General features: G+C 39.8%; 1 protein-coding gene and 1 long non-coding RNA gene across 4 annotated transcripts; both read left to right on the top strand.

Annotated features, from left to right (window-relative positions):
* Nucleotides 1-53186: 53186 nt before the first annotated feature.
* On the top strand, nucleotides 53187-134429 carry DAG1 (dystroglycan 1). 3 transcript variants are annotated; one of them, XM_014054146.2, is made up of 3 exons: nucleotides 53187-53324; nucleotides 95526-95921; nucleotides 129481-134429. In XM_014054146.2, the coding sequence occupies exons 2-3, from the start codon at nucleotides 95643-95645 to the stop codon at nucleotides 131860-131862; spliced, it is 2661 nt and encodes an 886-aa protein (XP_013909621.2). In that variant the 5' UTR covers nucleotides 53187-53324; nucleotides 95526-95642; the 3' UTR covers nucleotides 131863-134429. The 3 variants fall into 3 exon arrangements, with proteins under 3 accessions (XP_013909621.2, XP_013909620.2, XP_013909622.2); XM_014054145.2 differs by lacking the exon at nucleotides 53187-53324 and adding an exon at nucleotides 53356-53474; XM_014054147.2 differs by lacking the exon at nucleotides 53187-53324 and adding an exon at nucleotides 53650-53819.
* LOC148048022 (uncharacterized) lies at nucleotides 74335-77676 on the top strand. The gene is made up of 2 exons (XR_015695924.1): nucleotides 74335-74625; nucleotides 74802-77676. It is a non-coding gene; the product is annotated as an uncharacterized LOC148048022 (long non-coding RNA).
* Nucleotides 134430-144179: the final 9750 nt, after the last annotated feature.

Raw genomic sequence — 144179 nt, 5'->3', positions numbered from 1 at the left:
CAAGACAAGGACATTTTGGATAGTTTCTGTTTCTTTAGAAAACATTGCTTCTTTGTCTAAAAAACGGAGATGAACACTGTCCCCTAGAGTCAGACTGCACTGAACAGGGGAAACTTTTACCTTTAATGTTACTTAAAAGTTTATCACTCATAATGTTCCTCAAGTTTTGATGCGTAAAAATATCTGTGTTTCAGTCAGCACTTGATGGCCATTTAATGATGGCAACAATATAGAATTATCTGTAAATCATTGTGCACTGATGCAGAATCATAAGTAGGAAGAAACATAATTTACTTTAAAATGTGGTCAATTTCTACTGTGTCGACTTCAGGCATTGCAAATTTGTGGATATACTTTCTTTAGCTATGCTATAGTTGGAATTTTCCTGTGCAATCAATCATAATTTTCTTCAAATTCTGATTCCACAGATCTTGTGATTTATTAGTGAAAACATTAATATAAGGATAATCTCACCTCTACAAATAAGAAAGTTCAAGAAGCATTTCATTAAAAAGATTAAGGCAAAACATAAAGCAAAGTTAAAATGCCACAGTCCTCTATTGTAGAATTCAATGTTGAGCATATTAAAAAGCAATAACACGGTGTGATTTGTCACAACCATCAAGTTTCTTCAAGAATTTGTGCTTCCAATTCTTTTTGCAGTTCAGTGAAATGTGAATACATAGAAGGGGACATATAGTTGCTGGAAAAAAAATGTAAAGATACTTGCAACAACAGATGCCAACAATTATCAAGTTCAACTCATGGTTCTAGCAATGAATATAGACAGATGGCTGTACTTTTACAAGCTCTGCCTGTGCACCATGTAGTGTTCTGATCATGATGTGAGTATCTTTGTGCTACAGTATTCAGGCTTCTATACTATGTATTTTCAGATAGTACCTATTCATCCATGTGGTTAGGAAACAAGTTAAATCTTATAATATAAGGGGTATTAGCAGTGGTGGGTTTCAAAAATTTTTTGAACCTACTCTGTGGGTGTGGCCTCCTTTGTGGGAGTGGCTTCCCGGCCATGTAACCAAGTGGGAGAGGCTTGCCGGCCATGTTTTCTCTCTCTCTGTGTCTCTCTCTGTCTCTCTCTCTTTCCTTTCTTTTGTCTCTCTCTCTCTCTCTCCCTTTTTCCTTTTTTTTCTTTCATCTCTCTCACTTTTTCTTTCTTCCTTTCTTTCTCTCTCTCTCTCTCTCTCTCTGTGAGTGTGTATGTGAGTGTGTGTGTGTGTGTGAGTGGTGGGTTTCAAATTTTTGGAACCTCTTCTGTAGGTGTGGCCTGCTTTCCGGGTCCACTGGTGGAACCTCTTCTAACCGGTTCGGTAGATTTGACGAACCGGTTCTACCAAATAGGTGCGAACTGGTAGGAACCCACCTCTTGGTATTAGGTAAGATATCTTATGATAACTACCGTGTTTTCCCGAAAACAAGACAGGGTTTTATTTTCTTTTGACCCCCGAAATAAGCACTTGGCCTTATTTTGGGGGAGGTCTTATTATTTTTGAGGCACAGGAGGTGGCAAGCATGGTTACCTCTTAGCTGCTGTTGTGTTCCAATATTTTTGGGGAGGGCCTATTTTCAGGGGAGGGCTTATTTTAGCGTATGCACTCAAAAGCCCGATTGGGCTTATTATCTGAGGAGGTCTTATTTTCGGGGAAACAGGGTATATATGGTAGATTTATCAGGTGAAGGCTTTTAAATTTAAACATCATGGACTTCAGCAATATTGAACGCTTCAGCTAGATAACCATGTATGAAATATGGCATGAGCAAATGATAATCTGGACTAGGGAGAGTTATTGTAAGTCGGAGATGACCAAGCTAAGCACTGAGGGGGTCAAACGCATCATCAGTTTCAAGTCCCTTCAAGCCCACAAGAAATCTAACCAGCCCGCCTTGAATTCCATTGACACTTATCTACTGCCAATTTGTTTTGACCCTTAGTCGTTCAGATTCTTGTAGACATCTTAAACCTGCAATAAATTTGGTATTCATTTCAACTGCCTACACTCCGGATTTTCCATGCTTGGTATATATTTAATTAATTAAACTAATTTATATAGCCACCTGTCTACCAAAATAAAATCATAATAAATTAAAACACCTGTTTAAAAGAATAAACTGCACCAAGACCCCAATAAAACCTATATCTGTCCACCAGCCATTCTGTCAACATCTTGGGGAAAAAGCCAAGTCCCCACCTCCTTCCTGAAGGCCAACAGGAGCTGTTTAGTATCTCTGGTGAGCAAGGCTGTTCTGTAAGGCAGGCTCCAACACAGAGAAAAGGCACATTTCAGAGGCCCAGCAGGAGACACAGCTTGATCTAGGCCGATGCAGAGTAAGTCAATGCAGGGTATATGACAACCTGAATAACACATGTAGGGCATATACAAAAAGTGACCCAAATAGAAATGGGGTTTCTGAGCTACAATGTCTTATCCAAGTCATGTTGGGAACTGACTGAAAGTGTACCCTATGGAGACACCACTGTGAATCTGGAAAGAACATGCGCTGAGAACATTGAGTCCTGGAACAAGGCAAACAGATGAAATGCAAACTTCAGCCTCTTACAATAAATAAAATTGAAGTGAAGTGAGGACAGAAGAAAGCTGTGCATTTTAATTATTACCAGAACTGAGGTGGATATTTATATTACATGTGTTACTCGATCCACAGGACAACACAATTTGTGGGATCATATCATGTTTAGGTTAGATATCCTAACTTGTATAGAATACTGTTGGTACTCTTAGAATAACACCGCACTCGTGTTATACTCACAACATGTCAAAATTGACAATGAATGCAAGGAATACTGCACATAAGTATGGTGACCTAGTGTATCTTACAAAAAATGTTATATGAAAACCTCGACTGAGCCATGATTAGCACTGGGCCCATCTGCTGACAACCATGGCATATGGAAGACTGTGACTTGAAAGTTAAGAGATGTAATTTGTAAAAAGCACAAATTAAGAAACAAGGAGAACAAAAAAAAATAGATATTTTTATGCATCTGTGAAACTTCAGAGAAATGGGAAGGGCTTGATAAATTTAAATTAAGGTCTGATTTTGTGCAGGGGAATTGATGAATACATGCTGGAAAGTGAAGGTATGTTTAATTGTGAACGAAGGGGAAAACACTGGCGGATTAAGGCTCACTGGTGCTCTAAGCACTGACAAATCTTGGTGCCCCCTCTCCATTGTACATATTGTACAAATATTCATTGGGGTTTTTTTTTTTCTTTCTCAACTTTGTGGTGCCCTCTTGGGCCTGGTGCCCTAAGCGCATGCTTAGTCTGCTTAATGGTTAATACACCACTGGGAAAACAGATATATCAGAAAGGAACCGGTGTCACATAGGATGCATATGAAGATTGGGATTCATAGGTTGATTGTAGCTACACTATATTGCCAAAAGTATTCGCTTACCTGCCTTTACTCACATATGAACTTACTGTAAGTGACATCCCATTCCTAATCCATAGGGTTCAATATGATGTTTGTCCACCCTTTGCAGCTATAACAGCTTCAACTCTTCTGGGAAGGCTGTCCACAAGGTTTAGGAGTGTGTTTATGGGAATTTTTGACCATTCTTCCAGAAGCGCATTTGTGAGGTCATACACTGATGTTGGATGAGTTTACATGGCCTACCACTTCGTGGCTGAGTTGCTATCGTTCCGAAACACTCCCACGTTCTTATAATACAGCTGAAAGTTGACTGTGGAATATTTAGGAGCGAGGAAATGTCACGACTGGATTTGTTGCACAGTGGCATCCTATCACAGTTCCACGCTGGAGTTCACTGAGCTCCTGAGAGCGACCCATACTTTCACAAATGTTTGTAAAAAGTGTGCATGCCTAGGCACTTGATTTTATACACCTGTGGCCATGGAAGTGATTGGAACATCTGATTCTGATTATTTGGATGGGTGAGTGAATACTTTTGGCAATATACTGTATGTTTATACTGCAATGAATGAAGATAATGAAAAAAGTAGGAAGGATTTTGGGGAAGAACTAATTCTGAGTGAATGTGATTCAAATAAAAATATTTTGTTTGGTGACATGAACAGAGGGAAGGAAGCAAGAAGTAATTGCACAAAAAGTGATTGGGCCTTTTGGAGTCAAGAGAATGATTGCAAATTTGTTTAGCAAAAGTACATTGTTTGTTTCCAAGATGTGATTTAAGCATTTGCAGCTCTGTTCCTTCATACAGATGGCAAAGAATGAATATAAATCTAAAAATTTGTTTGATGCCATTACTTAAAAATGGATATGGTAAAATGGAAAGAAGTGAAAATAAGCAGAAGGGAAGTGGAATGATTGTAAGAACAGAAAATGTATCTTATGGAAATAAAAAATTGCTCTGAAACTGAATGAGGACTACGCAAAGGGCTTCCAATGGAATGAATGGAATTAAAAATAAAAGTGATGAAATGATTTGTGATGAAAGTGAAGCAAGGAAATGCTGAAAGGAGCATTTTAAAGAGTTGCATGGGATTGACAGTGATAGGCTATCAGCCCCATGAGTATAGAATTTAAATGAATGCTATCAACATGATGTCAAAGAAAAATGATGAAAGTCATAAATATCCTAAGAACGTTGAAAAATGATCGAATGGAAGTGTAGACTGTGTAACTGGACAAATGTTAATACAGAGATATGGTTTTCTTTAGTGGCTCTGTAATTTATTTATCAAGCTTCACATTCTTCAAAGGGAAAGATAAACACATTAGCAAAAATGAATGCAAAACATATGGGTGGATTAGTTTATTTAGCTTGCCTGGGAAAGTTTTCTGATTAGAAGGATACAAGAGCGGACAATGATAACATTTGGTAAATGCAGATAGAATTGAGAAATACAGATTTAAGTGAGAAGTATATGCTGGGGTGAAAAAGGGGAAAGGTGAAATTATTCCCCTTCAGACTGAAAGCTTGGGCTTTTCAGAAAAATAAGAAGCAATTCCAGGTGAAAGGAATGCCTGTTTATATAGACACGGGAAAATGTCTAATTAGCATTGACTAAGGTTGTGTTTTATTTTCTGGGCTTGCTTAGACTTTTTATTGTTTCTGAAGTTTATCCTATCTATGCAAGCCAGTGGTGGGTTTCAAAAATAGTTCGAACCTACTCTGTGGGTGTGGCCTCCTTTGTGGGAGTGGCTTGCACCCATGTGACCGGATGGGAGTGGCTTGCTGCCCATGTGACTGGATATGAAGATGCCGACGACACTTGTCAGAACCACCTTAAATTACCTCACACACAGCACTGGCATCCATAAGAATATGATGTAAACTTGTTTTTTAAAAGGCATTGCGTTAAAACAACTTCAACACACGCAATATTCTAATTGCACCACAAACACAGTAGTCATCCTTACCTTTCACAGAGGCACTGAGTTTTATAAATATGAGCATGATAGTGTAGAATAATCATATCCAAGGACCAGTGGTGGGTTTCAAAAAAAATGTGGAACCTCTTCTGTAGGTGTGGCCTGCTTTCCGGGTCCACTGGTGGAACCTCTTCTAACTGGTTCGGTAGATTTGATGAACCGGTTCTACCAAATAGGTGTGAACTGGTAGGAACTCACCTCTGATGCAAGCTCAATTACTGTAGGCCTGATGCCTTTTGAGATCTGGTAAAAACAACAATGCATTATATTGTGTCCTATGCCTTAGCTACGAATATAACTTTCTCCCTTGTACCTTTTAATGGGAGAATCCTTTAAGCTGCTGCTGATCCTTTCACCCACCACTGGTTGTTTTTACATGTGGCTACGTGAAGTTAAACATAATTTTTTACATTTTCTTCATTTTTCATTCTCAGCCTAATTGATTTTCAACCATGCCCTCCGCAAAGGGAAGTAGTTGGTACAAAGATCAAAAATAGATCTATAGGATTTATTTTATTTTTATGATTTCTCCCTTATCTTTAGCATAGATGCAGTGAGGGTCCTATCTGTCTCACATGCTGGGGTTTGGAGGTAAGTACCAGGAAAGAACATCTTAGTAGGACATCAGCAATAGCAGCAGGAACTACATACAACACAACTACACCTTGGCAAGATGTGGGCCAGGGTATTTCAATCAAGAGTACTTATGGGAAGTTTCAGACCTCCAATTTTACTTCCTATAAACCAAGCCTTGTTGGTATAAAAATTATTACATGTTAGTTGGTTTAGAGAAAGTGTATGACAAAATTAAAAGACTTGTACTAAAAATGTTGTGCAAACAATTGAAGGTTGATTGCTGAATATGATGGAGTAAAGCATAAATGAGAACAAACAGAATACTTAGCAAATGATTCAGTTCTGAGTAAATTGTATGGTAAGGATTAATGGTATACTTTTATATTTGGTTATTTAATGTATTTATGAATAAATGAATAAGGAATGCATGTGGTGATGCTAATTGACATTGGACTGGGACATAAATGTACATGTATTTTTGTACTTGATGCTATATTGTTGACTAAGAACCTAATGCTTTGCAGTGGGTGTTAAGTTACAGTGCAACAAGGAACTTGGATCTGAAAATTAATGTATCAAAAACCAAGATAGTTCCATTTGTTGGGAGAAATGAAATTAATGATTGCATGTAATATATAAATAGCAAAGCACTAGAGCAGAGAGATGAATATGTCTACTTTAGTATAATGTTTATGAAAAAAATTGAGAAATGCACATATAAATCTTAGTTGTACAAATGAGGCCTGTTATAAGAAATTAATATTTGTTGAACCAAGCTAACACGGCTGCATGTAAGAATAGGCTCCTGCTCATTTTGTTACATGAAAATAAAATTTGTGTATGTCAAGGAAAACATGAGTAAGATGAATGCTGTATGAGAGAGTTACATAAGAAATGCATATGACAAAACAAAAATAGATTGGGTCAAGAATGGACAAGTACTGAATTAAAATGGATTAAATATAATTGTGTCTGCCAGAAGAAAGGAATATGTTAATGTGGTTTGATCACATAGAGAGAATTTATGACTTTTATATTATTAATATAATATAATAATTATATTATTATAATTATATACTGCAAATATATTAATAGCACATATATTATAGATGAAGGTGGGTCATCTGATTGAGCTGAGACCCTGAAAGAGGAGTTTAAAGGGGAAAAAACACAGTGCATGAGGCAGTGTGCAGATGCAATAGAAGCAATTATGGTTTGCAAGATAAAAAGAAAGAAACAGTGTTAGAATGAACCAAGTGTTTGTATGAATTTGTTTTAACTGTGTTTCCTAACTCAACAATTTTTCTGGTTATTATTTAGTATTCCTTTTCTATATTTAAAGGGATTGTGGTTGTGTGTGTTGTATGTACCTTGATGTTCTCTTTAAATCTAGAATTCTTGATTTTAAGATTAGTGTGTTTGGGCTTTCTGTTTGTGACTGTTACCCCAAGTCTCTTTAACTAGAGCAATGGATTTCTTCTAGTTCTAAGAAGGTTACTCCAGTAGCTTCCAGCTTCCAGTGAAGCATGACGGTTAATCTCAGCTTAGGCACAGCAGTAAATCTTGCCTCTGCAAATACTTTCCCCTTTATTCAGGAATTGACTTACTGTGAGAATAACTTTGTGGATGTGCAGGAAGAGAAGCCAATGATCAGACGGGAGAAATCAGACCAAAGCAGAAGTGGAAAGGATTTCAGACTTGATCTTTCCTAGTTACCTTGAAGAAGAAAAAAAAAGGAAAGGAGGGAAGGGAGGCACATTCAGAGTTGCAAAATTTCGCTATTGTAACCCTATAATAAAAAATAGTGTTAGTATTAATTACTTTGGTGTTCCAGCTGCTCTACCTCAAAGGGCTGAGGCTACTTGACACAGACTTACAGCCACAACACAATGATATTAGTTTAGTTACTGCAGTTAAGAATGGAACATAAACACCCAGAAGATCTGCCTATTGCAATGCATAGGATTTAAAGCCTGTATGTCTTCATTCCAATGCTTACATTTATCCTATCTTCCCAAGGATATTATATATTTGATCATTCCCCTGCTAGCTTTGAGAGAAGTATCTGATCTAGGCTGACACTAATTAATTTACTTTGTGCACATTTCTTTTTGGTATTGTCCTACACTCCCCTTCCTTTTTTGATTGTAAGCCGCCCTGAGTCCCCTCAGGGAAAAGGGCGGCCTATAAATAAATAAATCTACAATCTACAATCGACACAGCAGTTCTTCCTAGCCTGGGGATCATTAGTTTGTGCCTTTTCATGTTCACTCCTTCCACCACTTTCTTGGCTTTCAACAGCTGTTTCAAAAAAGAAGGTTTTCAGGAATGTTATCTATTTCACACAATGGAACACCTAGAGCAGGGGTTGGCAACCTTAAACACTCAAAGAACCACAAAGGTCCTAATCAGAAGCCCCCCATTCAATTCTGGAACTGACTGGAAGTCTGGTTCTCCCACCATAGAGTCTTCTCCTAGCGCGGTCTCATTTTTCCTCTGCTGACTGGAAGTCCGGTTCCCCCATCATAAAGTCTCCTCCTAGCGTGGTGTCCTTTTTCCTCTACCTATCCTAACCAAAAGCCTTATCAATTGTGGAACTGACCAGCAACAGGGAGCCACAGCAGAGGAATGAAAGAGCCACATGAAGCTCCAGAGCCGCGGGTTGCCAAGCCCTGAACTAGAAGGACAGGTCCCAAAAACAAACAAACTTATACATATGTATGTCTGGTTCCAAAGTGGGGGACATTCGGAGATAAACAGACCTTGGCCAAAACAAGACGAGCTCTCCTTGAACCAAATGCAAGGAGACAATTAGCTTTCAGAATAGAAAGGCCACAAGTATAGAACAATGGGATTGAAAAACATCTGCTTCTGGATAATTAATCTTTGTAGGTGGCCAAAGAAGGATGAGCGGAATATTCCATAGAAATTAATTTAAAAACTTTTATAAAGCCAAATAGTCAAGGCCATTCCCACACTATTATCTTAAAGTGCCAACAGCTGCTTATTGTTTTGGTCAAACAATATTGCCTTTCTAAATTAGGATTGTCCAATTACCAGTTGCATTCTAGATCCATAGTGGCTAACCACCAATTTGTATCATTCTCATTGCTGATATATATTGCATACTGGTTGTTAGGAATATAATCTAACCCAGTGTTTTTCAACCTTTTTTGTGCAAATGCACACTTTTTTCATGAAAAAAATCATGAGGCACAGCACCATTAGAAAATGTTAAAAAAATTTAACTCTGTGCCTATATTGACTATATATAACTTTCGGGACACAGAGATGTTCCGAGGCAAAAACACCCGGCGGGTGTTTTTCCCACGGCACACCTTACACTATGTCACGGCACACTAGTGTGCCGTGGCACAGTGGTTGAAAAACACTGATCTAACCGTTGGGTTGGCAATATATAAATCATGTAACAATGTTGTATCTGTTTCTTTCAACATACTGTAAAATGTGATTGGTTGCTGTTTTTCCTCAATCAGCCATAAGAGGGAGCCAGAATGACTGTTAGCTCTCTCTCTGTTCGTTAGATGCTGGGCTGATCTGAGTGCCGTGAGCTATTGTAAGTTTTGCAACTGTTAGCAAACTTTGTGTACCGACCTGATTATATGATACTAGATTATGTTATTTGGATTATCCCTTAACTGAAAGACATTGATGACTGACTGAATTATCCGTGTATGATTTGGACTGTTTGATGGACTCTGATACCTCTATTTCCACGAAAATAAAAGCCTATTTAAACTGCAGTGTCTCTGTATGCTGGTTTGTGTGTTCTCCAACACAACTCTAACAACGCTTCGCTGAACGCACTTGCTCTCCCAATGGGGAACATACTTAACACTGGTTATGGGCGCTGCACGCTTCCGCTGTATATTGATGGAACCTAAAGTGTTATTACAGCACTGCCCCATTTTATTAGCATGACCTCTTGGTAGACAAAATACTCCTGCTCCAAAAAATCAGAATGCAAATTCAAGGGACAAGGAAGACTTTGTGCCATTTTGTACTTGCACTCACCTGCCTTTGACCCATCTCCCCTTTAAAAATGTCAGAGCAGACATTTTTATCCTACCCACCATCCCAAGTTTTGTTCTGATGGGGGAATCTGCTGTGTAAATGGGCTTTTCTGTGATTGGCAGAAAACAGGTAAACATACTTAGTGCTGATAAGCTTTACTGTCCTTCTACAACAAGGAGTGGTGTTGTCCTTACAGATTTCATGTAGATAGTTTCAGGGCATTGATTGGTAGGTTCACTTGCTTCCTTGCCCACAAATTAAGCAGCACCTACCAAGAGGAGCAGAGACACACCAGTCACTCTCCAAAACATGTATTAGAATGGATTACAGGATTCTATAACCTATCCGTGTTTGCAGGTTCCCCTCATATGCTTCACTGACTGGCCAGCTGCGCTTCACAAAAGGACTGTAGGATTATGGATCCCCTGGAAGACTGATAATTCTGTGGCTGAAAATAGTCTAAATTCCCAGCTGACAGGTCTACTCTGGTTGCAGGTTGTCCAATCTTTCTTGCAGCCCAAGCTGAAATGGTCAGCAAGAGGTAGGATCTGTTATTAGTTAATCAACCACCTCCATTGTGCTGATCCTCCACTGGGGCCCCAAGCCAACTGCCACAGCCACATCTTTAGGCCCTTACAAAAAAATAGAGGGTTGCGGGGAGGGTGTCAAGCCTTGATTTATGTCAAAAAAAACAGAAAACATCATTTTAACAGGAAAAAGAATTATATACCATAAAAATAAAATCAGATTGGTTCTGCAGTGGGCTGAGGATGAGATGTCCTAACGCCACATTCCTTAAAAGTGTTCAGTGTCTTCATGCCATGGTTAGAGGAAGGTGCCACCAAGCCCCTTATTACACCCTCAACATATGGGAAAAGCTGGAAGAAGGAGGCGCAAATGTTGCGATGTCACAATGTGCGGTCTCGACACTCCGAGACCGCCGTTGATACTTTTGCCGCTGGATGATCCATTGCGACCTAAACCGTCCCGTAGAGACGGTGATCAGGAAGCCGAATTCTTAGATTGTTTTAGATTTTAATTAAATGTTTATTCGTTAAAAATAATTAACTATAATAACAATAATGAAATGATAATGGACACAGCTTAATGATATATACATGTACTGGCAAACTAGTAAAAGAAATTTGGATTTAAATTACAAATTGCGATCTGGGAAAAAGATCTATAAATTTTATTAACAAATTTTTATTTAGATCTTGTCGTAAAGGCGTAATGTTTTTTTCCCCTGGATCTGACAAGAGGAGATGGGATATAAATAGTAAACAATTTTTAGCCAATTATAATAACAGCAAGGAAATGTAAATGGATATTGTTTAATAATATATACATGCTCTGGTATTGGCAAAAGCAACTTGGATACAAATCCTAAACAGCGAGTTTGGGGGGGGGGAAGGGGGGAAAAGGTTTAAAAACTTTATTAATTGTCTTTTACCTAGAAGATGTCATGAAGGTGTAATGTTATTGGAGGATTTTTTGAAATAGCTAATGAATGCCTTTATGTGGTTGTGTCTTTAAGTATGAATGATTTGAGGTAAAAGCACGTTCAAATAATTGTAGTCAAATGAGAATTGTGGTACATTGATAGTAAGATATACAAAGATTTTTTATTTAAAGTGTATAATCTAATATGAACTATAAGTAATGACTGTGGAAGAAATGCACAAAAGTTATCTGTAACCAATCGACATGCTTTCTACAAGATGTAATGAAGGATGATTCTTTTTTTGTGTTTTTCAATTAAAATTTAAAAAAACTTTTCAAAAAAACATATGGGAAAAACTCTCTAGATGGGAAACAATCTTGACAGCATAAGAAGAAGCAGGAAAATTTGCTTTGTTGTGGAACATATGATAGCAACATGTGACAATTGAAATTCTGGGCTCCCAATTAGGTAAGCTGGCATCAAGTGATCAAGTGGGATAGTTGGATTTGTCAGCAACTTCTAGCATCCACTGAAGCTGCAAAAGAAGAAGTGCCAAATGAATCATGGCACAAATTATATTTAAAAAACGGGGAGAAATGAAGGTTTTTGTGCTAATGTTTGAAACTTCCGTATAGGGGCAAGTGATTTTGGAAGAAACAAATGATGGCAATATAAAAAGTCTTTTCTGACTTACAGTTTATTGAATATTTCTAAAATCAATGAAAGGGTGAAGTACTCCAAAGCATGGTGAAAACATTGTTGGGATAGTCATATTTTTTTCTGCCAGCATTGCATCATATTAATATTATTCTTGGACCCCAGAGCTGCAGAGTATATACTGGGGAACCTAACAAGATAATTTGTTTTTTTTTAAATCTTTGTAAGCTGTCCAGAATCACCAAGAGTGAGTTGGGCAGCCATATAATTTTAAAAAAAATGCAAAAGAGGGTGCAGAAATTATCAACCATTTAGTTTTGCTTTGTTGTTATTGTTGTTGTTTTAATACGGGTTAGATCCTTCAAAAGTTCAAATGGGAAATCCCATATAGAGGGTTGTGAAGAAGGCTAAGACCTGTGGGACTTCCAGATTCAGACAGACAGGCAGGTACTAGCCAATCAACCAGACATTGTGGTAGGAGACAAAGACCAGAAGACAGCAATGATGATAGATGCAGCAGTGCCAAGGGACAGCAACCTCAGGAAGAAGGAGTATGAGAAGCTGGAGAAGTCCCAGGTCCTGAAGGACGAACTGGGGAAGATGTCGAAAGTAAAGGCCAAAGTGGTCTCAGTACTGACAGGAGCACATGTGGTTATGACCCCTAAGCTTGGGAGAGAGACTCCAGAAGATCCCAGGAACAATCTAAGATCTCTCTCTCTGTCCAGAACTGTGCAATGCTGGGAACAGCTAAGATACTGTGCAGAGCCCCCAAATTCCCATGCCTCTGGTAGAGAATCTGAGATTGCTTTGATGTTGCTCTTATGCAATAGAGTCATCAGGGAGACAGTTGAATTTCAAAGAGAAATGCTAGTAATTGTACTCTCCATCATATACATTCTGATTATATGAAGGACATATTTCTGGATATAATTAACGGTGCTACAGAAGAAGTGATAGGGCTGCCAACATGTAATAACAGCAAGTAAAGTCACATTCAAATTAATCTCATGTCCTGGTGACTTACATGGACACATCCATGTAGTTTTATTGGCATGATAGGGTTTCCCACTGGCATCTCCTCAGATTAAAAAACAAAACAAAACTTTCCAGTCTGGCCCATAGGTTTTGAGATTCCAGATAGTCTCCCCATTTTAGATCAGTCAAAACTAAGTCATGGCACCCAGCTGATAAACAACTCCATGGTGCATAAATGTTTCCTAAGAATCCACTATTTAAATAATGGTTCTTGTATGGCTTGTAGAGTGAGCTGCTGTTACTTGTCCCAGTTTTGGCAAATGCAAGTAGAAAAATAGGAACCACCTTTGGTGGGAAGGTAACAGCATTCCATGTGCCTTCAGCGTTTAGTCATGCCAGCTACATGACCACGGAGATGTCTTTGGACAGTGCTGGCTCTTCGGCTTTGAAACGGAGATGAGCACCGCCCTCTAGACTCGAGTCGGGAACGACTAGCACATATGTGCAAGGGAAACCTTTACCTTTGCCTTACAGAGTTGTTTAAAAGATAATCACATCTCTTTAAATCAGTATGACAAGGCAAATGCAAATTTGTAGACTATGTTAGAATGATACAGAATTTAGCAAACAGTTGCATAACTGGCAGACAGTTGTATATCTCTATATAAAAGTTTGTATTTTGCAACAGTAAATAAACTTGGAGGAGCCATTTTTGCTAATGTTTCTTATGGGTGCATTTTGATATTTTGTTGTTTGCAGTGCCCTCTTATGGATTTAATTGAAATAGCTGCATTGGAAAAAAATAAAGATCTTGTGGGAGATAAAGGACTCTTGTGGATAAAACTTTACACACACAGCCTGCTTACTGCAATGTGAAGGCGGGCCCTATCCTTACAAGGAAGACTCCATCTCATAGGTTGCACATGGCCGAGGCAGGCTGCAGCTGGTCCATGGTGTTCCAGCATGAAAGTAAAGGTAGTCCTCATCTTACGACCACAACTGAGACCAAAATTTATGTTGCGAAGCAAGTTAGTTGTTAAGTGAGTTTCGCCCCAATCCGTGATCTTTCTTGCCACCGTTGTTAAGTGAGTCATTGCATTTGGTAAGCTAATAATGATTCACGGTTGTTAAGTGAATCTGACTTCCCCGTTGATTTTGCTTGCCAGAAGGTTGCAAAAGGGAATCACATGACCCCGGGACACTGCAACCGTCATAAGTATGAGCCAGTTGCCAAGCATCAGAAATGTGATCATGTGACCAAGGGGATGCTGTGATGGTCATAAGCGTGAAAAACGGTTATAAGTCACTTTTTTCAGTACCATTTTAACTTTGAATGGTCACTGTAAGTCAAAGAATACCTATAGTGTTTTCCGTGAGGAAATAAAAGAGGCCTCTATGCAAGACAGTCCTTTAGTGGATGGTGGAGGAGGAGGAGCAAGCTTCACAGGCTGTGGTTGTCCTGGGAGCTTGCTGAGAGACTGCCCCACTGGGCTCAGGGCCAGTTTGGCTGTGCAGGAACCCTGCCTCCCCAGCCATATCTTTTTCTTTTTAAACAGGCTGTTTAAAAAGAGCCATGATGGCAAACAGGTGGCATGTGGAGACATATTTGGTGGCCAGCTGTCAGCGCTGGCATGCATGCGCGCTGGGCAGCATGCATGGATGGGGGGGTTCGCGCATGCATGCATAGATGGGTGGGGAGATTGAATGGGCACACATGTGTGTGTGCAATTTTGGCACGCTGTAAGAAAAAGGTTCTCCATCATTGATCCAGAAAGTGCCAGGTCCCAGAGCTGGCTGCTTTACCCCTGGTTTCATGCACATTGTTGAAACTGGAATTGGAAGGCTGGGCTGGGAATTCCCTTCAGAGGGGCCCCTGTTTCTTAGGAAGCTGGGCCCCTCGGCTCCTCTCCACCCAGTGTTCTTTTCAAAGGTTCAGCCCAGTGGTAGGATTCATTTTTTTTTACTACCGGTTCTGTGGGCGTGGCTTGGTGGGCGTGGCATGGAAAGGATACTGTGAAAACTCCATTCCCTCCCCACTCCAGGGGAAGGTTACTGCAAAATCCCCATTTCTTCCCAATTATCTGGGACTCGGGAGGCGGAGAATAGATGAGGCTGGGGCCAGTCAGAGGTGGTATTTACCGGTTCTCCAAACTACTCAAAATGTCCACTACTGGTTCTCCAGAACTGGTCAGAACCTGATGAATACCACCTCTGGTTCAGCCCATTACCAAATGTAATCTGGGACAGATAAGGATTTAATATATATTTATTATTTATTTATTTTATTTATTAGACACATTTATATGCCGCCCAATTCCGAAGGACTCCGGGTGGCTTACAAAAATAAAGAGAAAAAACACATAACGAAGCACATAACAAAAGAAACAGTTTAAAAACAGCAACACCTCATACATTCATTCTAATCGGGGCTGGACCTCAACAGTGAGGTCAACAGCCCCAGGCCTGCCAGAACAGCCAAGTTTTTACAGCTTTCCTGAAGGCCATGAGAAGGCCATGAGAGATATAGCCAAATTTCCCCCCTCTCTTCCACCTGTTTTGATGACCGTAGGTGTATGTATGTTGTGTTTTAATATGTAGGATTTCCTCCAGCTTTTCAACAATCCGTATCCAGCAGCTCCATCCCGGTGACACAAATCCAGAGTTTGACAAAGTCGAAAATGACAAAAGCTGGAGCTGGAAGCTGTAGATTACTCCAGATCTTTGCTGTACATACACATTTACCCATCACACATTTCATCTTGGGGTTAAGCTATGTTATGTAGGAAAGGAATAACAAATGCTCAAAAAAAAATGAAAGACTTGAGAAAAATACAAGGAAACATTCCTAGCATCACTCCTTCCCCTGCCTTCCTGCCCTTGCAGACCAACCCTGCTCTCATCACATCTGTGGAGTACTCCGTACAGTGCCATACGAGCAGCCCTTGACTTGCAACCATTTGTTTAGTGACCATTGGAAGTTATAACAGCACTGGAAAAAGAGACTTTACTCGCACTTAGAATTGTTGTAGCATCCCCATGGTCATGTGACCAGAATTTGGGCACTTGGCAACATATATTTATGATGGATGCAGCATCCTGGGGTCATGTGATCACCATTAGGAACCTTCCCAGTGTCTCCTCATTTGCATTGTAATCACAAATCAGAAGCTCTGTGGAATGAGTCCTGGAGAGGTTATATGTGATAGAATAGAATAGAATAGAATAGAATAGAATAGAATAGAATAGATTAGAATAGAATAGAACAGAACAGAACAGAACAGAACAGAATAGAACAGAATAGAACAGAATAGAACAGAATAGAACAGAATGCCAAGTGTAAATAGATACACAAGGAATTTGTCTTTGGTGCATATGCTTGCGGTGTACATAAAGAAAAATAAAATACATTCATAAAGAATCATAAGGTAAAGAATCATAAGGTACAACACTTAGTAATAGTTATAGGTTACCAATAAGCATTTAAATCATACTAGGAACAAATAAAACAATATAAATTGTAAAGATACATGCTTTTTGTATGTTTGTCTTGGATGTATGGAATGGAAACTATTCAGATAACTAAAATTGCCATCTAAAATTATAACTGTTAAGGTTAACAGTATAAAATAAAATTGCCCATTGATTTATTCTGGGGAAAAAAAATCAAATCAAATCTTAGCAACCTTCCCAGCCAGCTTCCAAGAAGGGAAGTCAACGAAGAAGAGAAATTGGAATCAGATTCACTTATCAACTGCATGCTTTGCTTAACAGCTACAATGATTTACTTAACAATTGTGCCCCCCACCCCAAAAAAGGTTGTAAAATATATTGTGATTAATTTAACTGCCTGGCTTAGCAATAGAGATTCTGGTCCCAATTGTAGTCATAGGTCAAGGAGGTACCTGTACTTCAGGGGTGGGTTCCTGCAGGCACTACTGCCGGTTCGCTCATGTGTGTGCTGGGTGCACATGCGCAGTGCAATTAAAATTGTTCTGCGCATGCGCAGAAGCAAAAAACAAAATGGTGGTGCCTATGGTACCGCCCGGAAAACTGGTTTGGGAACGTGGCAGGCCTGGGTTGCCGTGGCACGACAAAACCGCGCTCGACTAAAGCGCGCCCGATTAAACCGCGCCGCTGACGTCATCAACAGGGTGACAACAGCAAGCGCGGAGAAAGAAGGGCGCTTTAAATAGCGCTTTGAAAGCAAGCCGATTCAAGTTAAGGTAAGGGTTAGGTTTAGGGTTAGGTTTAGGGTTAGGTTAAGGGTTAGGGTTAGGGTTAGGGTTAGGTTTAGGGTTAGGTTTAGGGTTAGGTTTAGGGTTAGGTTAAGGGTTAGGGTTAGGTTTAGGGTTAGGTTTCGGGTTAGGGTTAGGGTTAGGGTTAGGGTTAGGTTTAGGGGGGTTAGGCTTAGGTTTAGGGGTTAATTTTAGGTTTAGCGTTTACAGCGTGCTTCTGTCTCCGCGCTGTTGTCGTCCTGTGATGACATCAACTACGTGGTTTCATCGAGCGCGCTTTAGTCGAACGCGGTTTTGTGGTGGAACCCTGGGTTGCTGCCGGTTCCAGCAACCCAGGCCACCAAAGCACTACCACTTCAGCCAAACCATCTCAACCGGTAGGAACCCACCACTGCTGTACTCCATTAATGTCATCTACACTTGCACCTTCATTCTTTTTCAATATTTTTATTGCCCATATGAATTTCTGTTCATATTTTCCCTCTTAGAAACTAAAATTTATGGCATACTGTCATTTGCACTGTTTGATACAATGGAGTTTTTCTTAATTTTAATTGTTTCATTTTTTTCTGCAGTATATTGATTTTTTTCAAGGTCTGTTTTTTTGACACTACCAGATATTTGTATGTGCAAATTCAGGCCCAAAAGCCAGTTTGGTTTAGTGATTAAAGGAATTTAAGTTAGAAACGGGAGGTGGGGGGGACGACGACTGTGAGTTCTAGTCACACATTAAATACTAAGTCAGCTTGGTGGCACTATCTGAGCCATAGGAGGAAGACAATGGCAAACCACTTCCAAATATCTTGCTAATAAAATTGCATGAACTTATCCAGTCACCCTGAGTAAAGATTGATTTGAAAGCACCTCCCACACACACAAAAAAAGGGGGGGAAAGAACCAGATACTTCCAATCCCTAGTGCCAGCTTGTAAGAACTGAACTGAGCTTGTAAGAACTGAAAGAAGCAGTTACTATTATTCCTGGCAAAACTGTGTTTTTGGGGTCACAAAGGCTTAGAAGCAACTGAACAATCCAAGGGGAAAAATACATCCACCCAAAGAACTTCGCTTGCAGGTTGTCCTCGACGTACAATCACAATGTAGTACCAGAATTTCCATTGCTAAGCAAGGTGGTTGTTAAGTGAGTCACCCCCAATTTTACGACCTATTTTCCTATTGTCGTTAAGTCAATCACTGCAATTGTTAAGTGAATCATGCTGTTATTAAGCGGATCCGGATTCCCACATTGACTTTACTTGTCAGAAGATGGCTGGGAAGTCTTAAATGGCAACTCCAGAACCCCAAGGCCATCATAAATGTAACCCTCATAAAAACATGCTGAATGCCAAGCGCCTGAATTTTGAGTGTGGGGATGCTGTGACAGTTTTAAGTGTGAGGACTGGTTGTCAATTTTTTCTGTGCTGTTGTTGCTTTGATTGTCCCTTAATTGAATGGTTGTAAATCAAGGACTTACCTGTATGCTATTGGTCCTAATATCCCTATATCATCAATGTATAGGAAGCTGTTCTGTTATGAATCAACTCATGAGTTCCTCAAACCCAGTCTTCCAGGGATGGGATGCTGGGGGTTCGCAGGGGTTCGGGAGAACCTCTAGCTAAGATTCGGTGCAATTTGGAGAACCCCTAAATCCCACCCATGGCTGGCCCTGCCCACCCTCCCCTCCCCTCCCAAGAGTCCCCATGCAGCCTGTTTTGGATGCAGGTAAGTGCAGGGCCAGTGCGGAGGCTCGGTGAGGGCAAAAAATGGGTCTACTGGAAGTTTGGGAAGTTCAGGAAGGCCTCTGGAACCTAGGGAGGTCATTTTCGCCCTCCCGGAGGCTCAAAAAAAAGCCTCTGGAGCCCGGGGAGGGCAAAAATGCCCCCACCACCACTTGGGTACAGGAGGCTAAGTAGGTCACGCCCACCATAGCCATGCCCACCCAGCAACCAGGCAGAGAACCACTTGCTAACATTTTTGAAGCCCACCCCTGAGTCTTACCCATTCTAAATGTTCCAGGCCTTAAAACTGAGTTATTTCCCAGATCTTTAAATTAAGATAATTATCTGAGGTCTTTGGCATTGAATAGCAAAAGGGTACACAGTGTTTGCCTTGAGTGTAATCTTTTACATATAGGGCTTGGCATTGAGGTGGTGGCATCTCTTCTTCTTTAAGGGTTTCCTTTAAGCAAAATATGTGCATTAAGCATAATGGAAGTTGGGCACGCACATTTCAATACTTACTTCTTTTTTCCACAACTGCAGTGGAAAATTTTGCCACTTTGAAAAAATTGGCTATTCGGGTGGTGTGATTTCCCCCCCTTCCCACAGCTTGGCCTTGTGGGAGATAAAGATATTGTCCTGCCTCCAGAGATGCAGGACGATTCAGCTGTATTGAAAGGGAGCTAACTTCTTCATCCAATTATCTAGAGGCCAACTCCAAGTTTGCAGTGGAAAATATTCAAGTGGAAATATTCAAATAAAAGAAGAGCTGCCTGTCAAGGACACTTAAATGTGGATGCGGTCTGTGAACCGGAGGCTGGTCTCAAGGGCGCTTTCTGGCTTCATAATCCTGTAATTGCCTTTTGCCTCAGTTATCCACAGACCTCCTCTTGGCTGCCCTTTTCTATTCGTTTCTAGTACATCCCAAGTGTTACAACATCTAGAACAGTGATGGTGAATCTTTTCAGCACAGAATGTCAAAAAGGGAGTGGGGAGGGGGCACCAAGTGCCAAAAGGGGAGCACTTTGTGTGCATGGACTCGTCTGGGCCACGATCAGGAAGAGGAGTTGCCTAGGGGGCATCCGTGCACTGGAAAATGTGCTTCCAGTTTCCAGCATGCATGCGCATGCGCCAATCAGCTGGCCAGCGTGCACGCTCATGCTGGAAAACAGAAGACTAGCAATTCCAGTTTCCAGCACTGCCTCATGCACAAAGGCCAGTTGATTGTAATGTGCTCATACATGCCAGAGACCCAGAAGAGGAACGGGCGATGCCGCATGTGCCAGGTGACATAGCTCCGTATGCCACTTCGGGCACACGTTCCATAGGTTCACCCGCACAGATCTAGAATAACACCTTCCCCAACACTGTCTGAGCAGTTTTCAGTTAAATGTAGCTTAATATGCTATTTTATTTAGATGTAGTTGCTTTGTTTTGCTTATACCTTGTCACTTTTTATCTTTTGTGCCTTCTCTTGTCCCTGAGATCATAGATTGTTTTACCACTTAATCTTGCAAGCTATTTTAGTTTTCTTTCTTTAATGATAGTTTAAAATGCTAAAGATATGAATAGAAGAAACTGTTCATTGGCTACAATGCCTAAATCTGGGTTTATGTCATGTGTTAAATAACAAGAATGTTGCTCACATGATAATTTCATAGGAATATCTTGATAGAGGCAGTGGGTCCATCTGCAATATCCTTGGCTCTAGAAATCTAACTAGGAAGCAATAATATTGCACAATAAGATTTATGCATTACCCCAGATGACCACAGGATGTCACAAAGCACCAACTTAGAATTCCTGTTTGCTCAGGGGTCAAATCAATGTTTCTGAATAGGAAAATACTGCATTTATACAGTATTTTTAAACTTCAAATTTCCCCCTTCATATTTCAAACAAATGTAGTTTTTATTGCAACTGAATCTATTTAACTAGCAAAACTCCCTCTATTTTTTTCTCTCTCTCTCCCTCCCTCCCTCCACCCCTCTCCAAGTTATTTATGAAATGCCATCACTTTTGTTTAAAAATGCATTTTAATCCCCTCCTTTTCTCTCCTGGCAAATCCCTTTCTAGGGCTTGGGATATTTTATTAAGCCAAAGATCATCACCTTCGTAAGAAATTAATGTAGGTTTGTAAAGGTGTATTTCCAGATGAGTCCCCTTCGGGGAAAAGGGCGGCATATAAGTGCAATAAATTCAAAATTCAATTCAATTCAGATACCGCCTTCCTTCAGATTTTAACTGTGGCTACTGAACTTTCAATCTGCCACAAAAGTCTAAAGGGTCCTTTCAATGACTGAAACATAGGAAAATCAGATATCGTATCATATCATATCATATCATATCATCAATCCTTCTCTTTCGTTTTTTTTTTCAACTAGTAAAACGTGACAGGATGGAGATAAGAAAATAGGCTAGCAATGGCTGATTAGAAAAGTGGCTTTGATAGAGACTTCAGGTGGGGCTTCAGCCCAGTATGCAGCCACTGTGAGAAAACACCCTGATAAGGATATTTAGGAAAGGGATACAGTGTTTTTTCCCCCCTTTCAATTGATGAAAGAAATGTCCTTTCGGCTCCAAGTGGGGAAAAAGACACTGGAGACATGGAGGCTGCTTGGAAAGATGGTTTATTGGTGGACAGGGCCACATGGCTTGAGCCCTGAACAGGAAAGGTGATCACATGCTTCAATGTTGGTGGAGATGAAGAGAAGGGCTGAGGGAGGGGCTTGCTAGGCTTTTTATAACCTGTTCAGTCCCACCTCTCTGTTTCCTGTTCCTGTGTAAGAAATGTATTCTGATTGGTTGTCAGACTCCCATGGGTCCATACAGGGGCAACTCTCTAGGCTGTGTTTTGAATCCAGGTTTGGTTGAGTTCTCAGATGCCATGTGGTGAGTTGGGGCTAATATTATCATGCTTTAATCCCATCCCCCCTGGAACTGAAGTGGAGAAGCCTTTATTATGTAAAGTGGACCAGCTTGGCCTTCTTAATGGCCCATTGACAAAGTGGGGATGGGCAGGAAGCTACAGGCAGCTATTCTGTCTTTTAAAACATATTTCTTTCTTTTCACATCCAGAGAAATATTCTGCCTTTTCAATATTTCCTAGGATATTTCATTTTTCTGGGAGAGGGCTGGGTGATAACTTCCTACACAATCATGTTCAATTCTTGGAAACCACCTGCAAGGTTTTTCAGAGGAACGTTATGGCTGGTTCGGAGAATTTCCAAATCCTGCCCCTGGCTTGTCCCGCCACATCCCTCCCACCCCACCTGCCCCTCCCAGGAGTCTCTACGCAGCCCGTTTTGGATGTGAGGTTAGTGTAGGGCCCGTGCGAAGGCTCGGGGAGGGCGGGGAAGCAGGCCTCCTGGAAGTTCCAGAAGGCCGGAAACAGCTTCTGGAGCCCTGGGGAGGCAGTTTCCGCCCTCCCAGAGGCTTGAGGAAAGCCTCCGGAGCCTGGGGAAGGTATAAATGTCCCCCTGCTATGGTCTAGGAGGCCAACTAGGCCACACTCACCATGGCCAAGCCCACCCAGTAATCGGGCAGAGAACCCGTTGCTGAAATTGTTGAAGCCCACCCCGGACTAGAGCTCATAGTCTCCCAGTTTCTAGCCTGGTGCCTTAACCATTACGCCAAATTGACTGTGGCAGTATTATTAAAATACTAATAAAGTCACCCTCCTTGGAATCGGATGTCAGTAAATAATATTGCATGAAAAGGTACAAACAAAGGAATGGAAAACAACAGCTCCTTTGGAGCAGACCTCACAGAATTCAGATTTTGGGATTAACTGTGGTGGTGGGGTGGCTCATATGGAGGCATACAGAATTATGAATGGTGGGGGGGGAGGGCTGTGGTGTGGCTGAAATGTTTCCTGACTCTGCATCAAGTGGCCTGGTGAAAGATTCAGATCCGTTTTAAAGTAATACTGTATGTCTCGAATGGAATGGGACAAAATTAGAGCCCTATTCTTGAGTCCAGACTATGTGGGAGGTTCATTGGCTTGAACGCTTTTCCAAAGTGTCAACAGCAGTGGTGGGATTCATTTTTTTTTACTACTGGTTCTATGGGTGTGGCTTGGTGGGCATGGCAGGGGAAGGATACTATAAAATCCCCATCCCCTCCACACTCCAGGGGAAGGTTACTTCAAAATCCCCATTTGCTCCCGATCAGCTGGGACTTGGGAGGCAGAGAAAAGACGGGGGCAGGACCAGTCAGAGCTGGTATTTACCTGTTCTCTGAACTACTCAAAATTTCCACTACCGGTTCTCCAGAACTGCTCAGAACCTGTTGAATAACACCTCTGGTCAATAGATAGAAAAAGGGGAAAAAAAGAGGTAAGTGGCTGTGAACCATGATGGCTCTATAACATTTTCAGAAGCAAAGTTTCTGGGATGCAACATCAGGAACATGCTGCTCTTGCTTTCCTGCCTTGCATGCAGGTTGGCCAAAATGATAAACAGAAAGTTGCCCTGCTAAGCCTCTTGGCAGGCCCAGGGAGGCATCCCTATATTATGGCCCAATTTGGTTGCACTTTGGAAGATGCGACTTTGCTAGGCTGGATGGGGGGGACGCGTTGTCCGTGGTAAGTTCTGTTTCGAAGGACCCAGCCCTTGCAGTGGAGGAGAGCTGCCAACATAATGCAGATTTAACCCAACTCTTCACTCTTCTCTCCTATAGCTGCTCGGTGTTTTGCAATAAAATAACAGTCAGGCATCTACGCCATGACCTGGGACAAGCAAGGCCAGTCTTAGGAGGGCAGAAGGAAAAATTAGGGTTGCCAGACAACGTTGGCCATGTGGTAAATAATTTTTGTTTGATGACCTGATTGATAATTAGCAACAAAATAGACTTATGAACTGTGGCATTTTGGATAGCAAACTTTTCTACACTATACCCCAAATCTATTTTTAGTATTTGTACTGAACAATAAGGATAGAACAGTACTATACTGTTCTGTCCTTACAGACTGGGTGGCTTTTTGCAAGGGCACAAACCATACCACTATTTTTTTTCTCCACATAAAGACAGAGAAAAAATATACTTTTGCACTAAACATATTTGTGCTTTTTTGCCATTAGGGGAAACTACTCTACTTACTCTGCCTCTTGCTCTGAGTTGAAGAACAGTTTACGGTATATTTGCATGACACAAGCAACTACAAGCCTAGCAGCCATTTTTGCACAATGTGTAAAACCTGCTTAATTTTAATATCTCTCTCTCTCTCTCTCTCTCTCTCTCTCTCTCTCTCTCTCTCTCTCTCTCTCTTTCTCTCTTTCTCTCTTTCTCTCTCTCTTTCCCTCCCTCCCTCCCTCCCTCCATGCATGACAGAAAGGGAGGGAGGAAGAGAAAGAGAGACATGTAAAGCCAGACCATTTGCTTTCTTGCTTTATAGTGTGGTGTATTGCGAATACTCAAAAAATGGGTTAAACTCAATAACCAGGTTATGCAAATGAAGTCTATAAATAAACTTGAAGAGGAAGTTACTTCTGTGTTTTAAAAAAATTTTTTTTAGGAAGACTGATGGGAAAGCTGTGTTTGGATTTAAAATCTGCAAGGGGTATTTTGTTGTATTGCAAGAATAGTCCGTTTTGTATTAAGTTTTATGAACTGTCTTATTTCATAAAACTAATTCTATTACCAATAATTCCTAAAAGCCAAGGACAAGATTATTGAAAGGGAAGGACAAAATTATGTGGAACATTACTTATATGCAGTGACTTTTCTTCAAAAGCCTTTGTATATCACAAAAAAGAGAGTGAGAAAAAAATAGAAATCACAAAAAAATGACAATAATGAGGAGGGGGCTGTATTATTTGTCAGTGTTGATGATGCACAGGCATTGTCCAATATATACTTAAGACACCCCTGCACGTTCTGTCTTGACAAAATCTTTAATAATGTAGCAATAAAAACATTTGAGAAGAATCACAATTTTCCAAATGGAAAAAAAGCTTCTTAGGAATTTCACTTAAAAACAACAACTGCTTTTTAGGACACTGTAGCCCAGAATGGCCTTAATGTGATGGAGAAAATAGAGGTTGACCCGAGAGAAGTAGAGCAGAGAGTATTAAAACTTCCCTTTTATAACCTCCTTTAGCAAGATTCCTAACCCTGCCCTCAATTTCATTTTGTTTAGGAGAGAGAGAGAGAGAGGCAGCCTTGTGAAATCCTGTCTTGGTCATAGTTCCATCATGAGCAGGTGAGATAAGGAGATAAACCCATGGCTGGAGCCAATACTGACCTTATCTCTCTTCTGCCTGAGGATATAGGTGGTGGGGAAGAGTCTTGTCGGTATCATTCTGAAGGGTTCCACCACAAAACCGCGTTCGACTAAAGGGCGCTCAACGAAACCGCGTAGCTGACGTCATCACAGCGCGACAACAGCGCGGAGAAAAAAGCACGCTGTAAACGCTAAACCTAAAATTAACCCCTAAACCTAAAATTAACCCCTAAACCTAAAATTAACCCCTAAACCTAAACCTAACCCCCCTAAACCTAATCCTAAACCTAACCCTAAACCTAACCCTTAACCTAACCCTAAACTTATCCTAACCCTTAACCTAACCCTAAACCTAACCCTAACCCTTAACCTAACCCTAAACCTAACCCTAACCCTTAACCTAACCCTAAACCTAACCCTAACCCTTAACCTAACCCTAAACCTAACCCTAAACCTAACCCTAAACCTAACCCTTACCTTAACTTGAATCGGCTTGCTTTCAAAGCGCTATTTAAAGCGCCCTTCTTTCTCCGCGCTCGCTGTTGTCGCCCTGTTGATGACGTCAGCGACGCGGTTTAATCGGGCGCGCTTTAGTCGAGCGCGGTTTTGTTGTGCCATGATTCTGAAGCACAGATACTGTCTTGTACCCACAAGTTCATGTTGTTAAATGTGTAAACAAGCACATGTTTTCATGGAGAGAGACATTTTAGGTATACAACATACTCAATGTAACATAAACCTTTTACTGTGAAGAGGAACATTTGTAAGTAGCAACTGTGAAGCCTATATCTCTGTATTGAATGAACCCTGGCTACTTCCCAAAAAAGCAAGAGACCATTTAGCAAAACTTTTAGAGGAGAGATAGACATTGTATCTGGGGAAAGTAATGGATGGGATGAAGGCCAACAAGTTAAAGCTCTCTCTTGATCAATTGGGAGGATAAATGCAGGACATTCATCCGCTCAAAGTAGCTGATGTTCATCCTGCTCTAAATGGGACTATAAGGGCTGGGAAAAAACACACCCTCCGGTAGTCTTCATCTGTCTTCCAGTCTGGTTCTCTGCTTGAACCTGTTCCTGAATTTGTAATAAGAGCCTCCTTTGCGAGCAGTTCAGATGAATTGCCAATAAGCATGGTCTAGCCACAAATAGATGGCCAATATCTGACAGAACCACCTTTGCAAATAGGGGAGACTGTGTGTTTCAGGTGTCCACACATTTTCCTGACTGAGTCGGGGAAAACATTGGGCAGGTGAACCTGCTCAATCCAGTGGGACACCCAAAAACTTGGGCTTTCTTCTTCAGCTTGTATGAACCACTGCTGTTCATGCAGAAAAAGGCAGGAAGCTTAGGCTCCCATTGACACAGCTGGCTCCTTGCTTCATCCTGTATAGAGAAATGTAGGGTATTAGGGATGAGTCTTTAATGGAGGGGCAGAGACTTGTCCACCCAATCCTCTTAAGTTCTACCTGTCTGGATCATCCAACTTGCCCAAACAGGGAGGGGATGGATCCGGTGTCTAGACTAGACATGATTATCTCCCCTGCTCTAAAAGAAATGCAAGTGTGTTTCCTCTCATGTCTAGCTAATTTCCAGATTGGTGGTGGATTTAAGTATTAACTGAAATTGTCTTTTTTTCTTTTATTGCAGACCTCCCTGCTAGTTTCTGTTGATGTTTTTAATAGCTTATTTAATAATGAAAGCTGACAGTACATCGGTTTTCAAATCTGCTCTCTCTCTCTCTCTCTCTCTTTCTTTCTTTCTCTCTCACATACACGCACATCTTTTTAGCCGAGCCGTGTGCATCTGTATTATAGAACAAAAGCTATGTCTTCATGTTCCATTAAAGTACACTTGAGACCAATGGACTGGAAATTTGAAGCTGAATCTGGAGCCTGGAAGTCTGCAAAACATAATACAGATTTTCAAATGTATATAAACAGATATGACATTTACTTGAATGCACGGCTTGTGAACATTTTATACATTTAACTTTTGTTGTGTGAGACCCAGCATTAAAATGTGCTGTCCTCACAAACTCAGATGGAAAAAAAAAGGGATGGGCTTTGATTTGGTTGGTTTACAGTAGTTGATGAAAAAGAAATTATTTTGCTCTTACCTGTGGTGCCACATGTCGAAAAAAATGTATTTAGAAAGAAAGACATCCCCATGTCCCCTTCTGAGCAGGTCTTATTTACCATGTAGTACAAGATCTCGGTTAGGTCTAAAGAAGCAGGGTTGAAACTTTAGAATATAACTCAACCCTCTAGCCTAATAATGACCACATCTATTGATAAGCATCTGATTTCTCAGCAAGAATTTTGGGCTCATTACATGACTCAGCCTTCCATCCTTCCCAGGTGGGTAAAATGAGGACCCAGATTGTTGGAAGCCATATGCTGACTCTGTAAACCACTTAGAGAGAGATGTAAAAGTACTGTGAAGCAGTATATAAGTCTAATTGCTATTGCTATTTCATAATCCAAATTTAGAAAGAGAAAAGTGTGTGTGTGTGTGTGTGTTTGTGAATTGTATGTATCCAACTCAGATCTGAATTCCTAAATATGCTCACAGAACATATCTTCCATGTTCTTATGGTTTTCTCTCTCCCTTCTTCAACCTATTGGATCTAATACAGGTAGTCCTCGACTTACAACAATTCATTTAGTGACTGTTCAAAGTTACAATAGCACTGAAAAAAGGAACTTATGACCATTTTTCACACTTGCAACCATAGCAGCATCCCCTTGGTCGCCTGATCAAACTTCAGGCTCTTGGGAACTGACTCACATTTAAATAAGTTGCAGTGCCCAAAGTCATGTGATCACTTTTTGTGACCTGACGAGCAAAGTCAATGAAGAAGCCAGATTCACTTAACAACCGTGTTAATAACTTAACAACTGCAGTGAGCAACTGTGGCAAGGAAGATCATAAAATGGGGCAAAACTTGCTTAACAACTGTCTCACTTAGCAACATAAATTTTGGGCTCCATTGTCATTGTAAGTTGAGAACTATCCGTAGCAGCTTTCTCTGCACAATGTTGACCAGGAAAATTTCACAGGAGAACCATGTCAACATGCTGCTGTGCTATTTGCATCATCCCCATCTGGCAGCTGTAATTAAATTGTAAACAAAGCAATGTTCTTATCACATATCTCCCACTTCCCGAATAAGGTAAGTCTCAGCCTCACAATCATCTTTTGATGTGCATTAAGTGGCGATTGTGATTTAGCAAGGCTCACAGCTTGAGCTAGTTTAAATATCATATGTTGCTGAAAGATGAAATCAAAGATACATTACTTCAAATTTGGCCTTGCTTCAGTTCTTAAGCATTAGTCATTGACTGAAGTGGGCGGCCATAGAAATTGAACAAATAAATTGTAAAATAAAACATAAAAGAATAAACAAATTCGCTCTCTCATGAATTAAGGTTTATTTCTCCAATTTAAGAGCTAGTAACTCAGAAGAACGGTCTCTTCCTCACCCTGATGAGAAGCCCATCATGTCTTCTGACCAGAATCATTGTGTCTGATTGTGACGTGGGTGATGATGGGGTGAAGCCTTCTCTTCTTTTCTCCACCCAGTCCATTGGTCTCTCCCCTTTTGTTTCTCTCTGAAGAAATGATGACAAATGGGAGAGAAGCTTGTCAGTTCGATCCTCAGTGAAACTTCCCTGTGAGTCTGTGGATGCTTCAGGAATGGCCTTCTTCATTTGTGGAACACTATGGGATGATCAGAGGTCACCTCCCATTTATGTTATTTACATATTCATTTTTTCCTAAATACAAAAACCCACTTTCTTTGATATTACTAAGAGCCATCAATTGATATTTCCCAACGGTGGAGATCAGGGTAAAGGAAATTGAAAAGCCCAGAGGTTCACAGTCAAGGATAAGAGGAAGGAAATGATTGAATCATTTCATGCCATACCTATTCATAGTGAGCAAAATGATGTTTCATGCAGGAGGAAATTAAAGTAAAATATGAAAGGCAGGCACCCCCAACTCTCACGAGGGCAGTGCTACTGAAAAGTATAGAAATTAGAGGACTAAAATGCTCAGCATGCCGAACAAAGTGTTTGGTGAGAACAGTACAAAAAACAAGAGTAAAGTCATTATTTTACTGGAATTCCAGGCATTTAAAACTTGGGCGCCTGGAAACAGATAGGGGGGGACTGTTTATGCTACTTTCCAAAGCATTGCCTGGTCCTAATATGAATAATATGCAAACGTGTTCTATCTGGCATTTAGGTCCTTGGGCTTAGGAAGGGAAAATGGACTTCATTCAACATTTGTTTCCATGAAATGGATGTGGGGGGAAAGGACAGCTATGCACCTCAGGTTTAATGTTGATTCTGCGCAGCATGGAAAGGCAGATGCTTAGGCCAGAGAAAAGGTGCTGTAAAACGTGACTCAGTTGTAATGGTTCCTGGGTGGAATGATACATTCCTGCATTGCTCAGGTTAAAAGGCGCAACTATTTGGCCTGGAAGCAAGACTGAGCTGCAGGGCAGGTGAGAGGAGATCGGCTGGCCATTAGATCTCAGCAGGTCTGGGCAAGGTTGGAGAATGTAGTTGCTTATCTTCCCTCACCCATAAACATTCCTGCTGAGCCATTCATCTGTTCCTTAGATAAAGTCATGCCATTTGAATTCCACCTGGAATGGACAGGAATAACAAACTCAGGTGCCTTGCAGGGACTATCAAGAAACAGGGACAAAACTCAGCTGAAGCCATTCTTAAAATCAACAGCATGACTGATGAAGAACATGCATGATGATCCTTACGCTCAGCATCCAAAGAGGTGGCTGGGCTGTAAATGCCACATAGGCGTTGTTGTGTTAAGTTAAGGTCAAAATGTGTGGCTAGTCTGTGCTCTCTTGCCTTGCCCCCTTGCCACTGCAGGTGATCAGACAGGAATTTCTACCAGGATGGTGGGTCATAATACTTTCTTTTCTTTCTCTTCCCTTTGGTTGCAGTGGGTGAATAACTATTAGAACAAACAAGGACTCTGTTAAACAATGAGCCACCGAAGAAAATAACCAGAAGGGGGAAATAATCACAACAAAAAGGCATGCTTTGTTATGGTTAGTCACTTAGACTTGCTGACTGTTCATGTCCTGTTGGAGGTTTTTTTTTTTGCCAGAACTGTATGCCAGTAATTGCTTCTTTTTAAACTGATGCTTGCATCATCGGTGATATATTGATCATCTTCTCGTCTGTCAATCTTTTTATTTTGCCTTTGAGTTTTCCAAGCATCAGGGCCTCCTCCAAAGACTGGCTTTCATATTATGTGCACAAAATATTTAGCTTCACTGTTACTGCTGCCAGAGTGAACCCTCTGGTTTTTTTTTCTTTCTTAATCTAGCTTTGAATGATTTGTTCCTGTTGTGGTCTAAGGGTTTCTCAACAATTTCCTGCAGCACCTCAGTTCAAAGGCATCTCTTACCCTATGTTCTGCAGAGTTTCCACAAAAGGAAACACATTTACACTTTGCGAAGTGCTATATCTGTGGCTTCTGAATAGATCACAGTGGAGAATCATGATGTAAAGGGACATAGAGGTATCATCAAACAAAGGACAAATGTGCAAAGTCAAAAGGAATAAAATCCTCCCAGATGCTACTAAATTATTGGCTCATTCCATGTAACCTAGTGATAAGCACAACAATGAATGCAGGACTACTTTTTCAGATTTTTGGGGGTTGTTTTTTTTACTGCATTACAATTTGACAATTGTGTGACTGTCATTTATAGGTATATTATTAGCTTGCATTCTTCTATTCGGTTATATTTCTTGGCTGGATTTAGAGAAGACTTCTTCCCAGCAGCAAAATCTGCTTCAGCCCCAGTTACTAATGTCTGGTTTGCTTGGATTTATTATTTTTTTGTGCTTGAGGGACAAAATATGAGAGGAGCAGGGAGAAATAAATAAAAAATTATGTACAGTACATTGAATAAATCACATCCCTCTCCTTGTTCTGATACACTGACAGATATGTTTGTTATCCATGTTGTCTCTACCATGGAATTTAGCTTGTTCAGGAATGAAGCAAAGAGCAAATTATAACTTTTTTATCTTGTTCTGAGAAGACCAAACCAAACTCATGGAGCTACCATCTCTTATGGATTTGTTAGTTACAGTTGTTCTCGGAATGATCTGAGCAGTAATAGATGGGCAACACATTGCCTATTTGCTTTTAAGCCAAAATTCAGAATGATTTTAATGTTGTGCATTGCACAACACATTCAGCTATGTGTTTCACGTAGTATGAATGCATAGTGTCCATTTTTACCACCACCATACAGAGATCTTTAACAGATGTTTTAGACGTACTGTGTCATGTAGAGCCCAAATTGCTATTGACCTTGGATGCCAGTTACGGACATTAAGCCAGATGTCCTGCTGAAAAAAATCACTCTAGGTGTATATCTACTGTAGTTTTAAATGATCCTGTCATCTATAGTGTGGTCATTTCAGAGTCATACAATAGTCTTGCTGAAAACCGAGGTGGAAAGAGCTTGTTTCTTGGAGTTTCGTAACAGACTATGGTCTGTGAACAAAGCCACTGGTATTTTGAACTGTCCTTTTCTTCCAAATGGTCACACATCATTCCTATTTCAATGATCATAGATATTGACTTTTTTTGACCAAATAATTCAATTTAGCCATCTCAGCAAGTTCCATCATCTTCTTCAACCATTCCTCCATTGTGGGTAGTCCCAATTTTTTATCTGTGCTTACAATTATCTTGCTGCAATTATCATGTAGAAAAATAAGATTGCATGACTCCCCCGCTTCCCAAGGTTTGTCCCTCTATCCCAACAGAAAAATCTCGGTCCTTAATCTTTGATGCAAATGCATGTATGCATTTGAAGCCAACATTTTCTTGCTTTCTTTACATATCCACCAAACATGATAAAATGTCTCTTTTTGTTGTTCACATCTCCAGCATATCACTTCTATTTTCAGTACCATATATTAGAAGATTCTCTGTTCTACATTATTGTGGAGTCCCTCAACTATTTTAAAGGAAAAAACAGATAAAGCTATGTGCCATGCTCGCATCAATGACAACTTAATCCATCACCTCCAGATTATGTCTCAAAGGGGTTTCATAATTGTGATAAGAAAGAAGCAGGAACATTTTAAAAAGATAATTCAGGTATTTTATGTTCAGTCAGCATCAAATAAACTGTGGACCAAATGCTTTAATCAGTAATGAATACAGCAGATATCAGACTCTTCTCAGCATTTTAAACAAAGAAGCTATTGCTAACATCTCACAAATCCCAACAGTTCTGAAAATATAGACCTCGGTGATTGTGTACCTGCAGTGTGAAACAGACTGGAGTTTATTGGTGGAAATGGTTTCATATAGATGCTAAATAGGTTCAAAAACACATTCCATCACTTAGTTGCCCCAGAGCAGCTTTACAAATTTCAGTACCATCCTCTGGAAGCCACCAATCATGTAGTTGCAAAATCTACTATAATGGATAATGCTCTCGGCTCTACTTTAGACAGTTGATCAAGTATTGAAAACAGGGGAGGGCTATGAGAAATACAATGAGTTGTACTCTCCCATCTTTCTCATAACAGAATCCCACAAGATTGTCAGCTCAGTTTCATGCATTTGTCAACTAGTTTGTAAAAAGACTTAACTGGAACTGGTGATAAAGTGAGTGAAGCTTCTCCATTTCTCACCTGACTTGAAGATTTCACCAAAAATAATGTTTGGCGTATGTTTGTGAACAGATTATATGGGACCTCCCATGCCTACCCTTTGCATTTCTTCTTACCCCAGTCTGGATGATGATGATATGGAAAGAAATTATGGGGGACAATTTCCTTCCCAAAATGGATGGTCTATGTCCCAGAGGAGAACAGAAGTTCTCTGATCTCACTCATATAAAGAATTTTTGCTGGTAGAACTTCTTACAGGCCTCTGACTGATGACTTTGAAACCTCCTGCCAATCACAGAAGATGGTCCTGGTCTTAGATGGACAGATGGGCCAAAATGCAATATGGCTTCATATGTTCATAAGCAGCTATCTATAGCTTAAGATATGAGAAGCTTATGGTCACCAAGAGAAGGAGAGAGAACACAAATTAACAGGCACTCATAACGGAATGAGATATGACTCTGTTTTTTCATCCCTTCAAGCTTGCCTTGTCACACATTTCTCTACTAAAGGAAGGGCTACCTAGCAGATCTTATAACAAGTTGAGCAAAAATTGCATGGTAAATTTTTATACCTTCAATCTCCACCAGATCCTTGAAACTCATTCTGTAAATATGCATCTGTTGCAAAAACAGAGGCCAAGCAGTGGGTTTCACCTCGATGACCGGATACAGCAGGTATTTGGTTTGAAACACTGTTTGAATCATTAGGCTCTTGAGTGTCACACAATTGTTTCATTACTAAAGTTTTTATTAACCTTCAGTCCTTTTTTTGTAAGGCAGGATGTGGGTGGGTAGCGAGCCAGGCCCGGAGATGTCATTAATGACTCAGAACAATGACCTACTGAGTATAAACTGGTTGGGCCAGTCCGTGGCAGAGCTTGTGCAGGAGAGTTCAAAGACCCAATTACATGCTAAAAGGAAATGCAGCCTAGCTACAAAACTGCAGCTCAATGCCTTCCAGCAATAACAACGACTTTTGAAACACAAGGTAGTTTTAACTCTTGGATTCCCCAGACTTCAGCCTCCTTAATCAGGGGTTTAGGGAGAAAGATCTTGCTTTCAAATGGACAAATTCTCCACATTCTGAAATGACAATGGCCCTTCTTGAATGTTGAGAAATACCACTCTTGGGAGGCCTTAGGGAGCAGACATCATGCAGTCATACCGAAATGGCAATACTTGTAGAGACAGGGAGAAAAATTAAGCAACACACATCCTGGATTTCAGAAACATAATAACATTGGAAAGGACCTTTGAAGTCTTTTAGCCCAAATCCCTGCACTGGCAGAAGACCCTATACCATTTCAGATAAATGGTTGTCCAATTTCTTCTTTAAAACCTCCAGCGATGGAGCACCCACAAGGTCTGCAGGCAAGTTGTTTCACTGATTACTTGTTTTAACTGTTAGGAAATTTCTCCTTAGTTCCAGGTTGCTTCTCTCCTTGATTTGTTTCCATCCATTGCTTCTTGTCTGCCTTCAGGTGCTTTGGGGAACAAATTGAGCTCTCTTCTTTGTGCTGTAGCCACTTACATATTGGAACCGCACTCAGCTCTGTCTGTCCAGGGGATCCTGAGACATCGAGAAGTGTAACATACTACCTGGGCATATGTAAAGTGCAAACCCTTGAAGCAAATAGGGATCCCAAGGGATCTCTGATAAAACAGGGGATCTCTGATAAAACCAGATTAAGCAATTGTTTAATAGTCTGGACTATCTACTGAGTCTAAACTTACTTTGAATATATGCAAAAAAAGCTGTTGCTAATGAACTATATGTAGAATAGAACCAAACTACTGAACTATATGTAGAATAGAATCAAACAGAACAGAACTGAACTGGACTGAATTGAATTGAATTCTTTATTGGCCAAGTGTGATTGGACAAAGAGGAATTTGTCTTTGGTGCATATGCTCTCGGTGTACATAAAAAGACAAGATACATTCATCAAGAATCATAAGGTACAACACTTAATGGTAGTCATAGGGTACAAATAAGCAATCAGGAAACAATATGCAGCAGTAGGACTTTCCTTAAATATACAGCTGGAACATTTAACAACCTTGCAGTGAGATGCAAAAACAATGCTGGTCTTAAAAAACTGGTCCAGCATATCCAAATTCTTTTCTCTGCCCTCAGTCTTGACCTCCAGCTTTTGCAAGCTAGTTTAAACGCACACATACCCACCAACACCTGACTCTTCCAACAGTTTCCATCCTCCACTCTCCACCTGTCAGGCACTTCACATCTGCCAATCATCCGACCTAATTTATTTTTCCATGCATTCCTCTCTTTCTTCTGCCTCTTAAAAAGTTAAATGCAGTGGAGTGCCACAAACTATGACTAAAGACTGCAACCTACTGATAACAGCCTTCTGCCCAAAGGGATATAGGGAAACACTGGAAATATCCAAGCCTGAAATGGGTAGCTTTACGGTGTTTAGCCACTGAAAACTATATTTCTCTAGCTCTTGAGTTCTATTCTGTCAGTATATTTAAATTCCCCCTTAGGTTGATGGGATGGACAAGGGACAAAAGGCAAAAACTCTCTTGCCTGTATCTCTCTATAGTGAGGATTTATGGAAACGTTTAGATTTTAAGTCTTGCAACTGTTACAGACACAGTAATTACATAGGTTTTCTTAACTGTTGTTAAGCAAAATATTCTTTTAAAGTATATTCTATTGATTGAGATGAAGACACTGCTGCTCTGTTCCCACAGCTATGTCTTATTAGATGAATAAAGGCCTGAGGCACATTATTTCCTTAATATTGCATGCCAGCGATGGGATTCAATTGTTTTTTACTACTGGTTTTGTTGGTGTGGCTTGGTGGACATGGCTTAGTGGATGTGGCAGGGGAAGGATACTGTAAAATCTCCATTCCCTTCCCACTCCAGGGGAAGATTACTGCAAAATCCCCATTTCCTCCCGATCAGCTGGGACTCGGGAGACAGAGAATAGATAGGGGCAGGGCCGGTCAGAGGTGGTATTTACTGGTTCTCCAAACTACTCAAAATTTCTGCTACTGGTTCTCTAGAACTGGTCAGAACCTGCTGAATATCACCTCTGTCACATGCCCATAGTTGTAATTTGTAAATATCAATTCCTTAATTACAGGTGCACAGATTAAAACCCAACCCCTTTAAGTGGATGTACAACATTAGGTACCTGTAAAGCAGGCCTGTTAAACTGGTGGCCCCTGGGCTGGATGCGTTATGTGCAGGCCACGCCCATCTTGGCTCCGCAAAGGAAAAAAGTCATGATACATGATGATACATCATGTGATGCGATCGAATTTGACACCCGTGCTGTGAAGTGTTACCTGTGCGGTAACTTATCAGCTCTTATGGATGCTCGCAATTACATTAATGTTTTTCCCTCAGTCAAGTTTAAAGATTTCTTTTAAAATACTGTAGTTCCAAATAACTGAGATACTATATTCTTCCTTAGACCCAAAGGAGAAATAATTTTGTTTTACGGCACATATTTCTCTTTTGATTTTTAAAGATTCTAAATTGCAACTGCTACAATGATGTAATAAAAGTAGGAAACAACAGATACCAGCATCCGATATATTAGTATATTTCATTTCATGAGAACTCCTTGACAATTGAAATGTCTATTTTATCCTTAGGCACCTGTGTGTAGGGAGAGGGAGAGTAAACAAAATCAAGATGGCACCATGAAGTTGAAGCCTTGCACGTTTTTTATTACATTGCATATGCAATCTAGGTAAAAATGGCCAGGCTTCTCATGACCACACCCTCTATCTTGATCAAAGAATATAAACTGGCAACAAACCCCACTCCTTAATAGCACTGATGATATTACTTAATTTGCATAATGAAAAGTCACAAGAAAGCACCAAAGAGCCCTCATTTCAACCCTGAGCTACAAATATTCTCCTTTATTGGTGCTATCTTGATTCTTTTTAATCCCTTCACCCCGATATCTGCCCCAATATCCATTAAATTAAACGGTATATGCAAATGAGGTAATTGTTTTTGATGCAATCATCTGTGCTCTTTTTCCCCCCCTCTGTGTTTTGAGTTCCCCGTAAGCTTTGATGAAACTGCAGGTGCTGTACTTTAGATGTGCTTCTGAGGCTCACCAGCAAATCCAACCCTTAGAGTCAGCATGTATCCCATATCAAAATTGCTCACACAAACACGGCAGCGAGTTCTACTGCATTCTCTTCAACACACACCAGACAAAGTCACCTAGGCTTCTGGCAAGATTCATCGTGCACACATTGGTACCAATGACTTGCTGGCAAAAAGAGATAGGGCCAGTTCAACAATTTGCATCATAATTAGTCTGCCAAGGTCTCCTGAAAAAAAAACTCTGATCCATTATATTCATTTAAAACTACATTTAACAAATCAAGAGTCCTATGGCTACAGCAAAAGAAAGTTGATGAGGGCAGCAGCAGGTTTTGTTCAGCAGCAAGTACTCGGTAGCCAGCTTAGCATTGTTTTCATGTAGGAAAGCATCTCCTCTCTGTCTGATAGCAGTTTGACACATCTGCCAATGTGCGCTAAGGCCACCTAATTATGTATCAATGAAATTATATGTTTACTTTTCACTAGCTTGTCACTGCCAGCTCTCAATTATTGTACAGTCACAGTCTTTCCTGCACTACTATGAGGCTGTGCTTAGAACGGAAGCCTGTTGAATCTGTCACATGCAGTCATTAGCCTCTGATCTCTGTGTGTAGATGGAAAACTTTCGCTTCAATCCTTGCTCAATCATAGAATCAAAGAGTATCACTCTCACAGCCACTTATTTATAGTATTAGGACAGTGATGCCCAACCTTTTTGTCATTGCATGCCAAAAGCATGTGCGTGCACCCATAATGCAATAGCACATGACCACCTTGTGTGCCACACCCCCGCACATGACCACCCATGCACCCTACACCCACGCATGTGTGCATGACCTCCCTGCGCTCCCCCTGCCCCCCACATAAGTATGTGGACCCCCTACCTGTACCTTCCTGTGCATGCGCATGTGACCCCCGTGCATGCATGTGTGACCCCCCCCACTCCCTCCGCATGCACACGTTCTCCCGCATGTGTCCTGCCCATCCGTGCATGTGCGACAAAGACCTGAACACTAGCTGGATTATTGGATGCATGTGCGCATGTGCACTGGAGCTGAGTTGGGGCAACGGCTTTCATGCCCGCAGAGAGGGCTCTGTGTGCCACCTGTGGCACGTGTGCCATAGGTTCGCCATCACAGTATTAGGACATGCCATGGAAGGTTCTCATATAAATTAGAAGAGATAAATTAGAGGGATAATACATGTGGATTCCCAGAAAGATCATTATATGAACATTAGTGGCACACGTGCACAGATGGGCAGGACACATGCAGGAGAACGTGTGCATGCGGGGGTGGGGGTGGTCACACATGCATGCACGGGGGTCATGTGCGCATGCACAGGAAGGTACAGGTAGGGGGTCCACATACTTATGTGGGGGGCGGGGGAGCGCAGGGAGGTCATGCACACATGCGTGGGTGTAGGGTGCATGGACAGTCATGTGCAGGGGTGTGGCACACAAGGTGGTCACGTGCCACAGGTGGCACATAGAGCCCTCTCTGCAGGCATGAAAGCTGTTGCCCCAACTCAGCTCCAGCGCACATGCGCACACGCATCCTATCATCTGGCATTGAGAAGACTCAGTTTCTAGTCCGCCTTCAGCCTTACTTTAGAATCTCATGGCATAATTTGGGGCCAATCACTGCCTCTCAGTCCAACCTACCTAGCACGATTTTTGCTACGAGGAAAAATAGGAGGAGGAAGCACTACTTTCAATAGGAGTTTCAATAGGAGAGCCCATATGGCCTAGTGGCAAAGGCTCCAGGCTAGGAAGGAAGAAACCATGACCTCTATTCCTGCCTCAGTCATTGGGCCAGTCACTCTCTCTCAGCCCAACCCACATCATAGGGGTGATGTTGTGGGGGAAATAGGAGGAAAATGGGATGGAAGGTGTTCATCACCTTGAGTTATTTATCTAAATAACAAATGTGGGATGTAAATAAATAATTTTTTTAAAAAATATCACATCAAAAAAGCATAGAATGGGGAAAAAGTAAGGAAATTTCAGCCCAGTGCTCTCAAACTGGATCACCCTGTATCTAGAGAGCATTGGATGGAAAGCTTATAGTTGCCCAATAAAGCTTTCCTTCCTTGTATCTGCTATTATACCCAAATTAGAAACAGAAACAAATAACGCCTTCTAATTTTGTTAGTATGGATGTCATTGGGAAAATAATCAAATTTATATCTATGTAGACATTATTGAAACATAAAGCTATCATGACCCTCACTGTAACATTCCAAAAAAGATAAGATAAATAATTTAAGTGAAGATCTGCGGCCAAAATGGGATCTCTGCTGATTTTTTTCATTTGGAGTTGAGGAAGAGCTTGTTCCATCCTATTGATATTTGTGGATGTGTTTGAATCCACGTATCTCAGTGATTGGGCTTAACAACTGTTCAAAATTATGTAACTGAACTCTACTGAGGTATGTTATGCCTCAAACTGAACTGTAGCTTGTCTGTTCGCACTGAGGGCTAAGAGAAATGTAACTCTCTTTACAGCAAGAGAAGCTACCTCTTGATCTGCCACTGAGTTATCATGGCGGGACAAGTGTTGCTTCTTTTCCACATTCTTGGAGAGAAGTGACTGAGGAAAGTCAGCCTATCGATGCCCCTTTGGTCTCTCATCACAGTAAGGCCTGCGATGTCTTGTCCTTTCAAGGCCTACACTGCTCCAACAGAGTTGCGATTTGTAAAGTGACCATTGATTGGTCAAGAAAGAACGGAGAGGTACACCTGATGAGCGTCAGTCTTGGTAACTGAAAATTCAGAAACTCTGTCTTCTCTCTATCTAAACTGCACGTTTTACCTAGACAGGATTATGGGGCCTGTCAGGTGAGGGAGAGACAATAATAAAGGCAGGAAATGTGCAAGCAGATGCAGATGCATGTACAGACAAACACAAACACAAACACACAAACACACAAACACACAAACACACACACACACACAGAGAGAGAGAGAGAATGATAATTTCCATCATTTGGTGCTGATATAGTCCGATAGTTTTGGAAGGGCCCTAGGAAAAGCAGGAGAGGGGGGGATCTTGAATGGCAAAATATATTCAGCTTTCAGCTTTCATTATTCTTCAACATAGGGCCCCAAATCTTGATTTTCCTATATCAAGTGTCAACTTTCTTATAACTGGGAGAAAGAGGGGTTGAAAAATAAAAAGCACCATCAATCAACTTTTTTTAAAGAAAAATAATTCTATTTCATGGATGACCTAAATAATTATGTGTGCATTTGCCCAGAGTACTGTATTACCACTATGCAAATGAAATTCAGTGAAGTCAAATTTTATGTAATTTTTCTTCTAAGTATCAGATTTGAAAAGAAATATTTGAAATTGGTTGAATGCCTGGCAATCCTGAAACATTAAGGATGCCCCTCTCAGTTTCTCTTGCTCGGGGCTAAGAAATATTGATGAACTACCATTCCCAATGTCCCCCAGAAGTGTTTGTGCTGAGTGAATATGCTGGAGATGTAGTCTAGCAACAGTTAGGGGCCTTAAGCCATGCAGCTGTACCCAAGCTGTTGTTTATTTGTAACTAATAAAAAAAATGTTGATTGATGGTGCTTTTTATTTTTCAACCCCTCTTTCTCCCAGTTATAAGAAAGTTGACACTTGATATAGGAAAATCAAGATTTTGGGCCCTATGTTGAAGAATAATGAAAGCTGAAAGCTGAATATGTTTTGCCATTCAAGATCCCACCTCTCCTGCTTTTCCTAGGGCCCTTCCAAAACTATTGGACTATATCAGCACCAAATGTTGGATATTATCATTCAACATTTATGGACAGCATCAGGTTGAGAAATGCTAAACCAGGAGTCCCTGACAGAAATCTAGAGACCTCCCAATAAATAGTCAAGCATGTCTGGCTTCCCTCACTTTTCAAATAGTTGAATTCTGCTCTCCAAAAAGGGAGGCCTTCATAGATTGATTAAAACCAGAACCAAATATTTCCTGCTAGCACCACTAATCTGGACAAGAATTAGGCTCAAGAAACCAGGCCTACAGGCTATTGCCTAGAGCAGGGGTGTCAAACTCGATTTAATTGAGGGCCGCCTCAAAGTTGTGTTTGACCTCGAGGGTGGGCAGGCAGGATGTGTGTGGCCAGTTCGATATCGCTCATGTGATGGCGGCTTGAGAGTTCTGCCAATGAAAACAGGCTCCCGAGCGCCATTTCCAGCTGCGACGGCTCCTACAATCCTCCGCCAGTGAAAACGGAGCTCAGGAGCACTCTGTTTTATCTGGCAGAGGCACTGTTACTGTTTCCAGATCGGCCCCGTGGGCCAGATCTAAGCACACGCCCGGGCCGTATCCGGGCCGCGGGCCTTGAGTTTGACACCCCTGGCCTAGAACATCTCTCTTTAAAGAGACTTTACAATCACCACTCCTCTATGACTCAGGGCAAAAAAAGACCCCAGGACCTCTCTTTGCAAAGGGCAGCTGCAGAGGACAGGGCACATTTGGAGCAAAGCACCCCCATTGGCACCTTTCCTACCCACAGTGCCCACCCCTCTTTTGCTCTCCTGCCACTGCTGGCAGCCCTGCACATTGCTGTGCCTGGGTTTGGCACGTCTCACACACAGTGAAAGAGAGCTGTAAGATGAGCTCAGTCCAATTCCAGAGATTGGGAGTTTGGTGCCACTGAGTCAGAGGAGAGGCGTGCGGGGAGCTGGGTGGAAGGGAGAGAGAGGCTAAAAATATCACAGAAGAGCAACACACAAGGAGATCTGCTGGGTGGAAAACACAGCCAGGCAAGGGCAGGTAAAGACACCCAGAAGGGACTTCGCTTCTCTCTCTGTTTAATTCCTGCTAAATATCCAACCAGACATAAACCCCGATTTGCTGGGACTACCATTCCTGAGGGCCAGGATGCCCAGTAGCAACAAGCTACGAATTTAGACTAGGTTTTCTACTAGGCAGAAATCCTATCATTCAGTACACATATCAGGAAACACACTGATGTGCCTATTAATCCTCAGTTATTTCTAACTATTACTGCTCAAACCACACAACCTCGCACTTGCTATTAAGGCATTTGTTACAGCATTCTGTTTCACAACACCCGAACAATGAAATCTTGTTTTTAAACAAAGCCTGTATCTAGGAGTTTTGTAGCAGAAGGGAAACTGGGAGGTGGGATAGGGGAGTAACTGTACTCATGACCGCAGACGGAGGAATGATGATGATCCAGCATTAGAGACAGCTAAACTTGTTCCTGGAGATTAGAACCCAGACTGATCACTCAGTAGAGCAAAGTTCAGTTGGAGAAGTTAGGAGATTCTTTACTTGAAGTAGGATAAGTCAGTCGTAGGTGCAGAAATCCCAGGAATACAACCTTTCCCTCTACACAATGCCTCCTCCTCCTCCTATGCTTCTGAGCACTTGATCTGGAGACTTCTTCAAAGCACCGTAGCTCTCCCTTGCTCTTTTCTTGCTCTCTCTCAATGGCTCATTTTGTCTTGGACACTTAAATCTGATTGTCTTCAGCTCCCACTCAGGAAGACCACACAGGGAACGATTCCTGCATCTTTTGGTAACGGGACAGAAGAGCTACACCTGCTGACTTCTGCACAACTGTTAAAACTCCAGGAACTTTTGCCCTTAGCCATCTCTTCTCTCCTCCTATTATCTGATGCACCAGCCACCTGTCCCACAGCTGCACACCAGCCCAAACTTAGGATTCTACTTCTACCCCAAAGCTGGTAATGCAGAAGAAATCAATGTTACCTTTGCTCCTGGGGCTTGACAGAAGTTTATTGATAACTTTTTCCCCACTCTCTGGGAAGGTTGTGTTTGCTCAGCTGCTGGCAGAGGAAAAGATTGTTTTTGTGGAGAAAGAATGTAGCAGTGTGGGAACAGGTGGCGGAGAGATACAGGGGTGTGTGTGTGTGTGTTTGTGTGTTTGTGAGCACTGCAGGTCAGGAGGAGTTCTCTTCAAACCAGCAAGAGAAATTGCCTGCTCCTTTCCAGAATGACAGGAGCAATTCAAATATCCGGTAGAAAGTGTGTCTCCCATTATTACTGTATTTCCTGCTTTGGAAAAACATGTAGACTTTGAAATTCCAACACAATTGTTAAAGGCAGCGAACAACGTTTATCCTTCACAAGGGAGATTCTTGGAGGTCAATTTCTTTCTCTTGCAAGGTTTTCAACAATGGCTGTTATGACAGCCCTCTTCCTATTTGTGTTGAAGGGAGAAGCGCTGCCAAGGGCTGCTTAGCTGGCCAACTCCCCTAGGCATCTACTTGTATTCCTTTGAAAAGATCAAGTGATGGATTCTCTTATTCACGGAAATATTTACTGGATCCTCTTATGCTTCCTACTGCAATGGGATTAGATTACCCATAGTGAGTTTTAACACCAGAGTCAGCATTGGAAAAGGGCAGCAGGGAAGGATCCGGCATTCCTTAGACTGTGGGTCTGTGACAGTAGCAACTGGGCCTGCGCCTGCATGCATAGCCAGACAATGGCAGCATTGAGATAGGGATATTTCAAGAATCTGCTTGAGATCCTCATGATGCACCCACAGCGATAAGCCCTCCCTGAACAGTTAATGGGCTTTATGGCCTTCTACCAGGGGTGGGTTCCTGCCAGTTCTAACCTCTTCTATAGAAGAGGTTCCACAAATCTACAGGGCCGTTTAGAACTGGTTCCAGCTCCCTCCCCCTGCCAGTCTGCACATTATCAAGATGAAGAGCAAGAGGAGGAATTCTGGGAGTTGAAGTCCACAAGTCTTAAAGCTGTCAAGTTTGAACACCCCTGGGGTTTTTTTTCTAAAGGGTTAAGGGTGCAAGGGTCTTGTAACTTGACAGCTTTAAGACTTGCACACTTCAATGCCAGAGTTCCCGAGCCAACATTTTGGTTGCTAAGCAAGAGCGTTGTTAAGTGAGTTTCACCACATTTTACACGTTGACCACACCCACCCAGTCACATGGCCAGCAAGCCACTCCCACAAAGCAGGCCACACCCACAGAAGAGGTTCTAAAAATTTTTGAAACCGACCACTGCCTTCTACCCACTTCCTTTCACATAGGGGCTTTGGGCCACACCCAGACCCAGTCAGCTTTCTTGCTGTGCTGTATGTCTTCCCAGCTTCTGTGATTTGAGGTCTTCTGGGTCTTTCCTTTTATTTTATTTTCAGTGATGATATGGGCCCCCTTTCCCTAACTTCTTGTCCTCTAGATGTATTGAACTAGAACTCACAGAATCTAGTTAGCATTAGTACTAACTAGCATGGCAGAACATAATTCAGCAAGTTGGCCAATAATTTGGAGGAGACAATATGGGGAAGACTGGCTAAAGACTTTTCAGCCTGTATTAAATCAGTTGACAAAGATATGCTGGAATGAAAAGGAATTACAGTCAGAATGTACATTTGGCTGTACCTGCCACACACCTGTTTCCCCTTCTGTTCAAGTGTACATATGCCTTGTCAGGATGTCTCAGCTTGCCTCATCCTCCATTGGTTCCATGACTCTCCTTCCTGAGTGTATGAATGCAAACAGCAAAGGAAGGTAAAAGATTAGGAATTCAGCATCACCATCAGAGCTTTTAACTGTTGGCACTATAGGAAGAAAGATTCTGGAAAAAATGAATTTGGACCAGGAATGTGAAACATGGACACAGAAAGGCACAACCCAATAAAATATGGGGCATAGAGTACTTTTGAGTTGTGTCAACAGGTTGTTCTTTCAAGCCAGACTCCGTATAATTCTCACCAAATACTGCAAAGGATTGAGGTAAAATAGAGCTGTTGAATTCCTGCCCTGTTTCTACTCCCATTTCTTCAGACCATTTTGCTTTGTTTTCATATTCTTTATGATCTCATTTCCAACTTTCATTCTCCCTTTATTTTTTTAATTGCCACTTGCTACTTGTGTTCCTTTCTTCTTCTGGTGGCCATTTTCTTTATTTCCGAGCCCCATATGTTGCTGTATCAAGCCCCTCTCTGGCACTGGCGGCCAATTAGAGAGGGCTTTCTCTGCGAAGTGCCTTAAGATGGCCACCTCCTCCTCTATTCATGGAGGTCATCACATAGGAGAACTTGATGAGGATCCAGGGAAGAGTAAGAGGGAAAAAATGTCCACTTCCTTACAGCTTACATTTTAAACAGTAAATCTTTTGCCTTTTGATCAAGGTTTGAGGATTAATAGGTTCTACCCCCTAAAAGAATCTGAGAATCCCTGTTTACAGAACCAGTGTATTAGAAGATACACCAAGTGGAATACGCCAATCTATTACCTCCAGAAATCTTACGACATCTTCAAAACTATAGATGGCCAACTTGCTCTGTGCCAGAGTAGTACAGTAAATCTGACTGCTTGATTAACATGGTATCACTAATGATTACATTCCAGAAGTAATTTGAGAAAAGGCTGACATGAAAGCGACCGAACCCAGAGGGTAAACAGCTAGCAATCAGAATCTCAGCAACGTGTTTGAAGATAAAGACTTCAAATAAAATGAAAGTAGGGAGAGTTCTCATGTCCTTGGTCTTTCCAGAATGACCACCTGTTGCAATAGTTTCACTGTTTGCAATACATTTTATAAGCAAGTCAATATCAATTTGCGCTACCCAAGGATTAAGATATTGCTTGTTTTATATTTTCCACTGTGGAATGATAGCAGTTCCTTGGGTGCATATCTTTTCTTCTGTTAGCAGATACGGTAATATAGTCTGTGTAGTATTGTATCATGGAAAGAGGACAAAAGAGAACAGATTTCTATTCTGAAATAGGATTTGCCCAAAATTTGCTCAACAGAAACTGCTTCACTTGCTAAATGCTTGTTGTCAGAAACATATAAGTACAAAATTTACGGAATCTGAGCACTGGTAAACATACTAAGCATGCACTGATATATATGTATAGGTTACGGTTTCATGTATGTATTATAATATTAATAATTAACATGTCCCTTCCCGTAGAAGAAGAGGGCAAGTGTATCAAATACATAATTAACATCCCAATGGCTTGTTCTAGACACCTAGAGCCAAGGTGGCGCAGTGGTTAAATGCAGCACTGCAGGCTACTGCTAGATCAGCAGGTCAGCGGTTCAAATCCCACCGGCTCAGGGTTGACTCAGCCTTCCATCCTTCCGAGGTGGGTAAAATGAGGACCCAGATTGTTGGGGGCAATATGCTGACTCTCTGTAAACCGCTTAGAGAGGCCTGAAAGGCCTATGAAGCGGTATATAAGTCTACTGCTATTGCTATATTGCTATATTACCTATGGGTGGGACTGAGGACAAGTGAACTGAACTGAGATGATTGTGACAAACTTAAAACTCTTGGAAAAACAATAATGATTCCACCTTTACGCAGCTTGATGCCCACTAGCTTCCATGGGCCTAACCAATAAAATGAGTATATTGTATTTGGAGGGTACCAATCCACTAAATCTGTTTAGCTGCCTGCCTGCCTGGCTGACATTTCTAGGTCATCAACAATTCTGGTCAGCTTAACATGCAAAAACAGTAAATAATCCAAGTAAAAACCCAAACAGAATTTGGAGGGGGAAACCACCTACTCCTCACCCCCAACTCCAGAAATAAAAACAAACAAAAGGCTTACTTGGTGAAAAAGGCAAGTTTTAAATACACTTTTAAAGGCCTCTAAGGTGGGGTCATGTGAATCTCCCAGATAATTTTGTTCCAGGGGACGGTTCCACCACAAAACCGCGATGACCTTATCCGCGCCGACATAAGTGCGGAGGCAAATCCGCGGCGTCCGAAGCGCTAAGAAAAAAACGACCCTACCGCCGCGACAACAGCGCGGTGACAGAAGGGCATTCTACATGCTTCGTTCTTTGCCTCCAAAGGTAGCCCTCCTCCTCCAACTGACAGCGGCAGCGGGCACGGGGCAAAGCGGGCTGCCCAGCAGCAGCAGCCTGCAGGAAGGGTCCAGCTCAGCCGCGGGGGGCAGCAGGAAGCGGAGGAGGACACGGCAGCGGCGGTGGCTGAGGCTCTCCCGGGCCGGCGAAGCGGGCTTGCCCGGTGGCAGCAGCCGCCCATCCAAGGAGATGTTGTTGAGGAAGAAGAGGGCGGCCTGCCTCTGCCGGGCAAGCCCACTTCGCCGGCCCCGGGAGAGCCTCAGCTGGTGCCGCTGCTGCGTCCTCCGCCGCCAGCATCGGCGGCCCTGCTCGGGCCCCCCGCGGGCTTCCTGCTGCCCCCCGCGGCTGAGCTGGACCCTTCCCGCGGGCTGCTGCTGCTGGGCAGCCCGCTTTGCCCCGTGCCTGCAGCCGCTGTCAGCTGGAGGAGGAGGGCTACCTTTGGAGGCAAAGAACGAAGTATGTAGAACGCCCTTCTGTCGCCGCGCTGTTGTCCCCGCGGTGATGACGCGCGATGATGACGTCGCGACTTTAGTGACGCGATTTAATCTCCGCTATTTTGCGTAGCGCGGTTTTGTCGTGCCACGCCAGGGGACAGATGTAATAAAGATGGCTCATCTATTGGGCCTTAGTAGAGGACATTGCTTAACTGATGGGCCCAGGACTCATCTACCAGATCTACCCATGGACAGAAACCATGGGAGGCAGATAGCTTCTGAAACAGCCAGGCCTTATGCCCTGTAGAATCTTACAAATAACAACCAACTGCTTGAATTGCAACTGTACAGGTTTCTAGGAAAGTCATTTCTGTTGGGAAAAAAGTAGCTGGTTCCATAATCCTTTATTTACTTGATAAGAGAAATGTACAGCTTTTTTTTCTTTTTCTTTTTTTTTAAAGCATATCTCCCTCTCAGTATCTCCTTTTACTGTACCCTGATCTTCCAACATTTGCAAGAGACAATATTTTCTCTCTTTGGCATGTGGTGAAAAACATTTTCTGCAAATTCTTGCATACTGTTATAAAAGGACAAGCTAGATGTTTTCCATGCCTGCTTATATGTCAATTCTAGAGAAAGCTGACTTCTAAGGATTCTATGTATTTACTCTTAAACTGGTCCCCAGATTTTCCAGTCATCCAGGCAGCTTTCAGCACCCTGTCTGAAATGGAGCTGACTGCAATGAACTCAGTAAACCAGCAATACATCATTACTACTGCGCATACATAACAGTTCAGTATAGCCATGCTGTGTCCTTTGCTCATCGGTTCAAAATAACATCAAGCTTCTTTTAAAAAGCCACACACCTGTTTTGGGGGGGATTTTCAAAATTAACTTTAAACAATCTGGCAAGATCAGAAAAAGTCAAAGTTACAATAAGAGGATCAAAACAACAGAAAGTCAGTACTGAAGAGGTAGAACAGTCACTCAAGCACTACAGCAAAATATAATTATAGGATAACTTTCTTAGGTCTGTTAATGAGGTTATACAAAAAGACAATAAGCTGTTGCAGAAACCTTTTAAACAATAATAAGAAAATAATAATAGACTTGCAGCAGGGAGTTCCCTTGATTTAAGGATGGATATCACTCACTGTCAAAACTAATTGACTAGTGCATGGATGTCATTCACTATAATACTGGCCACTGAACGGTAGGACTGCCAGATCAAAACTGCAGAAATATGGATGATCATTAAATGGCATCAAAGTATTGAATGGTTTTCTTCATCTATTTACTAAGGTCAGAATTGCAGCCTGGAACTGATAGCCCTGTGCATGAATGAGGAACCTGGAGCCCATTTTTTATCAGCTCCAGACAACATCACAAATGATCAGTCATGATGTGATGTGGAGTTGGAAGATAGAATGTTAATGTGCACTGTGTCCAGTTTATTGATCATTTCACAAGATATACAAACTATTATTTTATGGATACCAATTGTTTATTTTTAAAATATTTGATTTGTCTTTTTTTTTTACTGGGAATAATCTATTTAGATAGAAAATCATGGAACAGTTGTACAAATGCCTATATATGTTTTATAGAACTTAAATGTTTCTGAAAGAGTTCCTTCACCATCAGGAGGGACACTTATAATTCCTTCTGCCTACTTTCTCCTGCTTGGATATCTAGGATTTTATGAGTATGTCCACTAATATTCCCACATATCCATTTATACTTTTAGAAATAGCTAAAATTCCAGACTTTCAAAGCACCAAATTATCACTTTGAAAATTCTGTACTTTACCTTTTGTTAGCCTTTCCCTTTATATGTAAAGCGCTGGGCAGTTTTCCAGCAAATGAATGTTCTGAAGTAAAAAAAAATGACGATCCTGTTCTGTTGTATTCCTATGAATACAACTTGAATTCTAAAGCGGTGAAACACCTGGGCAAAGGAATTACAAAACCTACTTTTAAGAGACAATTCCTGTATTCATTAACATGTCACAACCAATCAGTTATTAGAGACTTTGTAGTAAATGAAATTACCACATTTTCAGGAAACAGAAGAATGATTATGATGAACAAGAAACCTTTTTTCATTTTTTCTAAAATTTAGAAATATTTATAACTTAAGAGTTATACATAAGGCTCACTGATCAATGAATAATTACTCTTGGATTTTTGGCATAAAAAAGATACATACCCAAATACTATAAATCACCTTCATGTACATTTGTACATTCAGATGCAATGAACATATATGGCTGAAAGAGAAGTATAAACCATCCATTTATGCAGACAATATATCCCGGTTTTCTTTGTTAATCTTTTAAAGATAGGCTTTATGAAGGCTTAGTCCAGTTTTTCATAACTTGTTGTTTTTGTTTGTTTTTATTATTATTGTATTGAGAGTTGATAGACTGTAGGTTCTAGGTATATTTCAGTAATTATAAGGTAGCACGCACTTGTTGTCTAGAACTTACCACAAGCAGAATGTAGAAGAATATCATGTAAAAGAAGGTTTGCATCTGTGTCCTAGTCTATTGATTGATTGATTGATTTTATCTATCAAACTTATATGGTTGCCCTTATGACCCCAGGAGGCATACAGCAAAAACTATAAAAACAGAAATGTCAAAAGCAATCAGACTAAGAAGCTAAAAAGCATAACACACAAGATATTATATCAGCAAGGGAGCGACCTCAATATTTCACTGGTCCCTTGGCCAGATGACTTAGCCAGTCCTGAAAAGCTTGCATAAAATAAGTAGGGATGGGGATGGCCTCACTTTGGGGTCAGGAGAGGGAACAATGTTCCATAAGCAAGCACCACTACTCATCAAGGATAGTTCACTGACAGATGGGACTTGTAAGATGTCTCTCTTTCTGGCTCTGATGAGATGGACAGATGTAATCCAGGAGACGCGATCCCTCAAATAACCCAGTCGCATGCCATGAATGTTTTAAAGGTCAAAACCAGCACCTTGGACCTGGAAACAGACTGGCAACCAATGCAGCTCACACAGCAGAGGTGCCTGTGCCACTGCATTTTGCCTGTGCCACTGCACTTCGCACCAGCTGAAGCTGCCAGACACTCTTCAAGGGCAGCCCATGTACAGCACATTACAGTAATCCAATTAGGAGGTGATTAGGGCAGGGGTGATTGTGAGCACAACCCCTTAGTCCAGGACGAAGGCACAACTGATGCACAAAATGAAGCTGTGAAAAGGCTGTTAGCCACAAGTTTATGAATAGCAGTCATGAATCCAGGAGGAGTCCTGGGCTGCGTACTGGGTCTCTCTTGGGCTGTACAATCCATCCAGCAGGAAAAATGCCATAGTCCTGAAACTGGCAGGACCCAAAACCCAGACCCACTCAGTCTTGCCAAGGTTCAGCTGAAGCCTGATGTTTTTCAGATCCTCCCAGCCTCCAGACACCTCCGGACTCTTTGTGAAAATAAGTGCCTCTAAATTGAATAGCGCTCCTTCCCAGATAAATTTCAATGGTATGCTACAAACTGCTTCATCTAAAGCAGTGGTTCTCAACCTGTGGGTTGGGACCCCTTTGGGGCTTGAATGGCCCTTTCACAGGGGTCGCCTAAGACTATCGGAAAACACATATTTTCAATGGTCTTAGGAACCGAAACACCAATTTTATGGTCGGGGGTCACCACAACATGAGGAACTGTATTAAAGGGTCGCGGCTTTGGGAAGGTTGAGAACTACTGACCTAAAGTGATTCTCAAAATTATTTCTCAGATTCTATATTAATAGCATCTTCCTAGGACACATTGTGTATTTTGTATCTATTACTTGATTATTGCAGGATAATATATTTAAGACACTGCATTGCAGAATCTAGAAGAATTATGGCCACAATTCATCTCTATCCATCTTTATCCTTTTAAAAAATCATTATATTTATTTAGTAATAAGGTCCACAAATCCATCTTGAATTGGCATTATGTTGCCCAAAAACATAATGCCCAGTAAACAATCAGCCACGTTTGTACACAAGGAAAGACACGTTGTGCAGTGCCTGTAAGACATTTGGGTCTTAAAGATGCCCCAAATATAATTGTGTCAACTGCTTTTTGCTTAAGGTCGTAACACTTGTAAACAGTCAATGTGGTCCCTGTCCCCGGTAGAATGAACACACTAAATATGCTATATTCCAAGTTTATTTTCCTTTTAGGAAGTGAACATAGAAACATTAAAGGCATCTCTTCCTTACATAAACAATACCCAGTCTCATCCCTGTTGCTAAGATTGTAAACCAATCAATAAACAAAAATGGTCATATCTAAAGCTAGACTAATATGAGAGCTCCATATGGAATGGCCTGTGAACATTGTTGGGAAGGATCAGCTGTTGCAAAATGTACAGGCCTGTCATATAAGAAATGTGTCACTATAAGCAATCAATGCCAGTGTTTTGACATCTGCCTCTGCTCTGCTGGATACCATTCTGTAGGATAGCTGTAGTCCTGAAAAATCTACCTCAGTGCAGTGGTGAAATTCAAACTTTTTTACTACCAGTTCTGTGGTTGGCTTGGTGGGCGTGGCAGGGGAAGGCTACTGCAAAATCCCCATTTCCTCCCCACTCCTGGGGGAAGAATACATTGCAAAATCTCCATTCTCACCCCGCTGGCACTGCATGCCAGTGATGGGATTCAATTTTTTTTTACTACTGGTTTTGTTGGTGTGGCTTGGTGAGCATGGCTTAGTGGACGTGGCAGGGGAAGGATACTGTAAAATCTCCATTCCCTCTCCACTCAGGGGAAGGTTACTGCAAAATCCCCATTCCCTCCCAATCAGCTGGGACTCGGGAGACAGAGAATAGATAGGGCCAGCCAGAGGTGGTATTTGCCGGTTCTCCAAAATACTCCAAATTTCCACTGCTGGTTCTCCAGAACCTGTCAGAACCTGCTGAATTTCTCTCCTGCCTCAGTCCCAACACAAAAGCAGGAGCTAAGGTATAGCGATCTGCAGGACAAGGGTACTAAGGGATTCAAGCTGCATAATCTGCTGACCTACGGACTGAAGGTGTCCAACTGAACTGCCTGGTTGCTCTTTTTCATCCTGAGATTTCAGAGGGGTTGTGAGTCCACATGCTCACCGCCTTTTCCAGCTAGATTGGGCCAGCTCCAAAAAGCCAGCCAGCAGCCACCCTCCAAATACAACACGTGCACTCAAATGGTCGAGCTAACTTAAGTTTAGGATCCTTAAAACTAAAATTCCATTTTTTTTTGAGGGAAATAACGTGGTAGCTTTTATTGACCCCTTTCTTATAGCTGTTTCCTTGCACCTTATAGAACTGAAGAGATATAGAATATCTTCCTCCCCGAGTAACCGCAGCAGTTCCCAACAAAACAAGGATATTTATAGGGTTTCCGGAAAGATTTCAGCCCTGGCCTCATTTCTACAAAGAGGCGCTGCAATGGAGCCCATGAGACTGGGCCTGAGGGAAGCACTTCCATCCCCCTCCTGGGTTTTGTCCCTTGGAGGAAAGGAGAAACCCAGGCGGGCTTCGCAGGTGGGGCGATGCATGTGCCGGATTTCTTTCACCTCCCGCAAGAACGTCGGCACCCACCAATCAGAAACCGACAAGCTGAAACCCTACTCAATTTTACCCAATAAGAAATACAAGGAGGGGCGTGGTCTCGATTTTGGGAGTTGGGGGTGGGGGTGGGAGCAGAGTAAGCAGATCCCAGAAGGTGTAGCCCGAGGAACGCGCACGGCAAAGGAGAGGCGTGGCTTGGCTCGGAGAGGAGGCGTGTCCTGCGGTCGGGTAGGGGGAGTTCTTGCGCGTGAGGCGGAGTCCGACGAGTTGGGTTAGGTTGGGCTGGGCTGCCGCTGGCCAAACAAGGCGACGCTGCCGAGCGGCGATGTGTGTGTTGCAGCTCGAACTCGGGCAGGCTCGGTGATTGGTCGTGGCGCGCTCGTGCCGGCGGTTGCTAGGCTCCTGTGCGCCGCCCCTCCCCCAGGTACGTGTCGCGCGCCGTCGCGCTTGCTCTGTCGCCTGGTCTGTCGGTCACTGTGCCGGTGGCGGGTCCCGGGAGGGAGCGGCCTCCTCGCGGGCCGCACTTCGGAAGGGCTGGCGGGGCGGGGTGGGCAAGGAGCGCGCGAGCCCCGTGGTAAGTGAACCCGGGCGCCGGAGAAGCTTTGTAAAAGGGGGACGAAGGCATCGGTGGAAAGCTGGGGTTGCGGGACTCCGGGAAGTCCTGAGGCCTCCCGGCGCCCCGGATTAAGTTGCAGCGGTTGGCGCTTTTGGCGTTCTCTCCCCCCCGCCCCCATCCCAAGGCTCTGGCGCCTCTTTTCCCTCACAGCCGCGTCCCGGTGGATCGGCTTCCCCTGGTGATCTTCGCCGTGGCTCTATCACCTTGGGCCTGGGCCGCTGCCCTCTCGGCCGAAGGGGCGTGTGACGGTGAGGTAGCCGGTCAGCGGGGGATCCTTGAATGCCACCGATACAAGCTCAGCAGGTGCAGGTGGCCTTTGGCCATGGAGGGTGGGGGGGGGTGTTGTGCGCTGAGGTGCCTCGGAGCTGGGTTGGCGAGGCTTGGTTGTCATTGGCGGGGAAACAGTGGGAAATAAGAACTTAGGCTAGGAAAGTGAGCCGTCTGTCCTTACAGCCGAGGTGGGGTAGCTCTTGTTTCTTTGCCGTTTTTAGTGACTATTGCAGGCCTTTCTCAGAAACGGTGCAGCTGTTTCTCTTGGTGAGGAATAGATGTTTTTGATAATATGGTACTACTGAAACAGGCAAGATTTTAGGTTTTGGCCAAAAGTTCGGGAGGTATCCAAGATAAGAGACTCAAAAAGGGGTTGGGAAATTGTTAAAAGGTTCCATTGCATACTATATGCCTAATAGAATATTATAACATTCATTTGCAATGTTCAGAGTTCACAGCCACTGTAATTTGGTTTAGATAAAAGTATTCAGCATTATGTCTCTGTAGGCCCTCCAACAATTTTGCAAGATAGGAAACCACGAAATATAATCCTTTGCTGTCAGTAAAGTATGTACTGGTTGGCTTGCAGCTGTGTAGCTAATTTTTACAGTTGGAAGTACTAAGGGCTTTTTAAGTGCTAGGCAGGAGATAGTGTTTTCCTGTTGGCGCATGTTTATATATTAAAGTTACCTTCATGTTTGTGGCCTGGAGAGTTAGACCTGCAGGGATCATTGACAAGTTAAATGTAAGTTTGTTTAAAAAGATCGATGTATTCACCAGAGGTTCTATTGATCTGTAAAGTAATGTCTTGGAATCGTTATTCTTGTAGGTAATGCTGTCATGATACCAGTAAGTGCTGGTATCCACCATATGGAGAATGAACATTGCATTTCAAAAGCTGAATTTAGTTCAAGCATTCAGCTAAATTTATAAATCCTCTGTGTATTTAGAAGCGATACGTAAGGGCATGTTCAAATAGTGACTTTCTTAACTAATGTTGTAGTGGACGTTTCCCCCATATTGCACTATTTCCACAATTATTTGTTCTGGACGTATGATTGTGTACAGAACCTATTTACACTGATTGTAGGAATTAGACCCTGCTGCTTTTGCATAGTTGATCTTTTTAAAGATTTCCAAAATACCAGCAGTTGAGGCTTAAGTATGTATTGTGGACTTGTTTTCTGGGGAAATAACTCCTAATATAAATGTTATTTGAAATGTTGCATTCAGTGTGCAAAGTTACGTTTCCAGGAAATAATACTGAAAAGCCTTGTTTATCATGCATGTAGCAAAAATACAGCAAAAGAAATAAAATCCTTTAAATATATGTGTTGATAGTTTAAACCTAATTAACTGCTCTAAAACAATTCCAATAAAGGCCACAGCAAGATCTATTAGAGAAAATTTTACAGTAGATTTTTAACTACCTTAATAAAAGAGAACTTCAAAGCATGATTGCAGCAAAAGTTTAAAAATCTAATGCAAAGTTTTCAATTTTTAACATGAATGCAGAGTAATTAAGAAAAGAAAAGAGGTAACTAAAGTTTCTTTTTTCCATAGAAAGGCAACTGTTTTTGTTTTTTTTTGAAAATCTGGAATGACCTCAGGGTTTACATTTTTATGTTTTGTGCTGGAGTTCCAAAACTAGACCTTGACCCTTTGACAGAGTAAGCAGAGTGATTTTCTTTGTTGTGTTCTTTTTCTCCATTAATATTTCACAGAAAAAAGTTACTATGTAAACAGCTTCCACGTCAATTCATACCTCATTTGCTGATTTTTAGATTGAAACATTACAGTACATGAATTCCTAAGATGCTTGTGTTCTATCTTGAAATTATTTGATTCCCTTATAAATTATGTTCTGAACTTATGTTGATTTGAGAGGCTGGCTCTGGTAGCAGTTTGCAAATTAAGAAGATATTCCAAGAAGGCAAGTGAAAAGAAAGTTTCAGGAGCAAATGCTGAATTCAGAGTTAATAGTAAACTAAAGCATTTATTTATTTACAGTAGTCTCTGCTGTTATGTTTGCTTAAACATTTGAAGGATAGATGAGACCAAAACGTTTTTTCAACTTTCCATTTCTAGTAGAATTGTTCATAGAAGGTGAGTGTTCTTTCTCTAACAGAGAATGGTGTAGTAACTTTATTCCAGCTGTTCTCTCTGTGATATGTGGTTGTATTTTTCCCCCCCTTGTGAAGGTGTTCTTGTGATGAAGGGTTATAATTTTGAGGTCTCTCTTGGACTCCTGGCTAATATATGAAATCAGAAAATGATGGTATTCAGCTGTCTAGCTTAAGGCACTGAATAATTATGTGAATAATATTAATTATAAATTACTTGGGACTTCAGTGGAGCTATTGGTAAAATGGCAAGTCAAAGGCGGTAAAATTATGCAATATTTTATATTGATCTGCTTTGATAAGAAACAGTTCTATAACTTTTACTGCCTAAAATATTAGCAGGTTTATTATAGAATATATTAACATTTTGTGTTAACGTTCCAAATGAATAAAAATGTTTTGTGGTAAACTCTTGGTTCAGCATAAGGGTTTCACTTGCTTGTGCTAAGAGTCCTAATAATTTAGGACAAAAATCATTCCTTAGTTTAGGGACAAGGAAAGTTCTTCAATGTACAAAAAATAATTTTCTGAGTACCCAGTGCAAGATGTTTTATGGATCCCCATTTTTACTAAGACGTAACTATTTTAAATGTGTTACTAAGCCACATTCTCTTCTCAAATGCATAGAGAATGAGGAAAAGTTCCTTTTAATAAAGATGTATGGTGGTATGTTGGCTGTAATCTGCATACCAATTATGTTTGTTCATTAATTCCCAAATGGTGTATCAGTTGTGCTGCATACTTGCTATGCTAAATTAGTTAAATATAGAGTACCGTGTATACTTAGTATGCACACAGACTATAGGCTGCTGCTGCATATGTTCTTATCTCTCTCCAATAAGACTTCACTGGAGGTTTGCAGTTCTATGTAGTCTCTGCATTCATTATAATTGGAGCATGCAGTCACTTCCAATTCTTGACATGCAGCAGGATTCTTGCCTTCAAAGGAAGCTGCCCATTGTATTCAACCAGATGGCATGCCATGAACACTGATGTATGCAAAAATGAAGGAGGTGTTCCTTTGAATGAGCATATTCCTATGCATTCCAACATAAATCCTTTTAAGTCTAATGTTTAGAATATTTCTAGTAAAAAAATGTACATTTTTTTCAGACATTTGGGAAGCATTGCACCAATTTAACTAGGTTGATAGGGATTAATGTAATGCTTGTTTGTGTATGAATCTGGTTTCTTGGTTAGCTTATAAATCACCATTGCACAGAAATAATTCAAAATAACATGGCTCTTAGAATCAATCCAAAGCATTGAAGAGTAACAGTATACTGGCAAATTTCTTTTTTTATTTCATAATTTGGGTAAAGACAAAAGAGTTCCATACACATTTTGCTTCTATTTTAGCTACCTTGTAACTCTTCCTTGACTAAAGTGTGATGGGAACTTCAGCATATAAAACCAAGAATGCTTTTGTAGTATAAATATTCTGGCCTGTTTCAGTAAATCCTTCAAATGGAAGAGAAGCCTTATTTTTTAATTGTGAAGTTGATAAGTTGTTGAACTCTGTTGTTAAACATCAACACATGTGAAGTGCTTTTTTTGTTTCTCTCGAAGAGACACTGGTATATTTCATATCTCATTCCTATTTTTTAAAACTTCCCATACATAATTACTTGATTCTCTACAAGATTTAACTGGCAAATTGCTATCATAAGACTTAATTCATAATGGAAGCTCTTCCAAAATAATATATGAAGGCAATAATCATTGATTGTAAGTAGCTTTAGAAATCACCATCACAACAAATATGATAGGATTATTGCAGAGCTGGTATCTTAGAGTCTTAGAGCATATAGAGCTTTTATATACTTGATATTGCAGTGATAAATGGACTACTTAATTATTGCAAAATATTTATATAGCTATCTTGGGATGTGTTATCAGTGTTCTTAATTACTACAGAAAGAAAAAAGGTGCAAAATATAGGTTTTCATACCGACTATTTCTTTGTGAATTGACTTTTGAATGTTAATCATGAGAGACATTGAATATATCTTGACATTTCACTAGCCACAGCAAGTGAATATGTGTCAGCACATATTCATTGTCTTACATGGATGGCACTGCCAGAAAGTCATTGCACCAAGAAATAAATTATATAGTCTTTAAAGACATCAGACACTGGTAACGAAGGATAAATATATCATTTTTGGATTTTCTGTTAATTTCTCTAAGATTCTTGAGTAAATTGCTACCTGTTCCCCCCCACCCCTTACTGTTATCATATAATCTTGGTAGTTAATGTAAAGAAAATCAATTAAAATTTAAAGCATTTATGGAATAAGGAGACAATGTCTCATGTATAGAAGAACAGTGAAAGAATACAACTGAGTATTGAATGTTTTATCATTTTTTAAAAAAATTAGGCAGCAAAATCTCCCAGGATCTGTAGTGGGAATTAGAAATATTTATGTCAGTCTAATGTATAGAACCAACATGATTAATAAGGGGGCATTTTTGTTACCAGTATATAGATCTACAAAGCAAATAGTCAATGCTTTGCCCATGGACTTCCTGAAAGCATTTAGCTTCCTACTACAGGAATATTGTTGAATTAAATGGATTCCTGGTTACTTTTCTGTTTTAATTTGTAAACGTCTTTTTACAGAAAACTGTATCTAAGGGTCTAAAGTATATAATTTCACATTCAAAAGATCTGTTTTACCTAGTTCAATACTTGTCAGTGCAGAGTTGTGAGGTTACACTGTCCCTCATTCAAGTTTTACATTGCTTTAATGGAACTAAATAAGCCATTTCTACAAAAAAAATCATTTAAAGATTGAATCAATTTTGTCTTTTGTTTTAATAGAATTAAATTCATTGAATTCATTAAATTAAATTCTGAATTAGAAGTAGTAACATTCTTTACTACAATTCTTTAAAATGCCTTCAAAAGTACATGCAAAAGCCAATGTCAATTATATAAAATTCCTCAAGAATGAATATAGTTTATAGGGAAAATATAAATCTTCCTCTCTAAAAGTAGATTATTACTATCTTTGATAGCTCCCATACAGATAGCAATTTGACAAAGAATAAATAATTTCTGCTACAAGGAATAGATGGCTGGCTTTACATTTTATTAGGTTGGGGATTGGAAAAGAGGAAAGTCTCTAGCCACTGTGCATTGTGCAGTGGAGTGAAAAGATGTAATTAATCAGTCAGAATTTTGTGTAAGCAATTACAGAGATTACTTGTAACTTTTCATTACTGTTCAGTAATGGAATGTCATAACAAAAGTATGTGAAACCAGTAATGTTAATTATAGGTGGAGCTGATAAGATGTGCTTAACTCAGAAGTAAGGTTGACTAACTTGTAGATTTGAATTGTTCACAATAAACCTTGTTCACAATACATTAACTTCTGGTTTGTTCAAATTTTGTACATCAAGAGATTAAAGAAAACTGTATAAAAGCCCCAAGCTGCTGTCAACAGATTCACTTTCAAAGCTGTTACATTTTCCTAGCAAAATTTGTTGTTTAGTTTGTAGTAAGGTGAGTTGGAAATATTAGATCATGAAGAGCTTACTTTATGGTACCTAATAAAGACCTGAAAAATGTTTTTAACGTGGATATTGGCCAATTAATACCTGGTTAATACAATTATGATCTTTTGTTGTTTTCAGATTAATATTATGCATGCACACAAATTTAAATGTGTAGTTTTTATTATGTCATGTAGTAAAACATTTAACTGATTCTTATTGCAGGCCTTTGAGTATTTTAAGTTGGTCTAGTGTCATGGGAAGATGATTGACATTACAATTTAAAATAAATAAAAATAAATAAATTCTGAAATTTCATCATTTTGGGTCATTTAAATCAAGAGAAACCCTCAGTAAGTTTTAGGTTTTTTTTAAATTGGGGACTAGAGTGGTATTATAAAGTCAGGAAATGTAATTAAGCAGCTCAGCAGTACTCTTTGGTTTTTGACTTGAGAATTGTCCTAAGTTAAAAATCCATGAAAAATTGCCTAGCATTGGGGAAATTGAAATGAACAATGATTTTCATAGGGCCGAGAACATGGATAATGGTTGATTCTGGGGAATGGGGGAAAAGGATTAGAGAGAAGTTCAGTCTGATTAACATCATGTATCTGAGATTTGTTTCCTGCTTGACAGCCATTGAATTCAATCCAGATTTTCCAGCCTGTTAATCAGCAGCAAACGAGAAAATGAGAGGATGTGAATGTAGATTGTGATGTTTAAAGGAAAGCTGTAGTCCCTGACAATTTTGTTAGCCAAGTGCTATCTCTTTCCTTATGAAATATGATTTATGCCATGCCTTCCCTTGCTTATGTCACCTTGGCTAAGTATCTCTAAACATCCTACTCTATAAATAGAAAACAATTACAATTAAAGAGCTCCCTGTCCTGTTCCTGTAGTTTGGTAATTTTGGAGAAATAAATAAATAAAAGTCCATGCTACATGGTTTCCTTGTAATCTTAATTTGTTTTCACAACACTTATCTGAGACAGTTGAAGAACTAATAGCTGCATTAGCACAAACTGCATTAGCACAAACTGCATTAGCACAATATGTTAAACTTGGTTAACTTCTCACTTTTGAGTGGGTGGGGGGTTGCTTAGTATGCTATGTGAATATAAGCTATTCGGTTTGTTATTTCTCAGTTGTTTTTTTGAGAACCCATAAAACAGGTAAATCGAGTAACCAAGTAAAGTATGTTGTGCAAACATACTACATGTCCTGTGTTATTTAGTGGAATCAATTTTGATATTCTTTTGCTTCTTTAATTTTACAGTGTTGTTAATTTGTTCAATAAGATTTTTTTGCATTTCCAGTCTGTGTGCTACCGCTTAATTTAGAGCACTGCAGACATATTTATACTAGTCTAGGCATGCTGATTTGCTTACTTTTAATATTGGTTGCACCACGCTAGTATCCTAAATATAGGTTAGCATGCCAGTTTGGAACATCCTGTTAAGAAGTTGAAATATCTGGAATGCTAATAGGTTTTTGGAGAGCTACAATCCCTTCAGAATTCAGTTGATGCATTTTAGTATGGAAGTATAACAATATATTAAATTGAAGGGGAGGGGCATCTGTACTGCCACCAGTAATAAGTATCCATATAGCTCTGCTAAAGTTTTTTTAAACACATATTTTTATTGAGTTCACAAGTAAATATGCATAAGTTACTGTTCCTGTCTGACTGTAGGAATGTCTCTTGGGCCATTTCATATTTTATGAGCATATAATTTTCATTTATACAGTTGAAACTAATTGCAGAGGAGTATGTGTTGCAGTGAAAACAAAGAATCTTGTAGATAAACATTACTCAAGTTGTTATCATATATTTTTTATCTGAAACATGGAATATTAACTTGAATGTTAAGAGCAATTTTCTCAACTAAGTATTAAATCCTTATGCTAAGAAAGGATGACAGTGGTAAATTGGAACAGTATAGTAAATGAACATATTTGTTCCTGGTATGAAACATCTGACTACTAAAACAGGAGTAAAATATAGCTTAGATTGTATAGTGTCAAACAAAGTTATTCTTCCTCTTGAAAATTTTTATTCTGATTTCAGTATGCAGTCAAATTTAAAAAATTGTTTAGAATTTTAGGTAGAAAACAGACATTCTGAAATTGATCAGAATTAATTCAATTAATTTCTAGAGTTCTTATATGGACAATTGATTTCCCTCCTCCTCATTTAACATTTGTTATTTTAGAAATTAAAGTCAATGCATTATATATCTAGTATTTTCTGTGGGAGAGTTTAAAAGTTTTCTTCCTTTTTTAAAACGAAGCAATAGTGAAATATATTCCTCCTACTAGTTATCTTGGGATTGGATGCTATTTAACACATTGCAGGGGGCTTTGTAGAAACATAGGATTAGAAAGGACCCCCCCCCCAAAAAAATCCAGCACAAGAACCCTCCTATCATCTCATGTAAACATCTATCCAATATTTACTTGAAAATCTCTACTAATAGAGCACCCAGGACACCAGAAGGTAGGATGTTGCATTGCTCAGTAGTTCTCACAATTAAGAAATTTCTCCTTATTTTAAGTTTGGATCTCTCTCTGTAAAACTTTTCATCCATTAGTTTTCATCTACCCTTGGGTGTTGTGGAGAATAATCCACAACCTCTTCCTTGTGACAGCACTTCAAGTGTTGGAAGACTGCTATCATGTAGATTTAGGCTAAATACATTGCTTCAACAGTTCTTCATATGATTTAGTCTTCAAGCATCTCAGTATCTTTGTGAGTCTTTTCTACATTCTTTCCAGTTCTGCAGCATCCTTCTTGTATGGCAGTGGCCAGAACTGGACATGCTATTAATTAATGAAAATATTGAAGAGGGCAGGACTGAGCCTATTCAGATACTCTATACCTGTGATGGCGAACCTGTGACACGTGTGCCACAGGTGGCACACGGAGCCATATCTGAGGACATGCAAGGCGTTACGCTATGTCAGCTCCAGTGCGCATGCACGCTTGCCAGCTAATTTTTGGCCTTCCAGAGGGCGGGGGAGGCCATTTTTGCCCTCCCCAGGCTTCAGGAAACCCCTGAAGTCTCTGGATAGCGAAAAAACGGCCCAAGGGGCCTACTGGAAGTCCGGAGGCTTCAGTGAGGCCTGCATGGGGGGGAGAGTGTGTGGGGGTTGTGCATGCATTCACAAGGGAGAGCATTGCATTATGGGTGTGGGCATGCACGCATGCGCTATCGCACACCATTTTGGCACCCGTGGAGAAAAAACCTTTGCCATCACTGCCCTATACCATCTCTCCATATAGACCTAGATCTATTAAGAACTAAATGTATTGAGTATGGTGCGTCAGCCAGTTGTGAATCCATCTGACAGTGGGACCTCTATCCTGCATTGTTCTGCTTTATCAAGAAGGAAACTGGTCAGCTTTATTAACTGCTTTACTAACTCTAAGCATACTCCAAATACAGGTTTCCTTTGGTCTACTAATTAGTCACTTTGTTAAAAAAAAGCAATAAGATTTATATGGGACAATCTGTTTTTAACAAACTCAAGTTGAACTAAAATACTGTGCATTTGATCAGTGACCAGCAAAATTTGGAAATATACAACAGAGAAGGAAAATCAAATGGGTGAGATAAAGTACTAGCATAACAAAGATTATCTATAATATATACATGGTCTGTTACTTACCTGTGCAATTATACATCTAACATATTGCAATCTATAAGATATAAAATACATATCACTTAAAACAAGATAGCTAACACATAATGTAATTTGTGTAATGTATACAAATATAACATAGTAAACAATGATGAATAAAAACTGGCTATTTCTATAACCAATTATGTCTTGTCTTCATCACAGTAATACAGAATTTGGCTGCTGTGGAAGTGATAAATATAGTTGAAGGTTCTGAGGTAAAAGTCTTACAACTTTTTAAAAAATAGTTTGTATATCTACAATTTTTAAATTGTTTAGATCAAAATGTTCTCTTTAAAAATATTTTTGAGCATTTGATAGAGATGTGTTATAGGTTTTAATTCTGACATGGGATTCCATCAGATAATAAAGCAACTCTGATCCTTTGAGGCTGCCAAATTCCCTTGTCCATATTATTTCATTAGAACATGCTTAAACTGAGATAGCAATAGCAATAGCAGTTAGACTTATATACCGCTTCATAGGGCTTTCAGCCCTCTCTAAGCGGTTTACAGAGTCAGCATATCGCCCCCACAGTCTGGGTCCTCATTTCACCCACCTCGGAAGGATTGAAGGCTGAGTCAACCTTGACCCGGTGAGATTTGAACCACTGAACTGCAGATAGCAGTCAGCTGAAATGGCCTGCAGTACTGCACTCTAACCACTGTGCCACCTTGGCTCTTCCAATACCAATATGTGGCAAATTGGGAAGGCCAGAGTGAACTTGAAGATGGGCAAAATCCTTTAAAATATTTATTACATAGTAATGATTCCAACTTCTGCCTGAGCTTTCCAACAGTAGATTTTTTCCCAAAGTATTACCGTAGTTATTTATGAGTTTCATTATTAGAACACAGTTTACATTCCAATATGGCCCAAAGATACTTCACTGCTTGTACTCCTGGAAATAAAGGCCTTTTCTTCTATGTGTTGTTCTGTGTATTTGCCATGACTGCAAAGGAAATAAATAACTTTCCAACTAAGTCTTGACTCCTAAGTTTCTTTATCACACAGGGATGCTTATGTCGGATGTCTTACATTTCTATATCTTTCCTTCAAGCAAAGTATGGTTGAACTAGGAAAGTTATTTCATGTAATTTAATAGAGTTTTTGTAGATATATTAAGCTGATCTCTTTGATCTTTCTACATCAACAAAAATGTACTGAAAAAGAAACGTAAATGGAGAAATTGTCTCTAATACTAATATTTAACTTCATAAAATTATTTGGATCAAATACGTTTTTTAACCCAATTTGTGTGGGTAGAAGAGGTATTGAAATGTGTTATCTCCACTTGCGTTCTGAATTAAAACATCTTCAGAAGGCTAAGTTGGAATAAATACTGTTACTTAAACCACATATACTCTCAAACACTTTTCCTATATAATACTAATTTTTCTTTATATATTTGTCTTTCTTGCACAGCTTTATCAGACCCAATGATTAGTAATGTGTTTTATTCAAGATATATAAATAAGGATTAAAATATGGGATGAAATAAGCACTGAATTTTAAAGAATTCATTAACATTCCAAACTATTTCAAAATCATTGTTCTCAGTACTAAAGATGACAATATAGAACTGCAAATTTCTGACAGTTAAATCCCCACTTCCTATATAAGATTACATTTTTGACAGATATCCTTAACTTATTAGAGATTGAATGTAGATTTGATTTTAATCTAAATATTTTGCTAAAATATCTAACACCCAAGACAATTAACATTCTTGCCACTGACTCTTTTGGTGTTTGTTGAAATACTTCCTTCAGAACATGAGTAACAAAATGTCTCATTAGACTGCTTGCTTTTATTTGTTTTAGGAACATTTGACCAATGTCCAAATACTTCATTTACTGTTGCTGAATTATGTAGATTCTAGATGACTCTTCAGTCAGAAAATTGAAAGAAAAATGTTTATTATTTATGCATATGACTGTACTAATTTGTGCCTTGAGTTGATAAATCAAGTATGAAAAACAGTGGTGTCAGGGTTCCAAGTAACATCCCTTGGGCCTTGGATCTTCAGGCCTGTCAAGTATTTTCACTAGTATAGAGGTGTCAAATTTGCGTCGTCATGGCATTGTCACATGACATTGTGACTTCTTTCCCCTTCGCTAAACCAGGCATGGGCGTGGGCAGCGCATGACACATCCAGCCCATGGGCTGTGAGTTTGACACTTCTGCACTAGTAGATCAAATAAATACCTTTTGGATGTTTGAAAGAGCTATGCTGGTTAGAATGCAGTATTGCAGGCTAACTCTGCTCACTGCCAGGAGTTTGATTCTCACAAGCTGAAGGTTGACTCAGCCTTCCATACTTCCAAGGTAAGTAAAATGAAGACTCAGATTGTTGGGGGCAGTATACTGACTCTGTAAACTGCTTACAAAGGGCTGTAAAGCAGCATGAAGCGGTATATAAGTCTAAGTGCTATTGCTATTGAAGCATTTGACCTCAATAAAGAATAGTCATTTGTATTCTGTGTGGAATATGAATGTTACTTGATTAGAAGAAATTAATGGAATTTTAAACTAAAACTAAAACTGGCTTTTCAACATTTTTTATCCTTTAGATTTCTTCACTGTTGAAATACAGCCTTCATTATAGTTAGGTGTTATTTTTGTTTTGTACTTGGAATATCTAGGTTCAGATGTAAATTCAAACTACAAACAATACTGGAAATGAGGTACAAGCTCTTAGGCCAATTTTTTAATACCCTGTCTTTATACCAGTATAGCACTCAAACAATCAGTAGACAAAATGAGAAGAGAAAACAAGCTGAAATCAATTTAAAATAGCAGTTAAAATAATCCAGTTTAATCTAATTTGGCAAAGTTACGATGAACATCAAAACTTTTCTCAGACAACAGCAATGAAACTTTTAATGTACAGGTAGTCCTCAACCTAGGACTACAATTGAGCCCAAAATTTCTGTTGCTAGCTAATAAGGAATTTTGCCCTGTTTTACGACCTTTCTTGCTGTAGTTGTTATGTGAATCACTGCAATTGTAAAGTTAGTAACATGGTTGTTAAGTGAATCTGATCCCCGTTGTCTTGTCAGAAGGTAGCCAAAAGTGATCACATGACCCTGGGACACTGCAACGGTCATAAACATGAGTCTGTTGCCAAGCATCTGAATTTTGATTGCATGACCATGGGAATACAGCCACAGTTGTAAGTGTGAAAAATGGTCATGTCACTTTTTCCAGTGTTGTCATAACTTTGAACGATCACTAAATGAACTATTGTAAGTTTTGAATTAGTGGACTGATTCTTAGAGTCTGAGCCCAACATTTTAAGGCATATGAATGCATATTAGAAACTTTTCAGTGTTTCATGTCTTATTAGACGGTACAGAAATTCCGCAGTACTTGTTAAGGATCATTAGAAAGTCTTTATTTAGAGAAATAAGTCCTAACTGAGGTGATGAAAAGTGATGATGAGGCTAAGGACCAAAGTTTATACAATTAGGCTTCTGTCTTACAGCTTTGAAGTGATGTAAAATACATTTGCAAAGTACATTCATAGTGAAACACTTGTTCCATTTACAAGCCCCCTCCCCCCATCACCCACTCACTGAAAAGGAATTAGCTTTATTACCATGACTCTGGAAAGTTATTGTACTTGTTGGATTGAAACTTTTTTGAGTCTCACTATGAGATTCTAGACATTTTTTTGCAAATGTTATTCTTGTCAGATACTTCTCTTGCTCAGGAACTACTAAATCCACTGGGTGTTTGATTCACATTTTTGAATAATTTTCATACAGAAGGTTTTCTATTTGTTGAGGGGGAGAAATGAAAAGAAATGTTAATCCTGTTCTCTTGTAAAAAGGCTAGTACTGTAAACTTTCTGTGTGGAGGGCTTGGTCAATGTTTCCTGGCACTTTGATACCTTCTTGATAATGTAGTGTTCACTTTGCAAATTGTAATCTATGAAGTTTGTTTTTTTTAATGTATTTTATCTTAAAGCAGGGTTCATAACATAGCCCTCTATCTAACATATAAATAGGAATTAAAAAAACAATTCTCCAGAAGTTGGATATTATGCATCATTATTCAGCTCTTTGGCAATTAATGACCATTTCCTCCTGTTCCAAGATGAAATTTTATTTAGATTTATTCCTATAAAAACATCATATGATTAATCAGGCTTTTGGCTCTAGGGCTGTTTTGCCAAATTTGTATTGACTTGGACAAGATTTTTTTTAGACTTCTTAATCATGCCTTTATTGTTTTTAATAAATAAATGACGATGGCAAACATATCTTCTGTTATTGTCCCCATAACAACAAATCTGTTGTTAAATTGGGGGTATGGGCTGAGAGTGATTGAACCAAAGTGATTCAATGTTTCAGGTCTAGCCAGAAATAGTGTTTCTTCTCTCCTTGACCTCTTGGTGACTTTTGATACCATTGAGGATTGTATCCTATTGAGCTGGCTGCAGGACTCTGGCTGGAAGGCACAGTTTTGTACTGGTCCGGCTCCTTTCTCCAAGGCTGGTCCCAATTGTTGTTGATAAGGAGGAAGAGGCCCATGATCTCTTCTTTGTGAGGTGCCATATGAGCTGCCATAGCTTCTGCGTTCTCCCTGCTTCTTTTTAACCATGAAACAGCTGGGTGAGATCATCTGACACTACAGTGATGAGTTATTTTCAGTATGGTGATGATTGTCAACTATGTATCTCTATTCTGAGTGACCCAATAAATGCTTCTGGTGGTGCCTGGAGGCTGTGAGTATCTGGAGTGGCGGGGGGGGGGGCAACAGGTTTCAGCTGAATCCCGGTATGATGGAGTTAGCCTTGGGTGTATAGAGTCTCAGCATTTGAGAGTTTATCATTTTTTGTTCTGGATGCACTAGGCTCTACAGACACAGTGTGCAACTTGGAGGGGGTCCTCCTAGACTTATGATTCCTACTAAAAGAGCAAGTGGCATTGTAATAGGAGAATCATTGCATGACATTTTGTTGTGTGTCACTTGTGCCTTTTCTACCAGAAGAGTGGTAGACTAGGTTAAGAACCAAGTACTCTATGTTGGAGATGGCTGATGGATTAACAGAGAAGATGATACCACTGTACTGATCTTGCCGTTTACTTCTTCTCTCTTTACTTAAAGTTTTTAATATATTTATATTTTTTTAATTGTTAACCTCCTACAACCACTTTGCAAAGTGAGATGGGAGGCATATAAATTTAGATAAATAACTTGCTTCAAGCATCAGAAGAGGTGTCAATATTGTTCAGAGTTATTCCAGGACAGCAAGGTATTTGGTAAAGAAGTACGTTTCAGTTGGCAGCCAGAAAAATATTTCTAAATGTAAAAACTGTTCAGTACTAGAACTCTACTTCACTGATAATGTTTAAATAACACTTAGTAGCAGTTTGCTTGGATTTGTAGTAGTGGATTTCTGCAAGAGCAGGATTTATTTTAGGTAATCTTCAACATGCCTTCCAGGCATTTCATTTTATAATCTCTAGAGCAGACCTGGCATTTAATGGTCCGCAGGCCACATCCACCCGGTGGGTGGTCCCACTCTGGCCTGTGGTATCGGCATGGGGTAGGGCATTGGTGGAGAGAGTGGCATCAACCAAGGGCAGGGTGTCTATGTAGCACTGGGTGGGGTGGCAATAGTGGTGGGCAGAGTGGTGGGGGTTAGCTCTCCACAACAGTCCATTTCTCAGATAGTCCCTTAGAAAAAATAATTACCATATTTTTCAGAGTATAAGATGCTTCGGAGTATAAGACACACCTTAGTTTTTGGGGAGGAAAATAAGAAAAAATATTCTGCCACTGCCTACCAGCATCCATCGGCATTCATCTGGCTAGCATCCTTAGCAAACAGGGTGGTTAGCTTCAGCACATTAGTTTGCTGGTTGTGAGAGTGCACATGGTCAGAAAAGGCAGCAGCTGTTCCGGGTTGCTATTTTGGCCTCTGCACCTCACATTTTCAGCCTCCAAATGCTCCGTTTGATAACCATTCAAGGCTGCAGAGATCACCAAAGCCCAATGCCGCCAATTGCCACCCGAAAACACAACGCGCAGAGGCCAAAAAATGGGGCATGCACAGAGGCTAAAAGCAAGATGCGCAGAGGTGGTGATCAGCAGTGATGTGCTCCGGTGATCCCTTGCAGCCTTGAACTGTGTTTCTCAAACGGAGCATTCAGAGGCCAAAAATGCAAGCCATGGATAGGGCTATGGTCTGTGGCAATCTCTGCAGCCTGGAACAGGTCTAAAATGCAATGCATGGAGGCTGAAGGGTGGGAGCCGGTGGGTGGGCGGGGCTACATTCGATGTATAAGATACACCCAAATTTTCACTCTCTTTTAGGGGGAAAAGTGCATCTTATACTCCAAAAAAATACGGTACCCATCCCTGTAATAGTGTATTCAGGTTTTCTTGATTCCTCCTGATCTATGTGTCCACAGTCACTTGACTGTCCTATTTTGCTTGACCAAATTAATGTATGGAAGAGGAGGAGAAACATGAATATTTCTTGAGCATTGACCCCAAAATATGTTTAATATGAATGTTTCCTTAGAAAAGGCCATGTTTTGCCAAATCTAGAAAACAACAAATAAATACTTTAACTGTTTTCTTTTATACAGAGGAATTATTTTGACTTTTCTTATTGAGTTCCTGATTTGTCAGAAAGTCCCCATAGTTATTAAGACTACAAGTTTTTTTGTACACTGACAAACCTTTGGTCTGCCAATACCTCTTTAGCTTATCACCAGAAGCTAAGATGATAAAAAGGCTTCAGTTTTTGTGGCATCATTTCTCTTACTGCTGACCTAAGTAAGTGGTTGTTTTTTTCAAACATGTAATTGCTACAGCACAGCATTCTGAAAGTTATGCTACTGGTACTAAAAATCTTTTAACATTTTCCATTCCCTAATTAACTTACTTTTTATTTCAGCTATTTGCATTCTGTGTTGTCTGTCTTGTTCCTCAATTCCAAAAATGCTGACTAGTTTGACTAAAATATGTCCAGTTTTCCTATAAAAATCCTGCAGATATATCAAAACAAAAGAATAATTAAAAAGACGAAAACTAATACTAATAAATAAAAGAATAAAAAGAAAAAATAGAAAGTACAAAAAAGAAAAAGAAAACCATTGAAAAAATAGAGAAGAAAGAAAAATAGCATAGTGAAGAAAAATCATAAATGACTTCTCCCTTCATCACCAACACTGACAGGACAAGTCACTAGAATATAAAACGAGAGGCAATCCAAGTCCCTAATACTACTGATGATGTTACCTAGTTTTGGGTAATGAAACATCTGCAAGAAAAAAACAAGCTCAGAGAGTACCAAGGATCCTTCATTTAAACTTTGAGCTATAAATATTTGTCTAAACCACTACACAAACTGGTTGATGTTACTCCAAATTATGGTGACCTAACTTAGTTATGTTAGTTATATTAACAAAGGAAATGGATCAAATCTGTCTATGCCACCATAAATCAAGCTTCTTCAAGTTGTGTTCTAGTATTAAGACCTCAGGCCTTCCTAAAATACTGCCTAGGAATTCTGAGAATTGATCAGCCAGTATATCTGGAGGACATCTGTTTGGGGTAGGCTGCCAACATCCAGTTAGTAGTGGTGCTAGAAAATAGTACCAGCTGCAACTTCCAGATACTTTTCAAGGTTAGCCCAATGTTGAGGATATTGCAGAAATCCACTGGAGAAGAGACTAAGCCATGAATGACCATGAATAAAGCCTTTAGAAGAGGTGCAACTGGTACAAAAAATAAAAATGTGCAAAAATTTCCACTGCTTCTAACTGCTCCTTGAACAGGAGCTTTGGGTCTGTGAGGACCTCCAAATTGTATCTTGTTTGTGGTAGTGCAGTCCCATCCGGAACAAGGAGTTGTGGGCTACAACAGAGATGGCTAACCTTTTTATCGCCGTGTGCCAAAAGCGTGTCCGCATGCCTGCACCCATAATGCAATGTGCGCGCAACCCTCCCATGTGCCCCATCTCCATGAATGTGCCTGCTCACCTCCACATGTGCACCTCCCCATGAATGTGTGGATGAGCCCCGCGCATGTGTCCTCTGTTCCCTGTTTTGGCTTATAGGTTGGTGCAGGAGGCTTTCCAGGGCTAAAACGGGGCACAGGAAACACATGCGCTAGGCCCTGTTTGGGGCCTGGGAAGCCTCCTGCACCAACCTTGAAGCCAAAACAGGATGCGGGGGCACCACGTGAGCCCCCAAAATGCAATGTGACTGCCCCAAAATGCAATGTGAGCGCCCACTGCACATGCGCCCTGCCCCATGCATGCATATGTGCCTCCTCCACACATGCTCCAACCCCCATGCATGCGTAGCAGAGACCCAAAGACCCGCTGGCCACTGTGAGGCATGCGCACAAGCCCATTGGTGCTGGGCTGCGGTGACAGCTGCTGTGCCTGCAGAGAGGGCTCTGCATGTCACCTGTGGCATGTGTGCCATAGGTTCGCCATCATGAGGCTAGAATTTTCCCTTCCCCAATACCAACTATAAAGGATCTTGGAAGAAAAGGGAAAGTTGTCATAATCCTGTGCCCTGCCTTTATCTGAAGTTAGCCCAGAAGGATATCATGTTGGATGTTATTGAAAGCTGCTGACAGGTCAGGGAGACCAAAGATGAATCAGGGAGACACATTTTCATTTGTTTTGAAATATGGAGCTTGCTAGATTATTTTGTGCCAGTCACTTTCTGAGTTGCTGTGGAAATAAAAGGATGTTCTCCCATACTGAACTCTCAAAAGAAAAGATTTAATTGCATTAATAAATAAAATAATAAATATCCAGGAGAGCAAATAGGCCCGTGATGGTGAATCTACATCACACTGCCACAGGTGGTACACAGAGCCATCTCAGCAGGCACACAAGCTCAGCTCCACCATGCATGCGTGCATGCCTCCCACCGGCCAGTTGGTTTTGGGGTCTCTGCTGCGCATGTGTGTGGTGGGGCTAAGGTGCATGAGGGAGATATGCGTGCATGCATGCAAGCATGGGGGGTTGCACGGAATTGTATTATGGGTGTGCGCGTGAGATGACACAAAGGTTAGCCATCATGCCCTAATCCCATGAGATGTGTTAGTATTGGAGAATGTACAATATATGTAAAATAAGGTGTTTTTCTTTTTTATATATATACTCAATTTTAAATTCAAGAATCAAATTAAATGTTGAAAAAGGATCATCTGAATTGAAGTGGAATAGTAGTACTTTTTGAATTAAATTAATGTTGTTTATTACCAACTTATTTTTAAAATCCTATCTGTTCCTGTATAAGTTGCATCTCCCAGTGCATTGGTTAAAGATTAAAAATTGATGTAGCCTTCAATCTAACAATTTTATCCATGTTTTATATAGTTAATGCGGTTAATTTCAAAATGCCAGAAAAGGACTTGTATGTTCATAAACCACCTTGAACTGTAAAGTATGCCTCTTTCATTTTTTTAATGTTTAATTTTATAGAACTATGCCCCCCCCCCCCCCAAATATGTATGACTTCCACTCTCCCAAATTTTTCAGATGTTGCTTTGTTCCCAAGCCTGGGAGTTAGTATGTTAGTATTAACACTTGTTGTGGGATTAGTTTTTTTTTTAAATTGTTGTACTATGACTGCCTTTGTCTGGGCTGTTAGGTTGTAAGTGATTTTTTTGGACTGGGCAGCTATAATCTTATCATATGGTTAGTCACATAGTCAGTCAGCTATTTAGGCTGGATGTGTCATTTTTATCCATCAAGTCCTTTCTAAGGACCTGGATTCAAATGTTGTATGATTGTGTTAAAATGTATCATCGCAGAATGTAAACTGTTTCAAGTAGAGTTGCCTTTTGCAATTGACTGGTGGTGATTTTGTTAATGTGGATAGTGTTGCAATGGTTATCCAGATGTTTTGGGATTGCACCCAAGGCACTTGCTACTATTGATGGTATCTTTACTTGTCTTTGCAGATCTTTATATTTTGTGATTTTCTCATTTCTCTTCTGCTGTCTCCAAAAATTACAATGTCAACTATCCATATTTTCTTTCTTTCTTACCAACAATTGTTAAGCCTGGAATGTTATATGGCAAGTGCTTTTAGTCTCAGAGTAGTTTAGCTTCCTCTATTTCTATTATTTTGTATATTTTGTTGTTCCACCAGCTGGTGCTTGCAGGCAAATAGTATTTGCAGGCATCCCAAGGCACACTACTGTTGCTACTTTGTCATGCCATTGTTTGTAGTCAGTCTGTGTTATTTTCTTGCAGCAACTAACTAGGTGGTCCACTGTTTCTTCAGTTTCTTTATAGAGATTGCATTTGCTGTCTCTTGTGTCTTTTCAAATCTGGCTTTGTATGCATTTTTTTTCTTAAGGCTTGGTGTTGTGCAGCCATGATTAGTCTCTGCCTCTTTCTTCAACTTTGCTGCTGTTAACCTTTGTCAGACGTTATTTACTTTGCTTGCTAGCTTTGTTTTATGTACTGGTCATTTAATACTTTCTATTGCTATGTCTTTTTTATTCTTCATTTGCTCTTATAGACCAGTTTGTTCTCTTAGGTATTCAGTAAGCCTTCCCAGTGTACTAGCTTAAGGGCATATTCTTCACTGTCCTTCAGATAACCTTCCAATGTCCCTTTTTTTCTTCTTCAACTGACTTTTGTACTTGCTATATTTCATGCCCATTTAATGCTCTTTAATAAATAGAGTCTGTCAAACACACTGCAAGTTGAGTATGCATCAGCCCTACTGTTTTTCTTTCATCTGTCCATCATTCTGCTGCTACTGCTCAAATTATGGACAACCAGCCTTTCAGAAGCAGTGTTCATTATGAAAGTTGCCCTAATTTGAAATGAAATGTTCCTTCTCTAATAACTCCTATCACTTGTAAAAATAGGCATGAATGGAATTTGATGCTTTCACATTCAGGGATCTCCTTAGAGTATAAATTTCATCATATTCCTGATATGTGTCCTCCTTATGGATTGTAAGATATTGCAATTTTCATTTGTTTTCATTTGTGTCTTTATTAACTGAAATAAAATTTTCAGCTTAGGAAGGTCAGAAATGCTAGAGTCAGGTATAAGAAATATCAAATTGTTATTGTATAAAACTGGGGTATGTAGTGAAAAAAATACACTTATGATGGTCTAGCTCAGTGATAGCTAACCTTTTTGCCGTTGTATGCCAAAAGCGTGCATCCGCCCACCCATGTGCCCACACCCATAATGCAATGCGTGTGCCCCCCATGTTTACCCCTTCCCCACACGTGCCTCATCCCCCCTCACCCATTTTTTGCTTTCAGATTGGTGCAGGAGGCTTTCCAGGCCCAAAACGGTGCATGGGTGGTGGTTCCAAAATGCAATGCAAACACCCCAAAATGCAATGTGAGTGCTCCTGCACATGCGCAGCAGAGATGCACCAGCTGGCCAGCGGGAGGCACATATGCAAGCCCAGTGAAGCTGGGCTGGAGCGACAGCTGGCGTGCCCGCAGAGGGGGCTCTGCGTGCCCCAGGTTCGCCATCATGGGTCTAGCTGATTGTTTTGAAGTCTTCAAATATAAGTATGTGACTTAAGCTATATAGTAAATATCTGAAAAGAGTGTTATTTTTATTGCATGGGTTAATTTACAGCTAAATTCTTAGAATTCTGTTTGGGGCATAAATTATTTGATATTTTGAATGGGAAATTCAGCTTTCTTCTGTCATATATTAAAGCAAACTTTTGTTTACCTTTCAGATCGAAAGAGTGGTTCATATGCAATAAGGAAAATACACGCACACTAATAAAAACACACAGGTGTATCTTCTATTAAAATATATTTTAAATTATCAGGACAATTGATGCCTACAAGGTTGCCTGGATGAAATAATTTTTAGGTGTTTCAATTTGTTAAGTCTTTTTTTCAGGGGAAATAAAATAGACTTAAAGTAATACCATATGTAATAGTTTCTTGCAATGTTAAGCCTTGAATGGAAGGAAAAGAGGAATTTTGGGTACATGAAACAGTTTAGTATTTTTTTTTATTTTTCTTGAGTTATTTTTCTGGATTATCTTTAGGTTTTCTATTTTCTTATTTTTGGAAAAGAACAGTCTTGAAAGCCCTTCAGTTCTAGAAAGATTAGCAAAATACCAGAATCAATGGAAGTCATGCACTGTAGTATTTTATTACAATATGTTAATTTAATATTTGTTTTGAATATATTGTTGATATGAAATAGTTTCTTTTATAAACACAGATTGTAACTGGAATAAGCAGTTTGGAGGATTGTACAACCAGTTTAGAGGATTACAAAAGGCTAGAAAATTCTAGGGTAGCATCTATTAACTAGATAGCGTATTAGAGTACATAAGCTTGTGTGGCTGAATAAAATAGCCCTCCTGTCTTATTACAGAAAAGAAACATTCAGGTAAGGACCAACGTTCTTTTATTACAGATTATATTACCCTATTTTGCTTTTGAATAACTTTCTCAGCTGATCCTTCATTTCATTTTTAAGTATCTAGCAAGTTTCACATTCTTTGAAATCTTATCTCTTATCATTGTGGATCATACTACATGGTAAATAAATTTGTATTCCATAATACGTGGCTTGAAATTGATAATCTGTTTATTGAAATATACATGGAAAGAAAGCTATAGGCACCTTTCCAAATTCTGGAAACATTAGTTTCTAAAATAATCAAGGTTGACTTCGCCTTCCATCCTTCTGAGGTGGGTAAAATGAAGACCCAAATTGTTGGTGACTCTGTAAACCACTTAGGGCTGCAAAGCATTGTGAAGCGGTATATAAATCTAAATGCTATTGCTATTATGTTCATAAAGTCATATCTGCTAAATTAATGACATGTATTTTTCCACATTGTGTATTAATTATATACAGGATCAGTATGCTAAGAAGGATATCATTGGCAGTGAGCCACGCATGCCTTTTCCACCTCACCCCTATATGAGTAATACAGTTTTGCATTTTTACATGTGGTGTGGTCCATTTCTGTGTGTAATTAAGAATGTTCTTACTCTAAGGCCAGGGAGTACAATTTTACTTGAAAAGAATCCTAAATTGCTTCTCCAAATAATGTACCATAAGAGTCATCTTTGATTCACTGAAAATACAGTAAATTAGATTATTATTTTCACTTTGTACTTCCTGGAGAAAGGATTGCTTCTCTTCACATAAATATTGTAGGTCTATTCATAGTATCGGAATTAGTTGTTCTTCCTAATGGTGAGCATATTCTTCCAAAAAAGGAAAACTACTTGATGTTAGAAGTACACTATAATGTGAGAATTTATTTAGAGCTTATCAAAAAATAGTCATATAACTGGCTAGCTAATCTACTTAGTAAAGAGTTTAGCATATGGATATGTTTGTAGGAGATTATTATTTAAATACCAGTGTAATTAAGAGTTTACTAGAGGGATACTATTTCATGTTTATTATTAAAGTGGACACTTAATGTGAATAAAATGGTTGCTTGTAATTCAGAGCATATATGAGTTTGCTGCCTGTCCAAACTTCCAAAGTATATGTCTTCCAAGGACCATATGAAAACTGCCTGTAGCTAGTCCCATGCATAAATTTGGCAGGTGATCTTTGTACATTTGAATGCCTAGGAAAGAAATGTAGAGAAAGAGTGCAGAGAAGTCAGTAATAGTAACAGAGTTGGAAGGGACCTTGGAAGTCATCTAATACAACCCCCTGCTCTCTCAGGAGACCTATAATATTTCTGATAGATGGCTGTCCAGTCTCTTCTTAAAAGCCTTCAGTGTTGGGGCACCCACAATTTCCAAAGGCAAGACAAACAAATGTGATAAGGGATCAAGAGACTAAACTGTACGATGAATGGCTAAGGGAATTAGGTATGTTTAGTGTAATAAATAGGGAGTGGTGGCTCAGTGGCTAACACATTAAGCTTGTCGGTCAGAAGTTTGGCGGTTTGAATCCTTAGCACCATGTAACGGAATGACTTGCCATTACTTGTCCCAGCTTCTGCCAACCTAGCAGTTTGCAAGCATGTAAAAATGCAAGTAGAAAAATAGGAACCACCTTTGGTGAGAAGGTAACAGCATTGCGTGCACCTTTGGCATTTAGTCATGCTGGCCACATGACCACGGAAACGTCTTCAGGCAGCACTGGCTCTTTGGCTTTGAAACGGAGATGAGCACCGCTCACTAGAGTTGGGAATGACTAGCACATATGTGTGAGGAGAACCTTTACCTTTACCTTAACCTAACAAAGAGAAGGCTTAAGAGTGACATAGCTGCCTTCCAATCCAATACATAAAGATTTGTCACAGAGAGAAAGAGTTGATGTCATGACGACACGACGTGCAATCTTGGTGCTCCGAGATCACAGTCGACATTTCTGCCACTGGACGGTCCATTTGGACCTAAACCGTCCCGTAGAGACAGTGATTGAGAAGGGCACCTCCTGCTGATCTCAGGGCCACCGCAAAGTCCCTGAAAGATCCAGGAATAGCCTTTTTTTACGGCGACAGAAATGTAGCTAATGAAGCTGCTGAAGTTGGGACAGCTCCGGAACGGGAAGAAAGCGGAAAGAGAAAGTGTGTTGAATCAGTGAGGAAATTTTATTATTAGAAAAAGAGACTACCCCCCCCCCCAAAAAATAAGTTAAATTAAAATTGAAGACAGAAGACTGAAAGCGATGAAATTAATCTACATTAAACTTAGTGTGTTATCCTGCTTCTAATTTTTTTTCGCAGATGGAACTTTTGCAAAGGCTCCCTATTTTTTAAACTGAATGGATTAATTCTTCTTTTTTCACCTTTGCTTACACCTATGGACTAAAATTCTCCTTTTTTATATATAATGCTTGATTGGATTGATTGGATTGTTTTTGATCTCCATTTAAAGGTTTTTTTCTTTCTTAAGCTTGGAATATAAAGAAGATAAGAAGGATTATAAAGAGGGTTGTAACAACAGGAGGAAAAGCAGTTACACTGCCACTTAGAGGCTGGAGGTTGGATACATTGTTTTTCTTCTTTCCCTCTGATCACTTGAGATTCAAGGTTCTTTCAGCTTGTTTATTGAGAGTGATAGTAGGAAGAGCACAAGTTGTTTATACATGTGCCTTTTGGGAGTTCTATCACTATCTATTGGAGGGAAGACAACATTTTGACTTGAAAGATAATAAATGAACCTGTTTGAAGTTTATTAAAATAGCCTTGAACCCTATAGTGGCAGTGTCTGCAAAATTGGAACAATAGCGCAGCAGGAAAAAGAAAGTGTAACATTGCAAATGATTATGTTTGAAATTAAAAATCTATTAGTTGTGACAGAGAAAATTGAAAAGAGATTGGAGAATATGGAATACAAAACAGAAAAATTTGATGGAGAAACTGAGGATGTTTACCAAATGAAGAAAGTGGAGGACAGAGTTCAAAAGATGGAAGAAAAAAATGAGCAAAGAGATAAGAAAACTGTGGATGCTGACAACAAGTGAGCGTGGTTGGTAATGGCAAGAGCGGAATATGGAAAGGGGAGATAGATGGATTGGAACTCTACCCCACACTTCAAAGCACAGAAGAAGAAAAGAGAGAAAAATTGACAGAAAAAAGGAGAGAAATATTGACAGAGGCACTAGGGATAACCAAAGATAACAAGTTGATGGAAAGAACAGATGCTGGGTTTCAAGCTTTTATGAGATATGAAAGGAATAACTTGTTGGCGAAGAGAAGTTTATACAAGAAAGTAACTAGAATATTAATGCTACAAATGGCAAGAGATATAAGACCGTACTATTACTGGAAAGATACAGGTTGATGCAGTGAAAATGTATAATAAAAACTAAGCTAAATCTAGTTTACTAGTAGTATGTATAAAATGAAGTGACAATAGTTATTGTTAAATAATGATTAATAATGATAACAATACATATAGATATATTAGTTTGATAATATGAATTTTTATATAAACACATGGAGATTATGAGAGGAGGTTTAAAAGCTTTATCTAGAATATGTTATAAAGATGTATTGTGATTGGATGATTTTAGGATGATTTAATAGATGGTTATATAATCCTATTCTAGATTTTGAATATTATATATAAAAGGATGTAAAAACAATTATAGTCAAATTAAGGTTGAGATATAATAATTGATATACATGAATATAGGTGAATTTAAAATATTCGATTTGATATGAAAAGCAGGTGATGACTATGGAAGAGAGGCATGGGAATATTGTAACCAACTGACACACTTTCTACAATTTGTAATAGAAGATGTTTTTTATTTTTATTTTTGTTTGTCCTTGTTCAAAAAATAAATAAAAATTGTTTAAAAAAAATTTGTCACAGAGAATAGAGTTGATTTGTTCTTCAAAGCTCTTGAGAGCAGGATAAGAAGCAGTGGGTGGAAACTCATCAGTATGAGATCCAACCTGAAACTATAAGGAGAAATTTCCTGACAGTGAAGACAATTAAGGGAACATCTTGCTTGTGTTGTGTTGTGTTGTGGATGCTCAATCACTGGAGATTTTTCCAGAAAAGATTGGACAATCATTTGTCCAGGATGAATAAGAACTCTCCTGCCTTGGCAGGGGATAGAACTAAAAGTCCTCCAAGGCCCCTTTTGGCCCTAATTCTGTGAGTCTAAGGTGGACAAGGAGGATACACAACATTAGAGAGGTTGGTTGGATACTAAGTAGCAGCAGTAGGGAAAGAAGTGCACGGACTGTGGGGAAAAAGGGTGGTTGATCCAGATGGTATTTTTGGCAACAGATAAGTGGAGACGAGGTGGAATGTGATATAAAATCAACCAGTAGGCTAGGACACAGCAGTGGAGAGTTGTGAAGGGATGAAGTGCACCAGCTTTGCCCACTTGTTCTTCTCTTCATTTTCCTTGACCAAAACATGGTGCTTCAGTTGGGCTACTGCCTGCTCAGAATAAAGTGCATTGTTTATTTTATGCATACTCCTACATCAGATGTCATGGCTGTAAATGTTTCACTAAAATTGATGGGACTTGATATAGTACATCTATCAATCTTCAAAATTTATAGAGCTTGTTGTCTGTATAGAAATAAAATGAGTATTCATGAAGATTTGTTATGCTTCTGCAGCATGTAGTGAATATCTGGAGCTTTTGTTTTGTTTGTTTATTTATATAGCTGCCCACCTCACAAAATGTGGCTAGATGGTGTACAAGTATAACAGAATTTTAAAAACCATAAAACATGCAAATATAAGTTTACAAGGGATATTGCTGAATAAAGTAATCTTTCAATATTGTTGAATGCTTTCTATAGTTAAATCCATTTGTTTTTAGCTTAAGTGAACAACATTTTAAAACCTTTCTCATGGTCCCATAAACATATAGTGTCTCTAACATGATAAAATTAAACCACATTTTATATGGCACATGCAAACTTCAAATAATTTAATATGCATTAATTTTTAAAGGAATCGTGTAAAGTAGTGATGAAAAAACCTGTGACTCTCCCTGTGATCTGAAACTACCACTTCTGGATTTTGTACCAGTTTACAGTGTTGTCTGGGGTAAACAGAGGATCATGCCTTTGATGTGAGAAATCAATATGATCCTTCATATTACAGATGCAATAAGAGAGCAGTTTGCTTAATAAGCTCATGGCAGAAATTAGATTTGAGCCAAGGACTTCCCAATTCATAGCACTGTGCTATGTTAGTTCCAGCCTTGTAAAATATGTTTTTATATAAAACAGTTTTTCATTTTTGTTGTTAGTCTTTCCTCTAAAGAGGAAAAAAAAGACTCCTTATCAACAATCAGATGAGTGATTTCTGGGGAATGCATGGAATGTAAGCACCAGGTGGGGACAGGCAGATGTGCTTATCAGTAGCAACAGATTTAATAGAGAGTGATTTATTTCTTTAAATCTCTCATATAATTTGTGCAACAGCTTTATGTATCTGTTTTCTCTGACACAGATTCTGATATGGTAACTATTATGCAATTCATTGCAGGTAGGTTTTGTTCTGGATTCAGCTTTCAAGGTTCAGTTGTTCATTACCTTATTATAACTAAATGTGGTCTTGAAGTGATTACTACTGATTAAAGAATACCCAAGGAAAATAAGAAGATAGAGAACATTACGGACTCTTTCATGTTCTACACTCAGTAGACGTCTTAATTTGCATCTAGATGGTCTCATCGGTATGTTTACTGAAAAGCAAAAAGGAGCTGATAGGGGAAGTAGGTTATGGGAAAGGTTCTTTTCGGGAGTGGAGGAGTAATGGAATTCAGCAGTGAAGCAAATTTTCAGTACATTGGAAATACAATGTTCAGTCTGTGCTTTAAATATGTTTTGCCAAGTTATCACTATGTTAAGCTTAGTTTCTTCTGCAAAATATTAGATGTTTATAGATCAAAAGCTTTGGAATAGATTTCTTAGGGAGAAGCATATGCTTTTGTTAGGACAAAACTGATCATATTCAAAGGAGATAACAATCCGTAAAATGGAAGTCTGAGGAATATTAACAAAATTAAAAAATGTCAATTTTGTTACTGAATCAAATGACAAATTCTTTTCTATTGCTAATTAGTGGACTTTGTACAACAGATACTGGGGCAGACAATGTAATCATTACACTTCTTTATCAGCTTCAAGAAGATTTAGGATACGTGCTATCAAACTCTGAATGATTATTGTGATGAAAATTGTTTTGATTCAGCAAAGTAATTAGCAGCCACATATGTGACACTCAGCAGAATCCAAGCATTTTAAAACATTTGAATATAAAACATCTTAGAAGATATTTTTGGGGGTATTATAGTTCTGGCAATTCTTTAAGATATGTTATATAATTGCTCAAGGTTATCAATTGATACTTTCCTGTAAGCTAAGAAGCATTTTGATACTCTCATCACTGTGTCCTGTGTTGACCCCATTCTGAGATAAATAATGTAATAGCTCTCATTCCATCACTTCAGAGTAGCACAATGCATTTAAGAATCTATCATAAAAGTCTTCTGCAATTATTATCACTCTGCTGTCCAAATTGTTTCCATGCCAGTGTCCATTCCCTTTGCTTTGCCACAGGGATTCTCCTAAGAAGAATGGAATGTGGGATAACAATAGTGGAATGGGGGATAACAATAGTAGAATGGGGGGAAATTACAATCTTATGTCTGAATAGACTTTGCCTAATGCAATACTGTATACTTCAGTTACAAAGAAAAATGCAATAATCTTGAAATAAATCTTGTTGCCTAAAATAGTGTGTGGGTATAGTATTTAAGCTCATTACAGACTAGGGAAGGATAACTAAACTATCTCAAGGCACAGAGGAGAGGAGAGATCTAGGGGAGATGAAATATGAAATAAATGTAGTCAAGAACTATATATGAAATTTTAGATCACAAAGGTTAAGAAAACATCATTAATCAGTTTTGTCCATCTACTTACATCTTCATTTGTATGTTAATTTCTTAAATGTAATATTTAAGGATGTTGGGATATCTACCAGCAGTTAATAAAGAAAAAAATGTGCAAGATTGAAGCCTATAAGAAAAGAGTGTTTGGGAATCGGGATCTTTCCTCAAGAGGTTAGTTGAGATGGTGGAGGATTAATACATGCAGAAGGAGGAACAGCCTCCAAATGTCAATTCTTTTTGTACTTTCCAAAGTATTTGAAAGCAAGTATGAATTGTAAAAGTTAAAATGTATTTCCTTTTCTATTAAATTCCATTTATATGGAAGACCATTATGCCTGTGTTGGACTTCCAAGATTTCAAAAAATGATAGCCAGGCACTTTGTTTCCCCCCCCCCCAATACTATATGCCTGCCAATTTTGTAAGAAAGCCCAGTACTGATTTTTAGTTTCATTTTAATTACTTATTAAATATATATGCCACCTGACTTCTAGTGACTCTGGGTGATTTTATATAAAACATAGGAAATGGACAGGAAATAATTTGAAAAGTTAAATGCCCATTTGATTTAATATACTAGTACTCCCTAAAACTCTCTGCCGAATTTCAGACAATGTACAAAACCCAGGAGCCACATATGAGGTTTAATTGGAAGACAATATTTCATGATGAAGCTGCTGGTGTGCTATAGCTAGTTTGGGGAGTGGGGTGTTGCTGTTTTGGTGTAAGGTTTTTGGTAATTCTATCCTAGCTATTATGCTGAATGGGAAAAATTAAGTATCAGTTACATAGGATTTACAATCTATTCTTCAAGTGTGTCAGTGAACAATTTTATGCAAACAAAATGCCTGCCTTCATTGTGGATAATATAGATACACAATATGTGCTAAGTGCATGAATGCCTTTGAAATTAGTGGAGGTGAATACCTTTGAGATATAGTCCATTTAATGTCTACATTGCTATAAAATATAATACAAAGAAATAGTGCACAAAGTACAGACTTTCCCCTTTAAATTTCAATGACAAGAGAAGCCTACACACACACACACACACACACACACACACACACACACAAACACACACACACACACACACACACACACACCCCAAGAGCTTTAAGCAGCATTTAAACGAGGGAGGTTGTACTAAGACTTCCCAGGGCCACCTAGTGAGTTTTTTGCTAAGCAAAGTGTTTGGGGTATTTTGTATGAAATAAAATCTCTGTAACCATGCAGTAGCTCTAATTAACTTGAACTACTGGGTGTTACCAGATTTAGACATGTCCCTTATAAAAGAAATTGAGGGATGGGGTGAGACAAGACAGCAACTTCTCCTGCTCCTATGCAGCATGGTTGAGTTTTTTATTCTCAACCTTTGATCTATCAGGCATCATTGTATTACATTTTCCCTTTTCACTTGTGGCATAGAAATTTAAGTATTTATCCTTCATGCCTAGGGAGTGGACAGTAACTAGATCCCTTAGGCTTAGCTTTTCATCTATTCTACAGAAACATCAAACAAAGCATCTAAAGTAATTTTGTTGTAGAAATTTGCATCACACTTATCCAGATAGCAACCCCCCCAACACTTCCCCCTTTTATTGATTCTAGGAAATTGTATGCATCTGCATTTTAAAAGATTTTCTCTCTCTCCTTCAGCTCTTTTCTTTAACCTCTTCACATTTGAACAAAGCCTTTGATGAAGTAATAGTGCCTGCACAACTGCAAATTGGGGATCAACAAAACTTTTGAGGGCAGGTATCACAATACATAGTTCAATTTCTCCATAATACCATGATCAAAATAAGTTATTCGTGTTCTGAATTAATGTCTAAATGCAGTGCTGGGATAGATGAGGGCCAATAAACTGAGATTGAATGCTGACAAGACTTCATTGTTGAGTGATCAGCAAATATGAGAACAGGGAGTCGGCTTGTTCTCAGCAATGATTCATTCTCAGAAGGAACAAGTATGGAATTTGATGGAACTCAGTTCATCCCACATACTGGATGTTTAAATTATTTTGTGACCAGATGAGCTCCTTATAACCAGCCTAGGTTTGATTGTTCATGTACTGGTCATGTTATATATAGTACTTATGACCGATCATTTAATGACCATTTGAAGTTACAATGGGTTTCAGAAAGGGTAAAGCACTTCCAGCCATCATGCTGCACTCCAGTCACATAATCACATGAATAGTTGCCAAGCACCCAACATTCTCCGAGGCGCTGCTTGGAGTGTCCAAGCATTGGGTTAACTTCAGCTTGCTGCCCAAGGACTGAATTTAAATCTTTAGTGTAGCCATGCCTCTAGCTCCCTTTGGAGGTCAGTTTGAAAAACTCAGTTGCCCTAAAAGGATGTATTTGAGATTTCCAGTCCTTGGATAGCAAGTTGGATTTCTCCCAATTACTTTAGTGTAGCCTTTTTTAATTTCTTTCATAGTTGTAGCCTTAGATAGAACTAAGTTTTTTGTTTTTTTCCCATTGCAAGAAGTTTATTCATCTAAATAACCTTCCTCACACGCTGACCAGGCTGCTGAAACGTTTCCAGCCTCCTGTGCTTCCATGCGATTCTGGCAGCACTGGGAGGTTCGTCAGCGGCCGCTGGCGAACTTAGGAGCCAGGTGGGGAGGTCAGGTGCCCATACGAGCCATTGGGAGGCCCCTCTTAGCTCTGGAGGCTCTACTGAGCACTCTGGATCACCGATGGCAGCCCGATCCAAACTTGTGGCAGCCATTTTGGAAGAAAAAAAAAGCGCACACTTTAAATCCAAGCCGTTTTTTTTCCTTTCCTGTGCTGCAGCCTGGTCACTTAGCAGATCACCACTGGGAGGGGTGTTGGTCAAGTGGCCTTGCTCTGGGTCTCCAGGCAGGCCTCCCCCTTCCCCGAAGACCTTGAGTGGCGGCTACCGGGACTTTGGCTTCCTGGCCATTCCCTGTCCTGATTTTACCAGCGCGGATCTGTGAGCGCCCTAAGAGCTTCCTTGTGGTGCCATTTTGTTGCTGCCTCACCTGCTAGAGCCATTGCTTCAAGAGTTCATTACAACTTGGGACTCCATTTCTCCAAGCAATCTTCTCTGGATAATGAGGTTTGGGGGCTGGAAGTTCCACTATGACTAGCAAAAGTGTGGAAAAGGTTACAGAGCAGGCAGGGCCTACCATCAGTAAGTGCAGCAGGCCCAATCCTGCGGCCAAGGATGTTAGTGCAGCATGCCCCACTAAAGGCAAACAGCTGAAAGCTAGGAAGTTGTCCAAGGCAGAAGAGAGGCTGGCTGAGAGGCGTCAGCCCTAGAGAAACAATTTCAGAAGGCTCAAAGCAACCAGGGGCTTGAAAAGGAATTTCCTCCATCTGCTGAAGTTCCTGCTAATTCCCTCACTTTGAATCTTCCACCAGAAGAATCTCCATCTGCAGGGGAGGAGGTTGATTTTGGGTTCTCCCCTAACCCCTCTAGGGCATCTCCCAGGTCCTTAGCCTCATCTCTAGAGGAGGAATACATGGAGGAGGCTTGTTCCCTGTTGTAAGAGGAAATTCCCCCTCCTGGGCCTGTAGCCAGGGATTTGCCCCAGAACCAAGATCCCACTTCTGAGCTGACCTCAGCCATGAAGGAGGTGGTTTCAAGGGCTATCTCTCGGGGGATTGCTGATGGCATCCAGCAATTGGGCCTTGCCTTTGCCTCTCCCAGGCTGAACCAAAGCCAAAGCGAGGGTTGTTGAGCCCACACAGCAAGAGGGTAGGGTCTTTCCTTCTGCCTCCTCGGCCATCAGCAAAGCATCTGATGCGGAGGAGGGCGGTCAGGATGCCTCAGATTTATTGGAGGACGAGAACCCAACCCCCGACATTCCCACCTTCTCAGGGTTATTCAAGCCCTCTATGTTTTGGACCATTCTCACCAAGGCTAGGGCCTCCTCCATTCAGATGGGGCTTCCTGCGCAATCTGATAAGAATTCTGCCAAGCAGGGCAATAAGATAACCACTGGGTCTCAGGATCTAGGGGCAGGGCTGTTCAAGGAAACAATCCCTCCTCAGGAGTTGGTCCCTGCTCCACAGTTATTCCTAGACATTATACAACATCAATGGGCCCATCCGGGCTCCATGGCTAATCTCAGTGGGGTGGACAAGAAGCTTTATTCTATGGAAACTGGCATGGAGGATCTCCTGCAGCTTCCCCAGGTTGATGACCCCATAGTTGCCCTAACTTCGAATTCAGTCCTCCCATCTGACCTGCTGGAAGGACTTAAAGCTGAGGATAAGAGGGCGGATAAGACTCACATGGCTACAGCGTGGGCCATAAAGTCTTTCTCCTCCTCTTCCTACTTTGGTAAGGCAGCCCTATTTTGGCTGTGCAAATTGCTGTCCAATCTCCCGGCTGGTGATGTTAGGTTGCGCCAAGATGTCAACAAAATAATTGCAGCAGTTGAGTACTCGGCTGACGCTTTGCTTAACACCGCCAAATTCTCGGCTAGGGCTCTTGCCTCCAATGTGACCTCGCATTGCCTGCTGTGGCTTCGGCACCGGCAGGCAGACATGAAGCCAAAGTGGAAGCTTGCTTCCGCTCCATTCAAGGGAGGCAAGCTTTTTGGGAAGGCCTTAGACTCTGTTTTAATTGAGTTCAAGGATAAGCTCAAGGTCTTGCTGGCTGTTACCAAAAAGCCGGACGGGAAAGAGGAGCCGTTTTTTTGTAGGTAGCCCTTTCATAATGCAGATGCCCCTTCTAACTCTGTGGGATACACTAGGCCTTACACCCAGTCGCAGGACCGCTCCCACGAGAGGTCCTTGTTCATGGACAAGAATAGGCAGCAGGTGAACCCCAGGGCCTTCCGAGGGTATTCCAACCGCTCCTTTCAGCGGACTAAGTGACAATCACCGGTCCCCTTCCATTAGGGGTCGTCTACAGTTGTATGCTGACCAATGGGAGGAGACAATGACGGATGCTTGGGTTCAGAACACGGTTCGGTATGGTCTGACCCTAGAGTTCCTTTTAATGCCCCTGCAGACCTTCATCTGCTGTCCCATTCCCAAATCGCCGCTCAAACGCGACCTGATGCAGGCAGAGATCAGACATATGCTGGAGATAGCGGCCATCGAGCAGGTACCCCCGGGTTAGGAAGGCAGGGGGTTTTACTTGATCCTCTTCCTGGTCCCCAAAGCATAAGGGGGGGGGGGAGTTGAGAGCAATACTGGATCTCAAGCTCAACATCCACCTAGCGTACAGGCGCTTCAAGATGCAATCGCTCCAGACTATCTTGAGTTGCATCAGGCAGGGCGATCACATGATATCGATCAACTTGAAGGAGGCGTACCTGCACGTCCACATTCACCCAGCGCATCACCAGTTCTTGAGGTTCCAGTTTGCAGACCATCATTACCAATACAGAGCTCTTCCCTTCGGCCTCTCATCAGCCCCAAGGACACTCACAACATATACTCCTACTGTTGTCATCCATCCCACAAGCACATCGGGACCTCAATCTCATAATTCACACCCTTGAACGGTATGGCTTTTCCATCAACCGGGAGTAAAAGTCACCTGACTCCAACCTTCAGAATTCAACATCTGGGCACAGTGATCGACTCCAACATTTACAATGTCTTCCTCACGCAGCAACGAGTAGACAGCATAACCTCCCTTGCATGACGCATCAGAACGTCAAGGTTAGCCTCAATCGTGACTCTGTCCCAGCTTCTGGGGAAGCTGGTCTCATGCATTGCAGTAGTTCCCTGGGTTCAAATGCCCGCACAGGAACTCCAGTGGTTTCCAGTGGCTTCCGATTCAATGTCGCAAGGCCAGCAATTCCAAGAGGATTGTGAACGTCCCTCCAAGAGTCATCACATCGCTCAGGTGGTGGCAGTCACCAGCTCTCCAGAGGGGCTCCCTCTTCAAAGATCCAGAGCGCCTGGTCATAACGACGGATGATAGCCTGTATGGCTGGGGCGCCCATTTTCAGACTCACGTGGCACAGGGCAGAGCTCGCCCACAATATAAATTGGCTGGAACTCAGAGCAGCCAGGCTGGCGCTTTGCCACTTCTGCCAGCATGTTGAGGGTGCACACGTACTAATACTGACGGACAACATTGCCACCAACGCGTACATAAACCATCAGGGCGGCATTCGATTGAAGGCCCTGATGTTGGAGGCAGAAGCTCTCGGGCATTGGGCTGAACGCCACTTCAGGTCACTGAAGGCAGATCACATCTCGGGGGAGGAGAACATAACTGCAGACTGGCTGAGCAGATAGATGATCAGCAACTCAGAATGGCGACTTCATCTGTCTCTTTTTCATCAACTGTCCAAGAGATTCGGCCTTCCGGTAATAGATCTGTTCGCCAGTCCATCGAACACGCAGCTCCCCCCCCCCTGGTTCTTTTTGCAATTCCAGAGCCTTGGGGCGGAAGGGGCAGATGCCCTTCGATGCCGCTGGCCTCCAGATCTCCTTTACGCCTTCCCGCTTCTCAACCTCATTCCCCAGGTGATCAAGAAGATCCTACTGGAAGGTGCCGAGGTGCTGCTGGTCGCACTCCATTGCCCGAGACAATCCTGGTTTGCCGACCTTGTTGAACTGTCAGTTACCAAATGCTGGCGCATTCCTCAGGAGCAGATCTCCCTCAGCCAGGGGGCCATTCAGCACCCGGACCCTCAATGGCTCCAGTTGGCCGTCTGGCACTTGAGGGGAATCTCCTGAGGCAAGACAATTTCTCGGACAAGGTCATCCATACCATCCAGGCATCTAGATGTCCCTCTACGGTATGTATCTATGACACAACCTGGTCTGCCTTTTCATCCTGGTGCCTATCGCGTCAAATTGTCGCCACTGCAGCAACTATTCCACAAATTCTTGACTTCCTTCAGGACAGATTGGACAAAGGTCTTGCCCCTAACACCCTTCAGAGGCAGACGGCTGCTTTGGCCACCATTTTGTCCAGAGACAACTCTGCACCACTCAGCAGACACCCCAGGGTTTGCAGCTTCCTGAAGGGAGCTACCAACTTACGTCCTCCGACGGTCCACCGGTACCCGACCTGGCAGTTGTTCTGCAGATATTGACCTCTGCTCCATTCAAACCATTTCGTTCCATCATCTTATGCCACTTGTCATTTAAGACTGCCTTTCTAATTGCAATCACTTCAGCTCGTAGAATCTTTGAATCCCTATCGGTCAGGGAGGACCTTTGCGTTGTGCATCCGGATAGGGTCATTCTTCGTCTTGACCCTTCCTTCCTAGCAAAAGTTAACATCTTGTTTCACAGCTCGCAGGAGGTGATTCTCCTGGATTTTTGCCCGCATCCCAGGCATCCCAGGGAGCGAGTTTAGCACAAGTTGGATGTAAGGCGGGCAATACGCATATACAGAAAAGGACAGCTTCCTTCCGCAAGTCCGAATCCTTCTTTGTTTTCTTCCAGCCCGCTTCGATGGGCAGGAAAGTTTCCTCTTCGACTATTGGACGTTGGCTGCGTGCCTGCATAAAGCTGGCCTACGAACATCAGGCCCGGCCGGTTCCTCTTCGTATCACTGCCCATTCCACAAGAAGTGCCGCAACCTCAGCTGCATGGGCAACGCAAGCACCCATCGAGGAAATATGCAGGGCAGCTACTTGGACTTCACCATCCCCGTTTATTCGTAACTACAAATTGGATTCCTTTGCAGCTGTGGAGGCCTCCTTTGGGAGGAGAGTTCTGCAGCGGGTCCTGGCAGCTCCAGACCAATGAGATTCCTCTGCTTCCCATCCTGGGACTATATAGCTTGGTTATGTCCCATGTCTGGACACTCCAAGTAGCATCTAGGAGAATGACCGTTGGCTTACCTGAATGGTCATTCTCTAGACACTGCGGGAGTGTCCAACCCCACCCTGGGGTAATCTGGCGGAGCTGAGTCACCTCTCCTGACGACATAGTTCACCTTCTTACGACATCTTTCTGGACTCCACAACATCGTTTTTCAAACTGACTTCCAAAGGGAGCTGGAGGGATGGCTACACTAAAGATTTAAACTCAGTCATTGGGCAACAAGCTGAAGTTAACCCATGCTTGGACACTCCCACAGCGCCTAGAGAATGACCATTCAGATAAGCCAACGGTCAATCCATGTAATCTCCATTTGCAATATCTATAGCTATCTATCCCTCCCTCCCTCCCTCTCTCTCTCTCAGAGTTAGAGGGGGAGGGAAGGGAAGATGAACTCCTCCTGTAGAATGGAAAAAACCACTGGAGCAGTTCCCTACTGGACAAAGAGGGGAGGCAAACTTTTGACAGGGTGGAGAAACTGAGCTCATATTCCGAAAATCTATTTTTGAAGCCTACCAGAATAGTTTCCTTCCATGCACAGAGGAGAGCAGAATTTTGCAGGCAGCTCTTTTGCTTCTTCTGCTTAATAATCTGGGAGATCACTTGACAGCTACAACCAGGAATGCCAGAATTATGATCATTGAGCAAAGCAATCATGTGGGCATCTCACTTAACAATCACCATTCCAGTCCCAACTGTGTTCCTAAATTAAAGATTACATGTACTGCATTGTGCTCTATGAGGCTACTCTTACTCTAGTTCCAAACCTTAACTAATGAAAAATGCAGCCATTTTTCTAATATATTTACTACATCTCTCTTGAAACATCTACACTGGTGACAGTTTATTACTGAACAGGGCTCAAGGTTTGACATATATAAAGCCCTGCACAATTTGGGACTAGGATATTTGATGGATTGCCTTTGCTTTTAAAGATAGTTGCTGAGATCGGGATCATCAGGGAAAGTCTATTGCATGTGTCTAGCACTGCAGTGCAATCTTGTGTGCCTTTTCTATACATTTTCTAAGCATTTTCCTCTAAAATCTAAAAGGAATATACCGTTATATCCTTTGGGTGCTGGCTGCAGATCTCCCTTTTCATCCAGACATTCACTCTATGGACATTAGAGAAATACCTCCCCCTCCCCAAATTTGCTTTCTCCTTCTCATTTTTACACTGTCTCTATACATATAACTATAGTACAACATTCTGTATTACTACAGTGAATGTGGAGAAATCCTATCTTAAGGGATTCAGGCAAGAAAGAGTTATGAAGTGTAAACCTTACACTTCATACAATATGTCAATCAAATCCATCCTATCAGTCTAAATAGAGCAGAAGTTATCAAAGTCCAGAAAAATGGAAATCTAATCAACAAAGCATAAGAAGATTTTCAGGTTTTTCTCAATCAAATGGACTTTTAAAAAGAAAATGGGCCAGATCCATTTTGCTTTTCTCTCACAGGAAGACAAAGTATCTCTTCATGGCTCATTCCAAGCTAGGTAAGGAGCACTTCCAATTTTCACAGGAGCTGGGACTGAGGTGCAACAACTGTAGAGCAATCTGAATTAGTTGAAGCTAGATGTGAGCAGAAATCTTAATATAATATGAACAGTGTTCTTAGACAGAAATCAGGTCCTTTAGGGTTTTTTTTTTGGCAATATTTATTTGCTAGATTTATAGCACTGTCCACCTCAACTACATAAGTTTGAGTGGATAAGAATATTAAAAATGATAAACGTACAAAAAAACCCTATCAATAGTAAGTGTAAAGAACAGCCAAATACTATGGGTAATGGAGAAAAAATCATGAATAGTAGAAATTGCACAATAAAGTTAAAATTCATTGGGCGTAACCATTGTGTTTAAATCTGTCTACCATGAAATTGCATCCTAATGATAGTTAAGGAAAATATTAATTCTTCCAAAACAGTGCAAAACATGATTTGGATTGATTAGAAAATATATTTTCCTGTACTGAAAGGTAATAAGATCCGTTCAATAAAAACTGGAGTAGTGGCAAATAGTAAAACATAAGTAACTTTAATTTCCTCAGCAGTAAATTATTTAGAATATATAGAACCTGTGGTAAAAGGATTAGAATTGTTAATTAAAATTGAGGTGAACCAAATTTACCCTGTTTCCCCCAAAATAAGACCTTCCTGGATAATAAGCCCAATTGGGCTTTGAGTTCATGTGCTAAAATAAGCCCTCCCCCAAAAATAAACCCTTCCTGAAAAATATTGCAACACAGCAGCAGCCATGAGGTGACTATCCTTGCCGTCTCCTGCACCTCAAAAATAATAAGACCTCGCCGAAAATAAGGCCAAGCGCTTATTTGGGGGGTCAAAAGAAAATATTATTTTCGGGGAAACACGGTAGTCAGCAGTGAAAAATTAAATTGAACTTTGGGTTCTTATGGGGAGAAATTGGAGGACTGAGCACATTGTACTCTGCCATGAATTCCTACTGGAAGACGGGGGTTTTATTTTATTTTATTCAATTTATTATTTTATTTATTTTAATTTAATTTATAAAATTTATTTGTTGCCCATCTCGTATGCAGTAACTGGGTGGCTTACAGTCTAAAATATTAAAACAGAAAAGGCATTAAAATCAACAGTCATGGCACACAGATAAAATCATGGGCAATTGCAAACCATTGAAAACAGATGGGAAAACTGGGAGCCAGACACATAAGGGATGGGGAGATGGTATTAGGTTTTAATTAATCAACCACATATGAAGCTTCCCCATCGGGTCCCCAAACCATCTGGCAGAGTCAGGTCTTCAGGCTCTTTTGAAACGTCAGAAGGTGGGAGCCAATCTCATTCCAGGTGGTGTTCCAGAGGGCAGGAGCCATGGCAGAGAAGACTTCTCCTGGAGCCTGTCAGTTGAAAATATTTGGCTGATAGGATATGGATCTTAAGAAAAAAGCGAACAAAAGAATAATACATTAGAAAAATAGGCTGATAAAGGAAAGTCCTGATTTGAAGATGAGCTGTGTTAATCTGAAATCCACTTGCTCAGATACCAAACAACTCTTCCATTTGACAAGTTGGTTAACTAGTAGTTAAGTGTGAGCAAGATGGCATGTATTTAAGTGAATATTATAGCTAGCTCAGAAATTGTAGTCCAAGGTTGCTTATTGGTGGTTCCTGAAATAGGGAAGTATCAAATTGGGTATCAGTTGTAGTGTAATGGTATGTGAGAATAACCTTGAAAGTCAGGAGGGAGAGTTGTAGACTGAAAAATTAGGTGTAAAAGATATCTCAGTCCATAGGAGGAGGAGGCACAGGAAGGGACCCTCCCTAGTTTTCTGGAGAACAAAAGAAAAGGAAGGGGGAAATATTTTCAGTCTTGCAAGACCTGTTAATATAATCTTACAATAAAGATAGAACTGGTACTCTTTGTGCCTCTAGTCTGTATTACCTTGAAGGGCTAATACATGGATCCATCGTTCTTCAATATTTTCAGTAATGACATGAGTGAAGAAGAAGAGAGACATCATATCTGTAGATGACCAGTTGCCTGTTGATGTGGGTGTTGGTGAGATCTGAATTAATGGTGACTGTTAAACATATTATAGGAGTAGGGCCCAAAGTACACATCAGTTGTTCCTTTGCAAGTTTTTTGATTGAGGTGCCACAAGGTTTAGGACCTGAATGACTTCAGTGAGGTGGCAGAAAGAATAGTTGCCAAGTCTGCAGATAATACAACATTGGGTAAGATAGCTAACTATCTAAAAGAGAAGAATAACATTTAATTGGACTGAGAAAACAGAATGAAATTTAACAGAGGCAAGCGTAAAGACAAAACAAAGAATGAGGAAAAAAGAATCAAATGCACAAGTATTGGATGGAGATACCTTACCTGATAATGGTTATGAAAAAGATTTTGGAATAAAGATTAATTGAAAACTGAATATGAGCCAAAAAGTTCAAGAAATAAATTGTTTATTGGTGTTGAAAGTTTGGGTTTTTAATGACTCATCAATGCAAATATTAGTCTAATTTATAATTTATATATGTGAATTGTTCTGAACATTATATTTTAAATGAGTTTTTAAAAAATAGATTAAAAATAGCCATAAATAGTGTACCAAATACTGCATAGCTATGTATTATCGCTGTTAACCTCTACATTTTTGTATATAATGAAATGTAGCTATCTACTACTGTGTTTCCCCGAAAATAAGACAGGGTCTTATTTTCTTTTGACCCCTGAAATAAGCACTTGACCTTAATAAGCCAATTGGGCTTATTATCCGGGGAGCTCTTATTATTGAGGAAACAGGGTAACTCTTATTTATGCCATATATTTTTAAAACCCATACTTATTTGGAGTTATTGCAGTACCAAAAGGAAAGTGGGAGGATAGCCAGTTTTAGAACACTTCCCTGCCAGAGGTTACTTAATAGTGATTTATGTTGTTTTTGGAGTTTATGACTGGTAGTGCAGAGTGAGAATTTGAGGGCTGTGTTTCAGAAGGACTGTTACTATTACTCCTTGTGTGGAAAAGTTCATTATGTGTGGATGTGGGCAGACTTTGGTCATAATTGAAATAGGAAGTCTGTAAATTTTCAGAGGAATGTTGCTGAATACATATTTTGTCAAAATAAACATATGCATTTTTGCAATATGACATAGTGGGTTAAGGATTACAGAGTGTCTTACATAGAACTTTGTCCCCAAAGGAAAAAAGGTCATATAAAAAGGCTGCCCAAGTTATGAAAATGTAATGTGGAAAAAGCTCAAAATAATGGGAATAATTCTGTCATTCACTACAAATGATCTTTTAGTCTGATAACTAAAATGTAAAATTCTTGCACAAGTGCGCTTTTGTTTCCTTGAAAGGTCATCTGATTCCATGATAACTCCTCAATTCATATTTTATTTTATTTAGATTATTGTGACTCATTAAAATTATTCATGGAGGGAGGAAACAGTAAATATCTTGGGAACTTCTAATACTGAAATTGCTAAAACTAAGGTGGCATGAGCCTGATTAAAAATGTAAATAAAAATCTCTTATAGCTCCTCTAAGAGCAGGATACTAGTTGAATAAGAAAGTACAGGTGGGAAAAATCTGTTCGGTCCTACGTTGGGTGGCATCCATCTGTGCTGAGGCACACCTGTAAAGTTTGTAAAGCAAGGACCTAAGGCCGGCTGCTTAGCTTCAATTCTTGAAAGATTTCGTGTACTAATTAGCTAATAAAATGAATCAAAGAACGTTTAATGTTCATTAAAATTTAATAAATTTTCTTCACTTTCTGATCACTGTTGTGTATGTTCTTCTTTCAGGCATCAAGACTGACAACAATGAATCTGGTGTGAAGACCTTTTGATTAAGCAACTTTGTATAGATTGTTGGTTCTGAGCCTTATTTTGTGGCTAGTATAAGAGGCGCATATCATTAAAATGAATCCTGGATTTGTACAACTACCCCCAGTATTGGGGAGGACTTTGCTGGTTCTGACATTGATTACTTCAGCTAAGTGCCATTGGCCCAGTGAAACCTCAGAAGTTGTACGGGACTGGGAACATCAGTTAGAAGCCTCCATGCATTTGGTGCTTTCGGACCTTCGTGAGAGTGCACCAGCAGTGGTGGGGATTCCAGACAGCTCTGCTGTAGTAGGTCGCACCTTCAGAGTCACCATCCCTACAGAACTTATAGCTTCCAATGGAGAGATTATCCAGGTGAGAATTTAAATTGATTGATTTGATTTGATTTATAACCCTTATGTAGTCTCCAATCTCACACAAGTGACTCTGGATAAAAACATGCAAACTGACCAAAATATATGCCTCGCCCTCCCCTCCCAATAAGAAACTAATAACTATTAACAGAAGCAAAGCTCATTTCACCTATGATCCAAATATCTAGGAAAACACCCAGGTCTTCAATGCTTTATGAAAGGCTAATAGGGTTGGTGTCATCTTAACCACCGTCTATGTCTGGGTATCTTTGTAATAGGCAGAAGGAATAACTGAGGAGCAGAAGGAACAGCCACAACCAAGACAGTGGTCAGATAAAAGATATCTAAGTCTAGGCCAGAAGTATAGCCTGAAGAAGGAACTCAGACCCTTCTTAGTTCCCTCAAAATAAAAGAAGGAAGAGGGAAAGTGCAGTGAGATGTACAAGATTGAAGTCAACCCTTCAAGGTAGATTTACTTAGGCAACCAAAGTCATGCATGCTAATACTACTGTTTCTATAAGGATATAATAACTGTCGTGAGTTGTGGTGGCGCAGTGGTTAGAATGCAGTACTGCAGGGAACTTCTGCTGACTGCTGGCTGTCTGCAATTTGGCAGTTCAAATCTCACCAGGCTCAAGGTTGACTCAGCCTTCCACCTTTCCGAGGTCAGTAAAATGAGGACCCAGTTTGTTGGGCGCAATAGGCTGACTCTAAACCGTTTAAAGAGGGCTGTGAAGCCGTATATAAGTCTAAGTGCTATTAGTGCTATAACAGAATCTTGCAAGTCAGAATGTGCCACCCCTCTTCCTCTTCCTAAAGATTACTCCTGTTTCGGAGACAAGCTATGCCTCATGGCAGGTCCTGCTACCGAGAAGACATAACTCTGGGATCCAACATGTTGACATTGTTTAAGAGAAGAGATCTGGTGCATGCTCTCTACTAGATCTGGTGAGATGGGCAGAAGCAATAAGAGAAAGATAGTCTTGCATGTAGTTGGCCCCATGCCAAAACGCTTTACAGGTAATAAGCAGCACCTATTGAACTGTACCTAGAAGCCTACTAGGAGCCAGTGCAGCTCATGAAACAGTAGTGTTACATGGACGTAATGAGAAATACCAAAAACTGCCTGCACTGCTATATTCTGGACCATCTACAGCTTCCAAGTACCGTCCCATGCCAAGCACATTACAATAGTCTAATCAGGGGAAGGGTAAGACATGAGTCACTAGAGCAAGGCCTCCTGGTTCAGGCATGGGCACAGATGGTGTACAAGATTAACTTGTACAACTGCCCCCCCCCCGCCACAGCTACCACTTGCACATTGAGCAGGGATTGAGAGGAAATTTCACACCAATTTCTGACTAGGAAAGTGTACTCACATGTAGAGTTAAAGAGGTAAAATCCTCTGAACTAGGGGCTTTAAAACTCCATCTTACCAGGGTTGAGCCAAAGCTTTTTCTCCCCCATCACAGCTTCCAGACACTAGGAAAGGTTCTTGACATCATCACATGGTCAGTCCAAGGAAGAGATGTGCAATTGGATATCATCAGCATACTGATGATTCCGTATCACTTACCTACAGATGACCCACACTCAGCAGTCTCATATACAGTACTACTTAAAAGTTTGCAAGCCCTTTTGAATTTTAAATATTTCTACATAAACATGATCTAAAATGTGATCTATTCTCATTAGGGTCTAGTCCTGCAACTAGATAAAGAGAACACAAATAAATAAATGAATCAAAACCATTATACATTCATTAAGTTATTGAGGAAAATAATCTAATGTTACATATTTGTGCATGGCAAAAGTGAGGCAGCTTGTCAGGCACAACTTTATTGTATAATTCTCCAGTGAAAGAAGTAGTTGTGATGATGATGATTGACTTTTCTTTTAGTGGGAAAAATGCTGGCACAACTGACCTACCTTTGTTTCTTTTATTTCTTTCTGGACTGTCAGACAAAAAGTTAATTTGCACCCATAACTGAAAGGTCACCTTTATAGAAAGATAAACTTGGAATCATTTATGAGATACAAATGGCTTCCCAGACTATAAATAACTAAAGTAGTTCCCACTCTGACATTTCATCTCTTTCTTGCCCTTTCTTCTCTTTCATTGTGTCTCCCCCCCCCCCCCCCAACAAAGAGCTACTTATTATTCTGGCAATAAAAAAGTCCTTTTTAGAGTGACTTCTTACGTTAGGATTGTGAGGCTTATACACAAAACATGAATTTGTCAACTTGAAAGTTTACTAAAAATATAAAACACATCTGGCTACACAATTACTACACTGAGAAAATTCAGAAGTGATGGTTATTTTATTGTATTGAATAAATGCTTCTTACCATCCTAGTCAACTGTCTTATTATGCCTCAATAAAAACTGCTAGCAAGAGATTTCACTCACTCAATTTGCATTATTTTGTATCTCGAAATACAATCTGAAATGCAGCTACTGGAACTTCATTTTCAATTTGTGTGTATAAGTTGTTTCATTGTACTTTTATTTGGCCAGCAGTTTTGGTGTTATATATATTTTGGTGTTATGTTGGTGGCAGCAAGAATATATTATGCACAAAAATGGAAGCACACTTCGATCTCCACAAAGGACAAATGGCTGCAAAAGTTGATGGAGTTAGCAGAGATGGCTAAATTGACTTTGATTAAAGAAAAGAACACAATTAATATATTTTCATATAAAAGTAAAAAGTTTGGATTTTACCTTATTCTACTGCACAAAGGGAGTCAGAAGTCAGTGTTTTTTTCTTTTTCCTCTTTTCCCTACACTTTTCTCTCCATTATATTCCCATTATTTTCATTTTTCTTCGTTTTTCTGTACTTTACATTTTAATAAACTAATAAAAATAGTTGAACCATTTTATTTGGCCAGCAATGTCCATGCTGTTCATAGAAAAGCCAGTGGGCATTATTTTACAGCTTAAAGCTTTTAGTTGCATGTACTACTGAATCTTGCCATTAGCAGGCAAGAATATGCTTGCAACTTGTTAAGTGATTTCCAAGATGTAAAGAAATGGTTTTCCTCTTTCCCTTTTAAGCTGTTTACATTTATGCTCTAAGAATCTCAGTAGTTTTTGAATGGAATGAATTACAGGCAAGCGGTAGAGGTATTAATTTTGAATAACTTCAGAGGCTTCATTGTATAATTGACTGAATTTCAGTATGAGAGCACCTTATAAGAAAAGATAAGAAACTTCATATATCATCTTGATTTCTAGGTAACCCACTTTTCAAAAGGAATAAAATCTCTTATTCAAATTTGATGTCTTACATTTTATTCAGCTTGCCTTATGCAGCAGGCATGGAATTTTAAAACAGGAAGGCCCCTGAGATCAAACATTTAGGATCCATGAACTGCATAATAGATACTTATGAAGTGACATCTGCTTTGATGAAATGATTCAGACAATCCTGATTCACTTCAAGTGAAATAATGTGACCTTGTGATTTGTGATTTTAGATATTCATTTAGCATAATTGTATGGCCACCCATTTCACAAGAAATTATTCTGGGAAGCATACAACATTTAATTCAAAAATAAAATGATTCTCCTTGAAGTAGCTAGTGTGAGGAGCGACAACTCTTCCCAGCCTAATCCCTTGGTGTTCCCTGAAAAGCATCTGCCCAGCCTTGGCAGGAAAAAGCTCAGTCATCTTCTGTAGCATGAGTTCTGTAGCTTAGCTTCATTATGCCAAAGTTTCAAACAAAATAAAGTTCTTGTTCAAAGCTTTGCACAACTGTACAGCATAATAGAGGCAAGGTGAAAGAATACATTTATTACGCATCAAATATTGCATAAAATTGAATTCCTTTTTAATGCTAAAAGGAACAAAATAGTCTTTTGAAGTAGACTTTACTTCTAAGTTCCAAGGACTAACCTTTCCATTTTCTTTAGTTAATTGATTAGTCTAATTTTTGGCATCCATATGAACCTTTGTTGGATTAGCTTTTATCAGCTGCTTTGAACTCCTGAATATGCTTAATGTTTTTTAATCTTGTGATATCTTAACTTTTTAAAAATTCTTGGATTTATTAATTCCCCTTTGCAAGCAAGAAAATAAAAATTAGTAGCTCAATAATTATTGCACATTAGTTTGTTGGTTAGCCTGTATTAAATCCCATACTTTGTAGATAATTTGTTATTTAATTATGAGGTAACATCCCCTTGAAAAACTTGCAAACCTTTGTGAATTATTTGACACTTTGATCACTTCGAAAATACAGATGCTACATATGTGTTATTCTTCTATAATTGAATTGGAGAAAGTTCAAATGGAATCAACTTTGACTGGCACATCTATTTTCTGAGATGAGCAATGGTGGTGCAGTGATTATAGTACTGCAGGCTACTTCTGCTGACTGCCGGCTGCCTGCAATTTGGCAGTTCAAATCTCACCAGGCTCAAGGTTGACTCAGCCTTCCATCCTTCCGAGGTTTGTAAAATGACCCAAATTGTCAGGGGCAATATGATGACTCTGTAAACCACTTAGAGAGGGCTGTAAAGCACTGTAAAGCGGTGTATAAGTCTAAGTGCTATTGCTATTCTGTTTATCCCAGAAGCATGAGGTGCTGTGTTCCATTTTTCTGTAAAATTGTTTTATTTATCCATAAAGTTGCAGGGTACGGTGAGATGGAAATGAAGTGACAAGAGAATTGGAGTCAACTAGTAATAACAGTGAAGATTTTTTTAAAGGATTCTTTTACTTGTATATACCAAACAATATAAAAATAGAAATATCCATTACAATTCATCAGGGTGTTTTTGTTTAAGAGACCATAGAAAATCGTTGGAATGTTTGGGAGTTTTCTCCAATTGAAAATACTTACTGGAATCCATTAAAAAATCAAAATACTTTCTTAGACAATAATTATCATCCCAACAAATGGAACTTAAATCTGCCTAAAATCAACAATCACCCACACCAGTGATATGGTAACAGTGTACATTTCTTATCAAAAGTTACCTTTACAATATCTGCAGTTTTATAAATACTATATATCCAATTTTTCAACTGTGCCCTTTTTTCTGTCTGAAATTTTATAGGATTTGAAGACCAATAATTCCTGCATATAAAATATCATGCAGTTGCATTCCCAAGAAACAATGTTATACATGCCCTTCTTACAGAATATGAAGAACTCCATCTCCTACATCTGTTTCTCTGACATTGAGAAATGCTTATTTCCCATAGACTACATATCTCACTCTATAAAAACAAATTCTTATTTTAGTCAAATGGAGATATACAAGCCTTCTCTCTGAGCAAACCCTGAGGTGTATCTCTTGAGCTTGAGTTCAAAAAGCGATCTATTTCAGAGTCAAATACTATGGTCAGGGTATGCCCTTATTAATTTGCATTACATCAGTGAAAAGAAAGAAGAAAAATGCCCCTTATCTATCTGCTTTAGCAAAATTGCCCCTCTGATCTTTTTACTGCCAGTAGCTGGATAAATAGTACTTTCAATTCTGCATTGTTTTGGCCCCAGGCTCATAAGACCATTGTAAAATGGTTCCTTTTTCCTTGCAAGTAAAGGGCTACATTACTTTTCATCCAAAAGTGCTGAACAGGAAAACAATCTAACAAATAAACTTTCTTCCTAGTCTTTTTATCATAACTCAGTGAGTCTGTAAAACAAAATGTAACAGAAATACCATTATAAACTTCCAGATTAAGTCTTGAAGCATCAAATGGTGGAATTAGTGTCTTATAAATAAAAAAGCCATTAAGGTTGGTAGTAGTGACTGTATACTAGAACAGTATTTAAAAAAAATGTGAAAGAGGCTTTTCACGTTTTTTGTGTGTATTGTACTAAAGAATTAAACAACCCTTGCAGTGGCGGGATTCATTTTTTTTTACTACTGGTTCTGTGGGCATGACTTGGTGGGTGTGGCATGGCTTGGTGGGAGTGGCAGGGGAAGGATACTGTAAAATCTCCATTCCCACCCCACTCCAGGGGAAGGATAATGCAAAATCCCCATTTCCTCCTGATGAGCTGGGACTCGGGAGGTAAAGAATAGATGGGAGCAGGTGGTATTTACCTGTTCTCCGAACTACTCAAAATTTCTGCTGCTTGTTCTCCAGAACTGGTACCCCCTCTGAACCCTTGGTGTGATTACTGTGTTCCTATAAGAGAGGATAGTAGGCTAGATGAATCTGGATATGTGCTGGATATAGATTAATTGTGTAATTCTATGTGCTGTAATAGTGTAGATATTTTATTTCCTTTATTTATTTTTTGCTTCTTAGTCTGTCTGTTTCAGCCTTCCCGCAGTCTGAAGATGTTTACCATGCATATAAGTGCACAGATATCATTCTGATTTGTCCAAAGTGAAACCAGATTCTATCCATTGAATAAGCTCATTCACCAAATGACTATATAAAATGGTGGTTTTTGGACTAATGAACCATTTCACAATAAATCTGAACATTGCTGCTTAGTGAGCTCCAACAGAAACTTTTCCCCACAGAGAATGATAACAGTAATAATTCACTGGGAACATGTTTCAACAGGTTTACTCTTAAAAAGATTTCATATTGTAAATAAAATCTGAGGACTTTACTTAAAATAAGCCAGACAAGGTTGTAATTAGTTCAGCCTGTCCCAAATAAAACATAATACAATATCTATGCTAAGAGGGGGATTCTTCTGGAGCATTGGCGTGTGCCCAATAATTACTATTAATGCTTTTTCTTCTGACCTTTTGTGATGAAAATTGATATACTGTAGAAACTTTTAACTGAGCATGAACTCAAGAGTAAGGAATAAGTGATACAAGAAGCATTTCTCTTAAATATTTGTGCTAGTAAAGTGGTTATAGTTCAGGAGATTGTCTGCTAAATAATGGGATTGGTATTCTGCACATCTGAATCTGGATTTCTGGGACATCTGATGATATCTGCCATATTAAGGAACTCTGAATAAGCGTCTGACTTGTGATCTCTAATGTGTTTTTTATTGTAAGGGATTTGAGCCTTTTTACTTTTAGCTTGAAATGAATGTAGGACTCTGTCTAATTATAAACTGATTTCCCAGGCTAAATAATTCCTTGTCTCAACATTTTACATTCTACTCAAATAGCTTTGGTAGTCATTAAGAAATAGTATGCATTTATGTATGGTCTGGATAAAGGTCAGTGAATCTGCTCCCTGTTCAGACATTAGAGTATCTGCTGACTATAGGAAATAGTAGCAAGTACAAAGCCTAAAGCATCAATAAGTATCTGGTGCAAATGTTGTCTTAAGAGATTGTTTTTTCCTTTTGTCTTTTTGCTGTAGAAAGGTCATGGATATTGAAGTGTTCTCTTTTAAAATATGATATCTTGCCCTGAGTTTTTGACAATAAAATGGAAACAGGCAACAGAGTCACAGTTCAAGTGCTTCTATCACTCACAAGGAATAGACAATTGAATTGTTTTTTAGATTTGCAGCATTTCCTTATGAAAGAAGCATTTCATTCAATAGTCAGTGTTTTGCTGTGAGTACCGAGTGAAATTACTGGCATGCTCTGCAATAGAAGAGGGGAAATCTTTGAATAGTTGCTTTATAATAAACATGGGCACATCTGGAAATGAAGGCGTTATAGTAGGAGTGATAGAATGGAATTAGCTGGAACATCCGTTTATATCTTTGTCAGCTGAACAATGCTGTCTCACAGAGATGTTGTTATGGACAGGAACAATGAATGTTTTCTCAGTATAAATAATTTCTATATATTTCTTTGTTACCTAAATTTGACCAAAAATTTAATATGTATGGTAGAAATGTCCATCTCATAAAATTCCAGCTTCATTATACTGAATACATTGAATGTGTTTATTTGAAACAAAACAATCAACTACCATAAAGATAATTCATGGAATTTGTGTAATACTATATTGTGTCAACATTCAGGCAAGCTGGTTCAGTCTATTTAAATATAATTATAATACACTTAATAATATATGTTACATAAATACCAATTAAGTTGTGAATATCTGAACTCCCTCTAGTGGCTAAATAGATGTTTCTATTCCTAGAAGTCATACCTGACATTTATCTGCTTAACATTTTCAACATCTATATAACCTTTTTAGCATCTCTGCATATATGTGTTATTTTCTATTATGATTAGATTAACTCTCAAATTTCTGGCCTTTTAAATTTGGTTCCATTAAAGTCCATTGGCTTTAGGTCTGGATATGATCAGGAATTTTCTCCCTCAAATACAAATAATGTAATTCATTGTTAATAAATATAGTGGTGGCAGTAATTGTTATTAATGTAGGTTTATTTAATATAATAATAATATAATGTTGGTGGTGGAAAATATCTTTCTCAATTAATATTAAACATTCCATATTATGTACTAGTTAATAGTAATTCCATACAGTTAAATTATGCTGAATGACCATGCATCTTTCACTTTATTGTGAGTGGTGTATTTAGCTGTTGAAGACTATATGGACTTTTGATCTTACCCAGCCAAATAGGTGTAATGCTTTATAGGACATAATTATTATGCCCATGATTGCGCAGTGGTTAGAATGCAGCATTTCAGACAGTTTGGCAGTTCGAGTCTCATCGCCTGACGGTTGATCAGCCTTTCATCCTTCCGAGGTCAATAAAATGAGGACCCAGATTGTTGTGGGCTATATGCTGACTCTGTAAACCACTTAGAGAGACCTGTGAACCACTGTGTAGCGGTATATAAGTCTAAGTGCTATTGCTATTAGGACTTACAGGAGTTTTACACTTCTCATCCTTGATTTTACCAAACCAAAATGGCTTCAGCTTTCAGGAGTTCTATCGGTATTACAGCTAATACGGTTGGATTCCGTTACCTGTGCTGCTTTGCTGTTGGAAAACCAGGGGGTAAACATAATTTTGTGCTCAGAGGGGTCAGTCAGAAAGCTTGTTCTATAACATTGGAAAATATCAGTCACTGATTAAGACCCATCAACATCCAAATCCTTACCTATCCAGGAATCCTACTTCAGTTTTTGGGAGTAAATGCTGTCATATTCTGCAAGGAACTCTTATGACCATTGTGGCATCCCCATAGTCATGTAATTTATATTCGACAACTGACTCACATTTATGACGGTTGCAGTGTCCCAGACTCATGTGATCCCTTTTTGCAACCTTCTGATAAGCAGAGTCAATAGGGAAGCCATATCAACTTAACAGCTGTGTTACTAATTTAACAACTGCAGTGGTTGACTTAACAACTGCGGCCCTGTTGACTGCTCTTTCTCCCCTTGGTACGACATCTCCTTTGGGTTCTACTGCTGCTTTCACTGGGCCTTGCAACGTTTTATTTACCATCTACCTTCCTGGATTGTGATCCCAGGTCTGCAACAACAAACTTTTTATTGTGTTGGGTACCATCTGCTGCTGTTGCTGCCTCAGGAGTGCCACGTCAGGCAAAACCGTCTACCAGACCATCTTGTATTGGACACCATTACCCCGGAAAGGCAGCATATGTGATCCTCTGGCCCCCTCCAGTGGCCATTACTGGCGCTTCCTCTAGTTCTAGGCTGGTTTCATCATTTTTTCCACCTCTACCGCCTTCTTAATTACCACCTACACACTCCACTTACAATTATAGCCATAATTACATCTGCCGGGCCTCTGCACATACGAACTAACTGCATCCAGCTGGTTAATATTATCTTTTATCGTCCAAGGGAAACCATCTTAACTGCCCAGACTTTGCCTTTACTGACACTATTGATAAATCGGACTTTAACAGCTTTAACAATTTCTTCTAATCGCCTGGACTTTTTGGGACCTTCCCAAATACATAAGAGGGGACGAAGGCTACTCCCCCTTCTATATATACTCTTTTATAAGATCTACGGACGCTGCGCAAACTTTTAAATGGTATGCTGAGTGCATGGGATTGAATGTGTGAATTGGATGATCCCACTTTTTATTACCCTATGACTCTTGTATTTTATGTGTTTTAATTATCACGTGGGGACTGCTTGAGTGTATAAATGAGTGTGCTTGATTCGGAGGACCTGCCGGGAGTTGCGGGGGCTATGGGGGTGGCTGAGGGGGCTAAAGACACGGGAGAGGGTCGGGGTATTGCGGTCGTGACAGGGAGGGGCAGATACGGCGGGGACTCTAGGGCAGGCCATTACCGGGGAAGGAGGGTTCGCTACATCACAGAGATCCCTCCTTCCGGCCCTAGGAGTCCCACTCCAAGACCAGATGGTGTAAGTAATCAGGACCCTGGTCTCAGGCTGTTGTCGCTAAATGCCAGGTCTGTTGTACATAAAGCACCTCTCGTCCGGGACTTAATTTTAGACGAGAGGGCAGACCTGGCATGTATTACTGAGACCTGGCTGGGCCCAGAGGGAGGAGTCCCCCTTGTAGAACTGTGCCCAGAAGGATTTCAGGTGCTGCATCAGCCGAGAGCCCAGGGAAGGGGTGGGGGTGTGGCCGCTGTTATCCGGGAGTCGTTAGTTCCTCGTAGGGTCCCTGCTCCGGAGATTGTCGGGTGTGAGTCTTTGCTGTTAAAGTTGGACCTCAAGGGTCAAGTGGGTTTGCTGCTAACGTACCTGCCTCCCAACAGCGTTGCAGCAGCCCTCCCCTCGCTCCTCGAGTCAGTAGCCGAGCTGGCAGTTGAGTTCCCTAGGCTGATGGTCCTGGGGGACTTTAATCTGCCGACGCTCGGTGAAAACTCTGATGGGGCGCAGGAGTTCATGGCTTCCATGACAGCCATGGGCTTGACTCAAGTAATTCGAGGCCCAACCCATTCGGCGGGACACATGCTTGACCTTGTATTTCTCTCGGAGCAGTGGATGTGTGATCTTGGTCTGAGGGGGAGTGACATCGTACCCCTGTCGTGGTCAGACCATTGCCTACTGAGGCTCGACTTCCGGAGGCCAAACCCCCACTGTAGGGAGGAGGAACCGACCAGGTGGTTCCGCCCCAGGCGTCTTATGGAGCCAGTAAGGTTCCAGACAGAGCTTGGGGTTATTCCTGATACTCTCACCCACAGTCCGGTAGAGACTCTGGCTGCTGCGTGGCACTCGGCAGCGTCAGAGGCCCTCGACCGGATTGCGCCACTGCGGCCCCTCCGAGGCAGCGGATCCCGGAGACCACCTTGGTTCACCGAGGAGCTCCGGGAGATGAAGCGCCGGAGGAGATGCCTAGAGCACCGTTGGAGGTCCGATAAGTCCGCATCGAACCGAGCAATGGTAACCACCTGCACCAGGGAATATACTAGGGCACTTAGGGCAGCTAAAAGATCACATATAGCCTCCCTGGTTGCGTCCGCTGAGTCCCGTCCAGCCGCCCTGTTTAGGATAACCCGCTCCCTGTTGAACAAAAGGGAGGCGGGGGAACCCTTGCAGGGCAGAGCTGAAGAATATGCCCAATTCTTAGCGGACAAAATTGCTCGGTTTCGGACGGACTTGGACTCCACACCTGCAGTTCCAGCCGAGACTCAGAGGGACCAAGTTCAACAGCTCTGGGTTGAGTTTCAGGAGGTTACCCCCGGGGATGTGGACAAGGCCATGAGAGCTGTGAGTTCCTCCACCTGTGCTTTGGATCCGTGTCCCTCATGGCTGGTTTCTAACTGCAGTGAGGTGACACGAGGCTGGATCCAGGCGGTAGTAACCGCCTCCCTTCGGGAGGGGAACTTCCCCGCCGCACTGAAGGCGGCGGTGGTGAGACCCCTCCTGAAGAAGTCATCCCTTGATCCAGCTGTCCTTAATAACTACCGCCCGGTCTCCAACCTCCCCTTTCTGGGGAAGGTTGTTGAGAAGGTGGTGGCCTTCCAGCTCCAACGGTCCTTGGAGGAAGCAGACTATCTAGACCCCTTCCAGTCAGGCTTCAGACCCGGTTACAGCACTGAAACCGCCTTGGTCGCATTGATGGATGATCTCTGGAGAGCCAGAGATGAAGGACATCCCTCCATCCTGGTCCTCCTTGACCTCTCAGCGGCTTTCGATACCATCGACCATGGTATCCTTCTGCGAAGACTGCGGGAGGTGGGAGTGGGAGGCACCGTGTTACGGTGGTTCTCCTCCTACCTCTCGGACAGGTCGCAGTCGGTGTTAGTAGGAGGGCAGAGATCGTCCCCAAGGCCCCTAAAATATGGGGTGCCGCAGGGTTCGGTCTTATCCCCCCTACTATTTAACATTTACATGAAACCGCTGGGAGAGATCATCCGTAGGCACGGGATTAGATACCATCAATATGCGGACGATACTCAATTGTATCTGTCCGCCCCGTGCCAAATCAATGAAGCGGTTGACGTAATGGACCGGGGACTCGAAGCCGTCATGGACTGGATGAGGATTAACAAGCTTGTGCTCAACCCAGAAAAGACCGAGTGGCTGTTGTGTTTTCCTCCCAAAAATTCGGCCATTAATCCAACACTCAGGCTGGGGGGTCAAATTCTACACCCCTCAGAGAGGGTTCGCAACTTGGGAGTCCTCCTGGATCCACAGCTGTCATTCGACCATCATATAGCAGCTGTGACCAGGGGGGCATTCGCCCAGGTACGCCTGGTGCGCCAGTTGCGACCCTACCTGAACCGGGAGGCTCTCACAACAGTCACTCGGGCCCTCGTGATCTCTAGGCTGGAATACTGCAATGTGCTCTACATGGGGCTGCCCTTGAGGAACATCCGGCGACTTCAGCTAGTACAGAACGCAGCCGCGCGAGTGATCGCGGGTGCACCCCGATTCACCCGCATTACACCTATCCTCCGCGAGCTGCGCTGGCTACCTGTCGATCTCCGGATGCGCTTCAAGGTGCTATTGACCACCCATAAAGCCCTACATGGCAGTGGATCTGGATACTTGAGAGACCGCCTTCTGCCAATTACCTCCCTACGGCCTATAAGATCTCATAGGTTGGGCCTCCTCCGCATCCCATCGGCCAGCCAATGTCGGCTGGCAACCACAAGGAGGAGGGCCTTCTCAGTAGCGGCCCCGACCCTTTGGAACGAACTCCCCGTAGAGATCCGTACCCTCACCACCGTCCAGGCCTTCCGCACAGCCTTGAAGAACTGGCTCGCCCGTCAGGCCTGGGGATAAGGACCATTACCCCGCCCGAATGTTGTATGCATGTTGCGTATTATTTTATTATGTGTTGTCGTCTTAGTACTGTATTGTATTGTATTCCCCTCTCCCTGGTTTCTGTGAGCCGCCCTGAGTCCCCTCAGGGAAAAGGGCGGCCTACAAATAAAATCAATTCCAATTCCAATTCCAACAAATATGTCAAGAAAAGTCGTAAAATGTGGCAAAACTCAACAAGTTTCTCACTTAGCAGTATAAATTTTGGGCCTAATACTAGTCATAAGTTGAGGGCTATCTGTATTTATACACATTTACTTATTGTTATCATTTATATGCTGCTCAACTCCCAAAATAATCTTTGTGTAAATGTACTCCATAGATTTTAAGGAAGCCGATCAGAGCTAAAGATATTCTTTTAAACCAAATGATGATAGAGGCAGGTGCTTTGCAGGATGGTAGTTTTTCACTTAATTTTTTTTAATTCTAAAATTAAAAGAGCTTTTAAAAAAACCAAATAGACAATGGGATCAATGGGACGTCCTGAGGTTCAGGATGTCGTAAGAAATGTTCAGAAATACCAGATTCCTGCTGTCTCAATTACATTGGTGATATATTAAAATCTAAGAAAAGTTAGTGAAGCAGCACAAATTGCACTTCGTGCTCACCACATTCAACCATGAATGTAAACTGTAGCTTATTAATAAATGAAACAAAATGTTAAAAAGTTATGATATTTATGTAGTTACTTATGAAGCACATCTAAATTATATTAAAAGTAACCAAAATATTTTTACAACTCCCAAGCATGTTACCCCTAATGTTTGGAAATTGAAAGTTGTAAATTTTGACATGCCCTAACACAGGCCTAAGTAGGAGAGAACTTGGATTCTTGTAATTCTTAAAAATACTAGAGTACAAGAAAAATGATTAGGAAATTTTGTTTAGTTTCCTTCCGTTCTTTTTGATCTCTAAACTGATTAATCTTCATTTTCAATTGTTTGAAACAAGATTACATTCATAACGCATAATCAAGGTTGATTTAAGGTTGACCCAAGTTCTTCCTTTTTTCTTTCTGGTTCAAGTTCTCTCAGACTTCCATCCTTCTGAGGTCGGTAAAATGAGGACCCAGAATTTTGGGACCTGTATGCTGACTCTGTAAACCACTTAGAGAAGGCTGTAAAGCATTGTGAAGCGGTATATAAGTCTGAATGCTATTACTATTAATATTTTAATAAAGCTGGGTTTAGTACACATATCATGATTATGGCACAGAGGGATAATATATTCAAGCTCTTTTCTTCTGGCTCAACTAGGAATACTAAGTTTTCATTCTTGCCCTGTTCTAAGTGAAATTCCTGCCAGCAGTTTAAGGAATTCCTTAATGTTACGAGACAAATGTAGTAGAATTTTTAAAAGAAATTTTAGAAATTAAAAAAATGCATTTTGGCATTAAGGTATAGGTAAAGGTTTCCCTTACACATATGTGCTAGTCGTTCCTAACTCTAGGGAGCAGTGCTCATCTCCGTTTCAAAGCTGAAGAGCCAGCGCTGTCCAAAGACGTCTCTGTGGTCATGTGGCTAAACGCCGAAGGTGCACAAAATGCTGTTACCTTCCCACCAAAGGTGGTCCCTATTTTTCTACTTGCATTTTTACATGTTTTCAAACTGCTAGGTTGGCAGAAGCTGGGACAAGTAACGGGAGCTCACTCGGTTTTGAACCACTGAACTGCCAACCTTTCTGATAGACAAGCTCAGCATCTTAGCCACTGAGCCACCATGTCCCACATTTTGGCATTAACCTTGGTCATAATTTCTTTCTACCTTAGTTCTTAATTCTGTGCAGTTTTTCTCTATATTATTAAAACATAACTTAGAACTCAATATAGAGTTTAAAACAAAAAATGAAAAGGGTTACCTTCGAACAGAATAGAGATTATATTAAGAATATCAAAAAAGTGTCTGTGTTTTCCAGCATCTTATTCAATGTATATTGGGACAATTTAATATTAGTGAAATGTTTTGTGCTCTTGTTCCTTTTTTTGTTCAACCCTGATGTTAAACTCTTTTGTCCAGAAGGTTTCTGCCACTATGAAAGTAATTAATTGATGTAGTATCCTTGTAATTATGCTGTGGTTACATACATTTGCAGAGGTAACTGCCAACCATAAATCAATAACTTTAACCCATTTGGTGGGAGAAAATGTCAGACAGCCAAAATAAGTGGACATAATTAATTGGTGCCCAAGACCCATTGGCAGACAAGATGTTTTGGCGAGCAAAAAAAAGTAATTGCAGTAATTGATTACTAAGTAATTAGTAATCATAATTCATAAGCCAAAACTGATTTTATTTTTATCAAGGAGACCTAAGAATATTTCTAAGAAAAATTGGGGGGAATCCAAGTATACAAGGGCTCTTAACATACTACAGGAAATGTTTAGAAATTGTTATTTTCTATTAAAATAGGTGTTACAAATTGCTATCTGGAAAAGTGGCCAAATTCCTGCATCTACCATATTCATTTTTTTTCTTACTTTAAATGTATAAGCATACATAAATGGTATGCATTTAAATTTGCAGAAAGATTTAGGGATTAATTGAAACATACAATTTGATCAGGAACGCATACATGTTTGTATGTAGTTGTGTTTTACCTGTAAATAGATGTGCTTTACTAAATACTGAGGGCTCCAGTCTTCATATATGTAAACAGTTATAGATTTAATGTGCTTAATGCACTAAATTTTTGACTTCTAAAACCATTGCATGTAGTGCATGTCTTGAAAAGACTGTTGTGTACTGAATCTGTCTGTATATAAATTGGAATACATTGCAGGAATTTAAAGAATAAATGCAGAGTTGATTGTATTTTCTAAGATTAGAAGCTAAGTAGAAATCTAGCTTGCATAAAGGAACAGAGATATGCTTGGAATAAAGTTGATTCTTGGTTGCATTTATTCAATCATGGTCATTGCTTTTTGGGGTGCCACATGGCTCAGTACTCTCTCTGCTCCTTTTTAACATCTACTGTGTTAAACTATGGGTGAGATTATCCAATACCATGGTATGAGGTATCACCAATCTGCCAATGGTACTAAACTTTATATCTCCATTCCTGGTGATCCAAGTGATGCTGCAGCTGCCCTCTTGCAATACCTGGAAACTGTGAGTGTCTGGATTGGGATGCAACAGGTTGAACCCTGGTAAGATGGAGTGGTTGTGTGTTCAGGAGGCCTCTGGATCTGAGCCTTAATCCTATTTAGTTCCGAATGGGGTTGCACTACCACAGACATGTCACATGTGCAATCTAGGAATTATCCTAGACTCATTAGTCTTGCTTGAAGAGCAGATGGCAGTTGTGGCTCGAAGACCCTTTGTGCGTTTTGTGCCAGTTGTGTCCTTTCCGGGATTGTGAGACCCTGCATGCAGCCACTCATACCTTGGTCAACTCTTAACTGGATTACTGTCACACACTCTACATAAAGCTACCCTTGAACAGTATTTGGAAGCTAAAACAGGAACAAAATGCATCAGGGTCTAGGCAAAGAGCCTTTTCTGCTTTTAGTTCTCTCCCTTAGGAATATTCTGCCATCGGAGGTGAGGTGCTCACTCACAATCCTGGCCTTCCAGAAGAGTTTTAAAAACTTGGCTCTGCTGGCCGGCCTGGAGCCTATTTAGGGGTGTTGTATACTGATGATGGCTGATGGGATAGACAGAAAATCCCACCCCCAAGTCACTTGTCATCTTGGTTTTTTTAGTCTTTATTTAATTTTTCTTAATTTGTAATTGCTTTTATACTATCTTTTTATTATGCTGTAAGGTGTCCAGAGTTGTTGAAACAGTATGATGGGTGGCATATTAATTTATAAAATAAATACATTTAATAAATAAATGAAATATTGACCAAAATCTGCCAGAAATAATACTGTCCCTGTTGTTAGCAGGGAACGCTACGTGGAGCACAAATATAGTTACGGTTTTATTATAATCTACATTTTCTCTTTGGGACTAAAAAAGCATTATGTGAAAGTTTTAATTGAACAAAGCCATATTGGTGTTAGAGATAAATATCTGGTCTGATCTCGTGGAGTGAAGTGGAAGTGTACATATAGAGAAGTGAAGATTATGAATGAAAGTTGGGGGGGGGGATTATGTCAAAGTATGACTTGGCAACATCTAAGTTGTTATGGGTGTATATGAATGTAAGAATCTATGTTGATTATAATATAATTGCATATTACTTTTCATGGAATGGTATTAATGAAAGAATTGGAAATGAGCTTTGTGAAAAATTACACAATGTTCTTAAGAGAAGTGAATTCCAGGACAAGAACATTATTCTGGATAAAATGAATTGATAGGTGGGAATAAGACAAGAAAGTAGAGAACAAGAGTTTGAGCCATTTGTAAATCCAAGAATGAAAGAGAATGGTGGTGGTCTGATGAGTTCATTAGATCAATCATTAAAAACTGTTTTAATCATTAGGCTGCTCATACATACGCAAGGAAAGGATATCTATAATAAATCTAGAAGCATAGCTAATTTGAATATGATGAAAGGCTGGGAGAATTAGTGAAGTATAAGAGGGTAATTTTTTATAGGATAGATCTTGGGGGAAATGGACATAGAAGAACTATAGGATATAGTTAAAGAAACTATAGAAAGACTGCAGGATCAGAAAGTATAAATCTTGTATAGTTTAGAAGTCAGATTAATCACCCAACAGTGGAAAATAGAAGTAAGGAAGTACAAATGGAAGCTACTTGGACATTGTTAAAAACATTATGCTATAGAGTGTCACAAAAATGTGTGATGATAGAGGAAGTATGAGAAAGGATCCCTGATAGTATTATAGAGAGCTTCTGGATGAGAAAAAAAGTGTGTATAAGAAAAAGATTGCTATAAAAATAACCATGAAGGAAAGTTTGCATAATGTATAAATAGAGAAAAAGAATTACAAAAAATGTAATTAAAGGAATGAATGTAAACAGATAGAATAAAGGTAGAAAACCACACAGCAATTTTGATATCAGTAGTTTTGAAAATTAGAGAAAAGAGCTAAATTAGGACCCCAGCAGAACAAAGGAATTAAAAAGAAAATGATGAAATTCTTTGAGATGAAAATGAAATGAGGAACTCTTAGAATTGAAGGTTTTGGAGATTTGTATGGAATGTATATTGAAGAGTAGAATTGAAGCAAAAATGGTATAAATGTTAGCATACCAGTATAAATTATGATAACGGAAATATAGTTGATGTACTTGATGATGTAAAATATAGGTGTGTTTGTTTGTATGTCTTGTTTAATGTGTGTTGTGAGTTGTGTGAAGATTGTACTTGTATCTGACAATTGGAAAATGCTGTTATTGTTCTATATGCAAAGGGAAGGTAGAAAGAGTGAATGCAATTACTACAAGAGGATTAGTTTTTATGTATGCCTAAAATGTGTTTGGCAGAATATTATTGAAAGTGGTATAGACATGGTAGAAATCAGAATGATTTGTAGTTGTTAGGGAAATGTGTATGGTAAGAAGATGATAGAAGAAAGCTGTTTGAGAATGAATGGGTGCTCATTGAATAGGAACTGACAATAAAAGTGAGTTGATACTTACTTTGATCATATGACGAGAAAAAATGAGAATACAATTGAAAAACAAATATGAAGAAACGGAATACTCCAGAGGAAGGGAAAACCAAGAAAGATATGAATCCATAGATGAAATTGATGAGATCTTCAAAAAGAGAGGAGTGAAAAGTTTAAACAACAAAAATCAATGTATACACAGTGTATAGAAACAAGGATGGTTTGAAATTTAGAACAAGAGTGGAGAGGTATAGTTAATCACCGTATTTTTCAGAGTATAAGACGCACCTTTTTTTCCCCTCAAAAAAGAGGCTGAAAATCTGGGTGCATCTTATACATCAAATACAGCATTTTTTTTGCCTCCTGAAGCCCCGCCCCCTTCACAAAAATGGCTGTGCATACCCTTGTGGAGCCTTTCAGAGAGCTCCTGGGGGCTGGGGAGGGCAGAAATGAGCGGAAAGTGGCCCTTTTTTGCTCCCCCAGCCCCCAGCAGCACTCAGTAAGCCTCCATAAGGCTATGCATGCAATTTTTTTGACAAAAAACGGGCTGTTTTTTGCTCATTTTTCCCCCACCCCCGCAGGAGCACTCTGCAACACCCCCCCCCCCCCAAGGCTATTCATGCCTTTTATTTGGAAAAAATGGGCCGTTTTGGGGAGGTTTGCAGAGTGCAAAGCTCTTTTGTAAGAGTGATGAGAATTAGATTGATCAAGTGCTGTGCCAGCAGAAACAAGTTTTAGATGCTGTAGGTTGTCAGCGATTTCCTTTTCCAGCACATGGATAAATACACCTGGGAACATTTACCTACCTACCTACCTACCTACCTACTCTTTCTCCCTCCCTCCCTAACTACTGTATTTCTCTCCCTCTCTCTCTCTCTCTCTCTCTCCCCCTACCTACCTAGTGTATTTCTCTCTCTCTTTCTATCCCTCTATTTACCTACCTACCTACTCTCTCTCTCCCTACCTACCTACTGTATTTCTCTCTCTCTATCCCTCTACCTACCTACTTACCTACTCTCTCTCCCCACCTACCTACTGTATTTCTCTCTCTATCCCTCTACCTACCTACCTACCTCCTCTCTCTCTCTCTACCTACCTACCTACTGTATTTCTCTCTCTCCCTCTACCTCCCTACCTACCTACTCTCCCTCCCTACCTACTGTATTTCTCTCTCTTTCTATCCCTCTACCTACCTACCTACCTACTCTCTCCCCCCACCTACCTACTGTATTTCTCTCTATCCCTCTACCTACCTACCTACCTACTCTCTCCCCCCCACCTACCTACTGTATTTCTCTCTTTCTCTATCCCTCTATCTACCTACCTACCTACTCTCTCTTTCTCTCCTTACCTACCTACTGTATTTCTCTCTCTATCCCTCTACTTACCTACCTACCTACCTCCTCTCTCTCTCTCTCCCTACCTACCTACTGTATTTCTCTCCCTCTACCTACCTACCTACCTACTCTCTCTCTCTCTCCCTACCTACCTACTATATTTCTCTTTCTATCCCTACCTACCTACCTACCTACTCTCTCTCTCCCTCCCTACCTATTCTATTTCTCTCTCCCTCAACGTACCTACCTACCTACTCTCTCTCTCCCTACCTACCTACTGTATTTCTCTCTTTCTCTATCCCTCTATCTACCTACCTACCTACTCTTCTTTCTCTCCTTACCTACCTACTGTTTTTCTCTCTCTCTATCCCTCTACCTACCTACCTACCTCCTCTCTCTCTCCCTACCTACCTACTGTATTTCTCTCCCTCCCTCCCTACCTACTCTCTCTCTCTCTCTCTCCCTACCTACCTACTATATTTCTCTTTCTATCCCTACCTACCTACCTACCTACCTACTCTCTCTCTCCCTACCTACCTATTCTATTTCTCTCTCCCTCAACGTACCTACCTACCTACCTACCTACCTACTCTCTCTCTCTCCCTACCTACCTACTGTATTTCTGCCTCTCTCACTCTCTCTCTGCCTCTCCCTCTACCTACCTACCTATTCTCTCTCTCTCCCTACCTACCTACTGTATTTTTCTCTCTCTCTGCCTCTCTATCCCTTTATCTATCTACCTACTTTAAAAAAAATGCCTCTTCAAAACCTTGGTGCATCTTATACTTTGGTGCATCTTATACTCCGAAAAATACGGTATATAGGAGTCAACTATTTGCATATTCTTTTCTTATCCATACCTTTAATTTATTTACCATTCTTACTGTTTTTCTGCACCTTGAATAATGTTGCATATTTCAAAAGGAAATAGCAATATAACCAGATATCTCTGGATATTCTCAGTCATCCAGGTCATAGTTGTCTCAAAGGTGCTTTTTCAAAAGGCAACTAGATTGCTTTTTGAGGAAGAATGTGTTTTGTTTCTCATCCAAGATGAAGGTTCTTGGCTGAGAAATAAAACGTCTTCCTCAAAAAACGGTTGCCTTTTAAAAGAGCACCTTTGAGAGTGCTATAAACATGTATATAGTTTAAGCCTGTTTTAAGGTTGACATTACAAATTATTGTGTTTTCCACTGAAAATAGTGGGAAAGATGTGTAAATGAATGGAAGGCGGCAGGCTCCTTAAAAATTCAGGTGCCAGATATATTCGGTAAATCCACATGATTTAAAATAAATTATTTTAAGTTAAATTATTATAATTAAGTTATCCTAATTATGATTATGTTTTGAATTCTGATAACTTTTCTTGACATGCTTTATGGAATCACCAACTTTTGTAAAACATCTTAAAATATAATTATTTTTAATTATACACAAATAATTCAAAATAAAAGCATGCTTTTTTCCATTGAGGAGAAGAAATATTACCTGAAATGGCAGAGTTCAGAGACTTGTTTTGCTAAATTCAGTGCTGCTTGTAAGTAGTTCTTAGATTGTTCAACGCTTTGCATTTCAAAGAATATCCTTGGGTGATAACTGGTGCTGCAGTGACTATATAGTGACATTATTGGTTTTATGTAATACCTTATTAGTTTTGTCATTGTTTAACCCTTTGTGGTCTCTCATATTTGTGGTAACTGTTATTAGGAAGACATCTCCCTGAATCTCTTCTGTCTCTTGCACCAGCATGTTTGAAATTTGTTGGAAATTTGATAATAGTAAGGCTCTTCTTCCAGATTAAATTAACAAACTGCATCAACAGCAAAGCTAGCTTGCAAAATTTACAATAATAGGCTTAACTGTTCTAGCTTTTGTCTAGAAACCTACGGACCATCATAAACTGATCAACAGACATGAAAAGGGACTGTTCAATATTAATCCCCATGCTTTGTGCTTCAATATAAAATTTTGGAGTCTTAGCTTTTAAAAAAGCAAGTAGCTATATTCCTTTTTAGAAAATAGGCTTGTGATTTAAAATAGCTTACACGGAAAATGTCATCTTTACAATTATCTCCTTTCCCCCTTTTCATATTTTCTGCTAGACTCATGAAGTATTGGGCACTTGTCTATAAAGAGAAACCTATTAATCACACAGAGGCTTCTCCTTGTGTACCAATGATACAATGATGGAAGTGGTAGAGAAGATGTGAGTGATCCTCACTTTTTCTTGGAAACAAAGCCTCAATAATGTTCAGTCTGCATACACTAAATAAAGTACTCAGTAATGGTTTGTGATATTACACTTTCAATATATTCAACTCAGCTCTTCAGCTGGTAGGACTCGGTGTTTCTATATAATCAATGCCAATCTAAATCAACCAATAGCACTCATTAAACATTAAACATAAGCAAGGCTAAATAAACAATCAAATTGGCAAAGCAACTTTAAAAGAAAATGCATGTTCTGTTTGCTCAAGCTTTTTAAAGTTTGCTCCTGATGCCAAAGCCAGGACAGAACTAGTACATTTTGGAAGAAAATGAGTCTTACAAATGCGGTGTAACAGCCTAAAGTTTCCTGATATGGCTACCACATGTCTTTCTGCAACTGACAGGAAATGTGATCTGTGATTGATGCCGATAGCAACTTTCATGCAAAAAATTGCAGTGCTTTAAATAACTTCTTTGAGTTGTGCTCAGAAATGGGAGCAGAATCCTTATAAAATCAGAAAGGTGAATATTTCAGTTGTAGCAGTTAATAGATGAAACAACCTTTTATGGGAAGGAAGATGCAACCCTGATGACTGGTGATTAAGTAAGCCAAAATATTTATCCTGGTTCTCTTCCAGGATGAGCACTGTCAATATTTTCCTTCCATTTTTAAAAAAGTTTTTTAGAATATCTAAAGACTTAGGAGACTTCAGAACTTCTAATGCTGAAGTTTCTTGTTTCATGAGAACAAACAACTTGCTAGTGTTTAGAGTTTGGGTTTTTTGGGATTTTATAATGAGGTTTAAAAGTGAACTCTTAACAACAGTAATCTGTATAGTAGCTTTCACCGTGTTGACATCTTCCAGACATGGATGACTATGTCTTATATCCTTTCCATCTAACTTATGGAGTCGGGTAATAAGTTTTAGTCTAACAGTATGCATATAGTTTGGAAAGGTTCTACAGTAATGTATAGTAATATTTAAGAATCTTACACGCTACCTAATTTTAGTATTCTCCCTTTGTTTAGCTTCTCCTTCTACTTATTTTTAGCTATCCTAGTCACCATCAGCTTTTACATAGAAATTTTCTAATCTTAATATCAAAGTACAAATACACCCTTCAATGGGTGGTCAGTTCGCTGTGGAAGCGAAAGTGAAGTTTTAATCTTGGAACTTCTTCTAGATCCTGGTATATGTGATTGGCATATGCATACTGTATAGCTGGGAATCTTCTATTTTTTTTCTTCTAATGATGTTTCTGTGGACAAGAGGCAAGTGATAAGAGGTATATCAAATTCTTTCCCTTGCTAACTTTCATCATGAAGCATGTTTGTCATTTAGCATTACATGAGTTAACAACAAAAACCTATGGATTTAGAGCAGTGGTGAGATTCAAATTTTTTTACTACTGGTTCTGTGTGTGTGGCTTGGTGGGCGTGGCAGGGGAAGGATACTGTAAAATCTCCATTCCCTCCCCACTTCAGGGGAAGGTTACTGCAAAATCCCCATTTCCTCCCTATCAGTTGGAACTCAGGAAGCAGAGAATAGCAGGGCCAGTCAAAGTGGTATTTACCGGTTCTCCAAGCTATTCAAAATTTCCACTACCAGTTTTCCAGAACTGGTCAGAACCTGCTGAATACCACCTCTCATTTAGAGCTTATATCTGAAATAATTATTAATTGTGTATGAGGTATCATAACACAGCTTGGCTTCTGAATCAAAAGTGTTTTTGGCCTCTTTCTTTGCAAAATGTGACCATATTTAAACATTTGGAAAATGTTAAAGGAATATAATACCATGTTGAAAATTTTTACATCTGAGATTTTACTTTGTTCATAATCCATCTTCTATTCAGAGAAAGGACTGGAAAACCACATTACAATTGGCACAGATTGTTGTGTAGATGCATACTTGATAGCTCACATTCTTAGGGTAAGGCTGTACTGTGCAAATCATCTTGAAAAGAACACCTTGATAGACAATATGCTTGACTTTTGGTATGCCTTGTGGATCTCTGTCACTGGTATCAGATGCAGGAGTAACGATTAATTTCTGCCTTAAATCTTTAGAGAAATGTGCATATCTAAGTTAATTTGCATAGCATAACAGAGCGGAGCTTGTTTTATGGCAAGTGTATAGTTCCAGTACTTGAAATCTAGGTTTGCTAAGAATATGTTTCTTACATATTACCCTCTCATGGCAGTGAGGGCTTTGTGTTGAAAATAAGCATTTAACAATCAAACAAACTTTACTCTGAGGAAAGCAGAGTAAGTAGCAAGCAAAGAAGGTTTCTGTAGTAAGGCCTAATGGAATGCAATGCCTACATTCCACATAGAGCCTCCAGTGCCATGGTACAGTAATATGCAAGGAATGTAGAGTAGTGGTTAAAAAAAGAGAGAGAGAAGAATTTGTCTCCCAGAAACCTTGTCACTTTTATTGTAGTAAAAGTGATTTGGCTCTGTGTCTTCTAATTTTTGTAGGTAGTGCCAATCAATGCGCCTCTTAAATAAGAGCAGGTTTAAACATTTTGTAGTTTCAATAATAGTGGCACAATAGTAGTGGCACAGAAAGAAAAATCATAGATCAGGAAGTGTGCATTCTCAAGATGAGCTTTGATTAGTGAACCATGGTTTACAGAGAGCCAGTATCTGTATGCCTTATTCATAAATTGCTGAAACAAAACATAAGGGAAGATAGTGATACATCATCCTTTCTACACTAGTTGGAACAGTAAATTTGTAGTACAGTAGAGTTGTTGAGTTTCAGCCCAAAATTTCTGCTGCTAATCAGGACAGTGGTTAAGTGAATTTTGCCCCATTTTACAACCTTTCTTGCCACAGAACCACTGTGTTAAGTTCTTAAGGTAGTAACATGGTTGTTAAGTGAATCTGCCTTCCCCATTGACTGCCTGCAAAAGATGATCACATGACTTTGGGACATTGCAACTGTCATAAATATGAGCCAGTTGCCAAGCATCTGAATTTGGATCGTATGACCATGGGGATGCTGCAACAGTCACATGTGTAAAAAACAGTCATAAGTCACTTTTTTCAGTATGCTTGTAACTTCGAATGGTCACTAAATGAATGGTTGTGTATGACTGACTTTTCCTGATCCTGTTGAGACCTATAATGCATACTACAAACTGATCCCCAACTTTCTACATTCTTTTTACAATTCTTAAAGACAGAGTTAGTGTTGCATTTTTTTCTGGGATAAAAGCTATTTTTGGAAACTAGCATCACATTCTACAGTATGATCTTAAACAAGCTACTATCTTTTTGATGAAAGCCTTATATGGTATATAAATGGTATCCTTGAACTTCATTATACGGCTATTGTAAATATTTTTGGAATAATATTACGTTTTAACTTTAAAGTGCTATTGCTGTTGTTAGGTGCAAATTTGTGTCCAACTCATCGTGACCCCATGGACAACATTACTCCAGGCCTTCCTGTCTTCTACCATCCTCTGGAGTCCATTTAAGCTCACACCTACTGCTTTGCTGACTCCATCCAGCCACCTCATTCTTTGTCGTCCCCTTCTTCTTTTGCCCTCAATCGTTCCCAGTATTAGGCTCTTCTCCAGTGAGTCCTTCCTTCTCATTAGGGAGCCAAAGTATTTGAGTTTCATCTTCAGGATCTGGCCTTCTAAAGAGCAGCGCTAGATATCTATGTCTGTCTGTCTACCTCAGCAGCAAATGCTTAGTGTCTTAGGAAATATAATATTACACAGTTTTTCATATAGGGAATGTCTTCTCAAATACTGTAACATTGCTGAAGTATTTTTAAGTTGGCAGAATGCATATTCACACTTCATCTTTCCCTTTCCCAAACTGCTGCAGAGTTTTAACTACTTTACTGAGCAAGAAAGAAAAGGATGTGGTTGAAGTATTTCTGTGCTTACACACACAACACATACACAAACACACAGTATTTGGGATAAATATAAAGTATAAGTATAAACTATTTTGGATAAATATGTTTTTAAAAATATTGTTTTCAAATCAAAATTTTATATAGAATTTAACTTTTTTTTAAAAATGGAACAGTTTCCATGCACTGAACTTTGGAAGGTAATATCTACCTGGCCCATGAGCTCACAATGACTTTTCAGGAATATTAGGAAAAGCAGATTGTAACAGTGGAATGTGATGGGAAATCAGAAAAATAGCAGTGTACAAGGAATTCAGACTTTTTTTTTAAAGTTATTAAATACTTTCCTGAAAAATTTATCTCTCTAACAGAAGAATATTTTGGAGAACACAAATCTATTAAAATGTATATTTAAAAAGTATGCAGTACTGTTGTTTAAGGGCCAATTATTGATGTATCTGAGAACTATTTGGGAAGAGGATTGCTGAGATACCTGACTTCAGATGTGAAGAATTAAAAAAGCCAATCTTTATAGTATTTCTTATTGAAAGAATCTAAAATCCAGGATGTGCTGGCATGTACTCCCCAGGGTTGTCCATTGAACCCAGATGGCTCATCTTTTATTTCTATTTCATGAGCTACCTCTGACCACTCAGCAATGTTTTTAATTCTCTAATTAGACATCTTTTATTTTGCTTGCTAAGCTGCATGGGCAATTACTTTGTTGGAGGGGGGGGGGTGGAGTTCTACCTGGTAGCTAGTATGCCTTGCTTCTGGAAAATTCCAGATTGTTATTTCAGACTCAGCCTTTGAACATAGACTTGGAAATGAATTCCCGCATTAAAGTTTGTTTTCAAACAAGCATACATAAGATTGTAATCTTACCTTTCAAATAATCCACACGTAGAAAGAAAGAACTAAATAAAAACTTAGCTCTTGTAGCATGTGGAAAATCTGTAGCCAAAGTGTTTGAATTATGCTCTGTCTTATATTTAAGGGTTTTGCTAAAGGCAGTTTGGTTACAGATCAATTTGAACACCACCAAACACTTAGCTGATATGTGTGTTCAGTACATTCCTTTTCAGCACACCCAAAACTAAATTCTTCTGCTACTCTTACATATAGTCTTCATGCTTAGAAAATATAGCAAAAATTAACTTGTTCCAGAATAGCAAGCATTAGGTTGTTCCTCTGTATGTTTTTGCCATGTAGCAAAATAAAGATAGGTTTTATATTGTTAAATATGAACCTTCACTACAGAACACTCAAGATCTAAAATGCTAAACTATGTTTAGAAGGATGGTGTTTTTATACAAAATTAAGAAATTTTCTTATCTTCTGTGAAAGCATTCATCTTAAAGGCATACTTTTCCCAGACATAGGAATATGGAGATTATTCAGCTGTTTGTTATGCTGGGGGAAAAATACATTTCCTCTAATAATCTGCAGATATTTATTTCATGTGATCTTTGCTGTGAAACAGTACCAGATATGTTTGGAGAGCCCATCATATTTTTCTTACTCAACATTTCATGGTATGGTGGAACTTCCAGAGGGATGTATTTGGGGAAAAATAAGTTAGCAATTCAGTGTAGAAACAACACTGGATCTGTGAACATATTTGAGGATTGTTTGTTTGTTTTTTGCTGCATTTTCTGGTATAATTAAAATGTATTTATTATTACATAGAATGCTAACAGAGATTAGCGGCATGTTCAGTACTATCATAAAACACATGACTTCAGCCAAACCTGTCAGAATGTTTTATACACAAACTTTTAATATCCATATTTTCAACATTTGCTGTGTCTTAAAGGCTGTTCGTTTCTTAACTACTTTTTAACTGTAATCTTACTTTTTCTAAATAAAAGATGAACCTTTCATGTGAGCTGAATTCTAATTAAATATAAGATTACACATTATCAGGAATTTGATTTTTTATCTCAAAGCAGCACTCTATAAATTTCTACATTACAAATGATCATTGGGAAGATAGAGGAGAAATTTTATTTACTAAACTAATTTATGACATTCATTAAACAGCCCATACAGTGCAGAATGAGTGTTATCAGAGACTGCTAGACTTAGTAGCTTTCTTCTTGAATTAAGAATTTGGGGTCCATTTTATTTACATGATATACACTATATTGCCACAAGTATTCGCTCACCTGCCTTTACTCACCTATGAACTTACAGTATTTAACTTGTGATTATGTCTTCCCGACTGAATTGCTGTTAGTATTTTTTTCCCCTTTGGATTCATTGTTGAGTCACTGACACTGCATTAGTGCCCATAATGTGGCTAGATATTTCCTTAGTCTACTCCATGCTTCATTCAAATTATCCTACAGATGCATATCAGTTATAATGTGACTTCTCCAAATTAATGACTTTTTTCATTATTCTTTATGCTAAATATAGTTAGTCTGGATTTTATCAGACTGATTTTCATTTTATCTGTTCTGTATTAGTATGAGTATTGGGTAGAGAATTTGTAACAACATCCCTTAGACATCAGTCAGCAGAGGTCTGGAGCATGGGGCATGTCCATATGGGAATGCATGGGGCAGGCAGAGGTTGAGGGGAGCAGGTAGTCCTGCAAGTAGCTCGGTTCTATGGTATCTAAAGCTTTAAAGGCAATAATAACCAGGAAACTTGAATTGCACCTGAACTTCTATTGGGAGCCAATATAAGTTCATATGCAAGTAAAGGCAGGTGAGCGAATACTTTTGGCAATATAGTGTATGATATATTGCACATATTTTGTATAATAGCAGTGAGGTAATGAGATGTCAAGTAGTCTAATTGTTAAATATCGCATTTTTCCCATTTGCAGATATGAGGTTTTTTTTTTAAAAAAATCTATAAATTGAACTCCACTCTTGATTACCTGATTGAAAAACAATGCCTCCAGTCCAGTGTTGTAAATCCCCAACAGATGGCAATACAGGTAGTCCTCGACTTACAACAGTTCATTTAGTGACTGCCCAAAGTTACAATGGCATTGAAAAAGTGACTTACGACCATTGCAGCATCGCAGTGGTCACGTGACCAAAATTCAAATGCTTGGCAACCGATTCATATTCATGATGGTTGCAGTGTCCCTGGATCATGGAATCACTTTTTGCAACCTTCTGAAAGCAAAGTCAGTAGGGAAGTCGGATTCACTTAGCAACCCTGTAACTAACTTAACAATTGTAATGATTCACTTAGCAACAGTGGCAAGTAAAACTCATTTAACAAATGTTTCACTTAGCAACATAAAGTTTCGGCTCAATTGTGGTCATAAGTAGGAAACTACCTATACTGATATCCTTTAGCATCTCTTCCTGCAATGGAACCTGCAATAATATCCCTGAGCTTTAAGCAAACCTAGAATTGCCTAAGGACTTCTATTTAAGAATTAATCTTTAGATTCACCAATATGAAAATTTGGGTACAGTCCTCACTTAACAATGGGAGTTGGGACCTGATTTTCTGTTGCTAAGTGGTGGTAAAGTATGCCATGTGACCTCCACACTTAGTGACAGCAATCCTGGCAGTCCCCATTGCCATCATAGGATTCTGACTTGGAACTTGCTGTTGACATCCAACAAGCAAAGGTGGTGGGAATCCAGCAGGAAGTCTAGGCGATTCACAAGCAGGTCGGCAGGCCAGTGAATGCAGAGAGGTGCTTCAGCGGTCTAAGAGAGTGTGCAGGCGACTGTGGCCATCATGTTGGGGTGCTGTAGTCTGGTGCATGCATGTGTACTACGGAGTGTGGGCAGGTGGTTGCAGCAGGTGGGTGTCTGCTACAGAGTACAAGATTGCTGGAAGGTAACTTTATGGGAAATTTGGCAGCTCTTGTCTGTCTGTTAGTAACACTGACAGTGTATTTAGCAAGAAGATAAACAGTAGCCAGTTACAATGCACTGTATGTATTGAATGTAACTATGTTTTACTGGAGAATTGATTATAGACATGATAAGATTTCAGAGAAAAGCTATTCCTCTCATCTTTTCATTTCATTGTGGAGTGTTTCTAAAGAATCTTAATTTTTGAAGGGCAACTCAGAGACATGTGAAGTGAAATCAGTGGAACAATAAGCTGAATCCATGATGTTAATCATACATTTACACACATTTCATTTTACTACAGTTTATAAATGTTTGTAAAAACAGCCATCTTGTTTATAATGCTCTGAACAATTAAACAAAAGTTAGTCAAATCAGCTGCAGGATAAATGAGGTTGCCAGACATTTTCACTTTCTACAAAGAAATAATGTATATAAACATAATTTTATTTTCCTCCTTGAATTGTGCATTTGAAGGTTTTTAAAATGACCTTATGCAGTCCAATATTTCAGGGATTGTAGTTCTAAATAGCATGAGTTAAACTTTTCTTTTAGAGTTATAAGAGTTGAAAAGAGCTTAAGCCACTTCTCTTTGGAGAAAATGGAACAGTGAAATTGAAAAGAAAAAAGAAAAAAACGAGACGTGAATTCTCATTAGAGTCTTCTGAATATTGAATATTGCTATTTTTGCTTATGTTATGCTCTTTCATTCCTAAATTAGGCTGGAGGATATTGAGTAGGCACTCATTTTAGTCCTAGTACTCTTAGAATTAATCATTTTCATATTCACCATGATAAAAGTTACTTCTACCATAGGAAAGGCTAGGAAAAAAATATGCAGACCTAAAATGCAAATGATGGTGACTGCAGTACTTTGAAATTTATAGCTTTTGCGGTTAAGCTCTCCAAAGAATGAAAATAAAGTGTCTGAATTATTTTTTAAAAAAGAATACATATCAAGCACTTAAAATATAAATGAAAAAATACAACAGAAAAAATTAAAATATAGACTATGTAGTCACAATATATTCTTTTGTTTAAGGTTGTTATATTTTGTAGAAATGAGTCCCATATTTCATTATGTGAGTGTCTTCAATCCATTCAGCAACTAGGCCATACATTCATCTTTCCAATATTGTAGTATCAGTCTTTTAGCTATAGTAAGAGGATGCAGAATCCCTTCATAGTCTACTACTTTCTTTTAGTAAGTATAGGACATTGTAAAACATATGTTTTAAAGACACATTGTCTTTATTATATCCCCAACAGAATGGTGTCCTGGACAATCCTTTCCTATACTGAAGTAATGGAGCCCAATAAATTCTAAATATTATCTTTTGTAGTATATTTCATAATTAAAGATCCATTGATACTTTTTATGCCACTCAGCCCTCAACATTTGCACATAATATTGATTGATAGAGAACAAATATCTGTAAAAACCTATTACAGGTAGTCCTCAACTTATGACTGCTCCCATAAAAGAACAAAGAAAGCTATATGTACTTTTGTATTTTGTTCCTTTTGTTTTTTGTTTTTATCTGCTGTTACTTTAAAAGCAACAAGAAATTAAAGTCTGAATTATTCCTTCTGGAACTAATTTGGATCAGCAAAATTACTGATATTTTAAAATAGGCCCAACTCTGTTTTATCCCTTCAAATGCCTATTTCAGGCATTCCTATATAATACATAGCACCCAGATAATATGTTTCTTTGTGCTGGAACTATCTGTTTCCTATTCAGGTTGCCCTGGTGAAAATGGCTGAATATGCTAGAAGGTGGCAGTGCCAAAAATATATGTGTATAGTTTTATACATATGTTACAATGTATATAACTAAAGGCAGCCAACAAGACGTAAAGCCAAAACAAAATCACAACAATCAAAGTCAAACAAAACACAAAAATTCTATAGTCTAAAAATATTCCACTTCTAATCATAGGATTAGAATGAAATAAACCCAACAATTAACCTCCCAAGCCTAAAGTCTGAGAGAATATGGATATCTACAAGAAAAGTTAAAACATTTAATTTCAATGCTTAAAACTGAAATTTAATTTCAGTTTCAATGCTTTAATTGTACTGCCATTTTTAAAATTGTTTTTGTCTACTTGACAAAGACAGCAGAGCCTTTTGTATTTTATTATTGCTGCAAAACTGGGTAATTTTAAAAAGCTGAAATTCACTTGGATCATGGTGGGATAGAAATGGAATAAATAATTCACTTGAAATATGAATGTTTTGATGCTTTTGAATACATGTGTAGATGGTGTTAGGAAATGAACAATAAATAAACTATCCTTAAATTCTCAAATTTCTATGCCGCACAGTCATTGCTTAGATTCTGGTCTATTATCAGTTGTGTGTCCACATATTTTCAGTCAGTACAGTATGAAAGGAAGAAAAGGAGTCCCTGTGGATTTTACTCTGCTAGTCATTGTCAATTATAGGGAGCAGCGCTTATCTCCAATTGATGTGAGACAGCGCTGTCGGAAGACGTTTCTGTGGTCATGTGGCCAGCATGATGTCATGGGGGGCTGTTTCCTCCCCACTAAAGTGGTACCTATTTTATCTACCCACATTTGCATACTTTCAAACTGCTAGATGGGCAGGAGCTAGGTGAAGATGTACCCTTACCCCATTTTGCAACACCCAAGTCTGCCCCGACAAGCCCAGCATCTTAACTTCTGAGCCATTGCACTGCCAGCCCAGATTCCTTCATTATTTATTACTTTTACAAGAGGGCTCTTGCTGCAGAGTCAGGTTTAAAACTTTGTTTTAAGAAACTGCCAAATCAAAAAGAACCTTATCCTTCAAGAGTTCGCTTAATTATGTGGGCTAGGAATGTATTAAACTGTGATGTTAACCCAGTCTCCCAAATAAGCCCATGAAAGTTTAAAACTAAGCATTTGTATGATTTTTCCTAATCCTTTATGAAAAGATAATATTCCTTTTTCTCTCAATTCATTTATTTTCAACTATACAAAGATTAATCTTTAGTAGAGGACTTTTACTCAATACAGGCAACTAAGCAGTCATAAGGAACAGCTTCTAATGGTTTTCAGATATTTTATGTATTCTTGGTTTACTATAAAAAGTTGCATTCTTGCAACTCAGCCATTCTCACTCAAATGGTAATAATTTCTTTCTTTCTTTCTTTTTCTTTCTTTCATTCATTCATTCATTCAATATTCAATTTCTATAGCTACCCATCTCAGTCAATGACTCTAGGCTGCTTGCAATTCAAAACACATTACAAGTAAAAATACTAAAAATATTTTAGAACTGTAAAACATGCTAAACAAACTATAAAAACATACAATGGTCTGTTTACAAAGATGTATGAAGCAGAGGAGGTTCCCTACTGAAAACCAAACTCAGAAGGCCTCACAATTTGGTAAAAATAAACCAGCTCACATATTAGCAAACTAAAGAAGAAGCTTCTATATTTGTTTAGCCTTTTTTTGTAGTAAGAATTAATTCATAGTAAGCCAGAAAATTTCATAGTCTTGGGCATATGGGGAGATACAAAATTTCAGTTTCCTGTAGCTTTTCAACAGTGTCCATATTTTCCTTCAGTAGCTGCCTATTAGGAGAATTTCTAAAATGTGTTTTGCATTTTTTGCATTATTGCTTTCTAAAAAATAATGTAGCTGTCCCTTTTTTTTTCATTTTAATAGATTGCTGAAGCTGGAAAAGAATCCTTGCCTTCTTGGTTGCACTGGGAACCTGAGAGCAGAACCTTGGAAGGTCTCCCACTTGAAACAGATAAAGGCATTCATTATATCTCAGTGACTGCAGTGCATCTGGTATCTAATGGAAGCTATGTGCCCCAAACCACCAATGTCTTTTCAATCGAAGTGCATCCTGAAGATCATAATGAACCTCAGTCAGTACGGGTGGCTTTACAAGATGTGAATGAAGCATCGCCATTTGTGTGTAGCGCTGAGGAACCAGTCACCATCTTGACTGTAATTTTGGATGCTGACTTAACAAAAATGACACCAAAGCAGAGGATTGAACTTTTGAACAGAATGAAAACCTTCTCAGAAGTGGAACTTTATAACATGAAATTAGTTCCTGTTGTAAATAATAGACTCTTTGACATGTCAGCCTTCATGGCTGGACCAGGGAATGCTAAGAAGGTGGTGGAAAATGGAGCCTTGCTATCATGGAAACTGGGTTGTTCTCTGAGTCAAAACAGTGTTCCCAACATAAGTAATGTTGAATCTCCAGCTAAGGAAGGCACAATGTCTGCTCATCTTGGTTACCCTGTGGTTGGTTGGCACATTGCAAACAAGAAACCTAATCTTCCAAAGAGAATAAGACGGCAGATTAATGCTACACCAACGCCTGTGACTGCTGTTGGACCTCCAACATCTGCTCCCCAAGAACCACCAAGTAGAATTGTTCCAACACCAACTTCTCCAGCTATTGCACCTCCTACTGAAACAACAGCACCTCCAGTAAGAGAGCCTATACCATTGCCTAAGAAACCCACAGTTACTATTAGAACAAGAGGTCCTATTATTCAGACCCCAACTCTTGTCCCAGCTCAGCCAACCAGAACAGTAGAAGTAGGTACTATTACTTCTGGCCAGATTCGACCAACAATGCCTGGGCAGGGAGAAGCTACTGCCGTTGTTACACCTCCCACAACAAAGAAACCCAAAGGAACAACTCCAAAAGTATCAACACCCTCAACAACTGATACAGGAACAACACGAAGACCAAGACCTTCAAAAACTCCTCGACCTCCAAAGCCTCCTCGGACTACTAAACCAAGCCTTGTTGAAAAAACAGTTTCACCACCAACTCGTTTGCGCACTACTGCAGTTGGACTTCCCCGTGTGCCCAATGATCCACCGGTGTTGAAAAACCATATTGACAGGGTAGATGCATGGGTAGGCACATACTTTGAGCTCAAAATACCTTCTGACACTTTCTATGACAAAGAAGATACTACCACTGATAAACTACAACTGACCATGAAACTGGAAAATGAGAAAGCATTGGAAGAAAGCTCCTGGGTGCAGTTCAATAGCACTAGTCAACTAATGTATGGATTACCTAATCACACCCATGAAGGCAGGCATGAGTTTTTTATGCATGCTACAGACAAAGGTGGCCTTTCAGCGGTGGATGCTTTTGAAATATTTGTCCACACTCTTGAAGATGATGAGATACCTCCAGTTAAGTTTAAGGCCAGATTCCATGGAGACCATAATACAGTAGCCAATGACATAAATAAAAAAATTGTGTTGGTGAAGAAGTTGGCATTTGCTCTTGGTGATAGAAACAGTAGTACTATTACCTTAGAGAATATTGGCAAAGGTTCTATTTTAGTTGAATGGACAAATAATACTCTGCCTTTGGATCCATGCCCCAAAGAAAAGATTCTCATCTTGAGTAGAAAAATTTCTGATGAATCTGGAGTTCCAAGCACAGTTTTTTCAAATACTCTAGAACCAGAATTTAAGCCCATCGATATTTCTGTAGTTGGTGCTGGTAGCTGCAAACATATTCAGTTTATTCCTGTGACTAAAGATGGGTTCCCTACAACTGTACGTCCCACAGAAATTGTTCAACGAGCTCCGGAAAAGACAAGTGAAGACGATGTTTACCTGCACACCGTAATTCCTGCAGTAGTGGTGGCAGCCATTTTGCTTATAGCTGGCATTATTGCCATGATTTGTTATCGCAAAAAGAGAAAAGGCAAGCTCACTATAGAAGACCAGGCCACCTTTATCAAGAAAGGAGTACCAATAATCTTTGCAGATGAGCTGGATGACTCCAAGCCTCCCCCTTCCTCGAGCATGCCATTGATTCTGCAGGAAGAAAAGGCTCCTCTCCCTCCCCCTGAGTATCCAAATCAAAACATGCCAGAAACAACCCCACTGAACCAGGATGTCATAGGAGAGTATACACCTTTGCGGGATGAAGACCCTAACGCCCCTCCCTATCAGCCTCCCCCTCCTTTCACAACACCCATGGAGGGTAAAGGTTCCCGCCCGAAGAACATGACCCCATACAGGTCTCCACCTCCTTATGTCCCTCCTTAATGAACCAGAGACACCCACGGAGATGGAGCCTTTAGTTCCACACCAGTGTTATCTATCGGGATCAGTGGCCTGCAGATCTGTTGCCAACCAGAAAACCAACATTCAGAATCTCAAAACATTGCCTGATCCCAGCAGGCCCCTCTCCGAGTGCATTTGCAAAACCAGAGTGCTTGTGGAACTTTTGGAACACTGATTTTATTTTTGCCTAACAGCTTATGTTTTGTTTATTCATAGAGAGAGAAAAAAAACCTTCTTGGCTCAAAATATTTCTGACAGCAGGCGTCTCAAAGCATTTTGTGCAAAGGGAGACTGGACACGCAGGCAGCACTAGGGGTGGCACACTGGGTCGGTCTCTGCTGTTTGCCTTTAAAACTAACTGTACTGTCTTTTCTATTCACGTGTGTCTAGCTACAGGGCATAACATGAAACATAGCCTAAGAATTAAATTCAAAGGACTTTATGAAACCAATATTAAGTTTTTACACTTAATTACTGTTACCGAAACGTATCTGTATAGATTTGAGAAAGGAGGGAAGTGCTTTACTACAAATAGGCTCAAAGGGTGTTTCCAAGGCCAATCAGGCTGAGGAACCATCTTTTTTTATCAAAGGAATCCTATTTTTTCACATATTATACAGTTCAGTCATCACTTGGGGTCCTTTCTGCAAACTGTAGCGCTCTTGTTTCTCTAGCCTGCTGTTGCTTGACAGATGGCACAAATATCTTTAACAATGGAGCTTGAAGTACCTTTGCCATTATCAAAAAGCAGAATTATGGAGTAATGTTGCTGCCTTTTGGGAAGTGGAGGCCCGACAGTGGTATCTGTAGACTGCGAAGGGTCATGGTGCTGCACTGAGATTTTTCCATCTGGAAGGTATACTTTGGCTTTTGAAACACTCTTGAGGTATTTTGGTGAAGATGCAATATTTTTACGGGGTGTAATGCGGTTTCCTTATATGAACGCCTTTTGGGCCCACAGTATTGGAACAGCCCCTTGTCCCCCACCCACCCACCCACCCACCGTTCTGGTTGTCCCAGCTCACTCCCTCCCTGTTTTCTATTGCATACAGATGCAGTAGAGCAGGCCTGACGTATGGCAAAAGTAATAACAGATGCCAGAAGCAGTTCTTAATAAACATCAATGAACTCTCAGCTCTAATTTTTTTACTAAATTTTTGATACAGCGTCAAATTTTATTAATTATAAAAAATAATTAATAGTGGTAATGCTGCCAGCAGTTTGTATGAGCTTAGCTTCTTAGTATCAATTCACTGGGTCTGATGCTATGCTCATGTTGCTTTTTCCCCCCCTTTTTTCCTTTTTCCTTTTTTTCCTTTTTTTTTTTTTTTTGGTCTTTCATAGTCATTGTTTTAAATATTAGAGCCATGTCTCGGTTTCTTGCCTTTAAAAAAAAACACTGAACTTCCTTCTGGGAAGTTGGAGCTACTCCCAGGCTTGCTCCCAGCTTTTTTTCTTTAGACAAAATCATTTTACGCATGGATATATATATTTTTTTTGTCCTTTGAAACTATTTTGGGTACACGAGAGGGAGGAGAAACCTTTTGCAATAATGAGTCCATCCCCTGGCTGGGGGCTGGGCAGCCTCTGGCTGACTTTGCACACAAAGCAGACACTTCTAAGCCATATTGACTGTTTTGCAAAGTATTTTTTGTGTGCTGACATGGCCAGTTAACATGCTAGTGGATGAATGGCTAAAATGACCTTCACCTCTGAACTTGTTACGGTGGTATTTTTCATCAAACCTCTCTTGAAATATGCGAACAGAATTTAAAACCTGAAAATAAATGTTAATTTTGCTCTCCCCCATAGACCTGTGTCTCCACTCCGAGAGGCCGAGATGTGTTGAAGTGAGGGTGACAGTATAGATTTGCCCTAGAAAGTTTCTTTAAGTGCCCCCTCCCCCGCCCAATCCCTGATGCTTGAATATTGTCCTGTGCTTGCTCTAAAATAAAGGCAGGCTCTGGAACACTTTTTCCCACCCAAAAGAGGTCAAGGTAGATCATTAAGTGGCGTCAGGTAAGGCAAAGTGCATTTGGACAGATGCACTTTGGAAGTAAGTTAGTAAGCTGCTCCTCCCTGCTCCCCGAGTTACCAGTTTGATGCCAACATCTTTACTGGCTGGCCCACATTTCAAGATGTCCCCCACTTTTATCAACACACACAGCCTCCTAAGCCTAAATGCTGCAAGCTTGAAGGGCCTTCCAAACAGTGCCGTTGTCCCTAGCAACTGATACCACTTTATTACTGGTCATGCGCAAGCGCAAACAATTTCAGGCCTGGGCCTACCTGTCACCATAGAAACTGGAGGCGAAGGGGCAGTGAACAGAATAATAACAATGGCATTCTCATCAGCTGGTTTCCCCTAAGCACCAGTGCTGTTTGTTTATGCCACTAGACACTGTAATGGTGGGAGAAAATCTTGTATTAAAAAGTGTTCACCAACCACTGATGTGTTTTTATGTCCTTATATAATTATTTTAAAATGTGTTTTCTGCATTATGTAAAGAAACATATCAACTAAATAAACCAGTGTACTTTACTATAAACTCAGAAGTTATAGAGCTCTTCCATTGGATCCACAGGATTCTCAGCACACAATAGTCGAAAAATATCTGATAGAGGTGTTGCATAGAATTCAGCAGAATGATCCCAGATTGTTTGAGTGCTCTGTTGCACAGTGATGGCTGTGAGAGAATGTTGTGGTATTCTTTAAGGAATTCCAGGTATTTTTAGTGTTGATTTCAAAAGCCTTCCTAAAGGTGGGGCTGGTAGAGACTGAGAGTTTCAGCCAACACACGTAGTTGCCATGAGATGGGGAATAGCTTAACAAATTTTGCAGCTGCCTTAAATCTTCAGCGAGTGCAGGAAATTTAAGGATCAAAGGTGATAAGGAGAATACAATAACAAAACTTCAAATTATATTAAGGAAAGTAAGGACTCTTCAGACACAATTGTAAATCATGTCATAGAATCATAGAGTTGCACAGGACCTTGGAAGAAACAACGTAAAGGAATTAAAATTTTTTTAGAGGCCATGAACATGCTTTAGTTCTGCCTGCTCCTTCCACCTTTTGACCAATGAGAAATTTAGTACTCCTAAAGTTTCCATGCTATTCTTTAAATTCAAATTCTCAGTAAAGGAGCTGCCACAGCAGAGATTTCTGGAATATTTTCTGAATGGTTGGGATCTTAGGGTGGGATTCTCCATGTTAATTACAAATATCAGATTTTTAGTATTATCAATGTACACTGTCCATGAAAATGCTCCACAAGCATGATTCATCCTCCTAACACTCAAGGTAACATCAAAGACCTGTTTTAAATATGAAAAGCATTATAGCATAATTAAATCTTTATTTTTAAAATTCTGTGACAGTTTCCCAATCAGTCTCGCAATACCTTGCTCCCTCCATCCAGTAGCAGCCCCTTGCATGCCTACTAGGAAGGGAAGGAGAGAGGAAGAAAAAAAAGGAAGGTAGATTTCTGATGTTTTCTGCCACATTCTCACAAGAAGGAAATTGTATCCGCACATGCACACACACACACACACACACTGCCCTTGGTGATTTTCTTTCTGTGTTTGGGTAAGGAAATATCTCTAAAGCAATAACCCAACAACCAAGGACTATGACTCCTACTATTCTCTAGGTTTCCTCAAACACCAGTTCTACCATTGTTATGGTGTGAGATTCCTCAACCAGCAAGAATAGATTGGGGAGGGGGGACAGGAGCTCATGGAATCAGTTTAGGTGATCTCTTCCTCTCTTTAGGAGGCACTGGAGATAATTTTGATTCAGTAAGAACAATTTATCAAAGAAAATTATATTCACTTTGCTACATTGACGATTCTGTGAAAGTTGCTGGCCCTTTCAAAAGCTGTATCTCTAACGCAGAGTAGGCTGTTTTTAATAGATGGTTGTAATTTCACTTTCATTAGGGGAGTATGCTTTTCCTCTGTGACTAGAAACAAGTTTTATTGTTCATTTGGAGATTGTAGGTCAGAGGGATGACAGAAAGATTATAAAATTGAACCTTGACCATACTTTACATATCTCTGATATATCTTCACTGATTACAGATTTAATACTTTCTTTAACTAGTTATGCATTCCTACTAATTCTATGCTGTAATACTTTTGCATAGGCTTCAAAATTGATAAATATCTAATTGGGGGATAATCCTATATGCATTCATAATTCATGTATTTATATTTGCTTTAGTCAGGAAGACTAAAGTTCATATTAACATTCTTTCGGTATCCCTAAGGCACAATTCTATGCTTACTTAGCACACCAGAAGCCCCATTTAATGCAGGCAAACTAATTTCTAAGTAAATAGGAACATGATTACACCTTCTGTTTATCTCACTTTTAAAGGAATAAGAATATATTTTGTATTCTTTTTTAACTATTGGTTTCCCCCTCTATAAGACAAAAAGTCCTCGAGAAACAATTCATTTGTTTAGTAAACAAAGTTACAAAGGCATTGAAACAAGTGACATGATAGTTTCTCACAGTTATGACCATTGCAGCATCCCCATGGTCACCTGATGAAAATTCAAATGCGTGGCAATTAGCATATATGTATGGCAGTTGAAGAGCCCCAAGGTCCCCTAATGAATTCTTGCAACTTTCTGACAAGCAAAGTCAATGGGAAGCCAGGTTCATTTAACAACCGTATTATTAACAACTGCAATGATACAACTGGGAAGAAAAATGGTAAAATGTCGCAAAATTCACTTTGTTGCTTAACAGTGGAAATTTTAGACTCAACTGTGGTCATAAGCAGAGGACTACCTATATTGTGAAAAAGCTTGACAGGGCCTCCAGCTCTTTAATTCAAAAGTTCCTGCATATATCCAAATATGGGTAGACATATATGGTCCAAATCATGTAATCAGATTATCTTTTAATGGAATATATTGCCTTTCCACCACAATCCATTTTTTTCCTGAAATATTTCATTTTAAAAACTTGGGTAGCAATAAAATGAAGTATTAATATCCCTTTAGCCATGAACTCAAAATAAAGTTTAAGAGGTGGGAGGAAAGGTAGGTAAGAAAAGAATTGACTTGAAATTCTCAAACTAAGAGTATCTTAAAGTCTTTCATTGGGGAATCCCAGCATCTTCCCTATATGTCTGACAGTGCCTAATACTGAAAATATAAATGAATTTTGCATAAAAAGGAACTAAGACCCTTGCCAAGATATCGGAAAGACCTTTATTGTTGGTCCTGAACTGCAAAGATTTCGTAAATTAAATCGTTTGGATTACAGGTATGCCCAGTGATAAATGTCCCTTCTCTCCCATCATATGGATACTTCAGATATAGTAAATAGGGAAAGAGCATGTTTAATAATCTTGTCAACCTGTTTAAAATACCCTAAAGGGGTTAATATAATTCATCCAAATATTTACGTATATGAATGATGAAGCAATATCAACATTTTTAATGTTTTAATGTTTCATTTCTTAAACACATTTGGATTTTAAAACACCTGTTTATATTAAAACTGAGATAAAGAAGATAAAGAATTTTAGGTATTTACATTTACAAACAATCTTTATTTGCACTAATTATTTCAAGAATTATTAAACAAATAAATATAAATATTTATTTAAAATATCCTTTAATTAATTTTCTTACGTTAATTAAAGCCTATGGGAAGTATCTTATTCTGGTTAATTTAATAATCTGATAGTGGTATGTATCAAATTTTTTATCCTTATCAGTAAATGTTACTGTGTTTTAAGTGTTTTAAGTCAGTAAACACAGTAAAAAGTATTTATCATTTCTATACCCTGGTTATCCTTACCCTACTGGGCAAGATAAGCCAGTGTTTCCAGTATTAAATGGAATATCAAAGAATGAACATCCTTGATGAAATAATTCTATTTGTGAAAACCCTGGCCAAAGAATGGGAAATATCCAATTCATAGAAAAAGGAAATCAATATTTAACCAAAACTTCCTCAAAAAATTAAAATTGTATTGTGTTGGAGACTTTTTTTACATCCAACTGACCACTTCTGCAAAAATCATTTTTTCAACTGATTTTTTACATTGAATATAATGCAAACTAACAGTCTATGGTAATATCATACTTTATGGTTGCCCTTTCATGAAACCAAATTGTGCAGAATGAACAATTGCAACAATTTTACTATCAACAATTGCAACAATTTTACTACCAAAACTTAGCATTAACATCTAACAAAAAAGATGATAGTATGTACAATCAGCAGAAGTTTTACCCGTCTTAAAAATCTTGATACAAGAAAGAAGGCAGAAAAGCATAATTATAAATCTTCAACAATCAATATGCATCATATATCATTCAAAAGGATAATCAGCACTGCAAGCCTTTCCATTTTTCATGTACTTAATGATTATTATTTCCTGATAGAATAAAAGAACAGCTGAATAAAGAAGATAGTGTGTTATCTTTGGGGGAAATTGTATTTTTAAAAGGATTAATTTCTCAGTAACTTAAATCAGTAGTTGAGTGTACAGTATATACATCTTTTAAAATTTTGCTTCGTTGCAGTGGTTTCAATCAAGTAGCAATTATCCTCTTTCTCTTGCTCACAAGAAAGTTGCTTTATAAGATTCAGTGAATATTCTATTTCAGCTGCATAGTATTGACTAATAATCTAGCAACATAAGTAATTTATATAATTTGACTTCGTATATGCATAATTCCTTGCACATTCAAAAGTTCCTTAACTATTTTTTCCAGGACGTTACCCCCGGGGATGTGGACAAGGCCATGAGAGCTGTAAGTACCTCCACCTGTGTTCTGGATCCGTGTCCCTCATGGCTGGTTACTAACTGCAGTGAGGTGACACGAGGCTGGATCCAGGCGGTTGTGACCGCCTCCCTTCGGGAGGGGAACTTCCCCGCCACACTGAAAGCGGCGGTGGTGAGACCCCTCCTGAAGAAACCATCCTTGGATCCAGCTGTTCTTAATAACTACCGTCCAGTCTCCAACCTTCCCTTCTTGGGGAAGGTTGTTGAGAAGGTGGTGGCCTTCCAGCTCCAACGGTCCTTGGAGGAAGCAAACTATCTAGACCCCTTCCAGTCAGGCTTCAGACCCGGTTACAGCACAGAAACCGCTTTGGTCGCATTGATTGATGATCTCTGGAGAGCCAGAGATGAAGGACACTCCTCCATCCTGGTCCTCCTTGACCTCTCAGCGGCTTTCGATACCATCGACCATGGTATCCTTCTGCGACGACTGCGGGAGGTGGGAGTGGGAGGCACCGTGCTACGGTGGTTCTCCTCCTACCTCTCGGACAGGTCGCAGTCGGTGTTAGTGGGGGGGCAGAGATCGTCCCCTAGGCCCCTAAATTATGGGGTGCCTCAGGGCTCGGTCTTATCCCCCCTACTATTCAACATCTACATGAAACCGCTGGGAGAGATCATCCGCAGGCACGGGATTAGATACCATCAATATGCGGACGATACTCAATTGTATCTGTCCGCCCCGTGCCAACTCAATGAAGCGGTAGACGTGATGAGCCGGGGCCTTGAGGCCGTTATGGACTGGATGAGGGTTAACAAACTTGTGCTCAACCCAGAAAAGACCGAGTGGCTGTTGTGTTTTCCTCCCAAAGATTTGACTAATATTCCATCACTCAGGCTGGGGGGTCAAACCCTATACCCCTCAGAGAGGGTTCGCAACTTGGGAGTCCTCCTGGATCCACAGCTGTCATTTGACCATCACTTAACGGCTGTGACCAGGGGGGCATTCGCCCAGGTTCGCCTGGTGCGCCAGTTGCGACCCTACCTGAATCGGGAGGCTCTCACAACAGTCACTCGGGCCCTTGTGACCTCTAGGCTGGAATACTGCAATGTGCTCTACATGGGGCTGCCCTTGAAGAGCATCCGGCGACTTCAGCTAGTGCAGAACGCAGCCGCGCGAGTGATTGCGGGTACACCTCGATTCACCCGCATAACATCTATCCTCCGCGAGCTGCGCTGGCTACCTGTCGATCTCCGGATGCGCTTCAAGGTGCTATTAGTCACCCATAAAGCCCTACATGGCAGTGGATCTGGATACTTGAGAGACCGCCTTCTGCCAATTACCTCCCTGCGACCAATAAGATCCCATAGATTAGGCCTCCTCCGCATCCCATCGGCCAGCCAGTGTCGGCTGGCAACTACAAGGAGGAGGGCCTTCTCAGCAGTAGCCCCGACCCTTTGGAACGAGCTCCCCGTGGAGATTCGTACCCTCTCCACCGTCCAAGCCTTCCGCACAGCCTTGAAGAACTGGCTCGCCCGTCAGGCCTGGGGACAATGATAGTTACCCCTCCCGAATGATGAATGTATGTTGCCCACTATTTTATTATATGTTTCTATCTTAATGTCTGTATTCCCCCTCCCCGGTTTTATGTGAGCCGCCCTGAGTCCCCTCAGGGAAAAGGGCGGCCTACAAATTCTAATAAAACTCAAAAAACTCAAAACTCAAAATTTTCTCATTTTTTCTTTATCCGTGAAGTACAAACAATAATCCAATCATAACATGCCTTAAAAGTATCCCAAACTATCATTAATCCTGCAGAGTATATTTTTATGCAAACGAATATTTTAAATCTTATTTTACCTGTCTAATGTCAATCTTCCATTAATGATATAATTACCTACCATTTTATACTTTCTGGAACTTGATTGGGTGTTGCAATAAGATTACAATTATCTATTTCACCAAAGGTAAGGACAATAACAAAACAAGGGGAAGGATACTGCAAAATCCCCATCAGCTGGGACTCGGGAGACAGAGAATAGATGGGAGTGGGGCCAGTCAGAGGTGGTATTTACCGGTTCTTTGAACTACTCAAAATTTCCACTACCGGTTCTCCAGAACTAGTCGGAACCTGCTGAATACCACCCCTGGTATACACCCCTCATATCCTGGACATAAACTGTTTCGGCTCCTCCCCTTGGGATGCCAGTATAGGGCATTACATGCCAAAATAACTAGACATGAGGACAGTTTTTTCCCTTGTTCCATTAATCTGCTGAACACCTAGTTCTCACTACCTTACTTCTAAGTACATTTACCCATGTTGTAGGGTTGTAGTAGTAGTAGCAGTAGTATCCTTTTTATCTCCTTTATTACCCCCTCATTGGTGTTATTATTATTAGGATTATTACTGCTCTGTCACTGCATGTACACTGAGAGCTTCTGCACCAGAAACAAATTCCTTGTGTATTTAATTACACTTGGCCAAATAAAGTATTCTAATATTTTAATCTAATCTTCCAATCTTACATATCTAGAGAGACACAGCTCTCAGCAGCTTGAAACAACTTCTTAAATAACTTGAGTTAGAGAAATCACATGGATGGGCCATAAGTATCTTTGGTGGTATGGCACATGACAAGAAGGTGATGGGTATGCATGAATCATGGCAGAAGCATTTGACATTGATTTTTACCTTTAAAAAGTAATAATAAAATGCACATATTTCAAGCTCAGCTCTGTCCTTTCCTCTACTTTAGGTCACGAACTTGAATTGGTTTTGAAGTACTGCTGAAAACTCTAAAAGGTGGACATATACCAAGTGCTAGTAAATATTTCACATATCATAATCAATGAACTTAAGAACACCACCAAAGGTTAAGGGACTTCTGGCAAGACATAATTCAAATCATTTGTTTGTATGTAATTCATGTTAAATCAGTTTTTACAAATATCTGTAACATTTAGTTCAGTTGGCAGCAGATGAAGTTCAGTTGCTCACAAAATTCACACTGGTGTGAATGTTGCTCATTCTTACAGAAATCTGAAAAAATGCCATACGATTAGAACTTAGTTTGAAGTTCAGAGTTCAAATGCACAGGTACGCAGAGAATTAAAGATTGCAATTTTAGGTAGGACTTAAAATTTACATTCTTCAAAGTTAAAATTACTTTTTGATTTTACAACTATTATGCTTCTTTTATTGGTGCTTTGACTAAAATATGAGTTTTACTTCCTCATGAATTAATAAATAATAGCCTAGAAATCAATTCACTGTTCTTAGAGGCCTTTCTCGTTTCTAGGATCCTTAATGAATCAGTATAGTCAATACTGCAGTGTTTTTCAACCTTGGCAATTTTTAAGATGTGGGCACTTCAACTCCCAGAATTCTGATGCCAACATGCTTTAAATTTGTATATTTAAATTTGCAGTGAAAAATGCAGCAATGCAAACTTTTCAGAAACCACTACCAATGCCAATATTATTTTATTTTATCTTATATTTTATTGTTATCTCATGATCTGATCTGATCTGTGATATGATATATGATCTTTATATACTTTATTCATTAAACATGAAACTCAGTCAACTGAACATTCAAAATCATATCACAAATACCATTGACTGGTGCTAATGGTTGATACAGGTTGCTGCCAGTATCCTAGGTATCAACTGAGTACCTTCTTAAGATGTATGATGTTCTGAGTAGCACAGTTTTTTGCAGTTCTGCTTGTATTATTTCAGGAAGCTGCAATTTCTTGATGTGTTTTATAAAATTCTTGGTCATGATATCAAGTGTCCCTATTATCACTATTATTGTTGTTGTTGTTGTTGTTATATATATATATTCATTAAACATGAATCTCAGCTAACTGAACATTCAAAAATGTATTACAAATACCAGTGACTGGTGCTAATGGTTGATATGGTTTGCTGCCAGTGTCCTAGGTATCAACCAAGTGCCTTCTTAAAATATAAAATGTTCTGAGTAGCACAGTTTTTTTGCAGTTCCCCTGGTGTTATTGCAGGAAGCTGCAATTTATGGATGTATCTTCTTGGACATGGTGCCAAGTGCCCCGATGACAATGGGTATCACAGTTACATGCTTCATCCATAGCCGTGTAGTTTCGATGGCCAGGTTGCAGTATTTTGTGATTTTTTCCAGTACTTTTTCTTCGACTCTGGCATTTCCTGGTACTGCGATGTCAATAAATTGTACATTTTGGCCCTCTTCAACCATGATATTTGGTGTGTTGTGTTCCAAATGACGATTCGTCTGTATTTGAAAGTCCCACAAGATCTTTACCTTCTCATTTTCGGTAACTTTTTCCACTTTGTGGTCCCTTAACTTTTTGGTTACAGGTAAGTCATATTTTTTACATAGTGACCAGTGGATTAATTTTGCAACTTGGTCATGCCTATATATTACTATTATTATTATGTGGTTAATCTTTGGTGAGATCTTTGGGGCTGGTAGGTAGCTCAACAGCTCAAGTCCTAACCAAGGACCTAGGAACTGTTAAGGTAACGTCGGGGGATATAAGCTGTTCCAAGTAGGGTGGTTTTTTGTAGAATCAGAATGTTCAAGTCTGATAAATTTAAAATTTCCAAATAGCGAGGTAGCCCTTTGGGTATTGCTCCAAGGGCTCCAATTACAATTAGGACAACACACAATTTCTTTTTCCACAGTCGCTCAACTTCAATTTGCAAGTCCCGGTACTTTGTAATTTTTTCTTGCTGTTTATCTTCAATTCGTGCATCTCCAGGTATTGCAATGTCAATGAACCATACTTTTTTCTTTTCAGCTATTGTTATGTCAGGTGTTTTGTGGGCCAAGTGCCTGTCAGTCTGAAGTCCCACAAGATCTTGACTTTCTCATTCTCTAAAACCTTCTCAACCTGATGGTCCCAGTGTTTTTTTGCTGTACTCAAATCCATACTTTTGGTACAATTTCCAGTGAATGATCTTAGCAATGTGGTCATGGCGTTATAGGTAGTCAGTTTGTAAAATTTTGCTGCACCCACTGATCAAGTGGTCGACTGTCTCGTCTTTCTCATTACAGAGGCGACATTTGCTGTTGGTGGTTAACATGTTGAATTTTTGCCTTCATGCAGTTTGTGGCTAAGGCTTGTTCTTGAGCTGCCAAAATAAAGCCTTCTGTTTCTTTTTTCAGTGCTCCTGATCTTAATCAGTTCCAAGTTAGTTTTTGGTCAGCTTTGCCTTCAATACTTTTCAAGTATTGGCTATGCATAGCTTTGTTTTTCCAATTTTCAGCTTGCTTCTCAATTACTTCTTTCTTATATTCAGCTCTTGACTTAGTTGTCTTTAAAAGGCCTCCTTTATTTACTTCCTTAATCATTGGTTCTTCACTTTTCTGGATGTAATCATTCAAGCTGTGTTTTTCTTCTTCCACAGTCTGTTTTACTTGTAGGAGTCCTCAAGGTTTGAAGGTTTATTGGGATTTATATGCCGCCCTTTTCCCTGAGGGGACTCAGGGCGGCTTACAACCACAGGGGAGGGGGGGTGCAAGGTCAAAAACAAAACAATATGT

Source organism: Thamnophis sirtalis, unplaced genomic scaffold (genome assembly GCF_051295495.1).
Source record: "Thamnophis sirtalis isolate CommonGarterSnake01/CBP01778 unplaced genomic scaffold, rThaSir2_p1.2 scaffold_3, whole genome shotgun sequence".
Lineage (NCBI taxonomy): Eukaryota > Metazoa > Chordata > Lepidosauria > Squamata > Natricidae > Thamnophis > Thamnophis sirtalis.
The sequence above is the reverse complement of the archived record's forward strand: the minus strand, read 5'-3'. Positions and strand labels throughout refer to the sequence as shown.

What these genes read in the sequence shown, in the direction of transcription:
- DAG1 (XM_014054146.2), top strand. Translation starts at nt 95,643, where the DNA reads ATGAATCCTGGATTTGTACAACTACCCCCAGTATTGGGGAGGACTTTG. An exon ending in CCAATGGAGAGATTATCCAG is followed by an intron (nt 95,922 to 129,480) that starts GTGAGAATTTAA and finishes TCATTTTAATAG; the next exon opens with ATTGCTGAAGCTGGAAAAGA.